Genomic DNA, 113,071 nt, shown 5'->3' on the forward strand with positions numbered 1-113,071 from the left:
TATGCATGTGCAGAGTGCAAATAGTTCTAAGACTAGGAAAACAATACATAGATGGGTATTAAAATCATTTAAGCAACCAGACCTCCATTTGTTTCCTTTTTGCGGTTAGGTTGCTTTGAACATCTCCCACTCCTCCCTCTAACTGCTTCTGTTGAGACACAGTCCTGTGACATGTATTTCAACAAGGACCGTTTGTTGTGAAAGTGGTTGCAAGTCTTAATATACATTAGTTACACTGAAAGCATGAATTTTATGATTTATAATGAAAAGGCCAAAGCAGTTTATTTTCTTATACCTGTGGGCATAGGTAAACAGACCACCTATCTTGATTTCCTCGACACCACGAAGAAGAACCACAAAATGGCTGCCCTTCCCTTCTAAATATAGTGCTGAAATGAATAAAGCCCAGGGGGAGAGGTTCAAGGGCTGAGATCAGTTTAGACATGGTACTGAAAACAAACTGAACTCTCTCACTGTTAGTCTTTTGCACCAGGCCTGAGTTGGTGGATCTTAGGGTTCAAGCAAAAAAACAAAAATAAACCCTAGGGCACCTTTCAAATTTCATAAACAATAAACAACAAAAAATAGCGAAAAAGCAAAACAAACACACAGAAATCCAACTATCTAAACAACAGTTAAAAGCACCAAACGTGAAACAACGTAAGGCCCATAATGTAATCCAGTCAAACAAGCAGCAAGAGAAGCCATATAAAGGTATGGAACGTAGGGAAAGCTTCAGCCGTAGTGGGACCTTGAGTAGACATCAAAGAACCCACACAGGCGAGAAACCATACAAATGTGTGGAGCGTGGGAAAAGCTTCAGTCGTATGTTCACCCCTACTTTACATCAAAGAACTCACAGAGGTGAAAAACTATTTCTGTGCACGGAGTGTGGAAAAAGCTTCCGTCACAAGTCTAACCTTTCTCAACATAAATGTATTCACAGAATGCAGACACCACAGAAATGAATTTTAATACTGTTGTTTTTTATGCTTTTTATTTTTTTTAATTTTGTATATTTGTTTTTAATGTTTACTGTTTTTACCTTTTGTAAACCGCCCAGAGAGCTTTGGCTACGGGGCGGTATATAAATGGAATAAATAAATAAACAACAGAAAATAAACAAACAGAAAAGCTCGAACAACCAAAGACTTGGGCAAAGAGGATGGCACCTAAAAGATAACCAAGTCAGCACCAGGGGAACCTTATTGAAGGAAGTGGTAGACTACCACAGAAGAAGCACAATCTTCAGTAACCACTTGCTTAACCTCGAGAAGGTAAGGCAGAGGTGCGGAAGCTCTTTTGGAGAAGTTCTTGGGAGCTGCATTCGGGTGGTGGGCGGAGCTAAGGCAAAAGGGGTGGGGCCGAGAATACCAGCATGTTCTAACTGAACGCTTTTACTGTAACTAAGCCGTAGGAGAGGCATTTCAGCTTTTTAGAATGTGCGTGGAGTGTGGGTGGGTGTGCACTGCACAAAAGCCGGAAAACCTCCAAAGAGTGTGGGAACGGGTGTGTGGCCATCTGGGGGAACAACAGGGGGATGGATTGGTACCCCCAGAGGGCCAGATCTCACCCCCTGAGCTGAGGTTTCCTACCTCTGAAGTAGGGGAACCTGGAGAAGGCCCTCCATTAAAGATCTCAACAGTTGGTTTGCTTCATACCTCATTTGAAGGGTTCGAAGAGGTAGATTTCCTTACAGTGCAATCCTATATGAGCTGACTCAGAAATACTGTAAGTCCTGCTGAGTTGAATGGGACTTACTTAAGTGGGTACAGGATTATAGTCTTGCTAGCCTTCTTTTACTTTTTTTTTTTTAAAAAAGTCCAAAGTGGCTAACTATCTAATGCCAATAAATAACAGTATCAAAACAAACTTGACTTTATTTATTTATTTATTATTGCATTTTTATACCACCCCATAGCTGAAGCTCTCTGGGTGATTCACATAAGATAGCAGAACTAAAGCAGAACTAAAAGCTTAATAAGAACACTGGCTTAAAACAAACAATGGCAAAATATTATTTTATTGTAGGCTGCCCTATAGCGGAAGTTGTTGGTGCAGCTTACAAGCTAAAAGCAAAACAAAACAAGAACAAGTTAAAAAAACCACAACTCCATTAACATATCTTTTTAATCTGATTTTAAATTGTTGTTATGGTTTTAAGGTTGACCTTAATGTTTTACTATGCTTTTATTTGATTAGGGTTTTTATTTTCTGAACGTTTTGTAAACTACCTTGGTTGACTTTGAAAGGTGGCATACAATTACAATAAAGAAAAAGAAAAACACAAGAGCTCAGTAACCCTTACAACATCCATATACAGGAGGTCAGCAGCAGAAAGAAGGTAGATTGGGATCTAGTGGTAGATCTATTGGAGTTTTAAGTGCATAAGAAGTATGTACTTAAAACTGGATCAGATCGAGGGTCCATCTAGTCCAGCACTGTGTTCACACAGTAGCCAATCAGCTGTCGGCCAGGGACCAACAAAGCAGGACACGGTGCAAGAGCACCCTTCCACCCATGTTCCCCAGCAACTGATGCACACAGGCTTACTGCCTCGGATTCTGGAGGTAGCACATAACCATCAGGGCTAGTAGCCATTGATAGGCTTCTCCTGCAGGAATTTATCCAACCCCTTTTAAAGCCATCCAAATTGGTGGCCATCACTACATCTTGAGGTAGTGAATTCTGTAGTTTAACTATGCGCTGTGTGAAGAAGTACTTCCTTTTATCTGTCCTGAATCACCCACCAATCAGCTTCATGGGATGACCCCAGGTTCTAGTATTTTGAGAGAGGGAGAAAAATGTCTCCTTATCCACATTCTCTACACCATGCATAATTTAGAATACCTCTATCATGTCTCCCCTTAGCCTCCTTTTTTCCAAGCTAAACAATCCCAGCGGTTGTAACCTTCCCTCATAGGGGAGATGCTCCAGTCCCTTAATGATTTTCGTTGCCCTTTTCTGCACATTTTCCAGCTCTATAGTATCTTTTTTTTAGGTGTGGTGACCAGAACTATACCCAGGACTGTGGTCGCACCATAATTTGTATAAAGGCAATATAATACTGGACATTTTATTCTCAATTCCTTTTCTTATAATGCCTAACATGGAGTTTGCCGCCCTTACAATGGCCGCACAGTGGGTTGACGTTTTCATCGAGCTGTCCACTACAGCCCCAAGATCCTTCTTGTATGGTCACCGCCAGGTCAGATCCCATCACATTATACTTGACATTGGGGTTTTTTTTGCTCCAACGTGCATCACCTTACACTTGCTTACATTGAGCCGCATCTGCCATTTGGATGCCCACTCTCCCAGCTTGGAGAGATCCCTTTGGGGCTCTTCACAGTCCCTTTGTGACTCCCAATACTTTAACGACAGCATTCTAAAATTTCTAAAAAAAACACACACCCTCTAATATGGCTGGCTCAGTGTTCCTCCTCTGTAAAATAGAAGTATTCTCTGGTTGCTTTCCAGGTAGTTTTAGTTCACTTCTGCTGGTCAGTTTTAGAATGCTGTGTTGCATAAAACCCAGCATATGGTTCATGGGGAGCAAGAGAAAACTGAATCTGTCCCCCTGAACCACCAATTTGTGTCTGACTCTTGATGGTTGTCCTCAGTCAAAAACAAAACAGATCTCCCCAGCCTGAAGTCAGCTGCCTTTGCGGTAGGCTATTCGACCTGGAACAAAGACTGGAGCGCCAGAGCGCCAAGATCTTTGGGAACACCTCACTCCCCCACCCCTGTAAGGTAGAACAGACATGCCGAGTTCTTACTTATTGCGTAGATCAGCCTTTACCACCTTGGTTCCACTCCCGAGGTCTCGGACTACAATTCCCATCAGCAACAACCAACTTGCCCGATGGCCGTGGGTGATGGGCCTTGTAGTCCAAAGCCTCTGGAGGACGCCAGGCTGGGAAAGGCAACAGCAGATGACTAAGCACAGGTTAGCCACCACCCACTTTCCACAGAGGAAGTCTGGGCGGGGGCTCAGCTGTTTTTCGGCTTCAGAGCGCTCCGCCTAGCGACGGATGAAGCCCGACGGACCTTCCAGGGGCCATCGACGGACGGTGCCCGTACCTTGTAATCCTGAGCCGCCTCCTCGATGGGAAGCATGGGGTGGGCTTTGTGCGCTCGGGATTCCCGGCAGATGACGCAGACGGGCGTCTCGTCCTGTTCGCAGAAGAGCTTCAGGGGCTCCTGGTGCTTGTCGCAAAGCCGCTGGCCCGCCAGGGAGGTGGCCGCCTCCAGCCGCAGCCGCTTGGCCACTTCCACCACATTGCCCAGCTCCCGGTTGGGCCTGAAGCTCCTCTTCCGAGACCAGCGCCTGCACTGGGGGCAGGACGTGTTCTCGTCGTCCGATCGGCCCCAGCACTGGGTGATGCACGACTGGCAGAAGTTGTGGCCGCAGTCGATGGACACCGGCTCTTTGAAATAGCTCAGGCAGATGGAGCAAGTGATCTCCCTTTGCAGAGTTTCCAGCGGGCTCTCGGTGGCCATGACGGCGAGCAGAGGCGAGGGCTGGTGTGTTGCAGCTGCCCCGCACCGCGTGGTTTCCTGCGCGAGCCCGATTGGCTGCCTGGGAGAAAGCGGGTGGGCGAGGCGCTACCAAAACACTGCTCAGGCGAAGCAGCGGGGGCGGGATCTAAGAGTTCCCGCTAGATCTCTCCGCGGGATTTGCGGTCGGTCGGAAAGGATTTCTGACTTCCGATCTTTAAGCAACAAAACGACTCTCTTCCTAGCCTTTCCCACCCCAAATTATACGGCTGAAATATACTCCGGATGAACCGGAGTGGTGTGTTTGAGGTTGTGTTTGTTTTGTTTTTTGCATTGAAGGACTGCGAGCTCAGTTCATTTCAGGTATTCAAAATAAACTCCTGGGCTCAGAAGCCTTCAATGCTAACTGAATGTCTCTTGCTCCTGGCAGATCTCAGGATTCTAGTAAAACACAAATAGATCCTGCAAGGCTGAAGTCTGCCTATCTCTGGACTGGAAAAAAATCTCACGCAGGGGACCTTAATTTCCCAAGGAGATCCTAGGCATGTGTTGATCCGTTGCGCATCCGACTGGGTGTGGCGGAGGTCGTAGGTCGTGAGGCTTCGAATAACAACACAGTTTTGTGGCACCTTGAACAGATGTATTGATGCTTAAACATACATGAATTAAAATCCGCTTTGTCAGGTATATGAAGAGTTATTGCCTGATATTTAGGTGCTTTTTATTGAATGCATTTTTAGCCACCTTTCAAGATTGTGGAGTCTTTCCCAGATGGCTTATGATATAAAACATACAATTCCATATCAATAGAACAAGTTCATAAAATCATAAATCAATTTGAATTTTTTTTTTTAAATTAAGAAACAACTAGTTCAAATAAGCCAAATCCAAAGCTGATCCTCAGTTGGTGGATCTGTCTACCCAACTTAGCATGTTTGTTCAGGAATAAGTCCCAATGAGTTCAATGGGACTTATTAAGGCTGCATCGTATTGCAGTGGTATTGTGGAACTAGAGCCTACGTGTTCAGATGGTATCAGTAGCACATCAGCATGACCAGAGGGATCATTGGCTACACTGTGCTAAAAATGTCAACCGCATGATTGGGTTAAAAGAACAGTATTCTTAAAGAGAATACTACCAATCAAAATGTTGTTGAGAAAACAGTTCATTTCAGTTCTAAGGGAATTTTTTCTCATTTTTGCTGGGCATAGAAGTCATACTGATATACAGGGAGCTGCATTTTAAAACTGGGAAATAATGAATCAATTGTCTGCTTGGACCTTTGCTTTGCTTCTTTTCCCCCTTCAGAAGCATATTGGTGATTGAGGAATGGAAGCACGTGTGGGTGTCAGCCAATGAACAGCCAACTCCAACTTGGCACCCTCCAGATATATATTTTTTTAAAAAATACACACCACCATTTTACCTTTCAGAAGGAATCCAAGTAAGATTACATGATCCTCCTCCTCTCCATTTTATCCTCACAACAACCCTTTGAGGTAGATTAGGCTAACAGTGACTGGCTCGAAGTCACCCAGTGAGCTTCATGGTTGAATGGGGACTAGAACCCGCATCTTATGTTCTTATAACAGCTGGTTGGCCACAGTGTGAACAGAGTGCTGGACTAGATGGACTTTTGGTCCGATCCAGCAGGGCTCTTCTTACGTTATCTGAAATAAGCTAACGTTTGTTTAAATTTCTGACAAAAAATACAGACATCCCAAAGAAACAAGCCTCTAATAAAATAAGTAAAATATTTTTACTTTCCACATGTTTTAAGGCAGGGACGCATGACCTGCAGCTGCTCTCTGTTTAGCCCATGGGTGCTCTGCCCATTTCCCCCTGCAGCCCAGCTGATCAGCTGTGGGAGAAAAGTCTGCTGTTCTGGTGCAGGTATTATCTTGATCAGGGAGAAGGAGGTTTTAGCCTCTCCCAGAAATATTGAGGATCACTCCTTTGGTTGGTCTTGAATCCTTGTGCTCGGAGGACAGTGTGTGGTCCCTGCAGGTGTCCTGCTGTGGGAACAAGGTGGGTGCTAAGGTGCATTGGCTCCAAAGCTGGTGGTGATTAAGAGTGTGAACCATTTAAACTTCTACCTGGAAGTCTGGCTGTGATATCAGGGCTGACAGACAGGGGGCACTGTAGTATCACCTTGTGTGAGCGCTGGGGCATGGCTCTATCATAGTGGCTCCCTCGAAGTATGGGTGGCATATGGGCATTGTTGCAAGCACGGTCCTTGATTGGTTGCCATGCACAATGCCTCCAGGGATATTGCGAACGTGTCCGCCATTTTTATTTTTCTGTGATGCTTGTTTTCCCCTTCCCAGCAGAGCACATATTGAATAAGGCAGATTCGTTGGGCCTCTTCAGCTGGCTGACTATTTAAATAACCTATCGGTGGCTCCTTGCTTTCTCCAAGGCCAGATGCAATGTTTATTCTATTGAATTACTTTGGGGCAGATATGCTGGTGTCCCTTATCAGGAATGACGGTGCCCCTGTAGGAATATGGAAGTTGGATGGAACATATCCTTCTGTCCATAGGCATGCGCAGCACATTTCATTAAGTGGTTCGGCCAAGGATTTTTTTTTTAAGGTAAACATTGATTGAACATACAGTAATAAAGGACTTTTTTCCCCCATTCATCAAACAAACGAAATAAATGAAAACTGAAGTAAACTGTATTTTTTTAATTAACAAGTAATCTGTACTTTAAAAATACACATTTTAAAACAGAGACTCTGAATACTATTTTTTTGCTATAAAATTTCTCCACCACCCCCTGCATTGTAAAGCACAAAAAGGCACCTATCCTAAACACACTTACTGGGGATCTGGTGTATTGCTATGCTATGGTCCCATTTTCCCTTTCTGCATTGGAAATTGTGGGAAGGCGATAGGGGGGTGATCTAACAGCTGGTGCTGGAGATTAGGTTGGAAAACTGCCAAGAATAAGTTTAGGCATGAGGGGTTTGAAGGGGGATACAGTTATGAGGGCCTCCACTTCACACACCCCAAACTTTAGTTACCTCCACTTCACACACCCCAAACTTTAGTTACCTAACTGGTGGGGCGGAAAGTGAGGTCACTGAAGGCAAGAACTGAGGGAGTCACCCCTCCTCCCAGAAATTTCACCAGAATAACACAGAGAAAGCAGTTTGTGGCAGAGCCTACTTATTGAAAGCAATGGGAGAGGAAGCAACCCATTTCACAATAGGCAAACTGAGGCAGTAGGCAAGTAAGAGTCAATGTAAGTGAGACAGTTTGGATTACATACAATCACAAGTGTGTGTGTTTTAACTGTGTTCCAACGAACAGGAGGAATTTAGCGAGGTCTGTGTGTTAACTTGCACTACAAAAAGGAAAGAATTAAATTTTTGTGAACCGCCCAGAGAGCTTCAGCTATTGGGCGGTATAAAAATGTAATAAATAAATAAAAAGAAAGGTTTTTCTAAAAACCACATGTTCACAATATGACTGAGATGCTTTACAAAGCAAAACAAAATTTCCTATTTCCTCCATTTTAGAGAGACCAAGTTCCTACATTAAATAGTTTTTATTCCGTGTGTGTGTGTGTGTGTGTGAGAGAGAGAGAGAGAGAGAGAGAGAGAGAGAGAAAACGCAGCAGAAAACAGCCAAGAGAGATACCGATCTCCAGGAGGGAAGGGGGGAGATTTAATGATAGCAAAGCCCTGCAGCCCCGAACGCCAGAGGCTGTGCCGGAACTCAACCTCAAGTTGCTCACGGCGCGGGCGAGGCAAACATGGCAGCGGCGGATTAGGGTGTTCAGCTGAACCCCTTGAACCTGTTGTCTGCATGCCAATGCCTCTGTCCTGTAGCTTTTATAATCAGGCCCATCATCTAATGATCACCCCATTGTTGAGTAAACTGTCCAGAAGTTCAAACAAATTTTATGTTAAGCTTCTGTTGGAAGAGAAGTCCTCAAAAGTAACTTTGGCTGTTGCTAAATTTCTCACAGTGGCGGCCAGGATTAGAGCTCTCTGTGTATTAGACGAAAGTTGACAACAGCTCTAACTGTCTGATGTTTCATGTTTGATTCTTGTTTTTTCATGGATCTATGGATCACAATAAAGATGTATGGTATGGTAATAAGGCAGATGTACTGTCAGTGCAGCATCTCCTGTCCTGGTGTAATTGCAATATAGGGTTGCTATGTTACTTACCCTGTTTTGTAATGTTCGTAACCTCAAGGGAATAATTAAAAGCAGGCTCTCATTAACCATATGTGGCACTTTGGACATTAATAAAGTGCATTATAATCCTTATCAATTTCACAACAATCGCATCCGAGAGACCAGTATTACTCTCATTTTACATTTTCATATTGACACAGGGCATTTAAAATCTGCTCCTAGAAAACTAAGTTCAAGGTGCATTTTGCAGCAGAAAGTGGGAACCCTTCTGGTGGGTTGCTCAACATTTGTCACATGTTACCTGACAGTCAATCAGAGTTGTTGAAGGTAGGGATGCTGGAGCACTTCTTATTTGCTACCATTTGGATTTGGCTGGATTTATCATTTTTACCCCACCTCTCTGTCCATGGAGACACAACGTGTCTTACAATGTTAAAACACAACATTAAAACATAGATAATCTTAAACTTTTTTTTTTAATGATGAATGTTCAGAGCATAATCCTTTTGGTGTTTAGACAGAAGAAAGTCCTACAACTCCCAGCATTCCTCAGCCAGCCATGCTGGCTGGGGAATGCTGGGAGTTGTAGGAGTTTTTTCTGTTTAAGCATTTATTCATTTATTACAATTTTATACTGCCCAATAGCCGAAGCTCTCTGGGCGGTTCACAAAAATGAAAACCATAATAAAACAACCAACAGGTTAAAAACACATGCAATAGGATTGTGCCCTTAGACAGCAGCAGATGAAAAACCAACTAATTTCTACTTAGCTTATTTTTGGTCATGATTCAGCAACGCCTTGGTTGGCAAAAGCCAAGGGCTTTGCTACAATATTGACTTTTTGATAAGAGTGGAATTGAGTAACTTGACAAGAACTCTGCTCCCCGTACGAACTGCTATTTGACTGAAGCCAAGTGTTTTAGGTCCATTCTAGCTATAGGGCTACTTTGGCACCATCATCCAAGTCTAACATCACATGCAAAAAAATGCACCGCTGTGACTGGCATTAAACTAAATCTGGAGTAAACTACCACCACTTTGGGGGTTCTGTACTTACAGGCACTAATATGGATCAGATCCCCTCACTTCATTTGCCAGCATGCATTGAAAGGATGGGTAGAATCCTCCCTTTGGCCCTTCCAGCTTTCGAATACAATGTGGTGGGTGTTAAAGGGGTAACTAACATCCTGCAAATGGTCTTGGGTAGGTACCGCTCAGCCATCAAGCGTCAGCTGGGCAAGCAAGACCTTAAAAAAGGGGAAAACTCTCTCGCCGGAGAATGAAGCCGAGGGGAAAATGAAGACCAAGTCCTTTGTTTCGGCATTAAAAAACTCCACCTGCCCCCTTTCGTAGTCCAGAGATACCCGGATCTTTCTGGGAGTGCAAACGAGGGGCAGAGGTGTCACAGGGGCAGTGAGAGCCTGGTATTGACCGAAGTCCCCTTGCAGGGCCCAGATGCCTTCCTCCGGGGTCAGTTTGAGCTCGACCTTCCTCCTCACAGAGCCTCTGGCCACCCCTACGGCCCAGATGCCCCCGTCCTCCACGTTGACTTCCCAGTAATGCCTCCCGGAAGCAAACCCTTCACAGCCCAGCACACAGCAGGAGGACTTGAAGCGCTTAGGGTTATGTGGCACGTCAGTCCGGGTGACATCCCATCTCGCACTTTTCCGGTCCTCGGAGATGATGACTTGGGGGTTTGCCGTGTCGGTGTCCAGGGTTACGTTGACTGCAGAGAGGAGGAAAGGAATGAAAATGCTGGGAGAAAGGACCACTTTCTATTTCCAGTCAGAATTCTAATTCAGATCAGAGGATCTTGGGAGTCTGGTGCGGAGGTTAAACCTATGGTATGTGCCCGCACATGGTCAGAGCTCTAGAATTGTTCCTAAGTGCAGCTTGGAGAGGTGAAGAAGAGCCACAGCTAAAAGTGAAGCCTCACACTAGATCTGTCACAGCCTGCCCAGTGGGGTTGGTTCAGATCTTTCTGTATCTGAACAACGGTTTCCTTACAGAACTAAACTTGCATGAATCAACTTTTCTCAAATATTTTCACCAGACACTTACCCCATTCTGTTCCCAGTTCGGACGGCAGAGAATCTTAAGGGGAGCAAGAGAAGAGATGCATGTAATATTAAAGCAGTGTTTAATTTCTAAAAAGAGAGACATGTCAGAACATGAATATTCCTACGAGCCACTTCTTCTGACCAGGGTCCCCTACTTGCCCATTAATCCCACATGTCATCCAGCACCCCCTCCCGCAATGTATCTGGGGTGAATACTCAGGGACATTCCCTTACGAGGTTCAAAAATTAAACCTCGTAAGGAGCACTCCACGCTGCAATACTTTGTTGCAGGTACTACTTATAACTTCCACAACAGATCTTCAGTACCTTTGAGGTTCTTCAAAATTTCTGTGAGTGCGATAGTCTTCTCAGAGAATTCACCCAGCTTCTTTTCCACCTTGTGCGGCATCTCTTCAGGTGGCTGAAACGGCTCCTTATCAAACCTAGAAAGAGAACAATCATGCCAATTTTCCACTGGTTTGCCGATATTTGATAGTTCTTATGGTGATTAGTATTGCTAATAAAGGTTGTATGACCTTTGGCCTTGGAGAGAGGAATAATTGGAGTCAGGGCTGATCAGGATTCGATTTGAGGAGATGGCTATCAATGGCTACTAGTCTTGATGGTTGTGTGCTACCTCCAGTATCCGAGGCAGTAAACCTGTGTGCACCACTTGCTGGAGAACATAGGTGGGAGGGTGCTGTTGCACCATGTCCTGCTTTGTTGGTCCCTGGCCGACGGCTGGTTGGCCACTGTGTGTACAGAGTGCTGGACTAGATAGACGGTTGGTCTGATCCAGCATGGCACTTCTTATATTCTACATTCCCCCACACCAACTCTAACATTAATGGGGTTGCAGCCTGGGCAACCACCCCTAGATCTCCATGGCTCAGTAGAGTGTTATCCTTTTCACCCGCACGCTTGGGCCCCCGCCTACATGAAATACTACACACAGCTCTTTGGGAAAACTATCCAAGGTAGCATTTTTGATAAAGGGGCATAATATTTTCTCACTGCTAGATGCATTATTCTGTATCTTGGGGGGACGGACTATTCTTTAGTGCAACCTGTAGTGTGGTGTTACGACTATTCTGTGAAATGCAATTATATAAAGGCTTTAAGTATTCAACTCCATGCCAGAAAAAGCATGTCCTGTTTATTGTGCAGCTATGAAGAGCACAGAGTTTAATAGCTGCATAATTATCAGGTCTATCATTTAAAAAACGGACAGAACCATAACCTCCTTCAAGCAAAGCTCAGCCCCACTGATGCAAATTCCGTATCAGAGGCAGTAAGCCTATATACACCAGTTGCTGGAGAACATGGGTGGGAGGGTGCTGTTGCATCCATGTCTTGCTTGTGGGTCCCTGGTCGACAGCTTGTTGGCCGCTGTGTGAACAGAGTGCTGGACTAGATGGACCTTTGGTCTAATCCAGCATGGCTCTTCTTATGTTCTTAAATCAAAGTGCTTGAGTAGCAATATAGAAAGAGAAAAGACATGGTAGGAGAGTGAAAAAAGCCAGAGCTCAATGGTGGAGCAGGTGCTTTGCATGGACAACATCCCAGGTTCGGTCCACAGCTTCTCCACATTAAAGGGTCTCAGCTAGCAAGACTGAGAAAGAGCCCTGCCCAGAGAGCCACTGCCCGACAAGAATTGACAATACTAGTTAGATCAGGAGGTGGGCAACTTGTGGCTCTTCAGACATTGTGGCTTACAATTCCCATCAGCCCTAGCCAGCATAGGTAATGATGGGAGTCGTAGTCAAAACATCTGGAGGGCCACAAGTCGCCCACTTCCGGATTAGACGGACCAAGGTTCTGATTCAGTATACAGCAGAGTTGAACTTTTGAAGGCAACCCATCCGCACTAGAGTCAAGCCGGGCCATCTTCAGAGAAGGCAGGCTTCCAGTTGGAGGTATATAAGGGCCACGTACCTGCCCAAGGTGCTTCTGATATCCTAGAGGAAAAGACAGAAAAGAAGAAAAGTGAAATGTGGGTGCTGGAGCGAGAGACAGGAAAGCTGCATCACAATGGATGTAACAGTTGATTCTCATCATAGCCACTCCTGTCTGAGAAACAGAGGAAGTATTTTCTGAAACAAGCGTGCATCTGATCACTGTGCATCTTTAATTGCTGTAGGCAGGGGGCACTATGGGGACATTTTAAAATAGCTTCTCTGTGCGAACCTGGAAATGACCTTTCCAAACAATCAGATTACATCCCTCTTGTGCATAGCTGCTGTGGCTTTGGCTACATAAGCATGGACTCGGGACAACTCAAATCAGTAACAGGAGGACTGATTAGGAAAAGGTTGCCAGATTAAAACCCTGAAAGGGCTCGTGCTCCGTCCAGAGGCGCACAGGGGGCAGTGGCTGCAGCCTCAGCCACCATCATCATAATTTGGGGAGAAGGGAAGGGGAGTGAGCTGCCACCACCATCGTCGCTGCTGCAGGGAAAGAGAAGATAGGGCTGTGGAGGGGAAGAGAAAAGGGAGGGAGAAGACAGGCGCTGCTACCATCAGTGGGGAAGGGAGGAGGAGGAGAAGGCACTGCTGCTGTTCTCGCAAGTGGGGTAAATAATAATAATAATAATAATAATAATAATAATAATAATTTTTTATTTATTTATTACCCGCCTCTCCCTTTGGATCTAGGCAGGGAACAACATTAGTACAGTAATCAACACATCTTTAAAATTCTTGATTTTACATTGATCTGGGTAGGCCTGCTGGAAAAGGTTAGTCTTCAAAGCTGCCTTAAAATCACAGAGAGAGTTAATTTTACGAATCTCCTCCGGCAGGCCGTTCCACAATCCGGGGGCGACAGAAGAAAAGGTCCTCTGGGAAACTGATGTCAGCCTAGTCTTGGCTGACTGAAGTAAGTTCTCCCCAGAGGACCTGAATGTGCGAGGCGGACTGTAGGGGTAGGGTGACAGAAGAGAGGGCAACGACAGGTCTTGCCCTGGCACTGCCAAAAAGACCATGATGTAGGGGCCAGGCAATCCTCTCTTGGGAGGGCCTTCTAAATATTGGTTAAATATAACTAGCCCCATGTGCTGTGTGTTTGGCATATCCCCTTTTCAACGTTGGCCTCAAGAGTCACCTGGTCTCACCTGCAGGAATTCACTGTCTGGCTGCTCACATTTTTCTTCTACCTCGCTGATCAGGGCATTGATGGAGACAATCTCATCGGAGAACGCTGCGCCACGCTGCTTCTGATGCTTCACAACCTCCTTCTCCAGTTCATTCACCTGAGCCAGCAGGAGTTTTTCCTGCTCCTCCAGAAAATGATGCACCTGCTCAAATTCAGACACAGCCTTCTGCCTCTCGGCTTCTGTTCGCCTCTGCCATAGAGGGAGGAAAATGGGAGAAAGAGAGGTCAGAACTCTGGGACGGTTAACAGACATTTAATTTTGGGATACGATATTGGATGAGATTTCTTAAAATAAGCAGAAATGAACCTGAAATATTGGAACTCTTAGAAAAACAAAAATATCTAAAGTCCTGATTTAAAGATTTGACAATGTAAGTAAACCAATGGCTGATTTGCACATAACCTGCTGGTTTACACTGCTCAACCTGTTCCGCTTGGCACCTCTTGCCAGCAGGAGCAGCTAAAAAGAAACACAGCACATTCTCGTATTTTGTCATTTTTAATCTAATGAGTAATTAAATTTAAATTGTGAAACACAGCAGTGTATTTTCTCTCTCTGTGCATGCAGGTTTTCCTTAAACCCAAAGTTTTATTCATTTGTATTTAGAAAAAAATCCACAAATCAAATCAAAATGCAATATAGTCAAAACAAAGAAACAAAAATCTAGAAACTAGAGGAACATAAAACATCACATACCTCAGCGGGGGGGGGGGGGGAATTAAAATTGCAGTGATTATGAGGAAAATACAGCTTTTCCTCATACAGTGCGTACTTCTGATCACATGACCATGTATTTATTTTGAGTTGGTACTAGCAAAATCATTATAATGGGTGGGTTTATGAAGGGCATATGTACTGAAGAGACCACTGGAAGGGGTATAGCGTATCTTTACAAATGCTCTGCATAAAGACACATGTTGCACCTTCTGAGGGAGCCCTATAAGCGAGGACCTGACCAGCCAGTATCAGGGGTAGAAGGAAGGTTTTGCTCTCACCACAACATCTCAAGTGCAATGAATAGCTGCTATTTACTATTATGGGGAAAGGGTGTACAATGAAACACCACTCTGTCCAACTATGGTTCCTGTTGCTGGTGACTCCAGCCACTAATAACTGAATCTGCTTTTATCAGAATAGCCCTGTCTCTCTACCCTGGGTTCTGTTTCTTGATTGCAAGTCTGATGGTGTGTGTGTATGCATAGATGGTACAGTAAGATACCAATTCTGAGCATTATGAAAATTATTTGTAAACAGGTAGACATGAATCAATACATTTGTGCACGTCACAGATTCTTGTTAGATTCCTGTGAAACCTGACTGAACCTGCCCCCACCCCAAAGATGCTAGACCTTATGACAGCCTTCCCCAACCTGAAGCTTTCTGGTTGTGCTGGACTACAACTCCTACCATCCCCAGCCAGCCTGGGAGGGCAACATTTGGGAATGTTGCTCCATATAAGATTGAAACACAGAAAGTAAAGATCATCTATACTGCCCAATAGCTGGAGCTTTCTGGGTGGTTCACAAAAATTAAAAACATTCAAAGTATAAAACAACAGTATAAAACCATAATTTAAAATACAATATAAAAGCTCAACGAGATAAAAACAGCAGCAATGCAAAATAATTTAGTAGAAATGGAAATGCAAGAGACAGTGCTAGGATGATAAGATGCCTTTTTTGAGCAGGATTTTAAAGAAAGTCTGTCTGAGGGGACAATGGATTGTATCCAATGATAGTTTAAAGTACATCCTGTTCATTTCAATGGGTCTACTCTAAGAAGGAACAACATTACATACAACTCTCTGCTACCCGTGGTCACCTTGCAATTTATCTGGTCTCCTATGGAGATCAAAAGCCAAGGGCAAGGGGTGGAAACGGAGATAATTCAAATAAATATTTCTTAGAGGCAAAAACAAATAAATATTCTTAAACATATCTCTGTTTCCACCATCTCAAATACAAATAAATATTTCTAAGACATATTTCTGTTTCCACCCCTCGCCCTTGGCTTTTTTTCACTTGCTAATTGGGGTTTCCTTTAGTTTTCGGCGACTCCTATGGGAATCAACACAGACTATTTGGCTCCGGGAAAGATCATATTCACCGAATTGGTGCATCCAAGATGTAAACATGCCTTGAATAAAGATACACCAATGCCCACATTCCTTGCTAGACCATACCATTGGATTCTATGAGCTCCTCTAAACAAGTGATTTATTGCACGCTCGTGATTGTGCACTCAGAAGTTTGGGGGTCCATTGCATGACGTCATCAGTGTCCAGGATGTCTCCCGTGTTATCCCCCGGGAATCTTGCTTTAAATAAACCCCCAGAGATAATGTAATATCTGGGAAATAGTGGGATTGCTCAGTGTGTAAACTCGGCATTGTGCTATAATTCTGCCAGTAGATGGTGGTGCCAGTAGAGCATGCAGAGAGAGGAAGTATTAAATTCAAACCACGTAACCTCCCGTGTAATGACACCAATGGTAGTCCCAGAAAGAAAGCAGAAGCCCTGGTAAGGCTGCGGGATTTTTAAATTTAATTTAGAGAAGCTGTATACTAACCAGATATTCCTGATGTCTAAGTTCTCCAGCCAGTTTTAATTCCAAGAGTTTCTCTTTCTCTTCCTTCAAGTTCTTCAGACGGTTCTGGATTTCTTTCTAAAATAATAAGAAACTGATTTTGAAATATATTTATTGTTATTAATGTTAATAACTATCCACAACAGGCTACATTTAATTTAGGGGACACACACACAAACCCAGAAAAATATTGCTTCCGCACAACCAACAGGTGAAACCAAAAACCGCTCAGATCACAGAACGGGGGAATAAAAGATCATAGCAATAAACCCTCTCCAACTATTATAATCCCAGATATTCTTTTTCTCTGACATGTGATGCCTTAAACTGGCTGGGGAGTGCTGGGAGTTGTAGGACTTTTTTTCTAAATAGTTCACCCTAAAAGATTTTTAGTTAGACTATTTGAAGTTCTTTGAAGGTGACTGCAGAAGGGTGGGGTGGGGTGGGGTGGGGTTTTTTGAATGGCATCTCGCTCAATCACAATGAGTTGGAGGGAGCTTCCAGATGAGGATTTCACAGCACCCCCTCCAGCCCACTGGAAGTGCTACACAGAGAGTCAGGAGACCTTGCAGAATGGGGTGACCTGTGGAAGAATCCCCGAAAGATCGAGCAGAGGGATCTTCCACAAGTGGAGCTCTTTCTCTTACAGTGGGCAGGTGCTGGATCCAACCCATTAACTTATTTAGATATAAATACAAGACATCTCACCATAATGGAGAAGACTAGGAGCAGGTTCGTAGCTTGAGGGTTGGAGAGGTGAACCATCTCTGTCACTTGAGGCTCAGGTGGCCTCGGTGGCATGGAGTGCCTTCTATCAGCTTCGGTTGGTGGCCCAGCTACGCCACTATCCGGACACGGATAAGCTGGCTTCAGTTGTCTGCACCCTGGTAACCTCCAAGTTAGGTTACTGCAATGCACTCTATGTGGGGCTGCTTTTGAAGATGGTTCGGAAGCTGCAGCTTGTGCAAAATGCAGCGGCCAGAGTGATAACAGGGACCAGAAGGTTCAAACGTATAAGACCCACTCTGGCCCACTTGCATTGGCTGCCTATATGTTTCCGAGTTTGATTCAAGGTGCTGGTTTTAACCTATAAAGCCTTACATGGCTTGGGACCATAATACCTGATGGAACACCTCTCCCGACATGAACCTATCCATACACTGCGCTCAACATCCAAGGTCCTCCTCTGGGTGCCTACTCTGAGGGAAGCTCGGAGGACGGCAACAAGAGAGAGGGCCTTCTCTGTAGTAGCCCCCCAATTGTGGAACAATCTCCTTGATGAGGCCCGCCTGGCGCTGACATTGTTATCTTTTTGGCGCCAAGTCTAGACTTTTCTCTTCTCCCAGGCATTTAGCAATATGTAATTAACCTGGGTATGTTTTTGTGGTTTTAAATTGTGATTTTAAATTTTTGTATATTGTTTTTAAGTGTTTTTATTCTACGTAAACCTCCCAGAGTGCCTCGACTATGGAGTGGTATACAAATGTAATAAACAACAACAACAGCAGCAGCAACTAGGTCACCTGTGCTCTCCCTCCTTGTGGTTCTTTAGCTCTAACCCAGACATGGATTGGACACCTCATTAAACAGAGGACTGTTTCCTGCCTGCTTTTCAAAATAAAGGACTGTCCTCTGTAGAGTAAGCCACCCAGCCACCCTACGTATTGCTTCCCTGGAAAAGCCCTGCCTTCACTACTCTCCCCCCACATTGAATTTTAGATTGTAGGTTCCTTGAGGAAGGGACCTGGCATTTTGTACTCTGTAAAGCACCATGCTCACTAATGACAAATACGTGTAGCTATGACAGGTAAAGGATCCCAGGTCAGGTCCCTGCCTTTAATTTGCATAGAGTATAATATGCATAGAGTATAAGATGCGACATGGGGCTCATTCATGAAAGCTTCTCTACAGTCATTCATATAATCTCTCTGTTGATTTTGGTGGGGGGAGGGAGAACAGGCGAAGGCTAAGCGAATAGGAAGAGTGACAAACCTAACTACCCATCCCGCCCCCGTGTTAGAGAATCTGTGAACAAAACACATGACAGGCACCAAAAGGCACTAGAATTGTATTACTACTCATCCAAGGCTTCACTCAGCACCCCTCCCCATACCTCAGAATGCAGAAATCACTTGGAGGACACATGATCAGGTCATCCCAGGCACTGATTGGTCAGTTTGAATTTCCACCTCTGCGAAGTCCAAGAGTCAACATCAAACTCTTCCATGCTGCAGAGCCCCAGGTGTTCCCCGCTCTCCTGAAAGTTGCTTTGGTGAGTTATTGCTAAGGTTTTAATTGCTGATTCCATGTTTCATTTTATTTTAAAAGCAACTGACCATGCTTCTCTCTGCTTATATACTCCATTACAAACTAGCCTAGATTTAGTTTTTTTGCCGAGGGCAAGGCTGGGCTTACTCGGGCCTAGACAACTTGGCATACATGCTAAGCTGGATTTTAAGAAGCTCTGGAAAAGGAGTTTACCCTTTTCTATAAATAAAATCCATAAACCTAGATTCCCATGTGTCCAGCTTAACAATTATTAAGCATGTGGCTGGTAACAGTTCTGCCTCTGAAACTGACAACAAAAGGTGTTCTGCAATCTGTCTTACCTCACAGGGTTGTTGGTGAGTGACGACTCCATTTTGTCACGGGGATCTGCCCATGTATGACCATACACACTTGGGTTCCATGTTGCTCTATTTCAGGGGAGGGCAATTTGTGGCTCTCCAGATGTTTTGGCCTACAATTTCCATCATCACTGGCTACGTTGGCTAGGGTTGATTGGGAATTGTAGGCTAAAACTTCTGGAGGGCCACAAATTCCCCATCCCTGTGGAGGAGGAGGGATTTGTATTGGACATTGATGCAAGGACTGTGTATTACCAGGCCCTAACAGTCTAGAAGAGAAACTAATCTAATTATGAGCACAAGTCATGGTACTCAGAAGTAAATGACACTGTGTTTATGGGGCTACTTCCCTAGATAAGTGTGCTTAGCACTGTTGTGGAATTCTATGCATGTGTACTCAGAAGTAAGTCCCACAGTGGGGCCTACTCCTAGGAAAGTGATGCCTTAGTCTGCAAACCTTACACAGTCACTTGTGAGTAAGTTCCTTTGAGCAGAAGTACACGAGTGGGATTGTGATGCATATCTCTAGTACTTTTACATAAGGGAGATGGTCAGGCAATATGCCTTTTCCCATCTTTTAAGAATGGGTGGAGCAGACCCATTGAAATCTATGGGTTTCAGTGGCTGAAGTTCCACCTTCCATTACTAGAATGCTTAGACTAGATCCAATGAAATCAAGGGAACATGGATTAGTCCCACTGATTTCAGTGGCTCCACTCCAGAAGGATGACTATGCCTGGATCCAACCCACAGAGTTTAATAGAGCTTACTCCCTGCTAACCAGATTGCCAATTTTAAAATATTAGAATGCTTTATTTAGGTTCTAGCTGTTTAGTATTTATTATTATTATTTATTTATATAGCACCATCAGTGTAAATGAGCTATCTACAATAGCTCATTTCCAAATCACAAACAATTTTGTCAGACTCTGGTCCTACTCACCAGAGGGACTGGAAGGTAGTGGCAACTACCTTGCATCTCCTGCAGTATCTGCAGGATTTACAATAGATCAGCAAGGATTTCTGACTCCCAGTTGTTTAATAATAGTAGGTACAAAGTCAACCCACCCCCACCTCTAACAAAACTCGAGCATTTGTTGCTGCTACTCAGCTGAGGTGTGGCTTGCATGCCTAAGAACTTGGGGCTCTGGGACTTATTCCTGAGTAAACATGCAAAGAACTGTGCTACGGTTTGTATGCTTGGTGGAAAAATGGCCAAACTGGGAGGATTACATCATGGCTCCACTCTCTGCCCCCCTTAGCTCCACCAAGACCCTTCCCAAATCGGAATTCAGCCTCCAGGCCAATAAGGATGTCTCCTAAATTATTACCTCTGAAAAGAAGAAAGCTTGAGGAAACCAGGAGTGGATTTCTGTGTGGAAGGACTGGGCTCCGGAGTTTACTTCTGGTGCTCAAAACAGATTCATGGGCTGTGTGAATTTCACACCTGGCTCCGGTTGGTTCTAATGAAAAAACAAACCAGATCCACACAAACCTGAAGTTCGCCCCTAGCCCTGTTCCAAAGGGTGTATATATAACAATGGCATGTATCAGAGACACTTGAGAACAATGCTTTAGGACTGAAATCCTTGCAATATATTATTATTATTATTCACCCCATAATACCCAGAACAGAAATGAGTGGCCCGAAACGCCACCTTCCAAGTGAGCCAAACTAACGAAATTTACCAATCACACATGCCCATATGGGAGCAATGAAATAAGTCATGAAACTTCCACAGAAACAACGTTTTGGTTCTGGACATTATGTAAATAATGGTGATGATGTAAAAATTTCGGTCCTAAAATATTGTCCCGACATATACCATTGTTTTTGGCCTTTTTTTCTTTTTAACGAAGGGGCCGTTCCAAACTACGATGTTCCATGTCCGGCTTTTACGCAGTCCCGTTCCTTCCCATCCTATTAAGTAGGGGACGCACCAGGAATGCCAAATCACAACAATCCCTCCCAACAAACCTGCTTGCCGTGGGGAAGGGGGTTCGCTCCTTACCTTATAGTCCTGGGCAGCTTCCTCTATTGGGAACACAGAGTGGCTCCTGTGAGCGCGGGACTCCCTGCAGATACAGCAGATGAGATTTTCCTCCTCGCTGCAGAACAGCTTCAGCGCCTCCTGGTGCTTCTCGCACACCTCCCCCCCTTCGCCCTCTCGCCCGGCGTGCACACTCAGCCGCTTGGTTATCTCCACCACATTTCCCAGCTCCCTGTTGGGCCTGAAGTTCCTCTGCAGGGCGATTTCCCTGCACTGCGGGCAGGAGAAATTGGTATTCCGTTCCTTCCAGCACTGGGTGATGCAGGCCCGGCAGAAGCTGTGCCCGCAAGGGATGGAGACCGGGTCTCGGAAATATTCCAGGCAGATGGAGCAAGTGGCTTCTTTATGGAGGCTCTCCACCGGGTTGTCCATGGTAGCAGCAGCCTGGTCCTCCCCACCGCCCCCCATCCATTCGCTTTCGTAGCTCTGGCTGATTGGCTGAGCCGCAGAGAGGCTTATGCCCAAGCGCGCCACCTGCTGGGGAACTTAACCCTCTGTGTGCTGAACGAAGCGGGTTCCCCCTCCTTCCACACACGGATAAAAAGGTGGCCATTTATTTGGGGTTGTTTACAGCGCAGTCCAATGAAGGTTGGTGGCTCTGATGTCGCTGGGGCTGAGATCCGCTCTGGGTTTCAGTCACAACCAGCCAGAACACTAAAGAAGCTATCCTCTAAAAAGGCAATTGAGAGCTCCTTTAGAGTTCTGACTGAAACCCAAGAGGCACAGCCCCACTGGCATCACAGCCACCAGCCTCCACTGAGGCAGTCCTAGATGTAAAAACATCAGAAAATCTTGTGAGAACTTCAAGACTAATACATTTATTCTGGCACAAGCTGTCACGGACACTCTCCACTTCTTGCAAGAATAGAAGTGTTAGCATTTAAAGTGTCACAAGAGACAATACTTGTTTACTTTGAAGTAAGACCCATTGGGTTTAATGGGGCTCACTCCCGGGTAAGTAAAAAAACAACAAAGATAGCCATGCACTGGTCTATAAGTTAAAGGGGGACGGGAATCCAGAGGAAAAAGATACAAATTCCACAGTTATGCAATATCTGTATTAGGACCAACCGAAAAGCCAGGCAAGCTGTCAAGTTCTCCAGAAAGCTTCATCTGGCTAGGTTCCATAAGAGATGTAACGCACTCTGTGGCATTGTAGGGAATTTAAATAGTGGCTCTCACCCACCCTTGGAATGCCACGGCTATTAATGCGCACCACTGTCCACTTATTTGCAGGGAGGGGGGCTATCAAAACCTACATTGCCCAGATCCCCTCAAACCTGGAACCGGCTTTGCAGAGAAGGGACTCTAAAACAGTGCACAGGCAGGTTAATGTGGGAACAGGAAATGAATGCTGATACCTGCTCATTTCACAATTCATAGTACTACATGCCTCCCTCACAGCAATCAGATAGTGGTCCTATAATGCTATGCTACTGGCAGCAGTGTGTTGCGGGTGGGTGTCCCCCACGGCACATCTCTCACACCTCTACCGGGGCTGGCTCAAGCTATTTTGGGTGTTAAATCAATTTTGCCACCCTCTTGTATTTTGTTTTATAGAGAGGGCCATTATTACATTTTTATTTATTACATTACAATCATATCTCACCATTTTTCCTCTTGCAAGGAACCCAAGGTGATTTACATGGTCCTCATCATCTCCATTTTTATCACAACAACCCTGTGAGGTAGGTTAGGTTGAGAGTCAGTGACTGGTCCATAGTCTTGGCCAAGTGGGGACTAGAACCGGGATCACCAGAGTCCAGTCAGACATCCTAACCGCGACACCACATTGAAATGACTGATGACAACAATTGATGAAGAACATTTATGTATGGTGCTTTATAGGTCCAATACATTTTATAATTGAAAAAACACCAGAGAGCATCATGGGAATGAACTCTACCGACATGGCCTGGAACCCCACGGAAGGGAGTCTCGGATAGCCAGAAGGGGGCCCATCAACTAGAAGACATCTCTTGGGAACCCTCAGTCCCAAAATCCCCAGGCTGCCATTTTGTACACTCTGTTCCAGAGAAGTGGATCTAAATCAAAGATGAGGTGAGAATTGGGAGAAGCAGGGAGGAAACACTTCTTGCCACTCAAACAACAAATTGTGGCACAGGGAAGTAACTGTTTTCTGTCTACTCATATGACATAAAGGAAAACACAGAAGCAAATAGAGAAACTGATGGGCAGGGTGTGCAGTTGCCATGATATCTCACATCCTGTTGTTCCAAAAGTCTTGAGAAAATTCCGTTTCTCATTAGACAATTTTCCTATTTTCTTTTGCTTGGAGCTACTGGAATTTTTTTTGCCTGGCACAGAGAGATAGAGAGGCCTGTACTCCCTGTTGGTTGGCTAGTAATGTATGAATCACCACTTCACTAGTTAAAATAAATAGTTCCCTCCCAATTCACATACCATTGTTAATTTCCTTTGAGTCTCTGCCAAAAAAACAAAACAAAGGAGGGGAAAAGCCTTCTACTTCCATTGCAGATCTGAACTTGTTCCTTCAGGGTAGCAGTTTGGAAAATAGTCTCGGTGAAAGAGAACAGTTGTGGATGATTACCTTGCCTGTGGAGTCCTGTATTTTTCTGCACCCTAATCTTCAGTTCAAAGCTGAAAATACATTTGTTTCTGCTTTAAGGAATCCTGAGAACAAGCGCAAGAATTTACCCCGCTTTGTTTAGAGTAAGCAACGCCCTTTCCCTGGATGATCCCAGCTGAAATGGAACAGGACTTTTACTGTTGAGAGTCATCATGTCCAGAGAGGAGGTGACAGCAAAACTTCAAGAAGAGCTTTCTTGCTCCATCTGCTTGGATTGCTTCAGGGACCCGGTTTCAATACACTGTGGCCACAACTTTTGCCGATCTTGCATCGTCACGTACTGGGATGTGGGGAAGAAAAAATCCTTCTCCTGCCCTGAGTGCAGAGAAACTAGCCGGAAGAAAATCCTTCACCCCAGTAGGGAGCTGAAGAACATTGCTGAAATAGTCCCAAAGCTGGCGAGTAAGGGAATGAGGGAGAGAGTGTGCGAGAGGCACCAAGAGCCCCTGAAACTCTTCTGTAAAGATGATCATACTCCCATCTGTGTGGTGTGTGACAAATCAAAAGAGCACCAGGGCCACATGGTGCTTCCCATGGAAGAGGCCACGCAGGATTACATGGTAAGATGAAAGTGTTCCCTAATGCTAAGAAATTTTATATTTCTTCATGGCAGGACCAACATATACAGCATTCCTGCTGTTCATTTCTCCTTTCCTTCTCTGAGATGTTTTGGTGATCTAGGTTTGTGGTCAATAGAAGTGTTAATATTTTCAGACGGGAGAGAACCATGTGTGCAACTGAAACTTTGTTGATTTGGCTGTAGCAGTACTTGGAGCCAAAGAGTCAAGCCTCCCTTAAAACATAACAATGACTTGCCTCTTTGGCAGTAAGAAGCTCTCTAACCAAACATATAGTTCTCTGTCTTTCCTACAAATGCATACTGCTTCTTAGGATTTCAGCCTATAATCTGAATGATATTGGGGAGTTGTCTTCAAGGATCTGACTCATTGGTCCCGGTCAGACAACGCGCTAAACCATGCTGCTTAATCACAAAATGGTTAATTGATTGCATTAAGGTTAATGCATTCCCTTAACCGTTTTGTGGTTAAGCAGCATGGTTTAGCGTGTTGTCTGAACGGGGCCATTAGTTCAAATCACTATATAAAATTCAGGCTTTCCTCTCCATCCCCTCTGCCCCTTGATTGTTTTCCTGACTACTTGGGGGTGGGTGGGTTTCTTTTACCTTTCTCCCCAAGCTTTCAAGGGAGTTTACATAGTTTAAAATAACAGCTCACACTCTAGGAGACAGAATACAAAAAGGAGGATGGAGTGGAATCTAAATTTCTGCATTTTGGTACAAGGCGGGGGTGTCTACGAAGGCTGACAGTCATAACATGATACCAAACTACTCTTCTCTTGTCAGGAAAAAATGCAGGTTCAGATGAAGACAGTGAAACAAGAGAAAGAAAAGCTTCTTGGATTTATAGCAATGGGTGCCACAAGGCGCAAGGAATCTCTGGTAGGTTCTTATTTCTATTGACTAGCAGGGAGAATTTGCCCTCTCTTGTCTTTTTAATAGTAACCAAACATTTCCTGTCTGGAATCTGTCTGTTGCAGAAAACAATAAACTCAGAGATGAAGAAAATGGCGTCTGCCTTCAAGCAGGCCCATCAATTTCTCGACGAACAGTTGCAATTGCTGCAAGTCCAGTGGACATCCCTCCAAGCAGCAGTGGAGAAAGGGCAGGAAGAACATGCCACTCGGCTTTCAGAGGACATTTCCCAGCTGGACAGCCTCATTGCAGAGGCAGAAAGAAGATGGCAGCAGCCAGAGACGAAGTTTTTACAAGTTAGAACTTTGATACTGTTTTCTTTATGGGTAGATGAGAATTGTGTAATGGGGTAGGCCTTGAGAGGAGGTTTGAAACAGGAGCAAGAGAGGACAAGCAGAAGCAGAAAATATTTCTTATGAGACGCATGAAACTGGTTTGATGGAAAGGCATTGATTCCCATGGTGGACTCACACTGAAGAGGTTGATAAAATGAGAGCTGGCCCTACAATTACGTAGGATGATGCAGGTGCATCAGGCGGCATGGAATGGGAAGAGGGGCCTATTGCACTGCTCTCCTCTCCCAAAGGCCCCACCGCTGTCTGCCTGGCCAGCCAACATACTACACCATGTTGCCACTTCCCCTGGCACCTGACAGCCTTCCTGTTCACTGGCGGACTGCTTCTACCTTCTTTCCCAGCCATAAAGGGCTCCTGGGAGAGTCGGCCAAAGTATCGTGAGAGCTCCTGGCCACTCCTGCAGCCAGGACCTCTTCATGATATTTCGGCTGACTCTGCCAGGTGGCCTCGCCACTGGAGAAGAAAGTAGGGATGGGAGGAGCCATTGCCATCCTCCAGAAGAAATGGGGCAGTGTCACCAGCACCAGGGGTGGCACTGCCTCCTCGCTTGAAGTGGCAGGATGCCTTGGGCTGGGCCTGTATAAAACAACACGTGGAATGGAGAAAGTTTGGCTCCCTCTCCCATAATACTAGAAGTCAGGGTCACCCAAGAAAAATGTTTGGAAGCAGATGCTCGGCCTTGAAATGCCGATTGTTTAATAGGAAAATGGCACCATCCACTCACAGGACAGAGGCATCAGCAGGCTTGAGGGGAGGTCAAGGTTTTAAAATGTACAACAAACTTTAGGGAGGGGGACCCTAAGGGTGCAACATCCCCAGAACAGCTCAATAAAGACTAAGCGTGCTCAGTAGGTACAGAATGTTGAGTGTCTGTTGTGGGGTGGGGTGGAAGGGAGCATCCTGGGAGAAGGATGGGAGGTAGGGAGCATCCTGGGAGAATATTATTAAATTATTTGGAATTATGTATTGATGTAGCTGCAACTGGGATGCTCACACATTTATTAACAGCAGCTAAAATGGGCAATTTTTATGAGTTTCTGAAATGATAAATTTGAAGATGATGTACATTCCTACTCATTGTGTATAATAATATAAGGAATCAACCCCCTTTGCATTTCCTATAACCCCCCCCCCCATGCTTATTATGTTTGTTTTTAAATGAAATGTACAAAAAACTTTAGGGGGAGAACACCTTAAAGGGAAAATGCCCCTAGCTCAATGAGCATGCGCAGTAGCTACAGAATGAGGAATGTCTGGGGGTGGGTGAGAATGGAAGTAAAAACTGGAAAGGGGAAAAGTAAGAGAGCATCCTGGAAGCATTCCACTCTGCAACATTTTGCTGCAGGTCCCACTTGTATCAGGTAATGCTGAATTTTCCTTCTCTCTCTCTCTCTCTCTCTTCTAGGAGGTGAACTTCACATTGACAAGGTATTTGCCTTCTTCCTCCTGCTTATGCTGTACTGTGTGGGAAATTCTTAAGCCAAGGTTATAATGAAAGGTTGGTGGGCAGACAGGCAGGCAAAACAATGGGGACATAATCTCCCTTCTGAGTCAGGTTGTGTGGAATGATCAGCTCCATTCACACTTACCCCTAAGTAACATTGAAGCTAATTCACCTTGCTGAGTTCTCATATGCCTCTGTGGCAATGACAGCCAGCGTGGTGTAGTGGTTAGACAGTTGTACTGGGGCTCAAGAGATCCAGGTTCTAGTCTCCACTCAGCCATGAAGCTCACTGGCTTACTGGGCCACTCACCGACTTGCAGCCCAACCTGCCTCACAAGGTTGTTGTGAGGATAAAATGGAAAGGCAGAGGACCATAGAATTATAGAATTGTGGAGTTGGAAGGGACCACAAGGATCATCTAGTCCAAACTTCTGCAATGTGCAGGAAAAGCAATCAAACCATCCATGAGAGGTGGCTGTCCAGCCTCTTCTTAAAAACCTCCAGAGATGGCGAAGCCACAACCTCCATAGGTAGACCGTTCCACTTTTGTGCAGATCTTACCATCAGGAAGTTTTTCCCTACATTTAATCTTCCAGCTGATGTGTGAGCACAAACCTTTCCCCTCCTTTTAGAGTCAAGAAAAGGAAGTTTCATGAGTCGGTGGAGATTTTTCCTGAACTGGAAGAAAGGCTTGATTCTTTGATTAGACAAAACGTTGCCATTGCACAGTCTCTGCAGAAATTTGAAGGTACAGACTTAGTGGGTAACATCTGAGTATACATCCTGTATTTAATTTCTAACCAAAGAGGTGCTAATTAAAGTTTCAGGGTATCTAGAGGGACTTCTGTACATCCAATGTGCACGGTAGCAAGATGTGGTTGCACCTTGTACACACATGTCCATAGGTACAGTTTTGTTTTTCATGCATCCCAGCTGTTCTTTTACAGCTGACATCTGTTTATTTCAAACGTTTGTATCCCACCTTTCCATTAGAAGAGACCTCAAAGCAGCCTAGAACTCCACGTTTTAACACTACTTTGTTTAAGTATATGCATGAAGTGGCAATCCTACTTACCAACGATCTTGTCTTTTTTTTTTTTTAATGCTAACGAAGTTATGAGAGTCTTTTGAAACTGTTTCTTCAGGAATCTAGCAGATTGCTGGAAAGCTAGATCCTATATTTTAATTGTGTACTGCCCAGACAGCCTCGGCTGTCGGGCAGTATAAAAATGTAATAAATAAATAAATATCTTCAAGGCAAGTGTGATCTTAATATAGATATGTCTATCTGTCCAGCCTGCTTTTAAGGCAGGCTGTTCTAATGCTACAAATGGTATCACTACACTTTCCCCCCGCCACCCTTACAAAATGACTCTTACCTCTTTCTCTAGATACTCTGCCTTCAGAACTGGAGAATTGTCAGCGGGACTTTCGAGCGCATCTTCAAACAGCAAGAGGTAGAGGTTTTTCCACTGATACATTTCTGTAATGCGGAGTTTGTTTTAAATGTCTTTGAAAAACAGAAGGAGATAAGCTACCTGATTTGTTATGTGTATACTTTTGAATTTATTTATTGCATTTAAGGTGGTGTACATAATCCTCCTTCTCTCCATTCTATTATTATTATTATTATTATTATTATTATTATTAATTTATTTATATAGCACCATCTATGTACATGGTGCTGTACAGAGTAAAAGAGTAAATAGCAAGACCCTGCCGCATAGGCTTACATTCTATTAAAATCATAGTAAAGCGATAAGGAGGGGAAGAGAATGCAAACAGGCACTGGGTAGGGTAAACAGGCACAGGGTAGGGTAAAACTAACAGTATAAAGTCAGAACAAAATCAAGTTTTAAAAGCTTTAGGAAAAAGAAAAGTTTTTAGCTGAGCTTTAAAAGCTGCGATTGAACTTGTGGATCTCAGATGTTCTGGAAGAGCGTTCCAGGAGTATCCTCACAACAACAACCCTGTGAGGTAGGCTGGGCTGAGAGTCTGTGACTGGCCCACAATCACCCAGTGGGCTTCTATGGATGAGTGGGGACTAGAACCCAGATCTCCTGACTCCTAGTCCAACACTCTAGTCACTACGCCCCACTGGTGTAGGCTGTAGATACCCTGAATGACGGTTGGATGCTGTTTTGAAATGGATGAGGGTGATAGATAGATAGATAGATAGATAGATATTATAGTGCTTTCTGATGCCTTGGGTTCATTGCAAGTTATAGGCAGGATATAAATGGACTGATAAACAAAAAACTGATCTGGGGCCAGGTTATTTAAATGACTGCCTTCACCCATATGATCCCTACCCCACCACCTTCACTAAATATTACTAAATAGGAAGAAGTCGCTTTTAGCAAAGATGTTAACTTTGCCTCTCTGCAATCCCATGCATCTCACACTCTTTATCTAGGTGCTCCACCTTTTGAAGTGGAGGAAGAAGAATCCAGATCGCTCACTGCAAAAAGAAAAAAGGACAAGAATGTTATTGTCCCAGCTAGAAATATAAATTCACCACAATACCAGAGAACAGCTGAGGGCTCTGTGAAACCTTTTGACTTTGACTTGTGCAGCGGAATACCCTCCACGCCTCCTTCACAGCCTGGTAAAAAACATTCAGGGCGTGACGGTAAGTCTATGAAGAGGAACTTGGCCTTTGCCAAGACCATACTGAGCATGGAGAATTATTATTATTATTATTATTATTATTATTATTATTATTATTATTATTATTAATATAGCACCATCAATGTACATGGTGCTGTACAGAGTATGGTGGGGGGGCTGAAGTGGCCTGGTCACCTCAGGAATATTTCGGTGTCCTTTCATGACTTCTCAGCTTCCATTTTTTTCAAAATAAAATGTCCCTAGTCTTTTTGCTTACGGAGATAAAGACAAACATGCAGGCAGCATTGTATTCAATTATTCAGTAAGAAGTAGGCAATGACTGCAAAGGCAAGGTTGCCACGTTTTTCCTTTACAAGATCCAGTGCTAGGGGGACCCTATGAAAAGGAGGACAGGGCTTCTGCATCTTTAACAGCTGCACAGACAAGGGAATTTTAGCAGGTGTCATTTGTGTGCATGCAGCACCTGGTGAAATTCCCTCTTCATCACAACAGTTAAAGCTGCAGGAGCCCTGCCCTCTTTTGTATTTGATCACACTAGGCAGGGCTCCTGCAGCTTTAACCTTTGTGATGAAGAAGGCATTTCACCAGGTGCTGCATGCATCCAAATGACACCGGCTGAAATTCCCCTTTCTGTGCAACTGTTAAAGATACAGGAGCCTGTCCTCCTTTTCATAGGGTCACCCTAGCACTGGAGCTTGTAAAGGAAAAAACGTGGCAACCTTGCATTGCCTACTACTTACTGAATAATTGAATACAACGCTGCCTGTATGTTTGTCTTTATCTCTGTAAGCAAAAGGACTAGAGACATTTTATTTTGAAAAAATGGAAGCTGAGAAGTCAGGAAAGGAACATTAAAAAGCATACAAAATTTTAAATCATCCAGATATTGGGAGCAATTCCTTGATGTCTGCAAGAAGAAACCTCCAGCAAAACTTTTTCCAAACCACAACAAAGAAGCCGCTTCCTGTGTCCCCAGATTAGATGGACGTCTATTCACATAGTGTCCCAGCCACAGCCTGGCTGCTGGGAAGGAGAGACCCTTAAGGCTATGTTTCATCTTTAACACACACTCTCTTCTCTCTTTGTCTATCAGATGTGAAGAAACGTCATCAAGAAAAGCCTTTTCCTCAGTGCCCGCTATCCTAAGAGGAAGGGGTTTATGTTCTGTAAAAATTAGGATCGCGTGTTCCAGTGTTTCCATCCGTCTCTGCTTCGACGGCCACCATTTAAAACAGTCATAGAATGTTAGTACAGCAAGAGTACCAGCAATTCAGCCATTTTATAGATAGTGGTACCTTATACATTCCATCCCAAAAATGTCATCTTTAATGTCCAATACCTTTGTGTATCTGCCCATCTCTCCCCTTCTTTCCTGGCGTGGACAAAAGAGAAGTGCCGTACTGCGGAACAGCAATGAGGGAATCAAAGGAAGATTGACTTGAAGTAGGAGGATGCAAAATGCTTAAGAACACACTGTTTTTGCACTGTTTAGTTCTGCTTTGCTCAAATATTTCATAATGTCAATTTTAAAAAATGTAACATTCAGCATGCGATCTTTTCCATTTAATAAATGCTTTTCATCGTTAATTTGAGGCCTTTTGGAGAGGGGAATAGGGGTTCATCTCACGGCATAACTTCTTTTGCCATCTCAAAGTCCATGGCAGAAAACAGAAAAATCAAGACCTGGATTAAAGGAAGTGGCTGTATAATACAAGTGGTTCCTGCAACAAAATTTTGCAACATGTAGTATTCCTATTCAGTAAGGTGGCCAGATGCAAGAAAGAATGATGCTCCTATGCCTTTTAAAGCTTCTATGACAAGCTACGCCTGCTGAAATCCCCCTCTTCTACACAACAGTTAAAGGTTCAGGAGTTTTGTCCTCTTTTGCATCCAGCAGAAAACCAATTATTATTTAAGGAGACAGACAGCCAACCCATCTTCCAAGATAATCTGTTCCATTTCCCCTTATTTTGCTTTTCCTTCTCAACAGTCAGCAGTCTGTGATTACAGAGTATGCTTGGTCATCATTTGCCTGAATGTGGGCAGTAGAGGCTGGTGGCTCCAATGTCAGTGTGGTGGTGAATCTGCTCCGGGTTTTAATCAACACTCTAAAAGAGCTATTCAAGGTGCAAAGCCCCACCGCCCCACTGACATCAATGTCCCACTGATTTGGAGTATTTCTCGCTCAATGTTTGTTTGGTTTTTTTTCGGTAGTTGGGGTGGCCCCAAGCCTGCTGATCCTTTCCTTCACGTGTAGGTAAGGACATAAGAACATAAGGTAGTGGCATAAAGATCCACACTTGGAGACTGAGTTTGCTGGTAGTAGGTAGGTTTTAATCAGTCCTGCAGATTTCAGAGATGGACACCTCACACTTAGGGTGGCCATGTGTCCTACTTTATACAGCACAGTCCTCTACCCGAAGTCATCCTCTTATCTGAAGGAGAGCTGTCCAACCAAGTCCAATTTAAAGATAAAGAACCATAAGAAAGGAGAGCAGGTCAGGGGCCTTGAAGGATCCTATCAACAGTTAGCAGCTGGACAGCAGACACACAGATCACAGCATTCCCCATGGCCAGATGTATTTTATGTCAATTTCAGTTATGGTCATTCTAAATTTGCAACTTTATTATTATTATTATTTACATTTATATACCGAAGCCAAAGCTGTCTGGGTGTTTTACAAAGATTAAAACACTGAACATTAAAAACCAATATACAAAATTTAAAAGCATAAAAACAGATTAGAAACAATATCCATCTAAAACAACTATTCTGGGTCAGTTAAAAACTCAACGTATGCTGTTAAATGCCTGGGAGAAAAGTCTTGACCTGGCGCTGAAAAGATAACAAAGTTAGTGCCAGGCGAGCCTCGTCGGGGAGATCATTCCATAACTATATGTATAAATTAGCATAGGGATAGGCGACACAGTGCCTGCAGTCACCAGTGTGGCCCTGGACACCTTTCTTGGTGCCTACCAAGGTGCCCTGCCCCTTCCATTGTTTTTAGTTCACAAATCAAATTAATTCTGTTGGTGTTGAAAGGTGTGGGTTCAGAGGAGTTTAGTGTCCTGCTCAGCCTTTGGGGCAGTTATTTATCCTTTGTCACGCCTCCCATGGCAGCTGTTTTATGGTGGTGCCCACAACAATTTCTCAAATTGCAAAGCGTGCCTGTGAAAGGAGCATGAAGAGCACTGCATCCTCCCCGCAAGGCCGACCCGAATTCCCCAATAAGCCAGCCAGCCATTCCCTTTGGCCAGTAGGCACGGGACTTAGCACCGAGAGTTACCCGGAAGGATGCATACAAGCTTAGAGGTAGATAAGTAGTTGATCAGGCTAAGGGAAATAGCCACATTACATAAGCCAATACAGAGAACTTTTGATACAATTTCCCCAAGTAAATCAAAACACTAACTGGCCTGTCCTATATGTTACTGAAGTAAGGGGCTTCCAGGACAGGGCCTCAGCCAGGGATCTACGCCAGTCCACCATCCTTTGAGCTAGCCAGAAGGGAGAGAAATGAGCCATCTTCCACCATACCTTTTATCCCTTAGCCGTGGCAACTCTGGCAGATTCCCACCAGCCAATCCCAGGCCTGGCCCGATCCTTCTCACCCCACTATGATGGGAAGTGTACTTTCCCACCAGCTCCAGCTGTAATCACTCATCCCACTTAGCCAAGGCCTTGATCTACAGGCACTGCCCGGGCTGTTTTGAGATAGCACTTTCCCAAACAAACATTCTATCATGCGTGCTAGCTGGGCCTAAGCTGTTGGCAGGGCACTTAAAGGAGATGCAGTTAGCCCATCCATAGTTCTTCACAGTGCCCACAGGCCCAAAACAGCTCCATACACATGAATTAGCATGTGTAAATGTTGTGCAAATCTGTGTCCTTTTTTGGTGATGCACTTCCTCTCTTTTTGCAATTTGTAAGTGCCCACTCGACCACACTCCAACTAGAACCAACTAGAGAACCTCAAATCAGCATTTCAACAGAGATCTATCATTGGTGTCCCTGAATAATAAACATCTTGACATGAAATTATATATGAATCTGACATAAATTTGACTGTCTTAAGCAAGTATTTTGTCGTCTACCGAAGCTTATGCCATAATAAATATATGTATTTAAGATGCCACAAAATGGTGTGTTCTAATCCCACTTTTATGCCAAATTGTCAATATATAAATAAATATATCTTCTTACTTTTGCCACCAATTAAGTTCCTATTAAATCCTTTATGTTTAACACACAGTTGGTAATAAGGTTAAGATATGGGCATGGAATAAACAGACAAGGAGATTGTTTTGAGGTCAACATATTTGGTTAATTAAATTTATTTAAACTTATTTACATTATAATGTAAAATTATAGATTAGATGTTATCAATATGATTTGATGATTGCTGTAAAGGTACTGTTTCTGTGAGAAAGCAATTATTTCCTTATTTTACTTTTCTACTTGAAACCCAGTTGTCAGTTAATCCTTTTCTACCTTTATCTAGTTAGCCAGAAGCTATACAAGTAGTTTTCCTTCTGGTCAGGAACATACCGTCACATAGGACTGATCAAAGTCTCTCAGTGGACTTCCAGCTTAAGAGTCTTTGACTCACAGGCCTAGTTTAGCTTCCCCTGAAGTCTTCCTTCTGGTCAGACTTGATGCCCAGAACACAGCAAAAGCATAACTCAATTGCCTACTCTAAAGGCTTCTACTGTCACTCTGGCCAGAAGCACTTCTAGAGAATCACCTCTGAAGGCTTCTTTTCCTTGCTGGTTCTCACAACATCTGTCTTCAGTGATTCTAACTATACTTCTTCAACCACTTGTCTTGCCTACTCCCTCAAGCTCTTTTCTGCTGACGAATTCACTGAACATATAATGCTTTAAGTGACCATTTTTATGCTCTGTCCACTTCCTCTGACCAATGGCCTTCTACTATCTCTATATTAATAGTTTTACTGCTTTTAAATTATATATTGTTTTAACTTGGTTTATGGTTTAATTTAGGGTGACCAAATGAAAAGGAGGTCAGGGCTCCTGTACCTTTAACAGCTGCACAGAAAAGGGAATTTCAGCAGGTGTCATTTGTATATATGGAGAACCTGGTGAAATTCCCTCTTCATCACCACAGTTAAAGCTGCAGGAGCTATACTAGAGTGACCAGATTTAAAAGAGGGCAGGGCACCTGCAGCTTTAACTGTTGTGATGAAGAGGGAATTTCACCAGGTTCTCCATAAATACAAATGTCACCTGCTGAAATTCCCTTTTATGTGCAACTGTTAAAGATACAGGAGCCCTGACCTTTTCATTTGGTCACTCTATTTAATTTGTTTTTAGCTGTGTATATTTACTATTTTTATACTGTATGCTTTTATCTAAGATCTTATTGATATTGGGCGGGATATAAATGTTTTAAATAAATAAATAAATCTGCCATCCTATTGGTCTATATTTAGGAGCCATCTTTGTCTGTAGAATGTTCCTTAACCAGTCTATCACAACCTGACATGTTTGATTCACTAGTTCAGTATTTAAACTAGGGGTGTGATCCGCTCCGATTAGGAGCGTAGAAGCAGTAGCGGATTGGCCTGCTCCGCCTTACGCAGAGGCGGAGTAGGAGCGGACCGCGGACCCCCTAGAAGCAAGGCGAAGAGAAGCGGCCATTTTTCGGAGCTCCTAGTTCAGGCGGAGCGCTCCGGTCGCCATCTTGAAAACATTTCACCATAGGATTGCATTGCAGCAAATAATCGCGCATAACTACGTTCTTTTTGAAGCTATCGTTCTAGAAATTCTTGTGCTCAGAGAGTCGTGGATGGGGGTCATTTTGAGACCACTCTCACCTCTCTGCGTTGTCTGGGTCGCGTGCTATATTTTTGTGAAAATCGGGTCAACCGCACGGCTCAAACGGCGTTTTCGGCTTTTCGCCCATAGGATTGCATTGAGGGAAAGACTCGGGCATAACTGGGTTGGTTTTTAAGCTATCGTTCTGAAAATTCTTGTGCACAGAGAGTCGTGGATGCGGGTCATTTTGAGACTACTCTCAACTTTCTGCGTTGTCCGGGTCGCGCGCTAGAAGTTTTTTAAAAATCGGTGGGAAAAATACCTTTTTCAAAGGGCTGAGGGGCAGAGTCAGCTCCCGGTCATGATCACATGATCCCAAAGTTAGAGGAGGGGATAGGCAAAACGGGTAACTTGGGATTCTGGGAAACTTCTCTTTCTTCATCTGAACGGGCTTTTCCCAGTGTTTTTTAAAACAGTAGCCCTACCAAATGCACAAACACAACCTGAAATCATATACTAAGCCAAGAATAAGAGATAGAAACACAGCACTGCTCCCCACCCTAACCTTGGTGAACAACTGAATAGATGTGGTGCAAGGGGATGAGCTCCCCTAGGGCATCTCATCGTGGACGTGCCCCCACTCTCTCCTGCACTGGAAGGCCATTAGAGCCTTCCAAAGAGAGTAAAACGGTGGAGCAATGCCTATCATGAGTCGAAGTGAGCGTTTACTTCTCAGTGGTGGAGCGATGCCTATTATGAGTTGAAGTGAGCGTTTACTTCTCAGTGGTGGAGCGATGCCTGTTATGAGTTGAAGTGAGCATTTTACTTCTTCTCAGAGCTGTTGGTGGCTGTCTTGAACTGGCAGCTACTTCCCCCTCCCCCGGGCACATCCCCCTATTGCTGGTAAAAGACAGATATAGCCTTTTTTTAAAAATTCTTCTTGCTGTTTATTGAGCAACACTGCTGCTTTTAATTCCACCCCTCCTTTGTTTATTGATTGATTTATTCCATTTTATATGCATTACTGGCTTATCCTTGGCTCACTTCCTTATGCCCCCAGAAATGCCAGCTGCATGCCTGCCTGCCTTCCCTCCCTCCTCCCCTGCCCACCTCGCAGGGATGTTGTGTGTGGGGTGCCCGATTTTCAAAAATTCGCCAAAAATCAGGGGATGATGGGATTGCTTTGAAACTTGGCGTGCGTGTGTATATCCCCATGAGGTGTCATGGTGCCAAACATGAGGTTTCTAACTTGAACAGAAAAAAAGTTGTATAATTTTTTAGCTTTCAATGCAAGCCTATGGGGGGGGGGGGGGAAACGGAGCTCCGGATCCGGATCCGGAGCTCCGGGCGGAGCGGAGCGGAAGTGGGCGGAGCGGGGGCGGGGCGGAGCGGCCCGATCCGGAAAATGGCGGATCTGCAAGTGAAGCGGAGCGGGGGGTCCGTGCACACCCCTAATTTAAACAGCTGAACCAAATGTAAATTGGTTAAGGTCAAAACTGCTTCCTTGTGATGGGAACTGCTGTAATTACAGTTGATGGGCTAAACAGTTAGGCTTCAGAAGAGATAACTTTCTCACTATTAAACACAATCACAACAATATTATATTCCATAGCATATCCTAGTTTTCAGGCTTACACAATAGATAATATTTTACCTTAGAGGTCTTGATTCTCCACATGTAATTTTATTTAGAATGTGATTTATTATCTTGAGCATATATATGGGTGCCAGCAGGTTGTCTTCAGTCCAGTTACAGACCTGCTCAGTGTCAATGTAGTTGTGTGAAATATTATTCTAAAACCACTTACCTGAGAGTAATCCTGCCCCGCTGAACCTAGTAGGACTTACTTCGAAGGAAACATATTTAGGATTGCACTGCACTAATGCGCAGACAGCCAACCCCAGGCCAACCTTGGAGCCAGGATTCTGTGTGGCCTAATCCAGTGTAGCAACCATGTTGTGAATGGTTAGAGCAGTGGTATCAGACTATCAGAGATACTACTCAGCTTCTTCAGATTGTTCGTTGGTATGGGATGCCTGGAGTACATCCTCCCTCTTTTTTGTTTTGTATTGTTGAAAATTTACAATTAAAAATATTTTTTAAAAATGCCTGGAGTGCTGTGACACCTGTCCTTTTCTGTTTGTAAAGCAGAGGCAGCCAACAACATGTGCTGAGTTTGTTTGTTTTTAACTGACCCCAGAACAGTTGTTTTAAAAGGATATTGTTGTTTTTATGCTTTTATGGTTTTAAATTGTGTATATTTGTTTTTAATGTTCACTGTTTTTAGCTTTTGTAAATGGCCCAGAGAGCTTAGGCTATGGGGCGGTATATAAATGTAACAAATAAATAAACATCTGGAGGACCATAACTCCCATCATCCCTCATCACTAAATGCAGTTTGCAGGCTAGGACGGATGAAGGTTGCCGTCCAAGAACATCAGGAGGGCCACAAATTTCCACCTTAAAGGATCTCAGAAAACAAGGCTTAGAATTACCCTTGCATGAGACCCCATAGAACGAATGTTAGCTAGCACAAACAATCATAGGCTCAGTCCACTGAGATATTTTGCTCAGTCCCATATGTCTGTAAATTCCTGGGAAGGGGGGAAATACAGTCTAGACCTCTGAGTTGTGAGAGAACTAACTAGGTAGAGGTATAAAAGGAATAACTGGCAAATGGATTTCAAATACTCAAAGGCGGGATGTAAATAGAATAAATAAATAAATAAATAGGAAAATAACTGCTTCCTTACAGAAACTGTACCTTTATAGTAATCATTAAAACATATTGATAACTTCTAATCTATAAAGTTACATTCTAATATAAATAAGTTTAAATAAACAATATATGTTAATTTTTCAAATCAATCTCGTCTCTTTATCCCATGCCTATATCCACTAGATATAGACTGTTGGTCTGATTTTGTACCAGGTGCCAAACCACAAGTGGCAAAGATTTGTAATCAGATTTCCTGACTTTTTAAAAAAACAAAAACAAAAAACACAAGCAACAACTTTAAGGCAGCCACGGGTATTTTGACTTTGATTAGAGCAGGGGCGCGGGAGTAGGTAAAGCAAGCGAAGAAGTCCCCCTCCCCTGAGTATTTTGTTGTGTACCTATGCATATGTTTTGCATGCAGAAGGTGTTAGATTCGCTCTCTGGCTTCTGCACTTAAAAGGAAGGAGTAAAAAGAAAGAAAAAAGGACTGAGTAGCAGTTATAGGAGAGCCTGGAGAACTACTGCCAATCAGAAGAGACAATACTGGGCTAGCTGGACCAATTAGCTAAGGCAAATATGTATGTTTCTAGCAACTTGAGAGGGAGGGATGATTTAGATTGGCCTAGAAGGCTAAACATCCCCTCCGCCAGGGACCACTGCACCATCACTCCAATTAAACTCAGAGCACCCCACTGCCTCTTTACAGTAACTTTTGAAAACAAAATCAAGAGATTCGATGACAAATTTCATGCCTTAAGTGTGGTTGGGCTCTCTGGCAGCTCCTTATAGTCACATGAAAAGCAAACTCAAATGCTGGGTCCAGCTCCTCGTATTAAGCTGACGCAGCCAAATACTTGTATTCAACGCCAATCCAACTTCCTCCTTACAGCCCGCAGGAATGAACAGACTATTTCAAACGCAGCCTGATATGATCTCAGCCAATCCGGGGGGAGAGAGAGAGAGAGATTAAGTCAAACAGTAACACATCCAGGCGGAGAGAGGAAAGCGAAACTTAACTTCTGGCTCTCTGGAAGAGAGAACCAGAGAGAACCAGCATCTGGCAAGGATTGTAGACATTGTCAAATGCCTGAATCTCGATACCCTGGAAGACGGTGGTAGGATGTGTGAGAAACACTCAGAACTTCTCAAAGTCTTCTGTAAAGATGATCAAATCCCCATCTGCCTGGTGTGTGATCTATCCAAGGAGCACCGACATCACACTGTGATTCCTATAGAGGAAGCAGCTCAGGATTACAAGGTAGAGTCTTGTCCTCCACTGACAATCAGCATGTGAGATAAGGTGGTGGGGGGAGATGGAGGAACTTAAAAGGCCTAGCTAGAGCTTGGGTGTGCAGCCTAGAACATATCCCACAATCTTTTGCAAAGCACCAGCATTACATATGCAAGTAGATGAGACTAGTCAACAAAGAAGCTGGAAACTGCAGCCGTTCCTTGAAAGTATAATTTAGAGCACAGGGATTGTCGTGTTGGGTTCTACGGCACCAGAATTATAAGACACGTTTGGAGACTGGGAAATGCCACAGAAATAAATCACATATAACAATAAAGATTCCTCCTTGTCCCCTGTACAAATCCCCTAAATCCCAGTTCAGTAATTTCTCTGTTCAAAAGGAACAATTTCAGATGGAACTAAAGACTTGGAAGCAAATGAGAGAAACTCTCCAGGCACTGAAGCTGGCAGAAGAGGGACGAAGCTGGAAATCTCTGGTATGTCAGAAGTTCTCAAAGGGTAGATTGGGAGGGCTGCCCATTCCCCCCCCCCCATCTGTCAGGGCTTTGGTCCTTGTAACAGCTGAACGACAGCATGAATATCCAATGTTGGAGAAGGCTAAATCTGCAGAATTTTATACATGTTAATGGTACAGGAGCTATGCTAGGAAAAAGTATTGGGCGGGGGTAACAACCCTAAAAGAGAGAGAGAGAGATCATGTGGCAGTTACTTTACCGCCCATCTTTTTTTTAATCCTTTTATTATTTTCACAAATCATAACTAGAAAAAGGTAAAGAAAAGAAGGGAAACTTACAACATTGCAAACAACATAAGGACTCGGACCATCCATGCATTTAGAGTTCTAATGCATCATAAAAAGTGACCAATTCTGAATAAACTTGTTTATAGAGCTTTGTTCTTTATATCTTCTTAAATAAGTCAATTTTATCATATGAACCATGTCCCAGACATTCTGTAACCTATCTTCATTAGCCAGGATCTTGATCTTCTAGAAAGAAGCTATCAATATTTTACTGACGGTTAAAAGATTAACAATAAGCTCCAAATCAGTTTAAATTTAAGTCTGTAACATAGCCAAGTAAAACATACAGTAGATCCATCGATATCATATGTCCAATCATTCCATAAATATTTTGCAAAACCATTATCCCCACTTTGTTTTAATATTGAGCATTGGAGAGACAAAACCGACAACTGCTTTCACATTAGTTGGAAAGCCAAGAAGGAGCTGAATTCATTCCTGTGGCTGTGGGATCTGCTGCAAGCTCTCTTTTTATATTATGTCTGTCTTCACCCTCAAGTCATTGTGTGCTGACATAAGGTTGCCCATCACTCCAACCTGCCTCTCTTAGGTAATGAATACAGACAGTCACATATTTCAAAGCGAAGCGCATAACACAAAAGGCCCCAGTTATCTAGGAGTGCTTTCAGGTTGCTTTAAAATTGCTTTCCTTTTGGATTAACCCTTTAGGAATATAGGAAGCTGCCTTACAGAGTCAGACCCTTGGTCCATCTAGCCCAGTATTCTTGTCACTGACTGGCAGCAATGCCTCTTGAGGATTTCAGGCAGGATTCATTCTCAGCCTTACCTGGAGATGCTGCGGATTTTACCGGAGATCTTCTGCATGCGAAGTATGAGCTCTAGATTAAACTATGGTCCTTTGGTGATGTACAGCTTGAAGTGAGATAATGAACAGATATATTATAGCCTTAAAATCCCTTATTGTGAGAGTAGGGCTTACTTATCTGTGTTAACTGATTTTGTGAACACATCCTAAATATTGGTGCAGGAAATGGTTGCTAAGGAAAAATAGTAGAGCAATCTGGATGTTGCTTCATCCTCACTTGTGATTATGGATATTTATTAGCGTCAGGAAATGGTTTTCACCACACATCAAGCAGTACTCCCTGGGTCCTTTTGGGCTGCTTGGAACGATTCTATGCATGTTTCTGTTGTGCTACTTAATCTCTCTTTTTAATCTGTTCATTAAAGGAAAAGTTAGGTAATGAAGGGAAGAACATTGTGTCTGAATTTGAGCAGCTCCATCAGTTTCTAGACGATCAAGAAGAACTGTTGCTGGCTAGGCTGGAACAGCTTGAGAAGGATGTGCTAAAGGAGGAGAAGACAATCACTTCCAGGCTCTCAGAGGAGATTTCCAACCTTAGTGACCTCCTCAGTGAGATAGAAGAGAAGTATAAGCAGCCAGTGAGTGAATTCCTCCAGGTGAGAACATGGATCTTTCCTCTGGGGCAAGTTGTTGGTGTGAAAATGCACCTCTGGCCCTCCCAAGTGCTTGTTTGGGGAGATTCAGAGGATGTGCTCTTCTTGAACTCAGGGTTTAACTGGAAAAGTCCTGATCCAGGTCAGACTGATATAGTCAATCTGTTTTTTTCACTTCCACATGTGGCTTATCTTTCTTTCTTAAATTAGCTGGAGGTAGCTAATCCATGGATAATTCACACAACCTTGGCAAATCTAAAGTGGACAGAGCTTCCATAATTCAGGGGGTGATGGGTTGCAGGATCTCTTTCTGGGGATCTGACATGGGTTGCAGATCTACTGCCTTTTAGGAGTACCTCTCCCTTGCATGTTTATGGACAAGGCACATGTTAGCAAAAGCACCATTATGTCTTTAGTGTTCTCTCTTCCAAAGGAAGCTTAGCCCAGATACTGCTACCTTGGACCTTCTAAACAGAGAAATGGGGAGCGTGTAACCTAGGGTGCTTCCAGATGGAGTGCTCTTAGCACTGTCCCATCTTTTCTTCCTTAATGTTTTTTTTCTGCAGTAATAAAAAAAAGTCAGAAAAAGTGGTAGGGAAACACAGGAGAGTTATGAGTGCAAGACAACATCATCTGGATCCTCCATAAAGTACCATTTTATGATGTTGCTATAAAAACCTCATTTGCAAGCACCCGCTGTTTGTATGAAGAAGGAAAGCCTTTCATAAGAGGGGTATTTGAGACACCTTGGGACCTATATGGTAAGACTCCTCATGTCACCTGGGGTTAAGTATTAAACAGTTTAAGCTCAAAGATTCATGGAAAGATGTGTTGTCTCTCTGCATTCAAAGCGTCATCTGGAGAGGGCCTGTTAAGAGGGAGTAAGAGCAGGAAACATTTGGAATGATTAGCATGACCTCACTTTCCCTTCTCTCTCCCATCTCTAGGATCTCAAAAGCACCTTAAACAGGTATGTGATTTCTCGATGCTCCTTTAACCTTTACTCACAGCCAGCCTAAAGGGGACAGTTTCTTGCTTGAAAGCTAAAGCTGACATAGGCAACACGTTCTCTCATGTGTTCTGAGTAGGTGCCAGAGATAGATCAGAGTGCTATCGTTTATTTATTTTGCTAGTACTGTTTTTTCCTAGCTGCTGTTTTTATCTGGTTGAGCTTTTATATTGTATTTTATATTATAGTTTTATACTGTTGTTTTATACTTTGAATGGTTTTAATTTTTGTGAACCGCCCAGAGAGCTCCAGCTATTGGGCGGTATAGAAATGCAATAAACAAATAAGTACTAGTACCCTTTGGTGCAACTTACCCAAGAACATTTTTGTACCTAACATGATCTAACCTGGTTCAGTCTGCATAATATCTCCTCTATTACATCTTTCAAGTAGATAGGGACTTTTCCCACCATGCCCAGGAAAGACTTTTTTCTTCTCCCTTACTTTTTTGGGCTTAACATCCTGCTTGGAAAAGAAGGGCCACAGTTCAGCGATAGAGCATTTCCTGCAGAAAAGCCCCAGGATCAAGTTCTGGTGGTTGGGACATGACACGGGTGGGCCAGAGGCAGGGAAGTAGAAAAAAGGACCCTTGTTGCCTGCTCCTCTGGAGGCACTATAGATGGAGAGATATCCACAGTGGGAAGGGGTGGACCGAAGGGAGTGTCTCCCGCCTTCACTGCCATTCTCTCCGCTCCCCACTCACCCATGGTGGGCCTGTTCAGATAACACACTAAGCCATGGTTAGGCTGCTAACCCTTTTGCAGCAAATGGTTAGTGAGCATGTTTAAACTATGGTTATGTAGCCCCCATGGTTAGGAATGGTTCACATGACACGCTAAGACATAGTTCACACAACACACTAAGCCATAACGTTTAGTTCAAAATGCTTAACCACCATGGTTTAGTGTGTCATCTGAACAGGGTATATATTTGTTTTTTTAAAAAAACCAAATGTTTATTATTATCTACATAATTTATCTTAATTTGCATAAGTACAGTAGCTGCCCAACTACTATTGATGGCAATGTTACACTTGCGGAAACACTGGCTCAATGTTACACTTATGGAATAATCTGGAATGCTTATTCTGGATATGCTTATTCAGGAATGATTAACTCCCACGTGGGGAAAACCTTGGATTTGATTGAGAAGATCCTTTTCCTCTTCCAGATGTGAAAAACAGAAGAGCCAGCAGACAGTGGAGCATTCTCCTGATCTGGAGAAGAGACTGGATACCTTTTCTGAGAAAAGCATGCATCTTAAAGAGATCCTAAGGAAATTCAAAGGTATCAAGGCAGAAAAAAGAATATGAGTGTTTCTGGGCTATTGAGAGAAATGGAACCATCAGTAATTCCCAAATAGTGGGATGGAACATTTTTGGAATCAGGAGGCCACAGGTAGGTCTATGGTAGAATCATCCAAAGAATCAAGGCAGGAGAGACAGAAGAGTTTTTGGCAGATCCACCAGGACTCCTCAGCAGATAAGTTGAGGCGGAAAGAGTTCTTAGAACTTTGAGCATCAATGGCCAAGGCACATCGTCCTGTGAAATCCAGCTTCCATTTCTCCCCTTTTCTTTCTTTCCTTCCTCTAGCTTCTCTCTCAATTGAGCTGGAAAGCACATCTTTGCTCAAAGAGGAACCGGGAGTCAGGAAAGGCAGGATGAGGTTGTTTGAGTTGCCTTATGCTGAGGTGGAGAAAAGAGGCAGAAGAGGTCAGTAGTTGCATACATTTTGGTGATGGCGCAGCAGCGCTTGTTTGCCTTGGGTTTGTTAAAGTGTGCTCCAGCTCTCTCCCTCTTGTGGCATGTATGCCTATGTACACCAGTTGCTGGGGAACATGGGCAGGAGGGTGCTGTTGCACTCGTGTCCTGTTTATGGGCTTCCCATTGGGGCATCTGGTTGGCCACTGCGTGAACAGAATGCTGGACTAGGTGGAGCCTTGGTCTGATCCAGCAGGGCTCTTCTGGTGTTCTTTTGTGTTTGGGGTCAGAGGCAGGGGCAGCCCCAGACATTTTGCTTCTTGAAGTGATGACAAAATGCCCAATTCCATAAGCAGAAGTCAATCAGAGTGGCTGTTGAATCTTGCTTCAGCACTGGTGATGAGACAACATTCTTCTTTGTACTTGAGGGCCACAGGCTAAGGGCTAAACAACATGCAATGGTAAATATATAGCATGCAGATGGGTCTCACTTTCTTTTTAACTTTCAAATAAGCTCATGGGACCAATCCCACCCAGCTGCTTCCTCCCCTTAAAATTCCACTCAGCCTTCATGGAAGCTAAAACATGAGAGAAAACTCCATTGATGCCAGTAGAAGTTTTTCTTATTCTAGCTCGTGTGTGTGTGTGTGTGTGTGTGTGTGTGTGTGTGTGTGTGTGTGTATTGGGAGGGATTGGGGGTGAGGAACAGTTGAATAGGAAAGTTTAACCCTCTCCTATCCATGAACTGATCAGTACCACCACATGTAAGCTCACATGCTTACTTGAAAGCAGTGGAGTCTGGTCCGATTTTAGTGGGGATGTAAATCCATTCTAGGTTTTAGTCAGAACCAGCCAGAACTGTACAGGAATAATCCAAGGTGCTGAGCCTGTTTTTGGGATACGGTTCGGCACCTTGGATAGTTCCTTTAGAGTTCTGGTTGGTATGGTCTGAAACCCAGAATGGATTCACAGCCCCACTGAAATCCAAGCCACTAGCCTCTGTTGCTTGAAAGTTTAAACAGTGAGGCTCAACTACATGTGACATGTAGTTTAGCCCTAATGTAGGAGGTGCAGGGCAGGCCACAGAGTCCTCCCAATACCCCACTGCCATCCCCAAACACAGAATCTGCTGCCTGAGGCAGCCGCTGCACTCTACCTAACAGTAGGGCCAGCCCTGATCAGAGATCATCCCTGCAGCAACCAGCTCAGCACTGTAACATGCTCTCTTTCCTCCCGTCCAAGTGAACGTGACTCTGGATCCAGATACTGCGAACCCGTTCCTCGTCCTCTCAGCAGATCAGAAGAGTGTGAGACTGGGAGACATATGGCAGGATGTACCTGAAAATCCGGAGAGATTTGACACTTATCCCTGTGTGCTGGGCTGCGAGGGACTCACGTCAGGGAGACACTACTGGGAGGTGGAAGTGGGAAGTGGGAGGTACTGGGCTGTTGGCTTTGCCAAAGAATCTGTCAACAGGAAAGGAGAGATCTCCCCTAGCCCCGAGGAGCAGATCTGGGCTCTGCAACAATTTGGGGATCGCCTTGAGGCTTTAACTTGTCCGGTGACCATCCTGCCCTTGTGCCGCTGCCTCAGGAGAGTTCAGGTATTTCTCGACTACGAAGAAGATCGAGTGGCATTTTTTGATGCTGATACGTCAGCTTTGATCTACATTTTTTCACCCGCCATTTTCAGTCAGGAGAGGATCTTCCCTTGGCTTTGGGTATGGCCAGGAGCTGAGCTGAGACTGTACCAATGAGATTTTCTCCCGGTGTATTGAACTAATTGCAGTGAGACTGAATAATATACACACAAAAAAGACTTGTCTGGTCTTGGACGATTGTAGTTTCTATGATATTGGAAGAATGGTGTTACAGGCTATGTGCTGCTTGCAAGCAGTTATGTTGTCTAAGCTAAGGCAGGGTTGATACCATGTTGTGAAATCAATCTGAAATCCTTTTAAGGAAAAAAATTCTGTGCCAAAATTCTGCTAATAAATTGTGTTATGTAAATCAGTGGTAAATTAAACTGTATGATAATTTTAAGGATGGACATTTTGACAACATTTAGCTCTTTTTTTAAAAAAATAGCTAAAGAGATCATATAAATCATGTAAGGTTTGATATTAAAGTAAAACTGCATTAGATATGGAATCCACTGAAATGAATACTACATCTAGCAGTGATTTTTTTCAGAAAGAATAAATTCTATGAATTAATACAATGTCTGCAAAGAGGAATATTCTATCTGTATATATATCCTCTGTTTTCATATTTTATTTTAAATTTACAATTTCAGTTTCAGTGGATTTTATAATTTTGGATTTTTCTTTTTTCAAACGGTACTGTAGCCACAGCACAGGAGGGGTGGGTGGGTAAATGACAGAAAACTATCAGAGGTGAGCTTGGTACTTCAAACAAATGCAAATAGCTGTAGGGTGGGGGCAGATAATTATTGGGATTGCAAAAGGTTGGGTGGGAGAGTTTAACCCTTTTCTCCCCTGCTATGGTCCAGAAAAATTCACTTGTCTGAATTTGCTCTTTCCCTTGAGAGACAATCCCCTTTGGCAGCCACTATTTGTGGTGCTAAAACATGCAGGTTTAATGCAAAGATGCATTTAATATCATGTTGAGTTTGGCCTTGAATCCTACACAGAAGGCCTTTCTGTGCTTGCCATCTTTATTAAACAGCCCGAAATATAGCAGAAATACATATCCTACTGCATGCCAGGAAAAGTTTCACCTGCTTCATTTCTGCATGCCAGGTTGCTCTTAAAGGCATAGGAGCAAGGGCAGTTGAAAAAGGTGGCAACCCTCCCTCTCCAAACCCTCCCTCTAGTTCTGAGAATTGAGAAGATTGACACACAAGGGAAGATTGACACACAAGACTGACATTCAGGGGTAGAGGAAGAGCTCAATGTTCAATTTGTATGGAAATTTAAACCATCCTCCCACACACCCCAACAATATTTGCGCAAAAATAACCCTTTTCCTGTTTTTTTCCTGTATAAAAGTACTAGTAGTGACAGCAACCTCACATCCACATCTCCCATCTCTCAACTGCATCATAGGACCTGCCTATATTTATCTGATCAGCATCCAGAGGTGTTGTGGCAGTGGAAGAAAACAACAGCAGGGCTGACACCTTTTTAGAAAGACAACCAGCAGTGTTCCAGTGCTACTTAGAAAAGCCTGCTACAGCAGTTTACCAGAGAGGTTCCGGTTGTAACAAAACAAGAAAGACTTTTGTGGCAAATTAAAAACTACCAGCTTTAGGCTGCAATCTTTTTTATTCACAAGTAAAGTCTAATGCGCTCACTTGCCGCTTCGAAAGGGTTGGGTTTCGATCAGCCAGCCAGCACTATTTCCTCGGGCTTAAGTCCAGCTGAGTTCAATGAGTTTACCCCCCAAACACGTGCCTGCAAGATTTGTGCCCAGTTTACAGGGATGGCAGGTAAGATTGTTGTCAGCTAACATAAAGAAATCGGCTAACTTGCCATTGGGTGCCTTTCACCACAGCTTGACCTGCAGGTTTTTATGAAATCGAGGATGCAATCCTATGAATGTTTAGACTATATCCTATAACTCCCAGCATGCCACAATCAGCATGCTGGGAGTTGCGGAGTCCCCGCCCCCGTCTAAACATGAAGGATTGCGCCCTAAGGAAGTTGGCAACCCTTCCTGGAAGTTAGATATTGGCTATTTCTGCAACCAATCAGGAAATGGAGAAGTGAAAAACATTCATTTCCTGGCCCAGGCTGATTCGCACGAAAGTGAAACTAACTTTTGTTGAGCGTCCTCGTCGCGGTCTGCAAGACTACAGCGCCCCCACCGCCACCTGCCTGGAGCGTTGGAGAAATCTGGGCTCCGTCGTCGGTGTGTACAAACATCCGCCAAGCTTGCGCTGCCAAGAACATGGGCGAAGTGGGCGAAGAGCGGTCTTGTGTTCCGAGTGGCGCCGACAGGCCCCAGGAGAGACGCTGCTGCTGCTGCTCCGGCCAAGCCTTCGAGATGAGCAAAGCGAAATGGCTCTGCAGCCTCCGGGGATCGGGAAGGGAGGCGATGTGTGCGCAACACCAGGAGCCCCTGAGCGTCTTCTGCCGGGAGGATCGCGCCCTCATCTGCATCGTATGCGACAAATCTAGGAAGCACAGGACCCACCTGGTGCTGCCCATAGAGGAGGCAGCCCAGGATTACAAGGTTAGGGGCGGGGTTCCCCTGGCAAAAGTAGCCTTCGTTGTTGAAAAATGTATTCTGGTTAGGGTGCCCTTTAAACATCTCCCCCCCCCTCCCCCGAAAAGGATGAGATGCATTCCCCCCAAAGGGGACGGGTTTGCGCTCGATTTGCGTATCTTAATTTATATGTAGAGAGGCAAATTAAGAAAGAATAGCTATAATTTAAATGGAAATATAATGCATTTCAGCATAGTGGAGAAGTCTGAGCCAGCCCCTTATGTGCCTACCTGTCCAGTCTGTTGTCCAGGTGCTAACTGTGGGTGGGTAACTTCACTGCCTCTGCTGCTCTCCCTTATTGGAGTTCCTTATTTTTCAGCTGGTCCTGGGCTGGATGGCCTTCAAATAGAGGACTGAACTCCGTAAAGTAAGACACACGGGTGGCCTAATTCTGGTGACATGTTTCATTGTAGGTGCAATTCTGCATTGTAATAACCGTATTGCACCTTCCCCTGACTATATCAACATCACATGGCAAATATGTAGTAGTTATATACCTCTCTAACAGAGAATTCTGTACTAGAGATCCTTACTCCCCCTACAAAGCTACAGTTCCCAGGATAACATGGGAAGAGGGAATGGTTACACCAGTCTAATCTATAGTGTGCAGATGCTCTGTATATTGGCATTTCTTTCCTATGGAGCATCGTCCCACCAAAATGGACCCATCAGCGATGGTCCATTAGAGATTACAGCAGTAGCTGCTGCAGCCTTTGCAGGCCTAGGACCTTCCTCTTAATAGTACAATGCTTTCAAGTGGTCAAAGTGCTTTGCATGCATGATGTAATTGTAATCCTTGCAACAATCCTGTAAGGCAAGTCAGTATTATTATAATGAGCACAAGTGGCTTGCCTAAGGTAGGGTGACCATATGAAAAGGAGGACAGGGCTCCTGTATCTTCAACAGTTGCATAGAAAAGGGAATTTCAGCAGGTGTCATATGTATATATGGAGAACCTGCTGAAATTCCCTCTTCATCACAACAATTAAAGGTGCAGGAGCTAAACTAGAGTGACCAGATTTAAAAGAGGGCAGGGCATCTGCAGCTTTAACTGTTGTGATGAAGAGGAAATTTTTCCAGGTTCCCCAGATATACAATTAACACCTGCTAAAACTCCCTTTTCAATACAACTGTTAAAGATACAGGAGCCTTGTCCTCCTTTTCATATGGTCACCCTAAGGCCACGTACTAAATTCATGGCAGAGGTGAGATTTGAACAGGAGACTTCCTGATTCATATTTTACTAAGCTACACCAGCTCTTGAACATGCAATATGGGAGTCACTCCAGATTTTTCAAACAATACACATCTATTTTCTTGCTTTCTTTAGGCAGCCACATGGTGGGAGGCCTGTTGGGCACATGTACCTTATAACAGATGCCTAGAAGAGGGAATCTTTTATCAATGTAGCTCAACCTTTTGAGTAAGGCAAAAGAAAAGCTTTGTTGTTTATTCGTTCAGTCGCTTCCGACTCTTCGTGACATCATGGACCAGCCCACACCAGAGCTTTCTGTCGGCTGTTGCCACCCCTAGCTCCCCCAAGGTCAAGTCTGTCACCTCCAGAATATCATCCATCCATCTTGCCCTTGGTCGGCCCCTCTTCCTTTTGCCTTCCACTTTCCCTAGCATCAGCCTCTTCTCCAGGGTATCCTGTCTTCTCATTATGTGGCCAAAGTACTTCAGTTTTGCCTTTAATACCATTCCCTCAAGTGAGCAGTCTGGCTTTATTTGCTGGCATATGGCATGCATCACCTTGACAGCATCATCTTGCAGTATTTTAAACAGTTCAGCTGGGATACCGTCATGAGATGATACAATTCTTGACATTTTTAGTCCCTTCCCCACCCCCACCAAGAGCTCAGAGTGGAATTTATGCTCCCACCCATCCAATTTTATCCTTATAACAGCTCTGCAAAGTAGTTTAAACTGAGAGAGAGTGATCGGCCCAATATCACACAGTGGGCTTTGTGGCTGAGCAGGTTCAAAACCAGATCTGTTTCATTGGTTCAGCGTGTCACCATTATACCACACTGGCGCTCTCTGCCTTTAGCATGAACTTTGGTATTTGTGTAGTAAATATTAGCTCTGTTGTTCAGAGGCCTTGATGGAGCACGAGTAATTTTAAAGCTGAAATCTGGAAGAAATTGGATCTTGGGTTTGAAAAGACTGGTGTTCCTTGTTTAAGGAGGACAGGCCCAGAGGGCGGTGAGGTGAGGCATTTGCCAGAGATCTAAGGCTGGCAAAGGGCTCGCCACCATTCCCAGCTGTGCCCTTTGGCAGTGTTAAGGCCCTGGCAAAGAACCAACCTTATAATCCAGGAGAGAACTCTCTGCATGTTTGCATTACTTGAAAGATTGTCACACAGAGGAGGGCCGGGATCTCTTCTCCAGAGTGCAGGACACAGAATAATGGGCTCAAGTTACAGGAAGCCAGATTCTGGCTGGACATCAGGGGAAAAATCCTGACTGTTAGAGCAGTACAACAATGGAACCAATTACCTAGGGAGGTTGTGGCCTTTCCCACACTAGAGGCATTCAAGAGGCAGCTGGACAACCATCTGTCAGGTATGCTTTAAGGTAGATTCCTGCAATGAGCAGGGGGTTGGACTCAATGGCTCTGTAGGCCCCTTCCAACTCTACTGTTCTACGATTCATGTCCCTGCATCTTCCTAGTTACAGGGTTGGGGGCTGAGTTTGGAGCTGTCTGGTCTGAGGGAACTCCTCCCAAATCCTGGAGATTGGCAGTGTTTTATACAATACAGTTCATGATGATCATGCAGAATTGGACCCTTGGTCCATGTAGCCCCATATTGTCTACTTTGATTTCATGGTTTTAGACTGACCTCTTCCCCTGCTATGAGGCCCTAAGGTCCTTTTAATAGGACAGCCTGGGAATTGAACCCAGGAATGTCTGCATGCTACTTCTAGAGGGTAGCTTGTGAGCACTTGACACGTTAATGCAGCTTGACTAGTACTTGTCAGCTGCCCAGGGACTGTACTGATTGTTGCTTGTCCAAATGGGCTAGCAGAAATAGTATAGGTGGTACAGTCTAGACCAGAATTGTAGTTCAAAGTTCCTGTGCTAGTTGACCGCCTTTCTAGAGATACCTGCCTCGCACACTGAGATCATAGGAAGAATGTTGTTGGATCATACCATCCATCTAGTGTCCTGTATCTTACCATGGCCAACCAGATCTCTCTGGTCCATGAACAGGATGTACAGGCAGTAGCACCCTCCTCCTTGTGTTCCCCAACAAAATGGTACTCAGAGGTACTTCCTGGCTTAGCACTGCAGCAGCTAGTGCATGCTCTGAATGGTTGCCTCATTGTTTCCATTTGCTCAGGAAGATATTCAGACCAAACTACGGAATCTGAAGAGAGAAAGAGATGCTGTCCAAGAAATGAAGCTGACACGAGAGCGACAAACGGCAGAGTATTTAGTAGGTTACTCTTTTTAGCATTGGGAAAGATAAAGGTTATTCTCCCATTGTTCACATTTGTCCTAACCTATTTTTGTATTTTCCATATTGTTCTTTTCCCCCCCTGACTGCACACATCTTTGTATTCTTTTTAAAAATAAAATAAAATGAGACCAGGTTTCATTAACAGTGCAATCCTAGACATATCTAATCAGAATGAAGTCCCATTGAGTTCAATGTGGCTTACTTCCAGGAAAGTAGGTATAGGATTGCCACCTTCGCTATCTGCCTTTATCTTCGTACGTTCTTGAGTTTAACCATCTTTTCCATCTTTCCAATGCATTTATTTAATTTCTGCCTGCTTCCCTGTACCTGAGAAGGGAAGAGTTATTTATTTTCATTCCTGTCTTCGTGTTCCTTTCATAACAACCTTGTCCGGTATGGTCAGAATCCCATTTTCACTGACCTGCTCTTCTCTCCTTCCACCCCCTTGCCCGGTTTATTGCTTAACGACAGGAAGACATCAAGGCCAAGAGAGAGAAGATTGTGCTGGAGTTCCAGCATTTGCATGTGTTTCTGGAGGAACAGCAGACTTGCCTCCTGGCTCAGTTGGCTGAACTAGAGAAGGAGATGGCAAACGAGCAGGAAGAAACTAGCTCCAAACTCTCTAACGCCTTTTCTGTTCTCGGTGACCTTATCTGCGACTTGGAGAAGGACTGTCAGAGGCCTGATCGTGAATTCTTGCAAGTGAGAATTTGAATGCTTTCTTCAAGACTTGGTTCTTTAGCAAAGCTATTATTGTTGGTTGTATCTGATGGTTGCTTGGTGGTAGAGCAACAAGGGTTGCATGCAGAACTCCTGACATCTCCAGGTAGGGCTAGGAAAGAATCCCACCTGAAACCCTGGAGAGCCGTTGGCGCCAGTCAGTGTTGACAATATTAGGCTGGGTGGACCAAAGGTCATACTCAGTCGAAAGCAGCTTCCTGTGTTATAATAGCGAATTGGGTGAGTGGGATGGGTGTCGAAGGACTCCCTATAAGGATCTCTACAGGCAGAGCTTGCAATGGGCATCTATGTATTCTCTATGCAGGGACCCAGAAGCTTAGCTTCAAGAAGGTTGTTGCATCATGTGCCTTCTGGCCATGACCCTGGGGCACGTCTACACGAAAGGTTTGCCCCAGAGTGGCTTCACAGTAGCGGCACGTCATCTACATGACGCAGCCGCCATTGTGAAGCCATCCGGGGGCAAACCCCGGAAACTCTGCTCCAAAAAAGTCTTGCACTTAGTCCAACTTTTTTGGCAGTGGAGGCTTGTCACAGATCATGGTGGCCCCTGATTGGTCGCCATGGGCTGGACAGAGAAGGGGGCAGCCCTGTGCCTCTGTAAAGATAATTTTAAAAAACAGGAGGAGAGGAATGGGGCCGTTCCTACACCCCTTTATTTTATTATCTGTATCTGGGCAGATACAGATAATATTTTTAAAACGGGCAGTCAGAGAGAGGAGAGGTGGTTCACCCTGTGTCCCTCTCCTCATGTCCTCCTCTGGCTGCCTCATTTCTTCACCCCTCCCTGTTTTTTATTTAATTTTTATCTGTATCTGCACAGCTGCGCAGATACAGATAATAAAATGTAAAAAGGAAGGGGAAGGAATGGCCGTGTTCCTCTCCTCCTCCTCCCTTCCCCCCCGTTTTTTAAAAAATTATTATTTGAACATTGCAGGGAAGTTCCCACTTGTGTTCCTTCCTGTGCAAATGCCAGGAAGGAACGCAAGTGGGGGAGCCGGGCACCTCACGGTGCAAAAGCACCGCCGTCAAGACAGGGGCCTGGAAACTTGAGTAAATTTTCAAAGTGGCTTTTACAGAAAACTACAAACTCCTCCTGAATAATATTATTGTGTAGCGCTTCTTTAGTATTCTCAGCCTAATCCAAATTTCTCCTTTTTGGTTTGTCTAGAATCTCGAGGAAACCTTAAGCCGGTACGCTTTTCTTTTTACTTTTCTTTGCCTATGACACAGTATCAGGTGTGTACTGAATCATACAAAAGCATCTCCCTTTCTGCTTCTTGAGGGGACACATTCAGATCTACTGAATGCAGAGAAGTTACCCAGAAACAAGTGGTAGAATCCATGGAGAAGGAAGGGCACTCTGTGCATGCTCTTTTAATGTTAGCTCATGATTATTTTCCATGGCTGAGCTCTACCACTGAAATGAGGCTCCAGGGTGGATCCCTGATAAGACATGGCACAGATTAAGCCCTTGTCCCATCCCTAAAGCTTGGTTCAAACGTCCAGGTCAATGGACATGTTTTGCACAATGGGGAACTAGGCTGGGGATGCACACATCCAGTGTTGTGCACATAGGGTCATGTGTGAACCAGGAGACCATGTTTACAAAGGTCCATTCAACTCTCCTGATTTGAACGCTGTTGGCATCCCTTATGGGAGGGTCATATGTACAATTGCTCAGCTCATAGATTATATCATTGGGTCGTGCATTTTTAATTTATTTTTTTTATTTATTACATTTTATACCACCCAATAGCCGAAGCTCTCTGGGCGGTTCACAAAAATTAAAACTGTAATAAAACTACCAACAGGTTAAAAACACTAATACAAAATACAGTATAAAAAGCACAACCAGGATAAAACCACGCAGCAAAATTGATATAAGATTAAAATACAGAGTTAGAACAGTAAAATTTAAATTTAAGTTAAAATTGAAGCTAATGGAACATGTTGGACTGAATTTCTGGCTTCCACCATGTGAAAGATGTTGCTGTGGATGTTTGAGCTGAGCCTTTGATTTCCCCTAAGTGAGTGATGCTGCAAAACAGTCAGTCAGGTGTAGATTTGGGCACAATGTGTCTGAACTTGTCATCTTCCCCCTTACATGGCCCCTGGCACTGCCCTTGGGGTCAACCTGCACATCTGCGGAAATATAAGACACAGCAAAAAAGAAGGAGGAAGTTTCAACTCTCGGTTGATCTGGAGGGTCTGTTCTCTCCTAGGTGTGAAAAGAGGGACTTCCGTTGGCCAGTGGAGAGGTCTCCTGATCTGGAAAAAGACCTCAGTGCAATATCTCAGAAGAGTATTGTTTTGACAAAAAATCTCAGGAAATTTAAAGGTAGGTAAGAGTACGTAAGGAATGTGTCTTTCTGTGAATAGGGCAAGCCATGTTCCTGTGAAATAATTAGCATTGAATTAAAAACAATGGGACACAAATGTTTGCTCAAGGCTAGTGACAGGTTCCCCTCCCCGTCAGTAAAATGCCCTTGGGTGGGTGATCTTCTACCTCAGTGGCCCTGGCAGAAACAATGGGCACAACTTCCCACAATGCCCTTTGCACAACATAGCCCCAGGGCATTATGGGAAACCCAAATGATGTCATCTGATATTGAGCAAACTGGCTGCTGAAAAAAATGGAAAAGGGGGTTCAGGCATCAGTTGCGTGAGGATGACACGTGTGGACAATGGGCCTCTTGTGCGTCATGAGCAAGAAGTTCCACATCAGACCTCCTTTAGTTTTTTTAAAAAAAATTTTAGCAGAAATTGCAACAAGTAATCTTCATCTATTTATTTTTCTCCTAGACCATGAAAGTTAGAACACTGCCATTTTTACATTCTCAGGGTTCTTTTCTACATTTCACATTCCATCCCTGATGCTTGATCCCTAGGTCCCCTACCAGAGTGACTAGTGAAGAATACGGAGCAGCTGTTTGAAAGCAAGGGTGGGGAATCGTATGATCTGCCACATATTGATGAAGTATTCCTCCTATCATCCCTCACCATTGGCTGGGATTGATGGGAATTGGAGCCCAGTATCTCTAACCCTCCTTTAAAGGAAAAGATGTCTTGACTATTTTAATTATGACACGTGGAGGGAGGTTGTCTTTCCCAGGGGTCTCTCTTTGCAATTTTCAGTGGTATTTCCCTTTTGTAATTTTTTTTGACACTGGTAGAAAAACCTCTCGTCTTTCACAAGTTGTCAGAGGCGTAAATGTGGTTTTGATGTGGCAAAATGGCATCATCTTTTCCCCCTTGGCTCCCTCTTCTCCAGAAATCTTGGCAGGTGAGCTAAAGAGAGATAGAACACTTTGCCTAAATGCTGTGTTCGAGGAACAGGCAGAGCAGCGCCACGTCTTCTGGCCGTTGGAGTGTGGGGATGCATCAAGAAAAGGTGAATCTGGTTTTGTTTTTGTTTGTAGCTTTGCATGCCCTGTATGCCTGCACTCAGAAGACAGGTAGTTGTACGAATTGAGCTGCCCTTCCCATGCAGCCATGGGGAAGCTGCTTTTCTGTAGTGCAATCCCACCACTCAGCTGGGGGCTGCATGCAAGTGACACGGCCATCTAGGGCAGGCTAAATAGTGTGCGCTTCTGTTAAATACACATTGGATTGGGTTGCTTGTATTGTAGAAAATGAACCAGAAAATACATGGCTTTAGGAGTGTCATGCATTGCTTAAAACCAGTGGAGTCTGATGGCACTGTGAATCCGCTCAGGGTTTCAGTCAGAACCTGCTAGAACTCTAAAGGACATGGTTCCTGCTCTGCCATGTGCTTTGCACCTTGGACAGCTCCTTTAGAGTTCTGATGGGTTTCAACCGAAACCCAGAGCGGATTCACCTCCCCACTGACATCGGAGCCACTAGCCTCTACTACTTAGAACACTTTGTTCCATAAGAGGTCATGAACATATGCTGGTCATTGCCGCAGGAAAATAATCATTGGCAACTAGCCTATGAATGGCTTTCAAACAAGGTTAGACTAATGCTTGGCTGAAGCTCTTTTAGTAGAGGCTAGTCAAAGGTGAAGCTGCATTCGGAGACTGCATGTTGCAGCCTTCCCCAACGTGGCATCCTCCAGCTGGTTTGGACTACGATTCCCATCAACCCCACCAATGGCCAGGGATGTTGGGAGTTGTCCAAAACATCTGGAGGGCACCAGGTTGGGGAGCACTGGTGTACTGGATGCTGGGATTAGCACACCAGGGATATTACCATCCATGAAAGTTTGAGGCCTACTGAGGCACGGTATTAATGTCAGGCCTTAGAGGTCTGGGGGTTTCTGTTGGGAGGGTGTATCCCTGAGAGGAAGAGTTTCACTTCTCCAGTTAAGATTCATGCCCTGGTTAAGTTCTTCAAAGTGGGAACAGTACTTTCTATTTTGGGAGGAAGAAGGTATAAAGATGAGAGAGCCAGAGAAAGGAAGGATCAGAAGGAAGGATCAGAAAGATGCAGCTTAGGGTAAAAGAAATTGCATTTTTGCAACTTTTCTTTTCATGCCTTTTATATCACTCAACACTATTGATTAAATACCTTTATTATAATTTCGTTGCTTTAGTATAGTAGAAACTGTTGTGCTAAGCCACAAATGTCTGGAGCATCACTCACACCATGTCTACAACTGAAACCCCATGTTATTGGGAAGGGGAAGGTTAAAAAAAGGAAGGTAGGACTCTTAAGGAGGTGCTCAGGGGGTCCAGGTCATAAGAAGGAGCTCTGACACTATCATACCCTACTTGTGAACTTCCCTGAAGCTTTTGTCTGGCAGCTGTCAGTAAAGAGAGTGCTAAGAGATAAGGGCTGTTGTTGTTGTTATTAATTACATTTGTATACCGTCCCATAGCTGAGGCTCTCTGGGCGGTTTAGCTTGGCCCAACCAGACAATTCTTTGTTCTAACGTGATGAAGTTGTGGGCAGATTGGAACTGGAAGAGAAGCACAAATGGATTCTGGCCTTTGTAGGATTGAATAGTCTCTCCCTAATTTCCTATTTCTTCTTGTCTCCCCAGTAAGTGTGACACTGGATTCCCGTACAGCCAGCCCCACGCTCAGTGTCTCCCTGGATCGGAAGACAGTGCAGCACTGGGATCAGCCGCAGTTGCTGTCACACAACCCCGAGAGATTTGATCCTGAGCCATTTGTGATGGGCTACGAGGGCTTCTGCTCTGGGAAGCACTGCTGGGTTGTAGACGTCGAGCGGGGGCAGAGTTGGGCGGTTGGAATTGCCAGAGAGTCTGTGAAGAGGAAAGGATCCATCAGCCTCAGCCCGGAGCAAGGCATCTGGGCTGTGGAGCAGTGTTGGGGTCAATTCCAAGCACTGACCTCCCGCTGGACCGCCCTGCCTCTGGTCAGGAAACCCAGAAGGATCCAAGTTTCTCTAGACTATGAAAGGGGGTGGGTGGCATTTTTTGATGCAGATCTGGGTGCTCCAATCTTCACGTTCCCACCTGTCTCTTTCAAGCAAGAGAAAATCTACCCCTGGTTCTGGGTGGGGCCAGGATCCCGTATCAGCTTGTCCCACTAAGGCTGCTTCCGCACATCTGCGAGACATTGGCTCTTTGAATCTCACCACAGTGTCTTTACCATCTGTCTCTAGGACCATTGAGGACTGGTTTTTCTCCCTGATCCTAAAACTGTTGAAGCCTGATCTGTGTATGCAAACAGCAGCGTGGTGATTGTTTTGAAGTTCAACTTCAGTGGAAGCTACTTCACGTAACAATCCATTTGTGTTGAGCAATTTTAATTTAACTAACTGGAGGTGTACAAAACTATATTTGACTTGTACAAGGTGCTGGTGAAAAAAATATCCCAAGCAAAATAAAGTGGTTTGCCTATCTTAAATACCTGGATGTAATGTCTTTTAATAAAATTCTTCTGCCATACAGCAATTGAGGAAGATGGCTGTAATGGCAACTGAGAAGCAGAGTATTCAAAACCACGAAGTGCATGTTTCTAGTCCTAATGGTTGCTGTGGGGGAGGGACTGTGATGTGGCCAGGACTTAGGATCACGCAAGATGTGATGTTTAATGTGTCTTTGGATCTTGTGGTTGAGATTCTCCTTGCTTCAAAAGAAAAGCACCACAGCTGCTGTTACAAACGGACGGTGGAGGATCCAGCAGGCAGAAAATGGGCATGTCACTGCTTTCATTTATGTAAAATGACCACATTTCCTTCCACATTCTGTGACCACTGTTAAAAGAACTTTCAAGCTGTTGTACCACAAAAATGAATCATGCAAAGATGCTTGGGCACAGACCTATTTTAGCAATTTGCATACATGGAAGCTGCTAATCAGAGTGAGCAAGGAAAACCGCAGGCGGGATATCAGGCACTTGCAACAGTACTCGGGAAAAGCCTATGACTATATCTAAATTACAACTTTAAGCTGGTTTAACAGTCATTTCCTTCTGCAGGGAGGCCTGGCTATTTCAGGGGAGGTTGGACAGCAGCCAAAATACAATCCTGAAAATCGGTGGTTACATTTATATCAGCTTTCCTCCAGCTTACAACACCCATCATCTGTGGTCCAACATCTGAAAGGCACCAAGTTGGGGGAAGGCTGGTTGATGGCATCAAAGGCTGCTGTGAGGTCTTGGAGAATCCAGAACGGTGTGCTCCCTCTGTCACTCCTGGGGTAGATCAGTTGCCAAAGCCATTTGTCTCCCAATTGCAACAGAAACCAAATCGAAACAGGTCCCCAAAAATCATTCTAATTCAGGAATGCCTAGAGCTGAGCAGGGTAGAAATCATCCAGGCCTCGGAAGGCTTCCTTAAAAGGTCTCGGTTGTGCCTCAGCTTGGGTTAGAGTGGAAACAGCTGAGCCTGATGAGGTCCAGATTCCCTATGTATCAATCTGGAGGCCTGATCCACTCAGGGCCCAGTCAAAACAGATTCTGGGATTACCCAGATGAAACAAGACCAGTTGTGGAAAAGGACACACAGGTGTAATATGGATGCAGATAGAAAACTCCCACACTCACCTCCAATGGAGATCACAGTTGCTTCAATGGGTGTTGCACTGGTTCCCAGAATGCAACGGGGTGCCATTCCAAGGGCCCACAGTCTCTGGACAAGTGGGTGCCCTTCCCCAACCCACAGTGAGAACAAAGAACCTACCAGCATTTTGAGGTGTCTCTCCTCAGCTACAGCCTGTCATGAGAAATGCAGGCCGGAAAACAAATCACTCCCCTTCTCTGGGAAAGGGAGGGCTCTCTTTCACTCCTCACTGGAGAGTGAAACAACATCCTTATCTCAGAGGATGGGATCATGCAGCTGGGAGATTCCACTCCCTAATACCTTCTATGCTGCTTGCAAAAAGGAATCTATTTCTAGCTTGGCTACAGTAAAAAGCCCAATGTACAGTGCTATATAGGTCTCAGTACACTACAAACAGCATATAAGACACTGTCAATTCACACCTGCCACTGTTCTGGTATCAAATTCACTACACCCCACTCCTGCTGTGTACAGCAAGGTGAAAGCTAAAGCACCCATCCCTAAACAGGAAAGCAAGGCAGCATGAATGGGCAAGCAATATGCCTAGTGGTCCCTTCCCCTTACCCCCCATGCCTTCTGTATCTGGATTGTTCATGGAATTTGAGTGACTCATGCATACCTGGCATCTCATGCTACCTCCTTTATAGATCTTGTGGTGGAACCTGAAAAAGTGGGTCCCCGTGGTCACAGACTCTCAAGACACAATTTCTTTCTCTTTAGAAGGTTTATTACAAGCAGCGCTGCAGGGTGACAGTCTCAGAAGACCTGAGGAACTGCCCAATAATTTCAGGAAAGGCTAACTTATTTATAGGGTCAGTTCCCCTTAGATACAATGGCAGAACTTTCCCACCAATCATAATACAGCTCTGTAATGTAATAACCAATGAGAAGCTAAGCATTTAGGCATGTACAGAGTTTGAATACTTCTCTGACTAGAAGACACTACATATATGGGTATTGCAACAGCTACAGGAAAAACATCTCCATCTGTTTCTTTTTCGGTTATCTTGCTTTGCAGACATCTTACTCCACCCTCTCACTGCTGGAGTGGACACCGTCTGTCTTGTGACATGGTTTCAGCATCAGCTTAATCGTGAAAGCAATTTCAGCATTAAAAATATGAAGCAGGAAGCCATGAACTTCATGGTTTATATAGCTAATGATTTATAGAGCTATTTTCCTATACTTATGGGCATAGTAAAAGAACCACCCAGCTTGATTTCCTCGACATCCCAAAGACCCCACAGTCTTTGGGGTCTACCCCACAGCCTCTAAGGTATCACACAAACATTAATGATTAAACCCCACCTAATGTGTGCACAAGTTTTTGAGAAATAAAGATGTAAAATAAAGAAGAGGCAGAAACAAGCAGAAAGGTCGCTATTCACTTTATGAAAAAGTAGATACAACTTAGATGTTAAAAAATATGAATTTCACCCAAAAGAAAAGCTCTTGGATTTCTTCTGTGGGCTTAGCATTTGTCTGACACATAATTTTATTGATTTTGTATCTATGTAGGTCATACTGAATTCTGCCCCCGCTTTTTTGGCATCAAATCCAACTCCCCTCATGGTTTAAAAAGCCAGAGTTCACACCCCAACAACAAACCATGGGTTCTCTTCCTGGGTTGTTAGTGCTTAACAAGTCGGGTTTTGTTAATGCAGCTAGGATTGGAACCCAGAATTCAACACTGTGGGTCAGTGTTATGTGAAAACCCAGTCATTGAGGTAGAAACCACAGACATATTTATAACATTGGTCCTGTTCAGATGACACTTCAGGCTTTGTGGTTAGCGAAACTGTGGTTCTCTGGGGTTAGCACTATCCACAAGCCGTGCTGTCGACACAAAACACTTTAAGCCATGGTTAGAGCCGCTAACCCTGTTGCAGACGGTCTGACTGTGGTTAGAGAGTGAGCAGGGTTTAGCAAAACGCACCGCACAAGACACCTGAAGCCCTGCTGCTGAACCAAAAGCCTTAACCAGCAGGGTTTAAGATGTTTTCTGAACAGGCCCAGAGATATCCTGCCTTTTTTTTCCTTTTGCAAGAAACCCAAGGTGTCTTACATTTTCCTCCTCTCCATTTTAGCCTCACAAACCCCCCATGAGGTAGCTTAAGCTGACAATCAGTGACTGGCCCAAAGTCAGCCAGTGGGCTTCATGACCGAGTGAGGACTAGAACATGGATCTCCCGACTCCCAGTCCAATGCTCTAACCACTACTCCACACTGGTCTAACAATATTTTCGCCTTCTACATGAAGACTTATCAAGCAAATTCCCTTCAAAAGCCTACCTTTTTCTCTTCATGGGTGTTTAAGGGTCCTGATAAGATATTATTTTGCTGCTCTTAATGCTGCTTTTATCATAATTCCAACTTCCTTTACTGCTCCTGCTTTTTATTGTTAGCATTCGTGCGTGTTACCATTGGACTGGTTTTCTGATTTTTTAAAATACACTTATATTGTCAATTAAATTGGGAGCCCATATAGAACAGAAAGGCAGTGTTTATTACAGAATTATGTTTTCTTCAGTTTGGGTTATGAGAGCCAACTATGTAACTTATTGAAAGAGTGCAATTATGGAAGCAGCTGCTCTATTTTCTTTGTTAAGGCTCGTTTCTTCCATCAATCTTCAACTGTGTCACTTGGCGACTGAAGGAGAAGAAAAAATGGCATGTTTTGGAAAGGCAAGAAAGGCTTCATGTGGGTGAATTTGAAGGGGCAGAGGAGTGCACCATTACTTCTGAGAACCAGTTCACACATAACAGCAGCAATCATGGATTAACAATCACGATTTACTGGGTTCATGCCACTCCCACTTTGCCTAAACAACCACCAGTCGGCGCACCCAGGGGTTGTCATCATGACATGTGAACCCAGACTAGGGCCTAAACAACCCAGCAGTTAATCCACGATTTGTTGTTGGGTTGACTGCTGGGTTTAGCCCGTAAACAACCCAGTGGTCCACGTTCGCAAGTCATGCTAACAACCTTGGATCGCACTGACTGGAGGTTGTTTATGCAAAGTAGCAGCAGCATGTGACTCAGCAAATTATGTGTTAATTAATTGACCCATCATTTGCCCCTAGTACGTGTGAATCAGGTCTTCCGTCTTTTCCCTTGGGTGTTCAAGCCTAGAGCTATGTTTCTCCATGCCCTTATGACTGCTAAAAGACTTATACTATCACACTGAAAGGACAAATCCACACCTCCCATAATGCAGTAGATCAAGGATCTACATTAACATTATCAGCTTTTGAATGGGTGTTATGCAGACATAAGTTGCAAGTGGATAAATACATGGATATCTGGTCTGCTTTTCTTGAAACCTTTGTATAATTCTCCCCCTCCTTTTTTTTTTTTAAATGAACGGTACACATGATGGAAAATTAAGATAATCTTATATAAGTAATGTATGGGTTCCCCCCCCCACATTTTCACAATGTATTTTCTGTTCTGTTCTGTTGATATTCACAATAGAAAATAATAATAATAATAATAATAATAATAATAATAATAATAATAATAATAATAATAATAGTTTCTCCATGCAGCCCTGACGGCATAATATTGACTGAACAGGACTCAGGATTCTTCAGGGATAATTCCTGGGGCAATTAAAAAGCAAAATGGGTAGAAGAATGCAGGGGGAAATCTTGTGAAAAGGAGCACTTATTTGGTGGGGGGGACATAACCACCACTCCCTCTGGAAATCAGCTCCTTAGAAGAGAAGTGACCACACTATGAAAGTCTATTTTGTGCCATTTTCTACCAGGTTTCTGTGCAGTGCATGACTCCAATCTGCTAATAATTATTATAATTTCTGAGTTCTTTTGAAAAAGAAAGGGAAGAAAACTCCTTCCACCCAGGACTGTCAAGCCTGAAATTACGGTGATCAGGGAGAGGCTAGAGGATTTCTATTTGCAGCTCAGGAGTCAATGCAGACTCCACTGTTTTCTCTGGAGCCAGGAGAAGGGCTGGGGGCAACCTTCCTCACTTGTGCTGATCTTTAACAATTGGTCCTCCACTGGTGGTTCAGGACCCATGAGAGGGCTGCAGCCTGACCTAAAACAGATTGCTAGAAATACATGGTAGAAAATGAAACAAGCTGGTGACTCTGATTTCAGTGGGGCTGTAAACCCCTTCTGGATTTCAGTCAGGACCAGCCAGAATTCTAAAGCTCTCCAAGGTGCTAAACCTATTTTGGGGGTTGGGTTCAATACTTTGGACAGCTCCTTTAGCATGCTAGCTGGTTCTAACAGTGTCACCAGCCTCCTGACAAGGCTGTAGACTACTGCTCTACAGATGATTCTATACCCCAAATACCAGTTATTATAATCATGGCAAAGCTTACTTGGAATTGAAATATCGGTTCATTTGTGAACTTCCAGGATGATTTAAAAACATGACCGTTTCTAGAGGGAAAAGATTAGAGCAGAGGATTTTGACATCTTACATGTATATCTCCAAGTCGTATAACAATTTCAATCTTTCTAACAAGAGTGCTAATCGCTTAAGAGATTTTTTTTGGCCACCATTTATTAATTTATTTTATTTGCAACAATAAAAACATAACAAATGAAGGGCTTTACACAGCAATGGTTGTGAATTGGCGAGAGATTCAATCAAAGCAGCTTGTTTCTCGTGAGCAGTGAATGCAGCAGAGCGCCATCATCTTAAGGAGCGCCGTGAGTGACAGACTTCATTGCCCCGACTTTTCTAGGAAGCGGGGCTGTTTGCCCCTCAAAACATACGTATTAAACCCCAAAACACAAGTTGCCAGCTCCCTCAACCTGGACAGATGCTCAAGAAACACCACTGTACCCAAAAATGGTTGTGTGAATTGGACATCAGCATTAAAATTCAAAGGGGCACATTGCTCTTGATACAAGGCCTGCACAACTTATTGCATGCTGTGAATTGTGGCCTTCCAGGTACTTGACAACCCCTCTGATTCTGCCATGTTAGGCAGGCACCAGTAGCAGGCTGCCTACCCAACACGTATTGCCGGCTGTTTTCTGATGCACACAGGCAACCTAGCCCAGCCTTCTCCCACCTGGTGCCCTCCAAATGATTTGGACTTCACCTCCTACCACCCCCAGCCAGCATGGCTAATGGTCAGGAATGTGGGGAGGGCAGCAGGTTCATAAAGCTAACCTAATTTTTTCCTGCCTGCTTTTCCCAGCTTCCCAACCATACATGGGAAGGCAAAATGAAAGCTTTGGACAAAACGCACAATAAAATGGAGGGGCGTCAACAATATTGAAAACAGAAAGGATTGCATAATTGTGTTTCTCCTGATTTTGTTTTATAATGCCTTAAAGAGGTCTGAAGAGGATTCTATACCCCAAATCCCAATTATTTTAGAAATCACAAAGCTTACCCTATTCTTCCCAGCTGAGGAGACATATTGATCTTTGATCTTCCATATTCATCTAACAGGGATGCAACTGTTCCTGGAGGAGAAAGAAGGCGTAAAATAAGTTTTTTTATACCTTCCACATATATCACCGTTTTGCTGTCATATAACTCCGGTGGGCAGAAGTAATCTCAAGAGCGACTGGTAAATCTCCAGATGATTTGCAGTAGGTTTTTCTACAAGCGCTCTTTATTTTTTGAAGCCTAAGTTAAGAGGAGAAAAAGGGCTTTTTGTTCTTGCTATTGTTAACCCGTTGGGAGCCAGAAATTCTTACCAACCCACTGTGGAGAAATTAATTGCTATTAAAGATCAAGCTTTGAACTTTTTAGAACTTTCAAAATTTTCTGCATGTCTACACTGCTCAAGCTTCAGTTTAAAATAAAAATGAGCAAAACTGGTCTGGAAGCTCTTGAGTAAGACTGGTTGCTTACCTGTAACTGTAGTTCTTCGAGTGGTCATCTGTGCATTCACACATATGGGCTTTGCGCCTGCGCAGAACTAGTTCCGGAGACTTCACAAGCTGGGAACAATATTTTTAGGCGGGAACCCCTCCCCCACCATCCACTGAGCATGCTCGGGTGTTCCTGTCCAAACTCTCCAGTTCCGAGACCGTAAAAGTCCTTCTGAAGAGAATGACACTACGTGCCAGGTTGACACATAGTGGGAACGACGGGAGGGTTGTGTGAATGCACAGATGACCACTCGAAGAACTACAGTTACAGATAAGCAACCAGTTTTTCTTCTTCGTGGTCTCTGTGCATCACACATACGGGCGAATAACAAGCAGACTTACAAGCAGAGGGTGTGTCAGCTGGGATATTACAGGATGGAAGAGAGGACGGCCTGTCCGAAGGCACAATCTCTTCGCACCCTGAGATCCAGACGATAGTGCTGAACGAATGTCAGAGGAGTGGACCATGTAGCCGCTTTGCAAAGGTCTGGGATTGAAACTCCTCGCTCAAAGGTGGCTGAGGTTGACACTCCCCTAGTGGAGTGAGCTGGAATATTTCCTTGAAGAGGAATATTCGCGATCTCATAGGCCAATCTGATGGTTTGTGTTATCCAGGATGAAAGTCTCTGAGGGGAAACTTGTTGTCCTTTTTGGTTACCCCCATAGCACAAGAATAGTTGTTGGGACTGACGAAATGGTGCTGTCCTTGAAAGGTAGAAAGCAAGAGCTCTTTTAGCGTCCAAGGAGTGGAGCGTACTCTCTAGAGGAGAAGATGGTGCCAGAAAAAAGGCTGGCAGAGTGATGTCTTGGTTCAGGTGGAAGGAGGAAACCACCTTTGGAAGAAATGCTGGATCCGGTCGGAGGACAACTTTGTCATGATGGAAAGTCAGGTAAGGAGGGTTGATGCATAAAGCGCACAACTCTGAAGCCCTACGGGCTGATGTGATGGCAATTAGAAAGGCCACCTTAAAGGTGAGTAGTCTAAGCTCTGTTGTTGCAAGAGGCTCAAACGGTTTTGATGAGAGTGCCTGTAATACGACTGAGAGACTCCATTGTGGGACTATGGAGCGTAAAGGTGGAAGCATATTCTTCATGCCTTTCATGAAGCAGTTGATGACCGGATGCATGAAAACGGTAGAGCCTTGAATTGTGATATAAGAAGCAGATATGGCTGCTAACTAGACACACAGAGAGGAGTATTTGAGACCTCTTTGGAAGAGAGAATAAAGGAATTGCAGGACAACGGAGATGGGAGCTGATTCTGGGTTGGATGCTCTATTGAGAGCGAACTTAGAGAAAGCTTTCCATTTGTGAGAATAAGATCTCTATGTAGCGGGTTTTCTGGCAACATGTAAGACACTTAGTATGTTCTGTGGGAAGTCGGGTTCTAGAAATGATGTCGAATTCTCCAAGCTGTTAGTTGCAGTGTGTGGACATCGGGATGGAGAATGCGGCCCAAGTCTCTGGATTAGGTTCTGTAGTCTAGGTAGCCTGATGTACTCGCCTTGGGAAAGTCTGAGTAGAGGAGTGAACCAGGGTTGCCTGGGCCACCAGGGGGCGATCAGGATGGCATTCGAATTGTCTGCCTGTAGTTTTACTATGACTCTTTGAAGGAGTGGTATAGGTGGGAACAGATAAACCAGAGGACCTGACCAAAGAAGCTGGAATGCATCTCCCATGGAGGCTCGACCCAGGCCCGCTCTTGTGCAGAAACGGGCACAGATGGCATTGTGAGGAGAGGCAAAAAGGTCTATTACAGGTTGTCCGCAACGGTGGAAGATTAAGGAGAGATTGGGATAGTTGCCAATCGTGGTCATCTACAAAGTGGTGGCTGAGGTTGTCTGCTATTACGTTGTCCTGTCCTGCAACGTGTAGAGCGGAGAGGAAGATGTTGTGGGCAATAGCCTAGTGAAAGATTTCTAGGGTCAAGTTAATGAGGTCTGTCAAGCGTGTTCCCCCTTGTTTGTTTATGTACCATACGACAGACATGTTGTCTGTGAGTATTAGTACATTGTGGCCCGATATAAAATGTTGAAAGGTGAGGAGGGCTTTCTTGACAGCTAGGAGTTCTAAAACATTGATGTGCTTCTTTTTGTCTAGGGCATTCCAGAGTCCCTGAATCTTGAATTGGCTGCAGTGGGCACCCCAACCGAGCTGTGAGGCGTCTGTAATTACCGTTCTCGATGGAGTCGGTGGTGTAAATTCTAGGCCTGGAGTAATGTTGTCTGCGATAATCCACCAAAGAAGAGATTGGCAGATATGTGGTGGTATAAATAGCCTGCAATGATGGGCATCAGTCGTGTTGTCGTAGTTTTGGAGTAGCCATAACCGTAGGGGCCTCATCTGTAGGCGTGCCCAAGGAACAATGTAGACGGATGCTGCCATGAGACCGAGTAGTCTCTGGATCTTGAAGGAGGACACGGTGATGCGACGATAGAGTGAGCGCGCAAGGAGTGACAGTGTGGCTGCTCTGTCTAGAGGAAGAAAGGCTTTGTCTACAGTGGAATCTAGGATTGCTCCTAGGAACTTGATATGTTGGGTAGGTTGGAACGTGGATTTTTGCTTGTTGATGCAGAGGCCGAGAGATGTGAGAAGGTTGACTGTGGTTGTGGTGGTTTTTATGGCTTCCGTTCGTGATTTTGCTACTAGGAGCCAGTCGTCCAGGTATGGATATATTTAGACTCCTAGAGTCCTTAGGAAAGCGCACACGGCCACCATACATTTGGTGAAGATTCTGGGAGCTGGTTAAGCCGAATGGAAGAACACGAAACTGGAAAATGTCTTATCCTATTGTAAAACGGAGGAGATGGCGTTGATTTTTGTGGCTAGATATATGAAAATAGGCGTCTTTGAGGTCCACAGCCATGAACCAAGCATTGTGTTGAAGGAGTGGGAGAATGGCTGCGAGAGTAGTCATTCAAAATGTTGTCATTGTGATGTAACAGTTTAGATTTCTTAGGTCTAATATGGGGCGCAGGCCTCCATCCCATTTAGGAACTGTGAAATAGCATGAATAAAAGCCATTTTTGATGTCGCGGAGGTGTATTCTCTGGATAGCTCCCTTTTTTAGTAGGGAAGCCGTTTCCTGATTTAGTGGAAGGGATGGAGTGGTGGTTTTCACAATCCCAAGTGGTGGTGAGGATGTAAGGGTGATTCTGTATCCTTGTTGAATGATGCGTAAGACCCAAGAATCTGTGGTGATGCTTGCCCAAGAGTTAAAGTGAGGGGCGAGGATGTTTCCGAATCTTGGGATGTTGAGAGAATGGGGCGGTGAGTCAAAGCTGCTGTTTGGCAGTGTAGTCCGATTTATTTTTGTTTTGCCTGAAACGGTTGGGAAACTTTTGTCGCTTAAATTGTGTTTGTGGTTGGTACCGTGGAGGACGATCTTGTTGTTGTGTGATAGACCTGGGGAACGTGGATTGTTGAGAACGAGGCCAGCGCTTGGGGCGCTAGAAGGATTGTTGAGTCTCGGCTGTGCTAATCTTTTTCGCTGTATTTCTTGCTTTTTGTATGCTGTCCATAGCCTCGTCAGTAGTGGAGCTGAATAGTCCATTGTTGTCAAATGGAAGATCTTCAATCTGTGTCCATGTTTCCTGGGATAATCCAGCCGAGCGAAGCCATGCTTAGGGCAACAGAGCCTATCATTGCCTTAGATGTGCAATCTGTGGCATGGCGCGCTGTGTTGATTTGTTGTCTGGAGAGCCTCATGGCCTCTGTGTAGAATACTTGGGCTAAATCCTGCTGTTCATCGGGAAGGTATTTGCAAAGGCAAGACATCTTTTCCCATAGAAATAGTTGATAACGTGCCATGGTGGCCTGGTAATTGGCTACTCTGAGGGAGAGGGCAGTAGAAGAATAAATTCTGCGCCCAAAGCCATCAAGTCTGCGCCCTTCTTTGTCTACGGGGGCGGTATGTCTTCTTTGGGAACGACCTTGCGAAGCCTCAACAATAATAGAGTTAGGCTTAGGATGGTTGAATAGAAAGGGTGCCTCCGCTTCCTGGATCTTGTACATTGATTCATATCTCTTGGAAGTCTTTTTAAACAAGGCGGTCTGTGCAAGGCAGAGGAATGCGAGAATCGCAGAGAGTAAAAGAAGTTAAACAAAATTAATAGAATATAATAATTTTATTTTTATTTATTTATTAGGAAAGAAAGGAAGGGAATAGAAGAAGGAATTTGAAGAGTAGAATGAGTAGAAGAAGCGAGTTCTCAGCAAGGTAAGTAGAAAAAACCTAGAGCGAAGTCTCACGGAGCTGCTAACTTTTCAGTGGTCGAAAGGAACTGGAGAGTTTGGGCGGAAACACCCGAGCATGCTCAGTGGACGGTGGGGGAGGGGTTCCCGCCTAAAAATATTGTTCTCAGCTTGTGAAGTCTCCGGACCTAGCTCTGCGCAGGCGCAAAGTCCATATGTGTGATGCACAGAGACCACGAACAAGAAATAAGCCTTACACTGTCATATTCTTATATAAGATTATTACTATTATTAATTATTTCATTTCTATACCACCTCTGGGTGGTTTACAGCCATTCATAAAATGCAAAATACAACGTAACATAATAAAAATAGTCTAAATATTTTAACATAGAAAAATTAAATTTAAATACTTTAATTTCAATATTTTGGTTTCCTTTCCTTGCCAACTCTCTGGACTGGTATTCCCCAATCTGGTGCCCTCCAGATGTGTTGCACTATAGTTCCCATCATCATCCCCAGCCAGCAGCTACAGCCCATCTCATCTAGAGGGCATCAGGATGGGGAAGGTTTTCCCATAGTACAGAGAACCCTTTGACATCCCCAGCTTGGTACCTTTGAATTGTGCCAGGGCCCGTCGTAGCGCCACATTCATCTGAGAGTATGCATGAAGTCTTTGCTCAGGATCAGAATTGTTCACAGGCTCCTGGATTTTGGTTAACCTAGGAAATAATCTAGTTAGTATTTATAATGAGATATTCTACCAGTCCTTAACTTTTTTTGGGTCAGTGGACACATTTGGAATTTTGTGAGTGTCATGGGCACTCTCATAAATTGCTTCCATGACAGAGGTGGGGGACAGACTCCCAGTTAATTTAAAAAAAAAAAAAACACATTCAAATAAAAATCAGGTGGGGAAGGGAACCTGGCAGGCACCAAGAGAGGTGCCATGCGCCCCATATTGGAGTCCCCAGAGTATCTAGTTAGTATGTATTATGAAATATCTGAATGTAAAGTTAAGATCTTGAAGGTGCTCTTTCCCAACTCTATCTCCTCCTTCATTTCCCCTGGGAACAACATTCCCCAACCTGGGTACCTCCAGAATTAGAAGGTTTGGTCCACAACTTCCATCATCTCTGACCACTGACTGTGACCTTGGGCTGAAGACAGCTGTACTCCAAATCTGGAGACATCCAGGTTGGGGAAGGCTGCCTTAGAGCATCATCAGATGGGGTGGGAAATCACAGTTCCCTACTGTCACTTCTCTGCCCCTGCTCCTGTCCCACAATACTTCCTCTTTCTTCCCAGAGAAGAAAGAGAAAGTAAACAAAGACCACGTGGCCCATTCAGGGGCTGTTTTGATCAAGCTGCTTTTCCTGCACAGAGCAGGAAATGGCAGCACATTCAGTTTCCCCCAAAAAAGAGTCAGATTAAAAGGGGTCCATTTTATGACGGAAAAAAAGCATGAAGGAGTGAGAGGCAGACGTTGTCATCTGAAGGACGCGTGAAAAACCATGAGTGGGCAGTAGCAAGTGTGTGATAAAACGCTCGTCTGATGAACCCCTACAAAGCTAATGCCTGTTGGGTCAGCCAGAGGCCTTCGGTTTTGGGGTGGTTTAAAAGTATAATAAATAAATAAAGCTATGTGAAGTAGTACTTTCTTTTATTTGCCCTGAATTTCCCACCATTTAGCTTCATTAGATGCCCCTGGGTTCTACTATTAGGAGAGATGGGGAAAAGTCATCCTGACCATTTCATCCCAACCAAGCAGGATTTTATGGACTGCTATCTGTGCCCATGAGCACAGTTAAAAACGTAACTGTTGACTGTCTTGGCACCATAAAAATGGCTGGCATATCGGGCATGCCTACTCCTAACAGATGCTGTGGGGGGCAGGCTAGCCACGAAAGACAAATAACTTGTTTAAGAGCAAAGTACAGGGCAGAAGTTGAATCTAAACTTCAAATACACACACACAAAAAATGCATTTCACAGAAGGAAAACTGGTGGTGCTCAGATGAACACATCCTCACACAAAATTAAGAAGAAACTTGTTTTTAAATCAGTGAATTAAAGTGACTTTTTTCTTGAGAATTAAAATCATCCCTTTGATTTAAATCAGAGGGGCTTACTTTTGCAAATGCATACAAAGTGTGTTTGGGGTGGGGGATGGGACAAAGGATCAGACCTGTTCACAGCTGCCTTAAAGAGGCAGCTCTGCATTTCAGTCATGGCGCCACATCATCGTGCCCCTGCTCCCCACATGCACACACCAAGAATGGAAAATTTACCAGGTGGAGGAGAGAGAATGGAAACTCCGGACTTTGGGGTGGAAGCACAAATAGGGAGGGGTAGAAAAGTGACAAAAGAATTTTGGAGTGAGGCACTTGTGTGCTCATTTTTCAGGGTTTACCCAAAAGCAAGACTCACTAGGTTCAGTGGGGCTTACTCCCAGGTAGGAGTGTACATCAGATTACGGCTTAAACATTTGATTTGGTTTGTTTTACATAACAGAGCAGCAAACCTGGGTTCTATCACAAATGGCGTTGGGGCTGGAGTACCAGACGGTACAGAGGCCATCATGGCTGTCATTCCAGACACCTCAGTAGGGGCTGTGGCCAACTTCCCGAAGGAGACCAATCCCCCAAAGAGGCTTGGGGCCGAAAAAGACTGGCTGAGCAGCTGCACAGACAAACCCGCAGCTTGCAAAGGCAGACTGCCTGTTAATTCCTGGTGAGATGTGGCTGAAGGAGTGGTGTCCTTTCTCAAGAAACCTTTGATGTCCTAAAGAGCAAGAAAAGAAAAGAAAAATTATTGTAGAAGTTACTGATCAATCTATGATGCAAGCCTCTCTCCCTTCTGGTATTACTTGCTAATATGTAAAATGTTTAACACCAATGATGGGCCGGGGGCTGCTGAGGCAAATGCTGCAGATGTCTAAACTGTCAAAACAAAGGATTATGACAGAGACATGCAGTGTGGTGCAGTGGCCAATGTTGGATGAGGTATAGGGAAGCCTGGGTTCAAAGCCCCACTGAGCCACGGAGCTTGGGCCAGCTGCTCTCTCTCAGCTTAAGGTACCACAGAGGATTGTTGTGAGAAGCTAAAGAGGAGGAGAACAGGGCAAGTCCCTTGGGGGAAAGGTGGGATTTGTTTGTTTATTGCATTTTTATATTGCCCAATAGGCAAAACAGAAGGGACTGAAATGGGCTAGTTCTATAAAATTGTATGTACAAATAAAAAAAAGTAAAAACAGATATTGGGCACTATTTTTCTTCAATACAATAATTTTATCCTTGTGTGAAAGGCTCATTTGACAAGGATGTTAAAGGATAATTATGTGACCATAGTATGTACAAAATAAAAACAAAACATGAGTACAGACAGGTAGCACAGAATGGCATCAGGAAGCTAAAGCTGAGAATGAGCTGAGGCTAGCAAGGAAAACTAAAAGCAACAAAAAGTCTTTCTTCAGATATGTGAATAGTAAAAGACAGAGGAAAGAAATGGTGGTTCAACTGCTTAACGAGTATGGCAAATTGATAACAGATGACAAAGAAAAGTCTGAAGGGCTCAATTCCTAATTTGGCACTGTCTTCTCTCAAAAGCCGGTCTATGACACACACACCCCTCCTGGCAAAAATGAAGTACAAGCAGAAGGGGCAGGATTGCAGTTTGAGATTGACGAACACATGGTCAAGGAACACCTAAATTCTTTGAATGAGTCCAAATTTCCAGAGCCTGATGAACTGCATCCTAGAGTAGTAAAGGAGCTGGCAGAAGAACTCTCAGAACCACTGTCTATTATCTTTGTGAAATCATGGAAGACGGGTGAGGTGCTGGACGACTGGAGGAGGGCTAACGTCCCTATCGTCAAAAAGGGCAAAAAGGAGGAACCTGGGAACTACAGACCAGTAGGTCTGACATCCATCCCTGGGAAATTTTTGGAGCAGATTATAAAGAAGTCAATCTGTAAGCACCTTGAAAAAAATGCAGTGATTACTAGAAGCCAGCATGGATTTGTCAAGAACAAATGCTGCCAGACTAATTTGATCTTATTTTTGATCAAGTAAGCTCCCTTATGTACTGTGGGTATGCTGTGGACATAATATATCTTGACTTCAGCAAAGCTTTTGAAAAAGTACCCCATGACATTCTGATCAGCAAACTAGCTAAAAGTGGGCTAGATAGAACAGCTATTAGGTGGATCCACAGTTCCCTCCAGAATCAGACTCAAAGAGTGCTGGTCAATGATACCTTCTCAAACTGGGGGGAGGTAACGAGTGGGGCACCACAGGGCTCAGTCCTGGGCCCAGTGCTCTTCAACATTTGTATTAATGATTTTGACGAGGTGGTGCAGGGAATACTTATCAAGTTTGAGTGGGATAGCTAATACCCCAGAAGACAGAAACAAACTTTAAAGTGATCTTGATAGGCTGGAGTGCTGGACTGAAAACTACAGAATAAAATTTAATAGGGATAAATGCAAAGTTCTACACTTAGGTAAAAGAAACCAAATGCACAGTTACAAGATGGGGGATACTTAGCTCAGTAATACTACAAGCGAAAAGGATTTTGGAATTGTTATAGATCGCAAACTGAATATGAGCCAACAGTGTGATGTGGCTGAAAAAAAGGCAAATGCTACTTTGGACTGCATTAATAGAAGCATAGCTTCCAAATCATGCAAGGTACTGGTTCCTCTCTATTTGGCCCTGGTAAGGCCTCATCTTGAGTATTACGTCCAGTTTTGGGCAGTCAAGGATGCAGTCAAGTTAGAGAGGGTTAAGAGGGAAAAGGATGATCAGGTGTCTGGAAACAAAGCCCTATGAAAAGAAACTGAAAGAAATGGACATGTTTAGCTTGGAGAAGAGAAGATTGAGGGGAGACATGATAGCAGTCTTCAAAAACTTGAAAGGTTGTCACACAGAGGAGGGCCAGGATCTCTTCTCGATCCTCCCAGAGTGCAGGACACGGAATAACGGGCTCAAGTTACAGGAGATTCGAGCTGGACATCAGGAAAAACTTCCTGACTGTTAGAGTAGTACGACAATGGAACCAGTTACCTAGGGAGGTTGTGGCTCTCCCACACTAGAGGCATTCAAGAGGCAGTTGGACAACCATCTGTCAAGTATGCTTTAGGGTGGATTCTTGCACTGAGTTGGACTCGATGGCCTTATAGGCCCCTTCCAACTCTACTATTCTATGATACTCTTTTTAAAAAACTTTTGTAAGCTTAATATCAAAAAGGTCACTGATCCAACTTTTAAATATGTCCCTGTAGGAAAGCCAGCAGGAGCTGGCAGAATCTGCTTTAGGACAATCATCCTTAAACGAGGAGGGTGTATTTTTCCCCCAGATCATTCAAACTGGGATAGATTAACATTTAGAAATGAGCATATTGTATAGGACATGACAACTAGCTAAAGGGGAAAATGTGCATACCAAAGACATTTGGAGAGGGACACAACATATAGATGTTTCTACACTAATGCTAGAGGAGTCTCCAAGCAAAGATTGGAGTGCTAAACAAGTGGGCATGATGAAAACCTGCTGGAAAGGAGAGAGTCAATAGGATAGAGTTAACGAATTCCACAGGGAGAGGGGACATTGGGGCAAGGTAACTCTATATCAAAGGGGAAATAGAGTGCAATTAAAACAAGAGCACTTAGAGAACCATTCTCTTTCCTAGAATTGCTGTAGATTGCTATACCAGGCCAGAAAAGTAACTTAGTACCAGAGACATACTAATACCAACCTAACCAGAATGCTGAGAGTAATCTTGAAATGGAGAAAAACCACAGAGGTATCCAGAGAAAGTATTGTAATAATGGGCAATTTTTGCCACTGTCACACAGATTGGGAAAACGCATGTTCGAGGCACAACAAAAAGGCAACAATTCTATAGACTGTAAATGACTGTGCCTTAAAACAGTTGGCCATGAAATCAACCAGATGGGAAGCAACCCTAAATGGTGGAGATTCAAGTATTGCAGAACTTCGTTGGGGGAGAAACGTCTCCAAAATGTCTATAGAGATTATTTAAAACCATACTAATAGAAGCTGAGCGAGAACCAGTGGTTAATGCGCGGAGTCAAGGAAGTTACTAGAGGCAAAACTGATAAGGGGGCGTGTTCTCTTTGTCAGGTGGTAGCTGGTTAAAGAATAGGAAGCAGAGAGTAGGATCAAATGGACAGTTTTCACAATGGAGGGAAGCAAGAAGTGAAATCCCCAGAGGTTTTGTATTGGAATGCCTCTTGTATGTCCATAAATGATTCAGAGATGGAAACGACACGGCAATAGAATGAAGGCTGTTTCAGGGCAGGAAGCAGCATGACAGCAGACACAAGAGATGGGAGATGGGAGGCGATAGTCGGACAGATTTCCAAGTTTTCACCTGTAGAAATTCACTTCCTGGCTGCTGCCATCTCTCCTCCATCTCTCCAATCAGTGTGTTGAGACGGCCAATCTCCTCAGAGAGGTTGGCTGCCTTTGAGGCCTGCTCATTTTCCATCGCCTTCTTCAGCTCTTTCAGCTTTCCCAGGAAGAGATGTTTTTGCTCCTGTTCAAACTGGTGCAGTTTCTCGAATTCCGACACAGTTGCATTGCATTCAACTTCAATTTTTTTCTTCCATTGGCAAAAAGAGGCACAACAAAGAAAGATCAGGACTAATCACAAGATTATGGGGCTACTCACAATTAGGGGTGTTGCTATTCTATGCCTTCACAGAAAATGTAAACAATCCACAGGCTATTAAAAATGAGGCTCCCTCTCAGCATCAGTCCATGTGTGCATATGCATCATTTCATAGCTTGCAGCCAAAAGTGTGAACCAACTGGGCTGAAAAACACTGTGCCCGAGGCAATGCAGGATTATCTTGCAAGTTCTACCAGTGGTATTTGACCTGGTAACTCATTCATGTGCATGTATGTCAACAGTTGATGTTGCAACCTTTACTCTTCTTATATTATTATTTATACATACATACATCTGACTTTCTCACTCAGTGCCACAGTGGAGATATTACGGGTTGCAAAACTGTGGTGGTTGGAAAGACTAGCACATGTTCTCTTCTCATAGTAGAGACCTTCTACCTTTGCAGGAAAAATACAGCCTACCCACCCTAAAAATAAAGTAAAATGTTATACATTAGACCCAATAGTCATGAATTTGAACAGAACTAATATGTATTTACTGAGCAGAAACACACACTAACCAGATGCTCTTTAATAGTAGCTTGGCCTTCCAATTGTTTCTCCTCAAACTTTTCTCTCTTTCTCTTCAGTTTCTGGAGTTCAGTCTGGATTTGTTCCTAAGGGAAGAGGAAAACATGATGTCCCTACCCCATATTGTCAGGAAGGGAGCACAGACTGCTCTGCAAAACCATACAAGTCACTTTCAGAGGTGAGTCATGTTACTTGCATTGCAATGACAAAAATAAAGTGGGAGTCTTATAGCAACTTATTATGGCCTAATAAATTAATAAGGGCACAATCCTATGCCTGTTTAGGTAGAAAAGGTCCGACAACTCCCAGCACAGAATTGCACCAAGAAAGTGGTCTTTAAGTAGGGTGACCATATGAAAAGGAGGACAGGGCTCCTGTATCTTTAACAGCTGCATAGAAAAGGGAATTTCAGCAGGTGTCATTAGCATGTGTGCAGCACCTGGTGAAATTCCCTCTTCATCACAACAGTTAAAGGTGCAGGAGCTATACTAGAGTGAGCAGATTTTTAAAAAGGCAGGGCACCTGCAGCTTTAACTGTTGTGATGAAGAGGGAATTTCACCAGGTTCTTTATATATACAAATGACACCTGCTGAAATTCCCTTTTCAATACAACTGTTAAAGATACAGGAGCCCTGTCCTCCTTTTCATATGGTCACCCTACTTTAAGGTGCTGCAAGACTCTCTTGTTTTGAATCATAGAAAGTAGGTATGATCAAACACACTTTTTAGTTTGATCCTGTAACCAACATACATGTGGAGAAACAGAATAAATGATAACTATATACAAATGGTAACTATAACAGCTAGAGGATTGCAAATTCCGAGCTAGAACTGAAAACTTCTACGAAGCTTATCCTGAGTAGCCCCATATAGGATTGCACTGTAAGACTGCAGTCCTATTCACTGTAAGGCTGCGGTCCTAAGCCACATGGAAGACAGTGTGATTTACTTCAGAGTAAACATGTATAGGGTTAAACTGAAAGAGAATTCCAGAGGATGAGCCCTGTTAGTCTGTGGCTGCAAAACGAAGAAAAATTTTAGCTCCTCAAAGACTGGCAAACATCTTATAAGCTTTCATAAACACTGCCCACCATCAGATGCAGGAAATCGTATCAATGACATAAACAAAGTAATATTACCAACAAGCAACATATATTTGGCACATATATACGATTTATTATTATTATTATTATTATTATTAGAGAAAGTCCTAAATAAGTGAACATCGGATATACGCCCACCCCAAATGTGTGCGTCTGAACAAGGCAGACACGTGAACAAACTGACGCGTGAGGCTAAGGCGATAAACTACCTTATAATCCTGGGCAGCCTCTTCTATGGGATGCACCACATGAGACTGGTGGTCGCGGGATTCCCTGCAGATGACACAGATCGGCGTTTCATCGTTCCGGCAGAAGAGCTTCAGGGGCTCCTGGTGCTTCTTGCAGACGCCCTTCTCTCCCCGCGGGGCTTCGGCAGCCTCCAGCGTCAGGGTTTTCACTAGTTCTACCACGTTCTTCAGCGACCTGTTAGTCCGGAAATTTCTCTTCGGGGTTGCCTCCCGGCATTCAGGACAAGCATAACTTCCAAAGGAACCCCAACACTGAATGATGCAGGCGTGACAGAAATTATGCCCGCAGTCTAGCGACACCGGTTCCTTGAAATACTCCAAGCAAATGGAGCACGTAGCTTCCTCTCGCAACTTCTCAGCAGCAGCCATGATGCCTCCTATAAAGGAAGCAAATCGGTGGACCGAAAAGAAAACTGCGTGTTTAGGGGCTTGACCATTTTTGAGTTTCGTTTTTTTGCTATCGCGGCAGCTTCCGCTCTCGTTCGTTTTCATTGGTCTGACTCACTGACTTATTCACTGGTGCTTTTTCTTTTTGGGAGAAAAAAACGGTATGGACAGACTCCAGCTGTATAGACTAATTTGATTAAAAAAATAGCTGTGATATGCGGTATTCTTGGGCAGCCCTCCATATGTTGTTGGACTGCAATTCCCATCAGCCATAACCAATGATGAGAAAGTTGCAGTCCAAGAACAGCTGGAGAGTATATGTTCCCCACCCTTGCTATCTAATATTACGTTGATCTTTAGATTGGTGTGCTAATTACCTCCCAACACTTTGAGATTATCAATACAAATGGGTAGCAGTGCAAATATTGATTTTATGTATATATTTATTATTGGTTTTAAAATTATCTTTAATCATATAGTTCACACAGGATATGAAACAGCTTTCAAGCAATCAAACAAACATCAAAATGAACAAATGGAAATGTTACCATGCTCAGAACGCTTTCTTTATTAGCCATGTCTGAACCTGGTTCTGTGTGCTGTGAGTGCTTCCCTCAGTAAAAATGAGTGAATTAGGTAGGACTTGGCCTTTCCCAGCTTGGGGTCCCCAAATGTTGTTGGAATAATAATAATAATAATAATAATAATAATAATAATAATAATAATAATAATAATTTGTTACCCACCTCTCCCTCTGGAGCAAGGTGGGGTACAACACAAATGTGAACACCATAAAATATGTATAACTAATTAAAACATTTAAAACTAATACATTATTAGAAGCAGCACATGATTAAAAAGGCATCTTAAAATTCAGCTGGGTAGGCCTGTCGGAAGAGAACAGTCTTTATGGCTTTCTTAGATTCTGGAAGACGGTTAAGTTGATGAATTTCTCATTTCACAAACTGGGAGCACTAGAAGACATTCCCATCAGTCCCCAGCCAGTATAGCCAATGGTTAGAGATGATGAGGATGGTAGTCCAACAACATCTTGGGATCCTGGATTGGGAAAGGCTAAATGTGGTGGCCAAATGTTCAAATATAAGAATGAGTTTATTTCAGACAAAAAGATAAAAGTTTTGTGGAGGGAGGGCAGGAAAGATAACAATCACACACATGCACAGAATTCCAAATAAAAGCAAAAAGTCCTTCTAACTTATAGAGTCAATTACTTTCTTGATTAGGGCCTTGGTCCCAGAGCATATGTGGCATTTATTGCAGAGAGGATGGTCTGAGAGAGAGCACCTTGGCTTCCACCTAATGATAGGGTGACCATATAGAAAAGAGGACAGGGCTTCTGTATCTTTAAGAGTTGCATAGAAAAAGGATTTCATCAGGTGTCATTTTTATGCATGCAGCACCTGGTGAAATCCCCTCTCCACCACAACAGTAAAGCTGCAGGAGCCCTGCCCCCCTTTGTATCTGGTTACTCTAGTATAGCTCCTGCAGCTTTAACTGTTGTGACGAAGAGGGAATTTCACCAGATGCTGCATGCATGCAAATGACACCTGATGAAATCCCGCTTTTATACAACTGTTAACAGATTCAGAAACTCTGTCCTCTTTTCCATATGGCCACCCTACCTACCGGTAGAAGCAGTGCGCATTGTTGAACTGCTGATCAACTCATTGGGTCAGGTTGGAAGCGACTGACAGTTGGAAGCGGTTAGAACTCTCTCTCTCTCTTTCTCTCCATTAATAAGAGAAATTAATAACAACCAAGTCTGTTACAAAGAACCAAGTGCGCCATAAACTTCCCCTCCAGCCCTTTCAAACTTCTGTGGAGTTTGTTCCCTCAAACTCCACAGAATTACCCCTAAAACTCTCGAAAGTGTTGACATTCGGATACTGCAACGCCTGTTCTACAGGGAACTTCTGTAAGTTTCAGCTCTGCAATGCTGCCTGCTGGAAAGCAACCAATCAGCATGAGACTAAGGAAGGAAGTTGCATTCTTTGCTCCTGTCCCTTTGCAGGCGGACATCCCAAACTTAGTTTCTATCTCGGCTAGCCTGCAGGCACAGGCAGTCATGGATACAAGCGCAGACAGCCCCATGCAAGGCCTGCAAAAGGCTGCCGTTTGCTCCATCTGCCTGGAATATTTCAAAGACCCCGTTTCCATAGACTGTGGGCACAACTTCTGTTTGGGCTGCATCACGCAATGCTGCGAGAAGTTCAGGAGTCGTTTCTGTTGCCCGCACTGCCGACGAAGGGCTTGCAAGAGAGACTTCAGACCTAACAGGGAACTGGCGAGCATGGTCGACATAGCCAAACGGCTCAAGCTGCAGGCTGAAAAAGTGGCGGGAGGGAAGGGAGCCTGCGGCAGGCACCAGGAGCCCCTGAAGCTCTTCTGTGAAGATGACCAAAGCCTCATCTGCGTGGTATGCGACAGATCCAAGGAACACCGAGCCCACACTGTGCTTCCCATAGAGGAGGCAGCCCTGAACTATAAGGTAAGACGGATACCGGCTGCATTTGAACAAGCAACTAAATTTTCTGTGTGTGACAGTTTGGATCCCGTTACAGCTGGAGCAGTACAGTTGTTCCAGGGGGATCAGTGTTTTCAAAGAAGTGATTTGCACAGAGACAAATTCCTGAAAGGCAGTTTTGCTAGGGCCAAAGCTTGGTGGCATGAATGCCAGTGTGGTGTAGTAGCTAAGATGTTGGACTGGGAGTTGGGAGATCCGGGTTCTAGCCCCCACTCAGCCATGGAAGCCCACTGGGTGACTTTGGGCCAGTCACAGACTCTCAGCCCAACCTACCTCACAGGGTTGTTGTTGCAAGGATAACATGGAGAGGAGGAGGATTATGTACGCCACCTTGGGTTCCTTGGAGGAAAAAAGGCAGGATATAAATGTAATTAATCAATAAATATTCATGCAATTAGCAACTGTGTGAATTTTCAGAATTTATTTTTTAAGTACATAGCAGGTGTGGAGGCCTTGGATCCGCATTAGGATCTTGGCATTGATGGTGGTGGGGCTTTAATACATTGCCTTCTAATGCAGATCCAATCCAGATTGGGACTCCTGCACTTGCTGTTTGCCTTGAAAGGAAAGTTTCCACTGAGCATGCAATGAACCTCTCCATCTCTTCTTCCATCTTATTTCTTCCCAGAAAAAATCTGCCAAGGAGGAAAAGGTGGAATAGCCGCACAACGCCTTTTGCCTGTTAGCACTTAGGAGCCCTCTGGAAGCGCCCTGCGATAAACCAGGGTCCCAATCCAAACTGAGAGCACCACACCTGTGATTTACTTTGAGAAGGAAAAAAAAAGACAGTGGCTCATTGTGTGAACAGTGGTGTCCTAATTATATTTGTCATTGCAAAATTATGTCTTTTCCTCTCCCCCCCGCCCCCTCCAGGAACAAATTCAGAATCAATCCCAGAGTCTTAAGCAAGAGAGAGCAAAGCTGCAGGAGCTTAAACAGGATGGTGAGAGGACAACAGAGGAGGGACTGGTAAATACAAGTTTCAGTTGTCCAACATAGACTGGGGAGGAAAAGCCTTGGAAGTCAGTTACTGAATGAAGAGCCATTGTGAGGGAAAGAGATGATCTACCTTATCTGAGCTTGCTCACCAGTTTCATGTTGTGTTCTGTGCCTGTGCGGGAATGTGATATGTGGGAGTCCCAGTTAGGTGTAGGCTGCCCTAACTGCTGTTGCAGCATACAACTGGGCACACTTTATACACTGGACTATGGGTATCGAGTGCGAAAAAGAAATCCCTCCCAGTCTGAAACCCTTAAATACTTATCTGTTAATAACATTTCTAAACTGCTCCTCATTCCCAAGGATCCTCAGGCCAGTGCACTCAACATTAAAAAAAACACAAATCCAATAGCAAAGCCAAATTAAGAAATAATAATAATAATAATAATAATAATAATAATAATAATAATAATAATAATAATAATGTTATTCATTTTATGAGCCACCCTAAAGCCAAAGCTCTCAAGGCAACATACATAATAAAAACTACAATAAAACCAGAGATAAAATGCATTAACTGTGCAGTCCTATCATGTCTTCTCTGAGACATAAGACCAACTGAGTTGAATGAGACTTACACACAGGTACACATGTATAAGATTGCAATATATATATTAAAGTTTTAAAAGCAGAAACAATATTATTATTTTTTAAAAGTAGAAATAAATATCCAAGCATCTCAAACATAGGAAAATATGGTTTTAAAACATAGCATTAAGATTATCCTTAAAAATACACCAAGCAGCAGTTAAAAATTATTTTAAAAGGCCTGGGAAACTAAAAAGGTCTTTGCTTGGTACTGGAAAATGTATTTTTGAATGTATTTATTTTATTACATTTCTATACCGCCCAATAACTGAAGTTAGCTGGGTAGGTCACAAAAATTAAAACAACAAAGAATAGCATAAAGCAGTATCTTTTATAAGAATACAGTAAAGGCTGTATTCTTATAATTGGAGTAATATTCTTATATTACTCGATATCTACCAGACCAATTTTGCTCATTTTTGTTTGAAACAGAACCTTAAGCAGTGTAGATTTGCAAAGCCCCATTTGCCCCTTCCTTTTAGGGTTGGGATCTTCAGTCTCCCATCAGCACCCCATTGATGCTGCTTCCTCAAGTGTCTCTGTTTAAAATTGTCCTTTCTTTCCAGCCACCCTAAAATGATTTTAAAATTATTATTATTATTATTATTATTATTATTATTATTATTATTATTATTATTATTGCTAAAGGCACTGTGCAGGCTGGGAAGTAGGCATCTCTGCAAAGGCTCCTCCTCCTCCTGGCTCTGCTTCAGCCTAGACTCAGAAGGCACATGGAGCGGGTGCAGAACAGGCTGGGCTAAGCCGAGACGCTGCTGCTTCCGCAGAGTCGGAAGCACATTACCCACATCATCTGCTGGTACAATGACTTAAAAGGTCCAGCTCCTCTCTAGATTCCCAATGGTTGGGATATTTTTATCGGCCAGTGCAACCCCAGAATTGTAACGTTTCACCCTCAAACGACATGGGCTTTGCACTGGTAAAATATAAAAGCTTAAAACTACTGTAGAAAAGTACAACCAGAATAAAACGTAGCAGCAATGCGGAGGTTTAAAATGCAGGTTTAAAACAGCAGAGCTAAAAGACTAAAATGCAAAAATGTCTGGGAAAATAAAAAGGTTTTGAACTTGGTCCAAAAGGAGTAAAATGTAGGTGCCAGGCAAACCTCTATAGGAAGCTCATTCCACAACTAGGGTGCCACAGCAAAAAAGGCCGTGTTCCCAGTAGCCACCCGCCTCACTTTGGCAGGTGCTCATGGAGAAGGACCCCTGAGGATGATCTTGGGTACGGGAGGAGCTGATCTTTCAGATAACCTGGCCCCAAGCTGTTTGGGGCTTTGAATGTTAGTACCAACACTTTGGATTGGGCCTGCGCATGGACGGGCAGCCAGTGCAGCTGGAAAAATACTGGTATAATATCTCACTGGCCTGTCCCCATTAATAATCTCACTGCCCTGTTTTGGAGCAGCTAAAGTTTCTGGACTGCTTTTGAAGGCAGCCCCACATATAATGCATTGCAGTAACCCAGGTTAACTAAATAGGTGCCAGGCAGACCTCTCTAAGGAGGGCATTCCATAATTTGGGGGCCAGCACAGAAAAGAGCCATTCATGAGTAACCACATAGCAAGAAATATAAATAATATAATATAATGTAGAAATATATCAGAAAATCTTGCATTTATGTAAAACTTTTCCTAATTGCTTCACATATACAGTTATAGTAATCGTTCCATCAGCACAGCAATATTATATCATGAGGAAGGAGTAGTTGCAAAACAACTTGCTGAAGGCCGTTGAGTGAGTTCATAGCTAACTGACATTTGAAGTTGGAGTAGGGTGTGGGTGTGGGGGAGAGACTTCTAGCTTGCCGTTAATTCATTTATACTATGGGGCCCAGAGAATGTCCTTTGATTACTTAGTGTTGTAGCACTGCTGAAACAGGAAGCTTAGTACATGTGCCCTGATCAGTGCTGTAATGGGAAACCACCGCATAAACTACTCTGAACTGTTAACCACACTTGCTCAGGCACATGTGTATCCAACATGAATCTGAATCTGGTTCTGTGGCCAGTGAGTGCACCCCTCAGGAACAATCGATGATTGGAGAATTAGACTGTTACGTCTTTCCTTTGTAGCCTTTGGCTCTATTCTCACCAGAGGACAGCCAACAATCTGTCTGGTAGAGCTGACTCAGAAAACTGTCACCTTGGCCAAAGTCAAAGGAAGTTGCATGCGTAACATAGGTTCATCAGTCTGAATCTGACGTTTTGTCCTAAACTCCCATCAAGCCCCAGCCAGCATAGCCAATGGTGAGGGTTGATGGAAGTTGTTGACCACCTTCTTTTAAATTTTGTTTTAACTGTTTTATTCTGTTTTTTATTTTAATTTTATCTTGTACACCACTCCGAATTTTTTCAATGGGGAGTGGTATATAAATATTCTAAATAAATAAATAATAATAAATAAGGACAGGGCAGGAATTTCAGGACATAATCAAGTAAGTGTGTTTATTAAAAGAAAGACAGAGACCACACCAGCATCTGAATGCAACATTACACATTAAGGGTATGATGCTGAAGCCTGTCCCAAAGGAGAGAGGAAACATTATTTATTTATTTATTTATTTATTTATTTACAATATTTATAGACTGCTCAATATCTAAAACAGATTCCACAGTGGTGAACATAGGTATAAACAGTAAAAGAATGAAGGTTTAAAAAACAAATTACAATTGTTCAATTTAAAACAAAGGAACAAGAAAAAAACAGTGGTTAGTCAGTTGAGGAATCATAGAATCATAGAATCATAGAATAGCAGAGTTGGAAGGGGCCTACAAGGCCATCGAGTCCAACCCCCTGCTCAATGCAGGAATCCACCCTAAAGCATCCCTGACAGATGGTTGTCCAGCTGCCTCTTGAATGCCTCTAGTGTGGGAGAGCCCACAACCTCCCTAGGTAGCTGATTCCATTGTCGCACTGCTCTAACAGTCAGGAAGTTTTTCCTGATGTCCATCCGGAATCTGGCTTCCTTTAACTTGAGCCCGTTATTCCGTGTCCTGCACTCTGGGAGGATCAAGAAGAGATCCTGGCCCTCCTCTGTGTGACAACCTTTTAAGTATTTGAAGAGTGCTATCATGTCTCCCCTCAATCTTCTCTTCTCCAGGCTAAACATGCCCAGTTCTTTCAGTCTCTCTTCATAGGGCTTTGTTTCTAGACCTCTGATCATCCTGGTTGCCCTCTTCTGAACACGCTCCAGCTTGTCTGCATCCTTCTTGAATTGTGGAGCCCAGAACTGGACGCAATACTCTAGATGAGGCCTAACCAGGGCCGAATAGAGAGGAACCAGTACCTCACGTGATTTGGAAGCTATACTTCTATTAATGCAGCCCAAAATAGCATTTGCCTTTCTTGCAGCCATATCGCACTGTTGGCTCATATTCAGCTTGTGATCTACAACAATTCCAAGATCCTTCTCGTTTGTAGTATTGCTGAGCCAAGTGTCCCCCATCTTGTAACTGTGCAATTGGTTTCTATTCCCTAAATGTAGAACTTGGCATTTATCCCTATTAAATTTCATTCTGTTGTTTTCAGCCCAGCACTCCAGCCTATCAAGATCACTTTGAAGTTTGTTTCTGTCTTCCAGGGTATTAGCTATCCCACCCAATTTTGTGTCATCTGCAAATTTGATCAGCGTTCCCTGCACCTCCTCGTCCAAATCATTAATAAAAATGTTGAAGAGCACTGGGCCCAGGACTGAGCCCTGCGGCACCCCACTCGTTGCCTCTCCCCAGTTTGAGAAGGTTCCATTGATAAGTACTCTTTGAGTCCGATTCTGTAGCCAACTGTGGATCCACCTAATAGTTGTTCCATCTAGCCCACTTTTAGCTAGTTTGTTAATCAGAATGTCATGTGGTACTTTGTCAAAAGCTTTGCTGAAGTCAAGATATATGACGTCCACAGCATTCCCACAGTCCACAAGGGAGGTTATCCTATCAAAAAATGAGATCAAATTAGTCTGACAGGATTTGTTCCTGACAAATCCATGTTGGCTTCTAGTAATCACTGCATTGGTTTCAAGGTGTTTACAGATTGACTTCTTTATAATCTGCTCCAGAATTTTCCCAGGGATGGATGTCAGACTGACTGGTCTGTAGTTCCCAGGTTCCTCCTTTTTGCCTTTTTTGAAGATAGGGACAACGTTAGCCCTCCTCCAGTCATCCGGCACCTCACCCGTCTTCCATGATTTTGCAAAGATAATAGACAAAGGTTCTGAGAGTTCTTCCGCTAGCTCCTTCATTACTCTTGGATGCAGTTCATCGGGCCCTGGAGATTTGAACTCATTCAAGGAAATTAGGTGTTCTTTGACCATTTCTTTATCAATCTCAAACTGCAATCCTGCCCCCTCAACGTCTGCTTCACTTTTTCCAGGGGGGTCATAGACCCGCTTTTGGGAGAAGACCGAGGCAAAGTAGGAATTGAGCACTTCAGCCTTTTCTTTGTCATCTGTTATCAATTTGCCATCCTCATTAAGCAGCTGAACCACCATTTCTTTCCTCTGTCTTTTACTACTCACGTATCTGAAGAAAGCCTTTTTATTGCTTTTAGCATCCCTCGCTAATCTCAGCTCATTCACAGCTTTAGCCTTCCTGACGCCATTTCGGCACTTCTGCGCCACTTGTCTGTACTCTTCTTTTGTAGCCTGGCCTTCCTTCCACTTCCTATATGTATCCCTTTTTGTTTTCAGTTCATCAATAAGCTTTTTGTGGAGCCACATTGGTTTCCTCTGTTGTCTTCTATCTTTTCTCCTTGTTGGAATTGTTTGTAACTGTGCCTTTAAAATTTCATTTTTTAGATACTCCCACCCATCCTGCACTCCTTTTCTCTTTAGGCTCCCTTGCCACGGGACCTTACTTATTATAGTTCTGAGTTTATTAAAATCAGCTTTCCTAAAATCCAGAGTACGTGTATGGCTACGCTCAACTTTTGTCTCCTTCATAATCAAGAATTCAAGTATGACGTGGTCACTTTCCCCCAGAGTTCCTGTAACTGCCACTTTATCCACTAAGTCATCCCTATTGGTCAATAACAAGTCAAGGATTGCCGATCCTCTAGTTCCTTCCACCACTTTCTGTAGGAGAAAGTTATCACCCATACATGTCAGGAATTTCTTGGAAGGGCCGCTTTTGGCAGTAATGGTCTCCCAACAGATATCAGGGTAATTGAAGTCCCCCATCACTACTACATCACACTTCCTTGAAACACTGGTAATTTGTTTCTCAAAAGTTTCATCCTCGTCTTCTCCTTGATTGGGTGGTCGGTAGTAGACTCCGATTATCATATTCTTTTTATTCCTAGCCCCATTTATTTTAATCCAGACGCTCTCGACGGGGCTCCCAATCTCATCCGCCTGTATTTCTGTGCAGGGATAGGTATTTTTAACATATAGTGCAACTCCACCTCCCTTTCTATTTCTTCTGTTCTTTTTGAACAAGTTATATCCTTCAATTGCTATATTCCAGTCATGGGAGTCATCCCACCAAGTTTCAGTTATACCTATCAAGTCGTATTTGCCTTCATGTAATAAGAGTTCAAGTTCATTCTGTTTGTTTCCCATGCTCTGGGCATTAGTATATAGACATCGAAGACCATGTGTTTTATAGTCTGGCTTTGTTCCTACCTTGTTGCAGACACTATTTTGGGACACTGTTGGAGCTGTTCTCTGTACTGTGGTGCATTGGCCTTCATCCATTGTTGCCTCAAAATTTATGTCTCCCACCCCCGTAAGATTCAGTTTAAAGCCCTCCTGATGAAGTTCTTCATGCTGTGGCCGAACTCATTCTTTCCAGCCCTTGTGAGGTGCAACCCATCCCTTGCCAGCAGTCCATGTTCCAAGTAGCGTAGCCCGTGGTCCCAGAATCCAAAGCTCTCACGACGGCACCACCTTCGAAGCCAGTCGTTCATCCGGAGTATTTTTCTTTCCCTTTCTAATCCTCTTCCAAGAACCGGGAGGATGGATGAGAAAACTACCTGGGCCCCAAAGTTCTTCAGTTTCTTTCCCAGAACTTCAAAGTCTGAAATGATTTCTTCATAGCTCTGCTTGGCGACATCATTTGTTCCCACATGGATGAGAAGAAAGGGGTATGTGTCCGTTGTCTTTATGAGCTTCGGTAACCTTTCAGTCACATCTCTAATCTGTGCTCCAGGGAGACAGCACACCTGGCGAGTCCATGGGTCTTCACGACATACTTGGGTTTCAATCCCACGCAGCAGGGAGTCTCCCACAACGACTACTCTTCTCTTCTTCTTGGTTGACCTACCTTCTGTCCCTTGGTCACTGTTGCATGGTGTCTCCTGTACTTCCTCCTCTGCAAACTGTCCTTCAGTCTCATTCTCCAGAAGCTGAAAGCGGTTGCTTAACTCCAATGGCCCCACCGGTGCAGAACGCCCTCTAATTCCTCCTCTCCTAACTGTCACTCTTTTCCAAGGAGTTTCCTCTTCATTGGCTTTCCTCCCCTCAGCATACTCCACTTCTGCTTCAGCTGGCTGTTGTTCTTCAATCTCATGTGCTTCTTGTTGCTGTTGCAGTTCCACCGTTCGGTCTAAGAACTCCTCGACTTCTCTTATTCCTTGGAGGGTGGACACTCGCTGCTCAAGTCCCCTCACTTTTTCTTCCAAAAGTGCCACCAGCTTGCACTTGTTGCAGGTATACGCCATGTTGAGCTCAGGCAGAAACACGAACATTGCACACCCTTTGCAGGTCACCACCTCTAGGGACTCCTTTCCATCCATATTGTCGATTTCTGCTTTGGTTTTTTTCCTTTTTGATTATAGTAGAATTGCCTTTGCTTTGTTGTGTCCTCTCTGAAGGTACACAACTATATGAGGATGTCTTAAGGGAAAGTAATCTTTTGGGTTTTTTTTGCTTTTGTTTGGTGGTGGTTTTGTGGGGTTTTTTTCTCTTTATGTTTTTCTTTTTTCTTTTTTCCCCACCTCTTTTTTATTTTTATTTTTTATTATTTTTTTATTATTTTATTTATTTTTTATTTTTTAAGAGGCCTCCCCCTTGACCTCCCCTGCCGAACTCCCCCTGTCAAACTCCTGTTTGCTCTTCCTGTTCGCTCACTCCCTGTTCGCTCGCTCCCTGGGAATCTGGCTTACTTTTATAGCTCCTACTTGAGCTGGGCCAGCTGCTCTTCCCTGCTTCTGCTTAGCTCCAAGTCAGGAACCAGAAAGGACTTCTCGAAACAGAGTTGTTTTCAGGAGGCGCCAGGAGCAGCCTAGTGTCGGCGCCTGCCTGACCTCCAGGGGCTGGGAGTTCCACAGAGAAGGGGCCGCTACACTAAAGGCTCTTATGGGCAAGAAGGCTGGAACATGAGGTGATCGGGTATGAGAACAAGCAACCAGCCCACTGGGAGTTTCAAGAGTGAGTTAGGCAAGACAGCTGCCAGCAAGATGGCTCTCAAAAGCACCCCAAGCACCCTCAGCCAAGGACGGTGATAATCTGAAGAACTTAGAAAACAAAAGACAGGGTGAGTCTTCTGAAAAGGGGATATTTGTGTATTGTACTGAGGTCCCAGGGAAAGATTTCTTGCCCCTTTGTTGGGAGGCATATCTGACAGAATGCGGCTGAGCAAATATGTGAACTACTTGTAGATAACTGATGTTTATGTATCTGATCAAGTAGCTTTATTTGCTGTCGTGGCAAAGAGATTAGAGCAAAGGTCCTAAAAAAAATGGCGCTGTAAGATGCGCACATGATGAATTGATTGGGTTGGCTTGTTCAGTCTCTGTGTGTGATACTATGTCTGTCTTGTGGTCGTATACTAAGAACCTATGATTATATGCAATAAAATCAGCAGACTGACTGAAAAGGAAGTTTTCATGAGAAACAAAATGCTCCATTCAAGTAAAAAACACACCAAAACATCTCCTTGCAATTTAGGAGAAAGAATCTAAGCTGGCCTTAGTCCTTGTCATGCTGGTTTTCTACTTGCAGGGGAGCTTAATTTTTTTTTTAAAACCCCTACCTGAAGTCTGCGGTTGTACAATCCAGAACATTACCACATCATTCTTCCCTCATTGTGCTGCATATGTAGATCAGTTCTCTCTTGGGAGTAAGTTGAGGAGATGCATTTGTAATATGAAAACTACCAAGAGATTTATGGCATCTTAAAGACAAGCAAATTTATTTTGGCATAAGCTTTGGTGCACTGCAAATGATGAAGTGGGCAGTGTGAACCCAGGCTTATGCCAGAAGTTCCCATTTCTGTAGCTGTCTTTCACACTAGAAAAGACCAAACAGCCAAAGGAGGAGGCCTTGTGCCAGGATGAACACCTATCCTAAAGATCTGAGATTGGGCTGGTCTCTTGAATTGACTTCAGAGCATTAGAGTCCCTGAGTGATGGAGTAGAGGGGAGGGGGGGGTTTGCAAGCAGAAGGTCCCAGGTTCGGCCCCCAGCATCTCCAGGCTGGGCTCAGAAAGACTCCTGCCTGCGAGCCACTCCAGTCATGTTGACAATATTGGGCAATTTCATGCATTAACTGACAGTACTGATGAGAGCCTTTGTAGTCATCCAACTCAGTTGGCTGCTCACCCATTCACCACCCACAAAATCTCTTTTCGGAAATCGTTCCTGGCAATTCTGAATGTGTCTGGCTTACAATCTTTTTCTTGAGGTACTAGTTGTTGTTTTAAACTTGCATGAAGTATTTTACATATGGGATGAACATTCGAACATGTGAATGACCCATCTGCACTGCTGTCCATTCTGTCACCTCATTCCACTGTACTTACCTTTTCCTCTATGGGCCTTTTAATTGTAGAGAAAGTTAGATGCTGAAAGGACGAAGGTGGTCTCTGAATTTGAACAGCTGCATCAATTTCTTGAAGAAATGGAGCAGGCCCTTCTGGACCAACTGAATGGGCTGGAGCAGGAGATTAAGGAAGGGCAGAAGGAAAATAGTGCCAGATTTTCTGAGGGGATTTCTGATCTTGGGGACCTGATCAATGAGATGGATGAGAAGTGTAAAAAGCCGGATAGTGAATTCCTGCAGGTGCGAACATGAATCTTTGCCAAGAAATGTTGACTGAGGACTAATAATGGGTAAACTATGCGGGTCTGAGAGTCCTGGATTCAGTAGCGACAATAGAATTTAGGGGTTATCATACAAGGGCTGTTTGCACATCATGACAGCCCATCCTGGCTTAATTTACCCATGAGGGTGGGGTGTTGTGCTGGGTGCCCACAGGCGTCATTTTTGCATGGCGCCTGTGGGCACCTGGCTTGTTGTGCTAACCCAGGCAGCAGGGGTTGGTTGAGAATTGGACAACCCACAAATAATCCTTAAACAACCCATGATTTATTTGAGGGTTGTCTTATCCTCAATTAATCCCTGCTGCCTGGGTTCGCATGTCATGACAAGCCACGGCAAGCATGGGACCACGCAACAGCCCCTGCAAGTAAATGAAGTCATGGTGGGCTGTTGTGCCAGCAAACCAGATCATAGATTAGGGCTAAGCAAGATATACCAGGGCATGTTTGTGCAGTGCAAGGGCTTTTGTTAAAATGCTGGCCGTAGTTGTGAGGATAAAAACAGAGAGGAGGAGGAATATGTATGCCGCCTTGGGTTCTTTGGAGGAAAAAAGGTGGAATATAAATGTAATAAATAATAATAATACAGCCCACTGCATGATACTAGGCTATGGTGTGTGTGAGGTACATTTTGAATATGCAACCCCCACTTCAGGTTGTTGTGTCATGTGAACCCAGTGAGCATGGGCTATGTGAGGGTTAAATAACCCATCATTTGTTTTAGGATTACGCAAGGATTTTTTAAACTTTGCCTAACCCACATCACCAGGTTCACATGTCATGGCAACCGCTGAGGGAGGTGGGGCAGACCTATAACATGATACTTGGAGGCACAGTGGGTCATCTTGGGTTAAATAACCCATAATGATCCATGGTGTGTCATGCAAGCTGGACACTATGTCAGCAGAATATACTTGTAAAGTTCACATTCTCTTTCTTCTCTTTTCTCAAACCTCCAGAATGTCAAGGAGATATTGACCAGGTATGTGTTTTTTTCCCAACTCTTCCAAGGGCAGGTTCATACATGTACCTACCTCACTTGATTCCTGAACACATGAAAATTTTTGACCAAATTTTAAATACACCAACAGAAAGGTCCAGGTGGATGCCAGAAGGTATAGATTTGGAACAACATGCAGGAGTATAGCGGATGTAATCTTTGGTTTATGGGGAGGTGGCCTGGACAGACAGAAAATCAGATAAGTGAGAACAAAGCAATTGTGACATTTAACAGTTAAGGGATTTTAAAGAAGTAGGCTATGAGAAGCGAGAGCCAAAGCAGAGAGCAGAAAATAGAAGTAACCTGGTGATGATAGGATTGGAGGAACTGAAGAATTCAAGACAATAAGAAAAGGTTTGATGGAAGAGACAGGAAAGCCATTCAAAACAAGTCATGTGAGAGTATTTTGAAGAGCCATAGCAAGGGAAGCTTGCCAGACTTACTTCCCGTGTTGTATCTGCTCCCAAGCCAAAATGATCTTGCCTCAGAATGCATACAAGAATAATTTAGTTTGAGTTTTCTCCTTGCTAGGTCTAAGAGGAGATCATTTCATTTGCCAGCCAAGGCTTCTCCAGATCTGAAAGAGGAACTTAGGAAATTTGCGAAGAAAACCATTTCCCTAGCAGAAACCCTGAAGAAATTCAGAGGTAAAGGAAAACTATTTCTGGTCGTAACCATTCCAACCCTTCTTCAGCCTGGGTTCCTCTCGTGTTGTCAGAAATGTGCCAGCTTTTGTCATTGACCTGGTTCACACAATCATTGCAGCAGGCCACTGTGACTTATTTCTGAGTGGATTGTAGCATCCCATGGGTACCCAGTTGCCAGTTCACAAGGGAAGGCTGTTGTTTGTGGGCTTCTTGGAGGCATCTGGTTGGCCTCTGTGGGAAGCTGGATGCTGGACTGCAAGGACCACCCAGGTCCGATCCAGCAGGGATCTGCTTATCTCCATATGATTTATTTTATATAATGCAGCTTCAAGGCCTGCAATTGAAGGGGGACTGGGATGGCAGTGGGGAGAGGGGGCTTGATCTTCCCTTGAGCTATTTTCCTATGAAAAAGCAGCCGCCCTCTTGTTACTTTTGCCCCCTGGTGAAAAAGGCACAGGTACCCCACTGTCAGTAGACAAGAAAGCAGAAGTTCTGTTCGGAAGAGAAGGGTGTTTGGGTGGTGGCGGTAATGGGAGTTCTTCCTGCAGGAGCTTATATTTATAGAACTGTGGGAAATGCACTGCCTAATATGCTGATTCCTCTAGTTGGCAAAGGGGATGAACATGGATTCTTCACAATGGAGGATCTGAAACAGGATTGTAGAATCTCTTTCCACCTGAGGGCCAAATTCTATGCCAAAGAAGCTGTCAGGGGCTGCACTTTAGTGGTGGGTGTGGCTGAAGGCAAAAGAGGTGTGGCCAAAGGCAAAGGGGGCAAGGCCAGAACACCAGCATATTTTAGCTTAAAACCAGTAACTAAATCTTAGGAGAGGCATTTCAGCACTTTAGAATGGGAAAGAACTGCATAAAACCTGGGAAACTACCAAATGGTCGCCAGTTCAGGGTGGGATCAGGGGATCAAAGATCTATCTAGGGAACCCAGGATAGCCAAATTTGACCCCTCCCAGGCCTGAAGTTCTGCACCACTGATCTAAAAGGAACCTGCAAAGATGATCTATTTGGTAGGCCTTGGACTCTGCAGAGCTGCATGTAACACTTCCCTTTCATGTCCTCACAGCCTAGCAGCTCTTTCTGCTTCATAAAATGGAAGGGGCAAGACATTCACCAGACCAGTTGGCTGGTGAATGGGGAAGTGGCTTTCCCCCCCAGCCCAGGTTCCAGACCACCGTTAGCAATGGAAAGACAGCGCTGGAAATTCCATGGGAGGGAAAGTGATGGCAGAGAGGGGCAGGTGGGTAGGAGTTGGAGAGGGAAGTCAGGAGTTGAGGGAAGAATGTAACATCCCTTGTCTGCCTGCCAGCCATTTCTGTCCTGAACCTATCCCCTCCAACCCACCTTGCAGAGTAACACAGGGTGGACAACCTGTGACCCTTCAGAGGATGATGGTGTTGGACTCTTCAGCCCCAGCCAGCAGGACCAATGGCCAGAGATAATGGGAGTTGGAGTCTTAACAACATTCAGAGGGCCACAGGCTCCCCAGCCTGGGGTGGGTGGGAGAAACGCATAGGCTTTGACCATATATTTCTGCCTTCAAAGGCTTGCTAAATTCAGGCATCACCTAGCTCCTGTACCTACTTCCTTACCCTTCTATAGATGCTTCTCTTGCCCCATCTCACTTCCTGGAATATGGATTGAGTGGCACATTGGATTCCAGATTTCCTGGTAATAAAACTGGGCTCACTCTCTGCCTCTGAACGTCAGCTTCTTCTTCCATGATTGTCTTCCCATTATGGAATCATAACACATGAAAAAATCAAACAATGTAGCATGAAATCAGAAGTCTTATATCTCACTACCACTCCTTTCTCTCTCTCTCTCTTTTCTCTAGACTCTTTACACATTGAACTTCAAGAAAAAGAGGAGGAGGTGCCTTCAACCGTAGGTGTGCAGGAAAATCAGACGTACATGTTGTGCCTAAAGAATGATGGGGGTTTCCATGAATAATTCCCAAGCTACAGATTATTCTAGCTATTGGTCTTTGGGGCTCTGAATTAATTTGCTAAAGTAAGACTAAGCTGCTGTGATTGATTCAGTATACAGAAGCAACTTTCCAAGAAAGACAGATAATTTCCTTCTAGTACCTGATGTAGTTGAAAAGATCCCATGTGGAAACAGGGCTGGCCTAGGCAAACTTACTTCCGTTTCCCCATATGGCATTTTAGTGTCACATCACTCCCTCCCCATGCTCCTGAGGGAAATGAAGATAATGGCGGCTGCTCTAGCTATTTTGTCTGGCACTTCTCCACTGAGCACTGCTACCTGCTCCCCCACCTGCCCACACTTGTCAGGTGGCAGTGGCCGACAGCAGCACTCTGTCTAGTGCTCGGCAAAGAAGTACCAAATGGATCAGCTTTAGTAGCTGCTATTATTATTATTTTTATTATTATTATTTATTTATATAGCACCATCAATGTACATGGTGCTGTACAGAGTAAAACAGTAAATAGCAAGCTGCTGCCATCTTCTTTACCTCAGAATGTCTTTAAGCCCCAACATATGCCTAGACCTCTAGGCCCAGAAGCATTCTGAGGTAATAAATGCAGTGGTTGCTGCAGCTGCTTTGCTTGGCACTTCTCTCCAGCATGCTAGGCTAAAACAAAAATTTATGATAACATTTTTTTAAAAGGTTGACGGGTTTACTATGTCAGCCCTGGTGGACCCTATGGCCCAAGCATTTGCCTCACCATGCCTGATGCTGACACTGGGCATGTATGGGAGTGACAGTGATTTATAATTATATGGTGTAACCTTGTTGGAAATGATCCTGTCTGGTCAGTAGGTGGAGGATTGCTCTTAGAGTGTCACCCAAGAAGATCCCCACAAGTACTGTTTATTACATTTCTGATCCTGCCTTTCCTCTGAAGAGATCAGGGTGTTGTACATAAAGGTCTCCTTGAATCAGGGGTGAGCAACCTGTGACCCTCCAGATGTTTGGGCCTGTAACTCCCATCATAATCTTGCACCCTTGGCTGTGCTGGGTGGGGCTGACGGAAGTTATAGGCCAAAACAACTGGGGGCCACAAGTTGCCCACCCCTTCCTTGTATGGAAAACAATCAAGCACATTATAGACAGGAGTAGAATAGCATTTTTGTAAGGTATCTGTATGATGAAATTATGGCTTGGATGAGGACCAATATACTGAAGCTGATTCCTAGTAAGACAGAGACACTATGGGTTGGCAGTTCCCATGTGTCGGAATTAGGATGTTGGCCTGTTTTGGGTGGGGTTGCATTCCCTTTGAAGGAGCAGGTCTGTAGTTTGGGGGTGTTCTTGGATCTATCTTTATCACTAGTGGGCCAGAGCACCCATTACCAACTGTTAAGCTAACTACAGCCACTCCTGGATAGAGACAGCCCAGCCATGATGATCCATGCACTGGTAACCTCATGATTAGACTACTGTAATGCATTCTTTGTGGGGCTGCCCTTGTGGGTGGTTCAGAAGCTGCAGCTAGTGTAGAATGCAGCAGCTAAGGTACTCACTGGGGCACATAGTTATGCTCACATAGCACCTGTGTTAAAAGAAGTGCAGTGGCTGCTTATTAGCTACCAAGCTGCATGCAAGGTTATGTTATTGTCATACAAAGTCCTAAACAACTTTTGTAAGCTACTTAGAGAGCTTTGGCTATGGGGTGGTATAGAAAGGTAAATCATCTTCATCATCTTGGGACCAGGATACCTAGCAGACTGCCTTCCTTTATACAAACCCAGGCAACCTTTAAGATCATCAGAGACCTTGCTGGTCATTCCGAAATGAACTGAATGTCGCCATGCATTACCTCAATGGCAGGCTTTCTCTGTTGCTGCACCCACCTTTTGGGAAACCCTCCCTCGTGCAGTTCAGGGGGCAGAAAATGTGGCATCTTTTAAACGCATCCTGAAAGCACATTTATTCACCCAAGTTTTCCCTGGGCTGTAATTAAATTAATCCTACTGCTCCATTTTACTGCTCCTTGAATTGTTTTTATTATAGTTGGAAGTGTTTTTAATGTTGTATTTTAAATGTGATTTTAATATTTATTGTGAACTGCTGAGTGATTTCATTACATTCAGCGGTATAGAAGTGTCACAAATAAATAAATAAAACATGTGTTTCCATCTGCAGGGCAGATAACAGCTTCAGGGGGCAGGGGGAGAAGAGATTTTCACTTCAAAAATGGTGAAAGGGTGGAAGATTTAACCTCTTTCCTCAGGATTGTAGGCTTGATCCTAACTGGACCATGCTGCTGCTTCTATTAAGGCTTTTTTAAAAAAAACCTGAGAGATCATATACTATACATAGATCTCCCGAAGTTGCCTCTAATTTAGTCCTTAGGCTGGAGAGACCTGCATTCAAATCCCCGATTGGACCGAAACCTTATTTTGGGCCAGATGCTCTCAGGCTAACTTACTTCACAGTGCTCTTGTAAGGTAAAAGGGGAGGGGCCTTGTATGACACTCTGAGCTCTTTAGAGGAAGGGCTGGGTAACAAATGTAAAAAATAATACTTGTGGAAAACTTGTCAGGTGCTAACTTTATCACTAGGCAGGCAGTTCCTAGGACCACCCTTTCCATGGGGAAGCAGTAATGGAGTATAAGTTAAGAATTGTTAATTAGAACTTCCATGTTCAAAGGCAGTATACCTCTAAGTACTAGGTATGAGGAATAACAGGGGAAAGACACTTGACTGGCCGCTGCTGGAAACAGGATATTGAGCTAGATGGTGGGCGTTCTAACATTACATCCAGTGCAGCTCTGGAAAGGCAATGGTAAAGGAAGGAACAGAGGCTCCAATCTACACAGGCCTAGACATAAATTTGCTATGGGTACGATCAGCTTAAACATGGTACCTGCCCATCTCTCCTTGTCAGGCCCAGAGATTCAGCTGTGATGGGTTACTGCACTGAAGAAGTTTGCTTTTTGTCATACACAGAAGCTGAATGTGTGGAAAAGGGGTGAGAGAGGCATTGGCTTATAGCCCAGAAAATGATGAAGTCACAACAAGATTAGGAGAGATGCTGAGATGGAATTTGTTTAACGTCTGCTGAAAATTTGGATGAACATAGAGAATGTTGTTGTTGTTGTTTTCTCCGATGAACATAAAAACCCAAGAATGGGGAACTTCGGATAGGCTCTCTTTCTCAGAAACTGACAAAAGTGAACAGACCACTAGATCTCTTAATATTGACCGATAATATGAGCTGCTGTGAAATTTAGACTGAGTCAGGAGAGTTTCACTTTTAAGTAGATGGACATGGAAATCTATCACACACACCCCGAATGATGTTGGACTCCAGCTTCCATCAGCCCTAGCCAGTGTGGTCAGGAATGATGGGGGTTGGAGTCCAACAAGATTTGGGAGGCCACAGGTTTCTACACCATTGCTGTAACCTGATAAGCCAATGAGAGTCAGTGTGGTGTAGTAATTAGAGTGTTCAATTGGGATTCGGAAGATCTGGGCTCTGATCCCCACTTGGCCATGAAGCTTACTGGGTGATTTTGGGTCAGTTACTGACTCTCAGCTTAGCGTACATCACAGGGTTGTTGTTGGGAATAAAATGGAGAGGACGAAGCCATGTAAGCCGCCTTGGTTCCTTGTAAGAGGAAAAAACAGTGGAATATAAATGTAATAATAATAGGAACGACTGGAGTTTACCTATGTCTATATTTTAGAAGTTGCTTTTGTTTTTTATCCATGGCCATTCTATTCAGCAGTGTACCTCAATAAACTACCTATTTTGTGTCTGTTATAATATTGAGTCAGTGGCCTAACTGGTTTAGCCTACCCTGAGTGCTGATTTTCCTTGCTGGATTGGCCAGGAAGGCTAGATGCTAGGGCAGGGGTGGACAACTTGTGATGTAGTGGTTGGAGTGTTGGACTAGGACTGGGGAGACTCAGGTTCAAATCCCCACTCGGTCATGAAGCTCATTAGATAACTTTGGGGCTAGGGACTGTCTCGGCCTAACTTACCTCACAAGGCTGTTGTTAGGATAAAATGAAGAGGAGGAGGAATCTGTACCATGCCTTGGGCTCCTTGGAAGAAAAGGTAGGATATAAATGTAATAAATACACAAATAAATAAATCATCCCTAGCCAGGATAGCGAATGGCGAGTGCTGATAACAGTTGTAGGCCAAAACATCTGGAGGGCCCCAAGTTACCCACTCCTTTTTCTAGGGGACCCCGCCATAAGGATCATGTGCCACCCTCTGGTAAACTAGTGGTGCAGGGCATCCACCCTTATCCTATGTTTCTGTCTTGTCTCTTTGCAGCTGATGTGACGCTGGACCTGGACACAGCAGGCCCCTATGTCATCCTGTCCGACAATGGGAAAAGCGTGAGGTTGGGAGGCGTACGGCAGAAACGCACCAAGTCTCGGGACCAGTTCAACGTGTACCCCTGCGTACTCGGCTGCAATGGGTTTACCTCAGGGAGGCACTCCTGGGAGGTAGAAGTGGTGGAAAGGGGGTGTTGGGCAATGGGCGTAGCCAGAGACTCCGTGAAGCGGAAGAAGAGACTGAGCTTCCGTCCCGAAGAGGGCATCTGGGCTTTAGAGCACTTGGGGGCTGATCATTACAGGGCTCTTACCTCCCCTCCGACCCCCCTGCCCCTGAGCAAGGGCTACGAAAGGATCCGGGTGTGTCTGGACTACGAAGGCGGCATGGTGGCTTTTTTTGATGCAGTGAATGGCAACTGGATCTTCACATTCCCCACAAGCCTTTTTGCAGGGGAGAGAATCCATCCTTGGTTTTGGGTTGGGCTCCGGTCCCACCTCAGACTATTTCCCTAGGTTTGCACAAACCATTTCGTTAAAGAGCGACAACTAGGCGTAATGGCCCCTGGATTATTTTTGCGCAGCAAGTTGGCCCCACAGAAGCAGAGTGGGGGAAAAACACCATACTGTAGCTGTCTCATGCTTCCTTGTGTGCCCCCAGTATATTTCTAATCAATGCCTTTCCAGGTGTCTACAATGCTGTGATGAGATAGATTTCACCTCTGGTTTAAATGTGAATACGTTGTTTGTTTGAAGCATGTATTCTAAAAGCTGCAAGAGAATCTACCTCTTTGAGAAGCTGGGCCACCTGAGAATCTATACAGTTCATATGTACCTGTTGTAAGAACAGTACGTGACAAAATCTACACCGACAAGGGGAAAGCTGCATTCCCATTCATAAGAAAACTCTTGGCTGTTTGTAACATTTGGCAACTAACCTGTGCAGAGGGATAGATCTGCACTGGTATTTTAATGTAGGCTCACTCCAAAAAGACCCGAACTAAAGCAGATCTTCCATTTTTCTTTTTCTTTTTTAAAGCAACAGATGGATTTCAAGAACTGAGAAAGATCTTTCTCCTTTCAAGGAGCCATATGGCTGAAATCGCTCACCGAGGTTCCTGGTCAGATTGTTGGCTCCTTCAGCCTTTTGAGTTATGAGATTCAGTAGAAGAACATCTATCACAGCTACTGAATATAGTTATAGGAACAGACTTTGAAAGATGTTCTGTTTGTTTTGAAGGGGTGGGGTAAAGGGATTGTCAGAATCCTTAAAATCACTGGGCTGGGGAGGGGGGTACTGGGGGCTCTGAAACCAAACCTTTACTGTAACTGCTGTCAGTGTACATAACAGTTAAAGAAATGAAAATAAATAGCCATAATATAGTCTTATCAGTAGTTCATGTTTGCATAGTAGGGTGTAAAAGACAAGTTATAGGCAAGGGGGGAAAGACAGCCATCTTCCCACCCATAGATGGGTCGCTCAACCATGTGTTGGAACTAGACTAGCAAATTTACCAGGGACAATTCTTATTTATAACAGGAATGGGGAGATGTGAGCTCCTTCTGCGGGTTGCTGCACCATCTGTAATCCTTGGAGCGATGTGTGGGGGAGCTGGAAGATAAAATGTAAGGGACACCATAGTATTTCCAATTTATACTTGATTATCAGTACCAAGTTAAATTATGTATTTTTAACTCAGGAATAACCTTGTCCTTCCATGATCACACCAAGATATAAAGTCAGCTCATGGTTGTAGACAGCTGGATATCTTTTTCCAGTGCCTAGCCATAATATTATGATAATGTCAAAGCATTTATTTTTTAAATAGAGTACGTACCACAGTGAATGCCACCATCTGTTTCTAGTATAGCATTGAAAAGGCAGATTTAGCTTCAAGCATTACTTTGTTTAGCCCAGTCTTTCCCAACTGTGGGCCCCCAGAAGTTGCTGGACTACAACTCCTATCATCCCATGCCATTGCCCATGCTGATGGGGATGATGGAACATATAGTCCAGCAACACCTGGGGACCCAAAGTTGGTTATGTCTGGGGCATATCTATATCTGAAAAGTTCCCCCTCCATCCAAATTCTGAACATGCACCATATAATGCTTGGCTCTACTGTTGCAGAGGGCCACACAAGATTTCTCTCTGAAAAATCATAGAATCATAGAATAGCAGAGTTGGAAGGGTCCTAAAAGGCCATCAAGTCCAACCCCCTGCTCAATGCAGGAATCCACCCTAAAGCATCCCTGACAGATGGTTGTCCAGCTGCCTCTTGAAGGCCTCTAGTGTGGGAGAGCCCACAACCTCCCTAGTCATACTGTTGTAAAAGTCAGGAAGTTTTTCCTGATGTCCAGCTGGAATCTGGCTTCCTTTAACTTGAGCCCGTTATTCCGTGTCCTGCACTCTGGGAGGATCGAGAAGAGATCCTGGCCCTCCTCTGTGTGACCACCTTTTAAGTATTTGAAGAGTGCTATCATGTCTCCCCTCAATCTTCTCTTCTCCAGGCTAAACATGCCCAGTTCCTTCAGTCTCTCTTCATAGGGCTTTGTTTCCAGACCCCTGATCATCCTGGTTGCCCTCGTCTGAACACGCTCCAGCTTGTCTGCGTCCTTGAATTGTGGAGCCCAGAACTGGATGCAATACTCTAGATGAGGCCTAACCAGGGCCGAATAGAGAGGAACCAGTAGCTCACGTGATTTGGAGTGAATATTCAATTCACTCTACTAAGTTAATGTAGTCAGCCTTTCAGAGTAAGACAGACCCCCACATTTTAAAAACATAAACAAAATGTTTATCAAGTAGAAAAAAAGTTTGGCTAGCTGACTGTTGGAGAAGACAGATTTTTAAAAGCACTTCTAAAATTAGAAAAGTTCTCACAAATTTGGTCTCTTCACCTTCTGCAGTATTTTGCTTGTATCTCTTGCGTACCTAGTCCTCACCCACGTAGTCCTTAAATCACTATGAGAGACCACCGTCGCCCACTTGAATCTTTTGTTCTCTATGAAAATAACTTTGAGAAGCCTAATTAATCCGAATCTGATCAGGTCCAAGCAGCAGCTTTCAACCTCTGAACAATAGTGGCACCTTCTTCCCGGCATAGAGGAGCCAAGCTGTCTGGTTCTGCTGCTTCAATTACATTATGGCGTCACGTACACATTATTTCCCATCATTGGTCTGCTTCCAGGAGTGTGGAACATGCTTCGCCTGCCCATAAAAAAAATAAATCAACAAATTTGACAACTAGTACAAAGTTATTTGCTGATGCATCGTCATGCAACCACCCCTGACCTTGCTCCAATAATGCAACTGAGGTCTATGATAGAGGCAGGGGAAGAAGAGAAGCCTTGCTATGCTGCTGTTCACAACTGTTTTTAAAAAGGGGTTGGATGAATACTCCAGCACTGCAAGGAGAACAAAGCCAGCATCTTTTTCTTTTTTAAGGTTCCGGAAATGCCAGGAGACAGAGGTTTTTTTGTAGCAATGTGTTTTGTATTCTATCCAACCATAGAGACAAAAAAACCAGCCCTGTTTTTTAACAGCCTGGTTTGAACAATGAGTGTCAACATAAGACCAAAAGCATGAATTGGGGGGTGGGGAGGGGTGAAGCATCACAAAATGTGATAGGCATTATATAGGAGTATTAAACCTCTTTCAGTTCAAGGGCTGAATTCCGTTTTGGAGCGGCTCGTAGTGGCCACATTCAAGTAGTGGGCAGGGCCAGATGCAGAGGAGTGGGACCAAAAATTCCAGCATTTGAGCATAAAGCTCTTACTGCCAGGAGTTAAGCCTCAGTAGCGGCATTTCAACCACATGGGGGGAAGCCGCGTTTGCTTACCATCGCTTCTCTGCCCGTGCATTCATCCCTCATTACTTCGTCTTTTGAAATAGGAAGTAAACAACGTGCACGTGGCCCATTCAGTGGGCTGTTTTGATTTGCGCTACTTCTGCAGGAGATAGTGGCAACTTCCGACTTTGAAAAGAAGTCGGACTTACTGGGGTATATTTCTGTGGCGCGAGGAAGGCACTCATGAAAATCCGTGAGGGCCCAGTAACAAGCATGCAGTAAAACGCTTGTCTGATGGAGCTCAGAATGGGGGGGGGGGGGGGAACTGCACAAAAGCCAGGAAAACATCAAACAATTAGTGGTTAGGGGAAAGAGATGTGGTTATCCGGGCAACTCCAGGAATGCTGGATTTCGCACACACACACCTGGCCTAATATACACTGCTGTATAACATTAGGCCAGGGTGGGTGCAGATGCAAATCTGTGTTATATCACAGACAATAGCCAATAAATGCCTGCGCAAAAGTCAGGCCAGATCTACACCAAGCAGGATATAACACACTGAAAGCGGTATATGGAATGTGTCATGGGCCCCCACAGTTGTCAGTGCACTTCAGTACCGTTATAAAGTAGTAGTGTAGATCCTGCCTCAGTCTTATTCAGCACAGCCATCTCAGTAGCAAATAATCAATTGGGGGTGGTGGTGGTGGTGTGGGGGGGGGAAGACTCCCATTTTCCCTAGATACGAATACAACTTATCCAGCGCAATCTTGGGAGTATGTGTCTGGGTCTTGCAATTTGTAGGACAATCCTAAGGATATTTGCTAAATATCTGGAAAGACCCAAATCTGGCTGTCTCCTAAACATCAAGATAAGATGCATTCAACTCAGGCTGCAATCCTATGCCCACTTAACTGGGAATAAAAACAACAAAACGTCTTGTTGCATCTCCAAGACTAACATATTTATTGTGACATAAGGTTCCATGTACCAGAGCCCACTTTTGGTTGCCTATGTGGGGAGGTGTAGATACCCTGAGTAAAGAGAGAAAAAGAAATTGCAGGGTTTGTGTGTGGGTTTGTCTGTGTGAGAGAGATTAAAAGATCAAGCAATTCAACAGAATACTTTAGGTGCATCACAGTACTTGGTGCAGCACAAATGAATATAGAATCCAATTAAAAGAATAAGGTCCAATCAGCTAAATGTAGGAGAAAGTGCCACTGAATTCCGTGGGACTTACTTCTGAATAAACACCACCAGGATCCTGCTGTAAGCCTGCAATTCTAAGTCTGCTTATGACTAAAATCAGTGGGACCTGTTTCCAAAGTAACATGGTCAGGATTGAGCTGCAAAAGTTCTTCAGTTTAATTCCTCATACAGCAGCTAAAATGCATCAAAAGGGGGTGTTTATAAAATTTGAATTTACTACAAAACATGTACATTTTCAATTAATAGTTGCTCCATAGCACATTTTGGGCATAACCAGGGACAGCGTCAAGAGTAGGATCATAGAATAGTAGAGTTGGAAGGGGCCTATAAGGCCATCGAGTCCAACCCCCTGCTCAATGCAGGAATCCACCTCAAAGTTTACCCGACAGATGGTTGTCCAGCTGCCTCTTCTAGTGTGGGAGAGCCCACAAACTCCCTAGGTAATTGGTTCCATTGTCATACTGCTCTAACAGGAAGTTTTTCCTGATGTCCAGCCAGAATCTGGCTTCCTGTAACTTGAGCCCATTATTCCATGTCCTGCACTCTGGGAGGATCTAGAAGAGATCCCGGCCCTCCTCTGTGTGACAACCTTTCAAGTATTTGAAGCGTGCTATCATGTTTCCCCTCAATCTTCTCTTCTCCAGGCTAAACATGCCCAGTTCTTTCAGTCTCTCCTCATAGGGCGAGAGATCCAGATCCCCGGTCATCCTCATTGCCCTCCTCTGAAAATGCTCCAGCTTGTCTGCATCCTTCTTGAAGTGTGGTGCCCAGAACTGGACGCAATATTCCAGATGAGGCCTAACCAGTGCTGAATAGAGGGGAACCAGTACCTCGTGCAATCTGGAAACTATTCAAATTGCACGAGGTTTGAATAGTTTCCAATAGTTAATAATAACTATTCTATTAATGCAGCCCAAAATAGCATTTGCTTTTTTTGCAGCCACATCACACTGTTGGCTCATAGCTTGTGATCTACAAGGCATGGTTGGGCACCCGTGTGGTCTCACATTCCAGCAGGGCCCCACTAACAACAGCCTCCTTGGAATTTCTCCGCCTTTTCACCATTGCAACCTGCTTTTCATCTGCCTCTTGCTCTGGCCAGACAACGGTGATGGTGAGAAGGAGCAGCAGATGCCGCTGCCTACTTGCTCCCTGGCTCTCTTCCTGTCAAGCAAGCAAGTCATGGCAATGATGAGAAAGAGAATGAGGAGGAAGAGCAGCTGGTGACAATGGTGATGAGAAGGTAGATTCACTGGGGCCCACTGACGATGTCATGCGTAAGGGCCCTCAAAAACCTGGAGCTGGCACCAGGCCTAACAAAACCTCTCTCCTTTTGGCTGGTTGTGTCTTCATGCCATTTCACGGTACACGGACAGAATTTCAGGCTGAATGAAAGAACACTTCAGTTTCAGGTGGAGAGGGCGCAAGGCTCAATACGCTGAAAAATATGTTGCCCAAATAAGATGGGACAAATGGAAGCCAAAAAGAAATTTTGCATAATCATAGTAGGTTTCCTAATGAGAATCGTGGGCGGGGGGGGTGGAGAGGGGGAGGGAGAGAGACCCCTTATTATTGTAAATTCGGTATCCAAGTTCCAGAAGCACTTAGTTTTAGTCGCAGCACACACACACATACCCTCTACCTCAAAATAAAGTCACCCAAATGTCAAAATTAGGAATATGGATTAGTAATTTGGGCTGCAACCTACATCAAGCTCAAGCAGAGGTGGTCAACTTGAGGCCTTCCAGATGTTTGGCCTACAACTTCCATCAGCCCTAGCCAGCATAGTCAATGGTGAGGCATGCTGGGTGTCGTAGGCCAAAACAGCTGGAGGGCCACAAATTGCCCACCCCTGCCAATGGCAAAATTCCCATGATGTAACTTAAAATTATTTTTTTTAAAAAAGAGAAATGGATTGCAGTCTTTGATGCTCAGTTATTTATTCTGCATTTGCCTTGGCGATAGTGAAATATCAGTAAGTGCCTGATAAAGGATTATATAAAAAGACATTATATATGCACATTAGTATATTCTACAGGAATGATAAATTGATGGCCATATTCTTCAATAACCATCATCTCTTGGGAAGAGCACAGGGGTGGAGAGAGGCAACAGTAAGTTTCCATCATCCAACTAATCCCTTCATTTTATTTTATGACTGACTTATAAAACGTAGATATGCATTTATTTCTTTTAAAAATACAGCTGCTCTTCCTGGTTAAGACTATTCTTAATCTCTAATGCTTTATTAAGATACAGGAAAAAACTTTAATGGAATGTGGTTATTAAAAGCTGGCTCGAGCTCGATTCATTTTGAAAGCAAAATCGCTGGAAGTGCATACAAACAAGACCCACGGAAAATAAGCTATTCCAGTTTAACCTGCCCCTTTGTTTCTCTGTACCTTCAATGAGGATATCATTAAGGCTTCCTGGCTTCCCTCCTTCCTCCCTCCAAGAAATTTCTCTCACCTTTAAACTTCACTTTGATCAGCTTGTCTTATTGGCCAGGTTTCTTTCATATTTAAAAAATAAGAGGAAAACTTAACAAGCCTGATCAAGACACACTGTTTTGCCTCATTGCTTTAAATGTGTATTCTACACACATACAAGGTCGTGTGGTAGTGAGCACAGATTTCAGTTATCTCAAGAATCTCACTTCTAATTTAAAAAAGTACAACCCAGTTTTCTAGCCCTCATGGCAACAAAAATAGACTTGGGCCATAGCTAGACCTACGATTTATCCCTGGATCATCCAGGGGTCAAACCTGTTCATCTAGGTGACACAAAGGGGATCCAGTGCTCAGGCAGGGGCGAACCCTGGATGATCCCAGGATAACCCTTAGGTCTAGCTGTGGCCTTGAAAACATGGAGACAATGCCTGGGAAAATCTCAGGAGCCAGAGAAAGGCTGAGCAGGATCTTCCACCAGCAGGCATTCCCAGCACCTTGCATCCCTCTTTGCCCTTTCCTGTCACCTGCAGAAGCGGAACAAAATATTCAAATATACGTAAATTTGCTTAATGTGCATAAGGCATCCAGGCCACAGAACTCGACTTTTCTTGATGAAGAATCTGTACCTCCTTGGAGCAGAGTTTTGTCGGGAAGCGTGGAATAAAACAGTCCTCTTTGTACTTCAGTGCAATGCTATGCAAGTTTACTCAGAAGTAGCTCCCACCATGTCAAATGGGATCCCCCCACCCCGGTAAGTGTGCACAGGACTGCAGCCTGAAAATTTATCATCACAGAAACAGCTCTCAGCAGAGGGGTGTTACAAGGAGGATCTTCAGGAAGACTCTATTTCCTGCTCTCTTGGGGCACTTGCATTGGTGCCGGGGCTTTTCGTGGTGCCTTTGAAGTGGACTCTCCGATGGCTAACCAGGTGCGAGCTCTGGTTAAACCGCTTCCCGCACTCGGGGCACTCGTAGGGCTTCTCGCCCGTGTGGATCCGCTGGTGCTTGTTCAAGTCCGAGTTCCGGATGAAGCTCCTGCCACACTCAAGGCACTTGAACGGCCGGTCTCCCGTGTGCATGCGCTGGTGGGCCAGCAGGGCGGAGCTGTAGCTGAAAGTCTTCCCGCACAGCAGGCATTTGTAGCGCCGGTCTTCCTGGTGGGATTTGCGGTGCACCAGGAGCTGGTGGATCATGCGGAAGCTGGCCGGGCAGTCGGGACACGCGTGGAGCTTCTCGGTGTGCGTCTTCTGGTGGGAGATGAGGTGCGACTTGTGACCGAACCGCCGGTCGCACTCAGTGCAGATGTAGGGCTTCTCGCCCGTGTGGGTCCGCTGGTGGGCTGAGAGGTTGGAGCTGGTGCTGAAGCATTTCCCGCAGTCCTGGCACTCGTAGGGCTTCTCGCCCGTGTGGGTCCGCTCGTGGGCTCGGAGCTGCGAGCTCTGCCGGAAGCCCCGGCCGCAGATGGAGCACTTGTACGGCTTCTCCCCCGTGTGGATCCGCCAGTGCTTGATGAGCACCGAACCTTCGCTGAAGCACCGGCCGCAATCCGAGCAGACATAGGACTTCTCCCCAGTGTGGGTCCGGCGGTGCACGATGAGCGCCGAGCTGGTGTTGAAGCTTTTCCCACAATCGGTGCACTTGTACGGCTTCTCCCCCGTATGGAGCCGCCGGTGGGTCAAAAGGCTGGAACTGTGGCGGAAGCTTTTGTCGCAGACGTCACACTTGAACGGCCTGTCGTTCGGGTGGATTCTGGGAGGGCCATCTTCATAGTTGAAACAGATGTCCCCTGCGAACGTATCCCCGTGGGGTTCCAGATCCCCCTTGTGGGATTCTGGCTGCTCAGAATCCAGGAAATCTTCGCTCTCCTCTGACAACATCTCAAGCGGTTGTTTGGGATCCACCGGCAGAGGATTCATTCGTTGGGGAATTTCCTCTTCATTTTCTCTCTTAATCCAATCTTCACCTGCTATGATGGTTTTAAAAAAAAGTCTACTGTCAGCCAGTCACTCCCCACAATGAGGCCAAAGGCAATTTGAGTGAGTGGTTCTCTCCTTTACACACATCACTGTTTTAGATCCTGAATTGTAAGGAGAAAGATGATGCACTATCAGGACTGCAAATTTAGATCAGCTTGATTGTTTGACATTGCCTGGGCCTTAGTCCATGCCAGGCAGACCTGCCTGGTGTTGTATAAAGCCCATCAGATGGGCTCAGAGGCAACACCAAATTGGGCCCTCTTATTACAGCAAAAGACTGTCTCCCTAGAACTTGCATTTTTGGGACTGTAAACCAGACAAGTACATACAAAAATGTACCTCCCATGTGTATCTCTGTATCACACACTAGCTTCAACAGCATAGTAAGCTGCCTTATATGGAGTCAGACCATTGGCCCATCTACCCCAATACTCTGAAATAACACAGCCTTTGCCACTTCAGTGACACTGGAATCTATCTTCTCCCCTGTCATCCTAATTTTTCCTCATGCCCAAATTTGATTTTTGAGCTTTCTCAAGACCTTACAGTAGTATGAAAAATACTTGTAAGTATGAAAATACTTGTATGATAAATAAATTTGGATTAAAGCATGAGCTAGGCATGCAACTGATAGCACAAGGGTGTGAAACTTCAGGTGGTCCAAGGGTGAATTTCCACTCCCTGGACACCCCCACCCCAGGGGCAGCACTCCAGCCACCGCACTGCATGCAGTGACCCCCCCCCACAAAAAAGATGCCACCAATATCTGACACCAAATTACCATGGACGCTCAAAAGGGCAAAATTTTGCTTGAAAACAAGCTAAATTTAGCACGTGGGAGTCTCTGTAGCGGATTGCCGCCAGATTTCGGTGGCAACCCACCCTGTCCCGTTGCCCCACACACCTCCAGTTGCACTACCAAATTTCAGTATTATGGGGAGAGCCACCCTGTGATAGCACAACCCCCTTAGCACGTGACAAACTCTGTCTACCTGGTTTCAGTTGGCTCATAGTCACTTTTTTTTGCCAATCTTCCCTTATTTACCTTTCCATTCTGCCATATGAGGAATGTTGTGTTACTGCAGAAGCTTACTCCCTTTTGCCCCACAGAGACTAGCCCTATTTTCTCTCACTAAGAGGCACATCACTTGCTTAACACAAGATCATTTGCCTCTTGAGCACCAGTGCTGTAATCAGGGTACTTCTAAAACTAGAAGGATAAAAACGGGGTGGATTTTTTGGACTCTTCCAATACTTGGTTACAGGTGAAACCAGGATCCTAATCCAGGTTGCAAATTGCAAGTAAACAGCCTTAGAGTGGAAATTAATCCAAATCAATTTACGAGTATAGAAGGCAGATATCGCCATTCATTTTGAGATGGTAAAGAGAAAGTAAAAAAAAAAATCATAAAATAAAACAACGTGTTTCTAGGATGCATTTCTAGTTAAAAAAAGAAAAGAAAGAAAAGTAAACAAACAATATGCAGCAATGATCTTTCTGCTTCTTTATGGGTGTTTTAGGATACAGGGCTTGGCGTTTTCTTTTTGAAAGGAAGCCAGCAAGTTCTTCACCTGCCTTGGCCCTGCTGTCTGAATGCTCATGCAAACGCTCCTATCTCGATTCGGATTGAGCCAACAGAGCAACCAGCAAGACACTCCAGTCGTAACCATATTTATTGGCAGCATCAGTTTCCTTGGGAGGCACCCACAGAGCGGTCCTCCTCATCCTTTATCCCCCTCCAGCCCCACCGCGGGCACTTACCGGGGTCCATCCCTCTACTCCGGCGTTTGTTTGGGTTTTTATCCTGATGAGGATCCGGGGCGCAACGCAGCAGAGCAAACACCCATCTCACAGTCAGAGTCCGGCCGAATTCCTGTGGCCTTTTGTGTCGCCCCCGATAAGCACCTTGGGAAATGTAGTCTTGGTGGCAAAGAGGTGGAAGGGCTCCGGGCAGGGCACTCTGGGAATTGTAGTTCTATTTGGGCTGGATGCTTTGAGCGCTTGGAACTCTGTTGGGCGGTCAGGGAAGGACTTTAGAGCAGAAGTCCGGGGGGCCTCACTCATGTACGAGGGCCCGCGAACGAAGCAAGGCTGGCTCACCACATTTTGAAGAGAGTGAAGTAATGCAAGTTACGATCTACAGAAGGTCCCCTAGTAAGGCTACTCAGTTCAAAGCTCAACCCACCCACAGTAATGGATTGGATGAGGGCGAACAAATTGAAGCTTAATCCAGATAAGACAGAGGTGCTCCTGGTCAGTCGAAAGGCAGATCAGGGAATAGGGATTCAGCTTGTGTTGGATGGGGTTACACTCCCCCTGAAGACGCAGGTCCGCAGCTTGGGTGTACTTCTGGATTCAGCCCTGAGCCTGGATGCCCAGGTTTCGGTGGTGGCCAGGAGTTCATTTGGTTAAAGCTAGTGCGCCAGCTGCGCCCGTTTCTAGAGATGTCAGACCTGGCCACGGTGACATATGCCTTAGTTACATCCCGATTGGATTACTGTAACGCGCTCTACATGGGGCTGCCTTTGAAGAGTGTTCGGAAACTCCAGCTGGTTCAAAGAGCTGCAGCCAGAGTGTTGACCGGGGCTGGTTACAGGGAGCACACAACCCCCCTGTTAAAACAGCTCCACCGGCTTCCAGTCTGTTTCCGGGCACAATTCAAAGTGCTGGTTATGACCTATAAAGCTCTATATGGTTCGGGTCCAGGTTATTTGAAAGAACGTATTCTCCCTTATGAACCTGCCCGTGCTTTGAGATCTTCTGGAGAAGCCCTTCTTTCAGTCCCACCTTCTTCACAGGCACGCTTGGTGGGAACATGGGAGAGGGCCTTCTCGGTGGCTGCTCCGGTGCTCTGGAACTCTCTTCCCGGGGAAGCTAGGCTGGCTCCCTCCTTGATGGGCTTTCGGAAGCAGGCTAAAACTTTTTTGTTCCAGCAGGCCTTTGGAGGATAATCTGGCCCTCCATCTATGTTAATGTCTTATAATTTTGTTGTGTATTTTTTAATTGTTTATGGTTTTGCTCCCCCCCCCCCCATGTATATTTTAAACTTTGTAAGGCCGCCTTGAGGCCCAGCATTGGGCAAAAGGCGGGATAAAAATAAATAAATATAATAATAATAAGTCCTACTTAGAGTAAAAGATTAGTAACTGAAGTCCCATACATTTCAATAGATATACTCTAAGTAGGAATTTAAAATTATCTAAGTGCACCATTGTCTAAAAATCCAAACATTCTTGCAGGTCACACGATCTGCTCTGAAAATCCCTTCCTCTAATCCTTGAATATGAATACTAGTAGTGTTCAAGGCTCACTCTGCACTTGGGAACACTCCCCCCCCGCCCCATTATTGTTCCATATTGTTGCTGATGGTTTAAATTTATTGTTTAGGGTGTGTGAGTGTGTGTTCTCTCTATTTACATGTTTGTATGTAAACGGATTTATATTATTATGTACAATATTGTATTGTTATGGTTTTTAAACTTTGTAAACCGTCGAAGGAGCTTTGGCTAAATGGGGGATATAGAAATGTAATAAATGAAATGAAAAATATATGCCTCAAGACTACGTCTTGGCTCCGATTATATACCGGAGCTGAGCCCTGACAAAAATTAAAGCATTCTGAAGAGCGATAAAAAAATGAAGCGTCCAACTAGCGATTGATTTGCTGGGGGCAACAAAAAACGGCAAAAACGGGTACAAGGAAGAGAGCGCCCCTTTATTATCTCCTCCAATGCTCGCGTATT

The 113,071-nt window shown here is 44.2% G+C and overlaps 7 protein-coding genes across 10 annotated transcripts in view; 3 read left to right on the forward strand and 4 right to left on the reverse strand.

Moving 5' to 3' along the window:
• Window positions 1-4,533, reverse strand: part of LOC134395916 (zinc finger protein RFP-like) — a 22,649-nt gene extending 18,116 nt beyond the window's left edge. For both annotated transcript variants that reach the window (XM_063122162.1, XM_063122160.1), the window contains exon 1: window positions 4,084-4,533. In XM_063122162.1, coding sequence (XP_062978232.1) covers window positions 4,084-4,503 — 420 coding nt within the window. In that variant the 5' untranslated portion in view covers window positions 4,504-4,533. The remainder of the gene's footprint in view (window positions 1-4,083) is intronic.
• A 4,855-nt stretch (window positions 4,534-9,388) lies between these two features.
• Window positions 9,389-21,510, reverse strand: LOC134395934 (zinc finger protein RFP-like). Its single transcript, XM_063122210.1, has 7 exons — window positions 21,094-21,510; window positions 16,437-16,532; window positions 13,828-14,058; window positions 12,651-12,673; window positions 11,043-11,158; window positions 10,717-10,749; window positions 9,389-10,381 (listed from the first exon to the last, which is right to left on the reverse strand). Exons 1-7 carry the CDS (start codon window positions 21,502-21,504, stop codon window positions 9,870-9,872), a joined length of 1,422 nt encoding a protein of 473 aa, XP_062978280.1. The 5' UTR covers window positions 21,505-21,510; the 3' UTR covers window positions 9,389-9,869.
• Window positions 21,511-23,617: 2,107 nt separating this feature from the next.
• LOC134395495 (E3 ubiquitin-protein ligase TRIM7-like) lies at window positions 23,618-46,422 on the forward strand. The gene is made up of 14 exons (XM_063121659.1): window positions 23,618-24,303; window positions 25,107-25,202; window positions 25,301-25,531; window positions 26,997-27,019; window positions 27,668-27,783; window positions 28,427-28,492; window positions 29,452-29,667; window positions 39,199-39,422; window positions 39,797-39,892; window positions 41,410-41,640; window positions 42,585-42,607; window positions 43,817-43,932; window positions 44,239-44,358; window positions 45,589-46,422. The coding sequence occupies exons 1-14, from the start codon at window positions 23,896-23,898 to the stop codon at window positions 46,101-46,103; spliced, it is 2,481 nt and encodes an 826-aa protein (XP_062977729.1). The 5' UTR covers window positions 23,618-23,895; the 3' UTR covers window positions 46,104-46,422.
• Window positions 46,423-48,178: 1,756 nt separating this feature from the next.
• LOC134395935 (E3 ubiquitin-protein ligase TRIM7-like) lies at window positions 48,179-58,617 on the forward strand. The gene is made up of 7 exons (XM_063122211.1): window positions 48,179-48,543; window positions 51,920-52,015; window positions 52,511-52,741; window positions 53,949-53,971; window positions 55,003-55,118; window positions 56,052-56,171; window positions 57,786-58,617. Exons 1-7 carry the CDS (start codon window positions 48,259-48,261, stop codon window positions 58,298-58,300), a joined length of 1,386 nt encoding a protein of 461 aa, XP_062978281.1. The 5' UTR covers window positions 48,179-48,258; the 3' UTR covers window positions 58,301-58,617.
• Window positions 58,618-60,478: 1,861 nt separating this feature from the next.
• On the reverse strand, window positions 60,479-78,882 carry LOC134395939 (zinc finger protein RFP-like). Of its 3 annotated transcripts, XR_010025235.1 has the most exons (9): window positions 78,375-78,881; window positions 77,052-77,147; window positions 76,232-76,462; window positions 72,359-72,618; window positions 70,450-70,556; window positions 65,154-65,226; window positions 64,125-64,185; window positions 62,066-62,423; window positions 60,479-60,859 (listed from the first exon to the last, which is right to left on the reverse strand). XR_010025235.1 is itself a non-coding variant. In XM_063122221.1 (8 exons), the coding sequence occupies exons 1-8, from the start codon at window positions 78,780-78,782 to the stop codon at window positions 60,797-60,799; spliced, it is 1,299 nt and encodes a 432-aa protein (XP_062978291.1). In that variant the 5' UTR covers window positions 78,783-78,882; the 3' UTR covers window positions 60,479-60,796. The 3 variants fall into 3 exon arrangements, 2 of the variants coding, with proteins under 2 accessions (XP_062978291.1, XP_062978292.1); XM_063122221.1 differs by lacking the exon at window positions 62,066-62,423 and having other exon boundaries at window positions 78,375-78,882; XM_063122222.1 differs by having other exon boundaries at window positions 60,479-62,423.
• A 1,991-nt stretch (window positions 78,883-80,873) lies between these two features.
• LOC134395931 (zinc finger protein RFP-like) lies at window positions 80,874-101,143 on the forward strand. The gene is made up of 7 exons (XM_063122205.1): window positions 80,874-81,309; window positions 82,219-82,314; window positions 91,714-91,944; window positions 92,942-92,964; window positions 93,514-93,629; window positions 95,478-95,531; window positions 99,901-101,143. Exons 1-7 carry the CDS (start codon window positions 80,887-80,889, stop codon window positions 100,416-100,418), a joined length of 1,461 nt encoding a protein of 486 aa, XP_062978275.1. The 5' UTR covers window positions 80,874-80,886; the 3' UTR covers window positions 100,419-101,143.
• A 5,336-nt stretch (window positions 101,144-106,479) lies between these two features.
• On the reverse strand, window positions 106,480-111,187 carry LOC134395947 (zinc finger protein 239-like). Its single transcript, XM_063122231.1, has 2 exons — window positions 111,090-111,187; window positions 106,480-109,317 (listed from the first exon to the last, which is right to left on the reverse strand). Exons 1-2 carry the CDS (start codon window positions 111,097-111,099, stop codon window positions 108,185-108,187), a joined length of 1,143 nt encoding a protein of 380 aa, XP_062978301.1. The 5' UTR covers window positions 111,100-111,187; the 3' UTR covers window positions 106,480-108,184.
• Between the last annotated feature and the right edge of the window lie 1,884 nt (window positions 111,188-113,071).

The sequence above is a fragment of the Elgaria multicarinata genome, chromosome 3 (genome assembly GCF_023053635.1).
Source record: "Elgaria multicarinata webbii isolate HBS135686 ecotype San Diego chromosome 3, rElgMul1.1.pri, whole genome shotgun sequence".
Classification (NCBI taxonomy): Eukaryota; Metazoa; Chordata; class Lepidosauria; order Squamata; family Anguidae; genus Elgaria; species Elgaria multicarinata.

Bases quoted from the DNA above. Each gene is read 5' to 3' on its own strand.
- LOC134395939 (XM_063122221.1), bottom strand. From the start codon at position 78,782: ATGGCTGCTGCTGAGAAGTTGCGAGAGGAAGCTACGTGCTCCATTTGC. The intron at 77,148-78,374 runs GTAGTTTATCGC...CTCTTCCCTTAG, and splicing joins AGGCTGCCCAGGATTATAAG to GAACAAATCCAGACTGAACT. The intron at 60,860-64,124 runs GTAAGCTTTGCC...TTCACGATTAAG, and splicing joins AACCGATATTTCAATTCCAA to CTGATGCTGAAACCATGTCA.
- LOC134395934 (XM_063122210.1), bottom strand. From the start codon at position 21,504: ATGGACAACCCGGTGGAGAGCCTCCATAAAGAAGCCACTTGCTCCATC. The intron at 11,159-12,650 runs GTACGTGGCCCT...TTCTCTTTCTAG, and splicing joins ATCAGAAGCACCTTGGGCAG to GTTTGATAAGGAGCCGTTTC. The intron at 10,750-11,042 runs GTACTGAAGATC...GCTCCCCTTAAG, and splicing joins AATTTTGAAGAACCTCAAAG to ATTCTCTGCCGTCCGAACTG.
- LOC134395935 (XM_063122211.1), top strand. From the start codon at position 48,259: ATGGGCGAAGTGGGCGAAGAGCGGTCTTGTGTTCCGAGTGGCGCCGAC. The intron at 52,742-53,948 runs GTGAGAATTTGA...TGGTTTGTCTAG, and splicing joins CTGATCGTGAATTCTTGCAA to AATCTCGAGGAAACCTTAAG. The intron at 53,972-55,002 runs GTACGCTTTTCT...GTTCTCTCCTAG, and splicing joins CTCGAGGAAACCTTAAGCCG to GTGTGAAAAGAGGGACTTCC.
- LOC134395931 (XM_063122205.1), top strand. From the start codon at position 80,887: ATGGATACAAGCGCAGACAGCCCCATGCAAGGCCTGCAAAAGGCTGCC. The intron at 82,315-91,713 runs GTAAATACAAGT...TTTTAATTGTAG, and splicing joins GGACAACAGAGGAGGGACTG to AGAAAGTTAGATGCTGAAAG. The intron at 92,965-93,513 runs GTATGTGTTTTT...TCTCCTTGCTAG, and splicing joins GTCAAGGAGATATTGACCAG to GTCTAAGAGGAGATCATTTC.
- LOC134395495 (XM_063121659.1), top strand. From the start codon at position 23,896: ATGTCCAGAGAGGAGGTGACAGCAAAACTTCAAGAAGAGCTTTCTTGC. The intron at 24,304-25,106 runs GTAAGATGAAAG...TTCTCTTGTCAG, and splicing joins AGGCCACGCAGGATTACATG to GAAAAAATGCAGGTTCAGAT. The intron at 28,493-29,451 runs GTAGAGGTTTTT...CTCTTTATCTAG, and splicing joins GCATCTTCAAACAGCAAGAG to GTGCTCCACCTTTTGAAGTG.